The following is a 121,896-nucleotide window of genomic DNA, read 5'->3' on the forward strand; positions in this document are numbered from 1 at the left end:
AATATTGTGACAGAGAGAAAGTTTTTCAACATTCAGACTTTAAAACCACACCAGTCCACCCACCCTTGTAAAATAGGCCAAAGGATTTCACAAAAACAAATAAGTAAATAAAATCAAAAGAGATAATGTAAGATTGAAGAAGGCAATATACAAATAAGTGGGGATGAGTAATAATAGTAATATTTAGACTACAGTTTCATAGTTTTTGTTAGAATGATTTTAAACTGAACACAAATATAAGAACAATTCTTGCCAAAAATATTGTATAATGGAAAAGTAAATTAAGTCTGATTATTCTGGATTTAATATTCTTGATCATTTTAGCAAAAAACCAGAACAGGGAGAATAGCAAAGGTTAATTTATCCTCTAATTGGAAAGAATCAGGGAGGGGCTCCCCAAAGAAGCGCCATTTAACTAAGTTCTTGCAGAATGTCTAGATGATAAAAAGGGGAAGATTATTCTTAACAGAGGGAACATGTAAATGGAAGCCCAGGGCATAAATAGAGAAATATATGTTTGACAATTTTTTAAATAGATGAGATAGTAATAGAAGACTGAGAATAAGATACAGAATTTGAAAATCAGGGTTGCCTATGTGACTCAGTTAGTTAAGCATCTGGTGTTGGGCTCCCTGCTCAGCGGGAAGTCTGCTTGCCCCTCTCCCTCTACCCCTCCCCCTGCTCATGCTCGCACTCTCTCTCTCTCTCTCTCTCTCTCAAATAAATAAATAAATAATCTTTAAAAGAAATTTTTAAAAAAGAATTTGAAAATCACTATAGGAAAAAAGAATATAAAGAGAAAATTATTATGGAATCACAGAAAAGCAGAAAACATAAAGCGAGGTGAAAGAAGTCATGTTCACAAATAATGTATCACAATAAATATTAATAGGTTAAACCTCCCTCATTAACAGAGACTCTGAAGTTGTCAGATTGAGAATCCAGACTGTGTATGTTTATTAGACAAGTACCTAAAGCAACATGGCATGAAAAGGTTAAAATAAAAATTTAGGGGCGCCTGGGTGGCTCAGTCGTTAAGCGTCTGCCTTCGGCTCAGGGCGTGATCCCGGCGTTATGGGATCGAGTCCCACATCAGGCTCCTCCGCTGGGAGCCTGCTTCTTCCTCTCCCACTCCCCCTGCTTGTGTTCCCTCTCTCGCTGGCTGTCTCTATCTCTGTCAAATAAATAAATAAAATCTTTAAAAAATAAAATAAAATAAAAATTTAAAAATGTACAAAGGTGTAACTTGCTGAAGAAAACAAAGAATACAGGGACAGTCATATGGACATTAAGGAAGAACTCACGGCAAGAGGCATTTTAATGACACGAGGTTGTGTACCTTCCTGTTGCTGTTTCCTTGGTATAAAATGGAGAAAATAAGAAATAGTAAGAAAGTAATGGAGAACATGATGAGTCCTGTATGAATACTAAGTGGGATGTTGCTTAAAAGTACTTAGCCCAATGCCGCCTGGCACATAGAGGGAGTTAAATACATGACGATATAGAATATGCAAAAGACATCATTCACCAATTTCTTCAAAATTTCCCTCATATCTCACCTTTGCTCTCCAACCTCATCTCTATGACCCTACTATAGTCTCTCATCATATTTCTGCTGGATTACAGAAATAATCCCCTGACTGCTCTCCCTGTCTCCAGTCCCACACACTTCCGTCCACCCTGCACAGATTAATCCTCTTAGAATACTATTTTTAGTATGTCAGTCTTGGACTCAAAAGTTATACACAAGAAGAAATCCCAACTTTCCAGCCTGTTACTCAAAGCTCTCTGCAATCTTCCCTGATCCTACCTTTTATTTATGGGCTTACGTTGTATGTCTTCAGTATGAACTCTCTGGGAACATCCACCTTTCCCGTAGCCCTGAAATATATTTTAATCACTTCTGTCTCTGTGTCTTTGTTCCTTCACACTTGAGAGCTCCTTCCACCCATTTCCATGTCAGCCTTTTCTGCTGCCAACCCCAGTCCCAGTCTCAATGTACAGGGAGTCTAGCGCATTCCACAGAGAAACTTCCCCTTTCCGATGACCAAGGAATTAGGTCCTGTATTCTAACACCTAAGTAAATCCTCCTTTCTATCATTCCTTACCATATATCATCAAGTTTAAAGCTGTTGGGGCGCGTGGGTGGCTCAGTCGTTAAGCGTCTGCCTTCGGCTCAGGGCGTGATCCCGGCGTTATGGGATCAAGCCCCACATCAGGCTCCTCCGCTGGGAGCCTGCTTCTTCTTCTTGCACTCCCCCTGCCTGTTCCCTCTCTCGCTGGCTGTCTCTCTCTCTGTCAAATAAATAAATAAAATCTTTAAAAAATTTTTTTAAATTTTTAAAAAAAAGCTGTTGCTTGTAAGATTAATCATTATTTTGTGTACAAGAAAGAAAAAAACCCTGTCAATTACAGTGTGACATCCCACATGCCCATTTTCAAGAGGCAGTATTTCTTTGGTGATAGTGAAAAATGGGAAAATGTCCATCTTAGGTTCAATAAAATATGATAGTTGTTTCATTCATTCATTCATTCATTCAGTAAGTAAGTAAGTAAGTAAGTAAGTATTTTCTTATTGTTTACCATCTACTCAGCATTATGCAGATGTTATCAACAAGCAACACCAACAAGGCACCCACATTCAAGTTTACACTCTGTTGCACGTGCCTTTTACAACCCCCGCTCCCCAAAAAGGATGGTACGGTCTTTAAAGGTAGAAAGCAATGTCTTGTACTTTACCTCCCGTAGAAGGTAGTGCTCCTATTCTGCACACAGTAGGTACGTGGTATTTAGCCAGTGAGGCAATGAATGAAAAAAAGGTGTATGCAATGCAATCAGCTCAGTTCTAAATTCAGACATGAGAGAATATGCGATCTGTTAAACACTAGTTAGATTATAAACCGGTGCGCCTGGGTGACTCAGTCGGTTAAGCGCCTGCCTTCGGCTCGGGTCATGATCCCAGGGTCCTGGGATCCAGCCCCTCGTAGGGCTCCCCACTCAATGGGGAGTCTGCTTCTCCCTCTCCTTCCTGCTCTTGCTCTCTCTTGTTAGCTCTGTCGCTCTCTCTCAAATAAATAAAAATTAAAAATCTTTTTTAAAAAAAGGTTATAGACCTCTCAATGTGAATGCCTTTACACTACTTCATAAAGGGGGCGGGGTGGGGGTGCAGATTTTAAAAAGTGTGGGAGGAAGTAATCCTGTCAGGTAGATGTGACTGGGGGCCATCTCAAGTATTCTCCGGGCTAGGCAAATGAACACAGAAAATTATTATTATGTATTATTTGCACTGCTTTATAAAATTACTGACTTCCCACTTGTTTTGTCTATGGAGTTTTGTTTTGTTTTTTTAAGAGAGAGAGAGTGTGTGTGTGTGCGTATAGGTGTGCGTATGGGTGCAAACGGGGTGCGTATGGGTGCAGACAGGGGGCAGGGGGAAGAGGCAGAGAGAGAGGTAGACAGAGAATCTTAAGCAGGCTCCACACCCAGTGCAGAGCCCATCACGGGGCTTGATCTCACTGCCCTGAGATCATGACCTGAGCTGAAACCAGGAGTTGGACGCTTAACCAACTGAGCCGCCCAGGCGTCCCCCAATTATTTTGAATAACAAATCAGCTGATGCTTGTCATTTGTTGAATTAAGATTTGTGTTTTACCTCTTATGAGCCACCCTACAATCCACGATGTCTATCGGTTTGCCTTTTTCCTGGGAACGGCATCACCCGGGAGATTGATCACCCGCAAGGGCATATCATCACCCAGGATTCTGGAATCTCAATGCAGCCTTGCCTTTCTTCTCTTCAACGTTATTCAGAAATTTGAGAATTCTGGAGATTGCAGGATGTATCCCCTGAAAATGCCCATTGTGGGCTTTGATCAGCCAGGGGTTCCTCACTCTAGGAAGTTCCTACTCTTCGAGCACAATCCTTGCAGAACAGAGTGGGAAGAGGGCCACTTAGCTGCCAACAATGCTCATTTGATCAGTCCACAAACATGTAAAGAGATTTACCATGTGCTGGGCTCGGTGTTAGACAGTGGAACACGTACAAAGAGGGGTACACTCGGGAATGAATGCAGCGCTCCCTCAAATGAGGACAGTCCCTTAGAGGACTTTTATACTTTTAGCTGTTCTGTCTCATTTTCCTTTTTGATCCTCATCACACCACCCAGTGGAATAGCCAGGGCCCGTTTTACTAGTCCCATTTTACACTGACGAAAGCAAGGCCCAGAGAGATTCACACAACTGCCCAAATTCAAGTGGCTTAAAGGTTTCCCAAATTGCAATTCCCAAATTACGGCCTCCTGAGTGTAAATCGAATGCTCCTTGCCAGATGACACATGTAGAGAGGCAGGGATACCAATGGGGTGGATGGATTTTCAGATAATTCCACCTAAGTCCCCATGGTATTCCAGAAACATCACCCTCTCCTCTGCCAGCAAACACAAAAATCAAAGAATCATGCCAAAGAGTGACAACTGAATTGAACATCTGAAGGTTCGAATATAAATGACACATAAAAGCTCTACTCAAACCACATTAGCAATGGAAGGCGACCGGGAAATTTCAAATGTCCCCATGTTCCATTTAGCCCTCTGCTCTGGTCTGTGGCTTGGTCCTGAGCAAAGAGCTCCAGACGGAATGGATAGTGTCTGGGGCCAGGCTTGGGGTTGTGTTATGACTGCAAGTTGGCATTTCGCCAGGTTGGGCCTTCACCACATCCTCCCCCGTGACCCTGGCCCACGTCGGCTGGCCAAATTATTTAAATATTGTACATTACTAGTTAATAGACACAACATATTGAAAGTTTTACAATCAAATATTTATGCTGCTAGAAAACATTTTACATTATCTTTAAACAGCCATGTCATCTATTTATTTTCAATCTCTGATCTTTCTATTTTGTATCAGAATTAGAGAATTTAGCCTATTTACCCAGAAGTAAATATTATGATGAAAACATTGGGCGGCTCAAAAGTAGACTTTAGTAAAGCACAGAAGTATTTTTTGTTCGGGTCAGTTGCACAACATCCCTGGCATGGCGATGCGCTAAGAAATTTCCTTGGGGTGCTTGAAGCATGGAGATAAAATATTTCATGGCTGGACATTGCTTCTACCCGTCTTTTGTCCCCCTTGCTGGAGCATCCTTATCCTTCGTTCTGGCCATTCATCCCTTTTCTGAACTGGAGAGAAACCTCTGGGGCACAGAGTGGGCATTTGTAGGTGAGTCTGGTCAAGAAAATACATTTCAGGGGCGCCTGGGTGGCACAGCGGTTAAGCGTCTGCCTTCGGCTCAGGGCGTGATCCCGGCGTTATGGGATTGAGCCCCACATCAGGCTCCTCTGCTATGAGCCTGCTTCTTCCTCTCCCACTCCCCCTGCTTGTGTTCCCTCTCTCGCTGGCTGTCTCTATCTCTCTCAAATAAATAAATAAAATCTTTAAAAAAAAAAAAAAAAAGAAAATACATTTCATACTTAACCTTGGGCTGCAAGTAAGCGTTGACACATGGTGGTGGTCTGAAGTCATCTCTTTGGCCGTCAAAGGCCACAGGCCCTCAGCTTGGCTGCCTTCCTTTCTGCCAGATGCTCCTACCTTCTGAATGTTTCTCCCTAATTCTGTCCTGTGTTGCTGCTTTATTAGGCTTCCAGAGCTAGTCACCACGTTTCAAGGGCAACTTACCTCTGCCCTAGAGAGGTCCAGCCAGTAAATTCCTCTCATCCCTGAGTCAGAAAAAAAAGACCCTCCTTGAATATTAAGTGTTTTTTTTCCATGTCGTTTCCATCTTTTTTCCATGTCATTTCCATTTTTTTCCCGTCATTTCCAAAGAATACTTTTAAAGTTATAGGAAAAACACCCGAACATCAAAGGGCCAGAAAGCACCATGTTTATGATAAGTCTTGGCTCCCCGTGTCTGACTTTTGGTGCTCAAGATCTCATTTTTTGCCCCTGAGCTCTAAATTGGCTCTTTCGGACTCTGTTCCTTGAGCTTCACTTCTTCACCCATCTCTGACTTCTTAAGTTCGGGCTGAACTCCCAATCAGAGTGTTATTTTTCTCATTCCCCCCTTTGGAGCCTGGGTAACCTGCAGCTCCCTCTTCTGACTTACCAGGAGCCTCACCAGACTTGAGAAGGTGTAGGGAGAAGGAGGCCCATGTCCGAGTCTATGCCACTTTCCCAGAAGCCTCCTTGAATGTCAGTTCCCTCCCCTGAAGAAAGAGGAAGGTGTATAGGTCTTAGGATTGCTATGAGGAATAGATAAGAATTTATGTGTACATTTATGAATTATATGTAACATACCTCATACTATGTTTGGTCCAGAGCACATATTCATCGATTAAGTAGCAGTAACTGTGATTATTACTATTTGTGCACAGTTGCCCTGACGTCCTCAAAGATCTCCCAGGTCTTGATTTCCCCAGTTGCTCTGCCACGTGAATATAGATTTCCCCACATCAGTTATCTAAACATCAGCTCTCAGTCAGTGCTTCCTAGCTACAAGAAGGCATGGAGATAGGACATGTCAAAGAATATAGAGAGAAAATAGAGAAAGATTGGGGAAATACACTGTAGAAAATCCATGCTTTAGAAGAAAGTATTCATTATATTAAAAATAGACAAATCCAGTAAATAGACAGTAAAGAGAAGAGGCCCCTTTCTACAGAAAAGACAGGATACAAATAAGACAGGAATTAAAAAACTGAGAAGGGCAGCCCTAGGTCACAGGATCCCTGGTTCAAGTCCCCATGTGAGGACCCAGACAAGGTCTGTTTCCAGTGATCTCAGCTTCCTCATCCATAGAATGAGACAGTCCAACCGGATTCATTCAGCAAACACTTAGCAACCATTTACTGAGCATCTGTCATGTGCAAGTCACAGTTCTAGGCACTGGGGTTCCATCGGGGCACAGGAGAAACAAGATTCCTGCTCACATTCCCATAGCGGAGACCCAACAAAGTAGACAACTCAACAAGATCGTTTCAGTAAACGATAAGAGAGGAAGAAAACAGAAGGGAGAAATTGGTAGAGTGTGTTTGGGAGGAGTGGGCTACTTAAGGTAAGAAGTCAGAGAAGATCTTTCTGTGAAACTGATACTCCCGTGAATGGAGCCCAGGCATGCTAAGGTCTGGCAGGAGGGTATTCCAGGCAGTGAGGACAGCGACTGAGTGTGGGGTGGGTGTGGAAAGGAGGACAGTCCAGTGGGACTGGAGGAGAGTCACCAAGGCAAACCTGGGGTAAGGGTGGGGTAGGCAGGTGCCAGACTTGGAGGACTCTAAGGTTAGCAATGAGCAGATGGCACATGAATATGGGGCAAATGAAAGCGAGTTCAGTGAAAGGAATGTTTACAAAGACATGGTGCTGGGGGGAGGGTGGAGTGGTCACCAGGACCCACAGGGCGGGGAGGGGACAGCTGAATGGAGAGAGCTGGTGTAGCCTTCATTCAGTGGATGCTGAGGGTCGGGGGACCCTGGGAAACAAATACCCTGACCTCACTCTCCCACCTCCCTCCTGCCCATGCCGAAGCTCCCCATCAGCTGAACACACCAGCAAGTCAAGAGCAAAAGAGCCAATGAATTCTGTCCATATTGGTGCACTTCCACCGCGCCCTTCAGAGGGAAGGGTGGGATAGAGGAAGAAGGAGTCAATCTGGAGGAGGAAAGAGAAGCCATCAGAAGACATCCAAGATAGCCACGAGAAGGTGTTTAGTTGTATACTGAGGGCATTAGGAAGCTGCTGGAGAGTTTTGAGCAAGGAAGCACTTTACATGGATTTATATTAAAAAGATCATTCTGACTTCCATGTCGAGAGTGGACTTCAGAGGGGCAAGAACGAGAGTTGGGGAGAATCTTTAGGGGGTTATTAACACCGTCTAAGTAAGAAATGCACGTTGTTGTGGTCTGGCATGGTGGCTGACGATAAAGAAAAATAAATGGATTTCTGATAGACATTAGAAAAAATTTTCAAAAAATAAAAAAAATAAAAAGAACAGTTTCCACCATTGGCAAGAGCTAGAGGTGACCCTTCTACAAACCTAATGGAAAATAAAAACACACATACATTGTCTCTGCTGTAAACTCAGGAACCTCAGCACCAACACCAACTTAATGTTGCTTTTAAAGTGCAAAGTGCATTGGGATAAATTTACCCACCTTGTGCTGTTTTTATTTATTTATAAGAAGGAGAGAGAAAATCAGGAACTTTCTAAGGCTGGCATGTAGAAAAATGATTTGTCTAGTCGACCCAGGAAAGAACAAATAGTAAAGTCTTCTAGTTTTATTGTCGGCATGATTATAAACAGCATGCTGTGCTTATTATCTGGCTAAAGGGGTTTCATTCTGTGTGATGTTGAAGTGAGTTATAATCTTCAATAAACAGATGTCAGAAATTTTTAAATTCCGCTGTCATGAATGTTTACGTAAGTGTTGTATTTTTTTCTCTCTCTCGTTGGTGACACTTTTGTTGGACATCAGAAATGTCTTTACTGTGTTCCCAGAGGTGGTATCATTTCCAACTCAAGATCTGAAGGCCATTTCTAAAAATCCATCTATGTCTCTTCAAGGATCCAGCCACACGAGTGACGTGCGGCGTGACGGCTGGGGCCGTAATACCCATCCCAAACCATTAATTCACTCCTGGGAAGTTCCAGTGTCCCATAAATAAACGTGAGGACACTATTAAGTTCATATTCTTATGTAAGGTAGGCCTAGCATGGAAGGTGGTCAGAGACTAAAGAAAATTGTGGCAAATTGTTTGATCATTCTGCACATCTTAATATGGCTGAGGGAATTGATCATTTTTGCAAAGTTTACGTATATGAATCACAACTCCTGGTATCTTAAAAATAAAAAATGAATATGTGAGTGCCTCTGACATGCCGGAGGTCAAATAACAGCCTTGCCACTTACCCAGCTGGATGATTTTATTCAAACTGCTTTACTTCTCTAAGCAAGGCTTAGGAGTTACAGGGCTTTGGGGAAAAAAATTGTTTTTTGTGGGGCTCCTGCCCAAGTAATTTGAGCCAGTCAAAATCGGCATGTCAGCATGATTCTGGCAGCCTAATGACACACCAGTCAGAGGATGTGATCAGGGCTGGTGATGGGGCCACAGACCACTCATTAAGTTCCAGTGCTGGAGCTTAGGTGGGCATCTGGTCAACCCCACCATGGGCAAGAGGGTTTGAGAACACCCCAAAGAGAAAGAGAGACCAGGGAGGGGGCCCAGCCAGTCTGATTTGGGCTCAGAGGTTTTAGACAAGGTAGCATTGCTGACCACAAGACTTAGAAAATTTCAAGGGAGGCGCTTCAAAGCAAGGGGTTCTGTGAGATATGGCGCCTGGAGTAGAGCCCCTTGTCTAAGGATGGAACTCTCTCTGAATCTCAGTTTCCCTGTCTGTAAAGTGGGAATAAAACTGGGACTCCTTCCCAAGGCCAGTGTGTGTATTAAATGAGATAACAAAACCATTCACATTCCTGGTGTTCACTTGATGTTAGCCAATGCTGTTGTGTACTTACGTACATATAAATACATTTAAATAAGTATGTTGTAGCCCAGATTCAGCAATGTTTTTGATGATAGGTTATGTCTATCAACATTTAACATGCAGCTCTATTTCCTGGAAGGTACAATAGTGTGTCTGTCTTCAAAACTGTCAATCAGCAAACCCAAATACAGTGACAACAGCAAGAAAAACAGGGCACAAAATTTTTAGAAACATTAGTTCTAAGTACTCAGAGTTCTACCCTGCAGGGTTTTGGTTTTCTTTTTCAAGTAGAGCCAAAACAGGGGCGGCTGGGTGGCTCGGTCAGTTAAGCATCTGACTCTTGGTTTCAGCTCAGGTCATGATCTCGGGATCCTGGGATTGAGCCCTGCACTGGGCTCCACACTCAGCGGGGAGTCTGCTTGGGATTCTCTCTCCCTCTGCCCCTTCCCCCATGCTCGCACATTCTCTCTGTCTCCCACCAATAAATAAATGATTCTTTAAAAAAAAAAAAAAAGGACAAAAACAAAACTTAAAACTGAATATCATTGTTAAGCAAGGATCATTCCACATTTATATTTCCAGTGGAGTCTTTAGAAAAACCTCAGATGCCAGCCAATGCAAACCTGCAAATCAGGGGTCTGCAGTACCAGACCCAGCCAAGAGGAAGCACTAATTTCTTGCAAGGACAGTCTGATTTCCTGTCACTGGCGGCTGTTTTCCAGAATGCTGACCTTGCCTCTGCTTTGGAATTGCTCGAGCTCTTTCTACCACCGAAAACAATTACTTCCCAAAGGATCACCATTCACAGATGCTAATATGGAGCATTGGTAGAGCACTTCAAAATATATGATGAGCCTCTCTGCACTCTAGCTTCACCTATAAATGGGTTGGTTGATGCCTATATCACCCCCACCGTATGGTCATCATCATGGCTCTCCTTTTTGAGGGGTACTTCCCACATGCCAGGCTTTGTCCTGAGAGCTTTATACATATTTACCTGTTGAATCGTCTCCATAACTTTATGACCTGGATATCCTCATCTTGCAGACAAAGAAACTGAGACACAAAGAACAGAGAGGTTAAGTAACTTGCCCAAGGTCACACAGGTAATAAACAGTAGAGCCCCAGAATTATACTTAGGCATCTGACTCCAGAAACCAGTCCTTTGCCATAAGTAGCCAACATGCTACCACTGCCCCTGTATGCAAAGGAAGAATTCCACTGCCAACAGCCCCAGGTTTCAGTAAACTTCTTTCCGAACCCAACCCATCGGCAGACACGTAAATTCTGTTGAATCTTCTAGGCTCCTCCTTTGATCATGTTTAACAAATTTCATATCAAGCAGGCTGGAAGATACCCCAGCCCCATGTCTGGAAAGCCTTAGACACACAATTACCATTCTTCAGCTTTCTGTGATAATGTAACAAAATCCTGGTGTGTGTGTGTGTGTGTGTGTGTGTGTGTGTGTGTGTGTGTGTGAGAGAGAGAGAGAGAGAGCGTGTGTGAGGTTTCTTTTTAATGGAATGGGTCAGCACCAAGGTCAGTTCATAATAAAGAATTTTCCAGAAGAAAAACAGGAATTGGCAACATACTGAAAGAAGATACTGCATGAGCGAGGAAGCAACATAGAGATGTTTAAATGTTCCCTGACATGAATACTGACCACAGAGAGGAATTAAAAAAACAAAACAAAACAAAACCAACAACCCTGTCAAAGGCAGGGCATGTATATACCCAGAGAGGGAAACAAGAACAGGCTTCTGAGTCCCCTGTCAAAGCAGAGGCGGAAAAAAGTTCCTAAAAAGAGCCATCACACAGAAGACCTGGTCTTCTACCTGGAGGAACAGATTTGATGACTTGGTGTTCTTCTCTTCTAAGCCCACTACTCCAGCTGTCAAAAAAAAAAAGTGTCTTCAATACCTCACAGGATGGGTACGAGGGTCACAAAGGGAAATACACACAAAAGGGCTCCGAGAAGGTAAAAACACGTATGAATTGAAGCATAAAAATAGTGCCATTGTGAAACAGGAAAATATTAGGGGAGAATGGTAAGTGGAACCCAGAGGATTTTTAGGGCAGCGAGACTATTTTATACGATAGTGCAGTAGTACGTCCGTGTCATTGTACGTTCCTCCAAACCCGGGGAGCGTGCAGCACCAGCAGCGAAATCTAATATAAACTCTGGACTGTGAGTGATTCCAATGTATCAGCCTAGGTCGTCAGCTGTAACAAATGGACTACTCTTGGGAGAGGGGGAGGCTTGCACGTGTCAGGGCAGGATGTGCATGGGAAATGGCCGTCCTTTCAGTTTTGTTGTGAATCCAGAACTGCGCTAAAAACAGTCTTGATTCGGAAAAAAAAACAAACAACAACAACAACAAAAAACCTTGCAAAAAGAGTCATGCTAAGGATTGCAACCCTGTCTTGACACCATGTCTATTTAAGTCTGAGAGATGCCCGGGTCAATTTCTATGAAACTTCATGTCTATTCGACTTATATTCATAAAAAGGAATTTTGCGGCAGAAGCATTCAGTGGATCCAAACATCCCTTGGCCCTTGGCTGAAATGAATGATTTCTTTTTAAAGATTTTATTTATTTGAGAGAGAGAGAGAGAGAAAGAGCACAAGCAGGGGGAAGGGGAGAGAGAGAGAGAGAAGCAGACTCCCCGCTGAGCAGGGAGCCCAATGTGGGACTCGATCCCAGGACCCCAGAATCATGACCTGAGCCAAAGGCAGACGCTTAACTGACTGAGCCACCCAGGAGCCCCATGAATGATTTTTTTAAAATTTCTTTTTACTGGACACCAGGTTCCTGAGATGAGCGAGGGTATTGTTGATTAACAAGACTCCCACCCTGAATTTTCTTTACTGTTATCATAGCTGGTTTTAACAGCACTTGGAATTTTCCCTATTCAGGCATTCTGACTTGGAATGTCCCAATTTTAATAGTCAGGTGTCAGTTTTAGTTAAGCTGTTCGAACTCCCTGAGTGGGCCATGGTGTTTTCAGACAGAGAGGAAATATCCTTCCCTCGCAGTGCCCCCAGAACTCTCCTGCCTCATTTGCAGCCCTGGAGACGTGGGATGAGGTAAAGAAGAGGTTTGGAAAGCTCTGGAATGATCACGGCTCACTGAATAGTACTGCTGCGCCCCCCCCCCCCACTGGGCGCCCATACTCCCATCCCACACTGGGTAGTGCTTCACCATTCCTTAGCCATAATAGGCGGCCCAGGTTAAGGAGGCAAGGCACACAGGACTTGTCAGGTCATCTGAAGCAGGTCGGGGATTTATGGGCTTCCATTCTGTTTTCTGGGGAGCGGGGGAGACGGCAGGGGAGCGGAGCAAAGTGAGGAGTTAGGAAAACAGAATGTGACTGGTTGCCAAGGGGGAAAAAAAAGGTTTGGAGGAAAAAGCAAGCTCCCAGATCAGACCAAATGAACCAGAAGTGGTTTCGTCATCTCTGGAAAGCGTGAATGGAGTGAATCAGAACAAAACAGTCCCAACCCCCCAGGCATCATCCCACCCACCTCTGTTCCATCTACTCTTTAAAAGCCACCGTATAAGACACCTTGGTAAATATAAAGAATAATAAGATGTAGCCAAAGCCTTCAAGAAGTTTATAAATTCTTTGTAGAAGAGAAAATAAAAAAAAAAAAAAACAAGAAACACTAGTCTATATATAATAATTCAATCAGAAATTATGTCAAAGGGCAGTTTATTACAAGATGAGTCATGCAGGAAACTAGCAACATAAAATTAAAAGGGAAAATAGATAGTGGGATATGGGCATGAATGAAAACAATGTTTCTGTCCCCCAGGGGCCCATAAACTTGTGGAAGGATTTTTGTGTTAAAAAGTAACTGATAATCCTCCCTGATAAATGCAATAACAAAAGTACATACAAGATAGGAAAGTAGCAAAGCAAGGAGGGAGTGATGGTCTCTGCCTGAGCTGTCAAGGAAGGTTTTCTGAATAAGGTCATCCAACTTGGATTGTGAACTTATAAGCAGGATGTCTCGAGACTGAGAAAAGAAGGCATCTAGGTAAAAAGAAGCATCTTAGGAAAAGAAAAATAGAGAAAAGCCTCTGTGTTTGTAAAACTATTTGTCACTGCTAGTACGTACAGAATAAAATCGAAAGGCAGGAAATAAGGTACAAGTTGATGGGGCCAAATAACATGGAGCTTTCTATGGCATTCTTAGAGTGTGGCACTAGGGAGACAAGGAAGGATTTAGGCAGGGAGCAAAATGATCCCCCTATGATTTACAAACTCACTTTGATGACAACACAGAAGACGGGTTGGAGCTGGGGCAGACCAGAACCCTGGAAGACTAGAAGCCGCTCAAGAGACACTTGGAACAAACCAGGAGAACAGCAAGGAGGGCTGGAAGTAAGGAAGACGCATGGGGAACAAATTAAGGGGTCGGTTCAAGAGGAATTCAGGAGAGTGGATGGGCATGGTGACAGGTTGATGAGGGACAGAATGCAGGGGTGGATTGCGGGCTAGCTCCCAAGAAACTGCCCATTCGCTCAACAGGAAGTGCAGGAAAAGGGGTAGGTTTTGTAGGGAAACTTGGGGAGAGGAAGCGATAAGTTTAGGTTTTGTACCTGTTGGGATCTTTTTTTTTAATCGATTAACATATAGTGTAATATTAGTTTCAGAGGTAGTGTTCAGTGATTCATCAGTCTTATATAACACCCAGTGCTCATTACATCACGTGCCCTCCTTAATGCCCATCACCCAGTTACCCCATCCCCCCTCCCACCAACCCTCCAGCAACCCTCAGTTTGTTCCGTAAAGAGTCTCTTACAGTTTGTCTCCCTCTCTGGTTTTGTCTTATTTTATTTTTCCCTCCCTTCCCCTATGTTCATCTGTTTCATTTCTTAAATCCCACGTATGAGTGAGATCATATGATAATTGTCTTTCTCTGATTATTTTGCTGAGCACAATACCCTCTAGTTCCATCCGCGTTGTTACAAATGGTAAGATTTCTCTTTTTGATGGCTGAGTAATATTCCATTTATATATACATACCACATCTTCTTTATCCATTCATCTGTCAAACAGGCTCTTTTGGGACAGTCTAGCGGAGGAAGCATTTGGTTATATGGGTCTAGAGCGTAAGGAAACAATTTCAGGCAGACAGAGATTTGGAAGGAGTTTTGAGAGAAAGAAAAGGATCAACAATGCCTAACCCTCAAGAGAATCTAGAAGCACAAAGACTGACAAGTCCTATTGGACAAAGATTATTCATCCTCCTGTGCCCTTGAATTTTAGGGGGAAAATGTAAAGGACCTGAAGAATTGGCATGAAGCAAATTCCATCTATCCACTAGTGAAGGACAGCTGTGAGCCCCCCTCTATGCAACACACATGTCCAGCTTCCATATTCCTTAGGGCAAGCAAGTCACAGCCATGCCACGAGCCTCTTGGATATACCCTGGACCCCAAGGACACAGTCATTGCATAAATTCAGTGCAAACGAGCCGAAGGAATACGAACACATGTCGGAATGCACATTCTTTGCTTCTGATCTATGCTTCTCCCCGCCCTCTCAACAGTAATAGCAACCAGGAAGAAGCCCAAGAAGAGGCAATACACGGATGCTTGACTTTTTAACGCAGTGACCCTGCCCTCTAGTGAATGTGGCTCAACCCAGTGGCTTTAAACCAGAATGATGGAACTGCATTCCCTTTCCTTGGGCACGAGCTAGGACGGAGAAGTGCCAAGAGAGGGGGACAGGGTAAGAAACATTGCCGGCAGGCAGGGGGACAAGGAGCTGGGACAGATACTTTCAACAGAAACTACTTTCTTTACATTTGTTTAGCTTAAAGCCTTTGTTTAACTCAGGCAAAAGTCCTTCTACATTCACTTTCGCAAAAGAAAACGGGTTATATCAGCAGGGCGGCTCCCCTGAGTTCCACCTGAGATTTCATTCTGGTACGAGCATAATAATGACATTGGATTTCTGGTGCGTTGGGAGCTTAGGGGATGCCCTAGCACTGTCCAGGATCACGTCTGTGTTATCTTTATAACCCCTGCAGGGCTAGAACACAGTCCGTGCTTAATAAATATTAATTCTGGAATTGAAATTGAAGCAAAATTGATAGGCTGAGGCCGCATTCCTTAAATAGGTAATTTCTTAAATTGGTAACTGGTAGCACGCATTTTTACTGTCGTTCCGGGGGTCACGGAGCCTCCTGGAGACCAGACTTTGTTGGCAGAGGTATAAGAGCCTCGTTTGGCTTGAAGACATGTTTTATTGGCCCCAGAGACGGATTTACCATGAAGTTGATGAAACTTTAGTGTCAGGGTCCTTCCTCCCACTGACACAGGCCCTGGGGGTGCTGGGAGTAGCTGGGAATTCTAGAGAGTTCCAGGTGGGAAGGGAAGCCAGGATGCAAGTAGGAAGCATTTCTGCATTGCCATTTCTGGTCAGCTGACCGAAAGATCCACATCTTCCATGCTCCAGGTAGTTGTGATTCCATTTCTCAATTTTGGTCAAAAGTCACACTTTCACGAACCATCCCATTTCCGATTTTGCGCTCATTTTTTTAAAGCCCCCCCCCCACCCAGATATATAAGGCTCAGATCCCACATCCTGAATCTGCCTCCCGATGACTCATACTGTGTTTTAAGAGTGTTGCTATTACTGTGTTTTAGTTTTTTGTTTGTTTGTTTTTGTTTTTTGGAATTACTAATAGCCACTCGCATTTTTAGAAACCAATACATGGAATATTTTCCCAGCTGTCTGGTTATAGTCAACCCAGGCTATAGGTCCTCGCAGCACCATTTGGACAAGCCCTGAGTGTTGGGTCTGCCGCAGACACCCCCTTGCCCCAGCACATTCTCTCCTATCGCGGGTCGAAACACCTGAGTAAGCCTGCGTGTAAGCTGTGTGTCTAACCAGGACACTCGCCAAAGTGGCGTGCACAGATCCCTACGCACACTTTCGGAGAGTGGATGAAAGAGGAACAGATGCCCCCCTGAAGTTGCTCGTCAGACACGTGAAAGGAAAAAAGAGAAAACAGACAGCAGACGATACAAGGGACGGGCACTGAGGACAAGGAGACGATGAGGTCTAGAAGAAGATAGTGATGACCGGGGGTGGGGGCGGGGATTATGCTAAGACAACTGGAGGTCCCGAAGTCCACATAAGTGAGCTGTCCCTTTGCTCACCACCCTGTGCCCTGCGACCCAGCCCCTCACCCCAGGTGGCCCCATGAGGAGGTCCACACAGGGTCGGGGTTCAAGCCGAGCACCCTGAGCTGTATGGTGGACTCAGGCCTCCGGACACAACCACTCCCAACTGGCTGCAGGCCCAGGACCACAGCTGTGAAGGGCAGAAGACTCCGTGAGTTACACCCTCATATAACCCTCTCTCATTCAGCATGGGAGGGGCCCTTGAATGCGACAGATGACACGGCCATGGTTAGGTTATGTGATTTGGCAAAAGTCAGGGGTTTTGCAGATACCATGAAGTTTCCTTAGTGGTATGACTTTGAGTTCTTTAAAAGGGAGATTATCTTGTGTGGGTCTGGCCTAATCAGAGGAGTCCTTTAAAAGGGTCTTTCGTGAAAGAGAGTTTCCCCTGTTGGCCTGGACAGAGCAACCGATGATGAGTTCTCGAGCTGCAAGGAGCTGGATTCTACTCAGCCAGTGAGCTTGGAAGAAAAGGGGCCACACTGGGCCTTTGACCAGGCCACAACTCCAGCCATCACCTTGACTACAGCCCTGTGAAATCCTGAGCCAAGGGCCAGCTAAGCCACAGCCAGAGTCCCGACCCACGGAAACTTCGAGATAGTAAGCATGTGTGCTGTGTTAAGCCGATACACTTGTGGTAATTTGTTACCCAGTCATAGATAACCCATGGCGGACTAAAGGAAAGCCATAACACAGGGATTCAAGATTGCGTGGAATCATCAAGAATGATCGGAGGTCAGGGGAGGGTCAAGAGAGAGAGATCTAAAACACGCCATGGAGGATTGTTCTGGGCACTCCCAATGTCCTATCTCATTTAAACTCCCCTGTGCTTCTAGAAGTAAATATTTCCAACTTCATGTTACCGGAAGATGCTGTCTTGGAAGACTTTGATAACTCACTCCAGGTCCCAGAGGGAGCTCAGAGTCCGATGAAGTGTCTCCAGAGGCAGGCAGTTCCTCCCTCCCCTCCACCTTACATCACAGGCTCGGGAGAGAAGTCCTGGGGTCGCAAGGTACGGGACGAGTGCCGCCAAGATGGTCAAATTGGAGGACAGAGGTTGGTGGCATGCCATTGCTTCTCCGAGCTGCTGTTCTCGTAGCTGCTTGGAGATCGTCCCCCCCCCCAACAGCCTCTCCAAATTGCTTTAAAAAAAAAATGCGGGGGGAGGGGGGGAGCTTGCATAGAGAGGAGGAAGGATGAGTTTCTATATAAGCATCTTTATATCCAGAGATACTCCACACTGTAGGGGGCATAAATCTCAGCGGGCAGCTCTGTGCTGTGATGGGAAAATTGACATTGTGGTGACCTGCATTTTCCAAACTCACTCAAAAAAGAAACCAAGCTTCCCTACACACACACACACACACACACACACACACACACACTCTGTCAGGCCAGTGGAGGGAAAACAACGTATTCCTGTCCAACTCCCCGAGGTCACACAGACCCTTAGTTTCAATGCTGGCTCCAACTGTTTTCCTCACAACTTTCGCTGAAAAAGAATTTTCTGCCAAGTTGCGTGGACCTCTTCTCAGCCCTACGGTGCTCAGGATAAAAATCTGGGTTTTTTGTTTTTGTTTTTTTTTTAATGTTGCTCAGAGTAGTTTTTTGTTTTGTTTTGTTTTGTTTTTCTCCACAAGGATCATCTTGCAACATTCCCTATGTCACTAATCTGTTCCCTGCAGAGCACCTCTCTGCCACAGGCAGCTCAAAGTCTCTGGAATGCTCCCAGGCTCCTGTGGCCCTGGGTTCCCAAACCCCAGCCCCTTGACCTCTTTCCATCGAAGACCAGGAGCCTGGGGCTTGACTGAGGACAGGAACATGCTGGGAGGAGGAGGGGGTCACTCTGTGTTAGGCAGAATAATGTCTCCCCTCCCCACTATTCATATCTCAATCCCAGGAGTCTCTTCCACCACATGGCAAAGGGGGCCTGAAGGTACCAGAAGGAATTAAGGTTGGCAATCAGCTGACCTTGCAATAAGGTTTACCCAGGAGGGCCCAATGTAATCACAAGCGTCCTTAAAGCATGGAAGAGGGAGGCAGAAGTGGAGGGGGGATGTGGAGATCAGAGTCACTTGAGGGGGTGAGAGCTACTGCTAGCTCTGAAGAGGGGAGGCAGGGACCACGAGCAAAAGAGCATGCATGGTCTCTAGAAGCTCGAACGGGGCAGGAAACCGTTCTCCCCTAGATCCTCCAGAAGGGACCGTAGTAGCCGTGACAGTACCTCGACCTTAGCCCATGGGAACCCAGACTTCTGACCTCTACAACTGCAAGGTAATACGTTTGTGTCGTTTTAATCCTCCAAGCTTGCAGTAACTTGTTACTCCAGGACTAGGAAAGTAACACACTGTGTGTGGAAATGGAACATAGTCCCATATGGACATACGGAAATGCCCTCCTTGACTAGGACACTGTCCCCAGTGGGAACATGGCTGGGATTGCTTTGCCTCCCTTCTGACCCAAGAACGGCATGGCCTAACTCAGAAGGCCTTCTGTACACAGACTGGTCGCATCCAAAGAATGAAGACAAGGATCAGAGTATTCCGGCAGAGGCCTGAACTCGGGGCACCGGAAGTTGTCCCAGCAGCTTGTCCTACCGGGTCTTCACCTGTCACCCCCTGACCTTGTAAGGGCTGCGCTCTCCTGAGACCTAAGCAGTTAGTATGTGATCCAGGAGACCTGGGGCCCACGCGCGTAGAAGGTTGCAAATCAATTCAACCCAACATCATGTAGGTACAGTTTGGGTTTTATTTTCGGTGCCTACGGAGCAAGCTTCTTGAAAGCAGAGTGTTTTACTTCCCCGATGAGCCTTCTTTGCTGCTAAGGAGCCGATTCAGATCAGGTGGAGCTAATAACCCCTGGCACATTCTAGATGTCCGATAGATAACTCCATTTTGGGTTCGGAATGGATTTCCCCCCCTGAGGAGGGAATAGGAAAAGCCCAAAGCCTTTGCAAGCTAAGCCCGACTCCAGCTCTGACCGCCCCCCCCGCTCCTGAAACGCTCTCTCCTTGAGTACCCCCCCTGCGACCCCCCCCCAGGGCGTCCGTTCCACTGCTGTGTCTTCCCCCAGAGGGAGGGCCTCGTGTCCCCGGGCTGGATGTGCGCATCTGTGCCCATCCAACCGAGTCACGTTCGTCCCGAAAGAGCACATCCCGGGAAAACGAAAGGCTTTTCCCTTTCCCGGCTGCCGCTCCTCTCTGCCTGCGCCCCGAGGCCCGGGAACGCGGAGAGACGGTGGGAGCGCGCTGCGTCCCGAGCCCCGCTGGGAGCCGCGTGCGCGCGCATCCTGCCCCGCGGGGGGCTCGCACCCACCCCCGCGCAGCCCCGAGCGCCCCTGCGCCCCCGCGCGCCGCCCACCCGCCGCCGGCCGGGACCCCGCTCCCGCCGCTCCCCCGGCGGCCGCCGGCCCCGCTCGCCGCGCCTGATTGGCTGAGCTGCTGTCAGTAGTAAAAAAGTATCAGATGGCAAACTTGGGCCCTTCATAAAGGCGTGGTGGCGATACTCCGCGATCGCTGGCAGCCTATGACATCAGCCGGGCACGCCTGGGATGCCGCCGCTGCCGGCCCGACTCGGCGCAGGAGGAGGGTCCCGCCGGCTCCGAGTCAGTTAGCCCCGCGCAGCGAGGGGGGAGCCGCCAGCTTTCTGGGGACACCGGTTTCGGCCGCTGGCCGCCGCGGTCCCCCTACCCAGGGGCGCTCCCGGAGAGTTGGATGCATTCTGGGTTGTTAGCTGCGCTCCGCTGGGCTCCCGGGAGCCCGTTCCTGGTGGAAAACAGGGGGCGTCTGGCCAAGGGACCAGCGGCTCGTTGAGACGCAACATGACACTCCTGGGGTCTGAGCATTCTTTGCTGATTAGGAGCAAGTTCAGATCAGGTAGGGCTAAGTCGCTTAGCGTTCCTTGTTAACTTTCCTCTTCTACAGCTCGCAACTCTAGACGGCTTCCCAGCCAGTGTTTCCCAGCCGCGGCTCCTTCCACTTTGCTCGCCCCCACCCCCAAGCGCATCTTTGAAAGTGAAGACTTCTATTTGACTTTGGGGGTGGGGGTGGGGGCGGGAAACTTGAATGTCTTCCGTTTCCAATGCTTTGAATTGTTGGATGTGGTTTTTGTGTGTGAATAGGCCAATTCTTTGATTTTTTTTTTATTTTCTTCTGTATCTGTGAATAGAAATTTTGGAGGGGCGCATCCGGAAGGAAGGACATTGAAAATGAACAAATAAGGGGTTTCAAGTGGGAAAGCTACATAATATCAGTTGTAACTGAGAAGATGAAACCTGTGTATTAATAGACCAGGGTCACTGAAAATGTAGCGAATCCAAACAAATGTATTTCCCAAAAAAGTCCCTTGGGGGAAGTAAAAATAGCAAATTTGGAGCACACCAAGTATTTAGGATGACATCACTGTAGAAAAAAAAAAAAGTCCAGTGCCACAAATATTTTTTTCCCAAACCATCTGATATTTATAAATGGAGAATTTCCCCCCAAAATTTCTGTGTTAGTGGCGCGTAGAGAAACTTCTCAGAGAGGACGCCGAGTGAAGGTGAGTGGAAGGGAGAGCCGGGAAGTCCAGCGGCTCGCCATGCAAGGGTTGGTGTAGGCGCCCACGGAAGGTACCAACGCGTGGGTCTCCACGTTGAGGCAGGGAGACACTGGGGCCCTTGAAGTTCTTTCTCAGCAGTACTGTGTGTGATACCGGCTTTATAAAAGCGGTAACAAACCACTCAATCAATGGCAGAATTCCTACTTAGAAGGTGGATTCCTTTCTGAGAACTCCTGTGTGAACATTCCCCCCTAACAGGTGTTGGTAGGATACTGGCGTCGTTTACGATGATTCTCCGCAGCTTTTCTAAATGGGACCACTTAGTGCTTTCACTTGGGAATCATGTTTCAACAATGGATGTTGGAAAGAAAGGGTCACTGGGAGTTCCTTAGACGCTTCTGGCTTTTAGATGGCTGTGGGGTCCATTGGAGGTTGTCTAGGGCTCTGTACTGTTGAAGGGCGATGACCGTTCGAGAGCTTATGGGGCCGCGAGCCTCCGTGCCCTGACGCTCCGGGGTGAACCTGCCGGGCACTGGGTTCCACAGTGGGTTATGTCCTTCCTCTCATTTCCCCGGGTGAGGTGCGCTGGTTGGTCTGTTAATCCGCCGGAGACCTTGCCGCTGCTTTGTACTGTGGTCAAAACCGCAAGGCAACACTGCCACCTTTCTGAAGAAGAGAGGATGCAGATTTGTTTTTGCAAGGAGCTAAGCTCATTTCAAGATGCATCCTTTGCGCGTTTAGTGTAGGGGGCAGGGGAGGGCTGGTTTGTCTCTAAAAGGATTTGAAGTACTTGATAGTAGAATTGCAAAACGGGGAACTCGGTGCCTTCCTTCGGGAAAGTGCAGAGGAGAGGCAAATCCTAATTCCTGTTTTAATGGGTTAGTGGAGTCCTGGTGTGTCCCAGGTAGACCCTCGTGGAGCTTCTGAGAATACCAATTGCCAACTCGCTTTCTTTTTTTTTTTTTCTTTTTCGTCCTTTTTCTTTTTCTTTTTTTTCTTTCTCTTTCCTTTTCCTTTTTTCTTTTTCTCTAATCTTTTTTTCTTTCTCTTTTTCTTTTTCTCTTCAATCTTTCTTTTTTCCTTTTTTTTTTTTAAGCTTGGACAGGTTTTTGTATCACAGGAAAGACGATATTCAGGAAGACATGATATCAACGCAGATATGGGCATGCTTAATCCTCCACCTTTGATCAACAGCCAAACTGGGGTCTGGAAATGGACAAAGTGCTTTGGTCCCTAGAGATACAAGGGGCTGATAATCTCCTGAAAGACACAGCAGAAAAAACAAGCAGCATGTGAAACTAAGTAAATGTCATGTTGCAGACCCCCATGATTCCTCCTGGATATAATTACATAAAGTCCAGCTGCAGCAGCTCAGACCTTGGGTAGGCAGCATGCTAGCGAGAGGGCCTGCCTCTTCCTAAGAGAATATCGTTTATTTTGTGTTTAACAATGGAGAAGAAAGCCTCTTCTCTGTTTTGATTTCTGCTCCCTGGGCTTTTTTCTTCTTTGCTTTCAGGAGCTACTCCTAATGTAAATTCGTAAAACCCTCTCTCACTGCCAGCGTTTGCTTGGCTGGTAGACCCTGGCGATACGTGTCTAATTAAAATTATTTCAAACAGTAAATGGAAGTAAATTGTTCTCTGATCACAGCAAGGCATCCCACGTTGTAGGGCTTGTTTATAAGTGAACAGATAACCGGTTTGACAGTGAAATTGACGTGTGTGGGAACAGCGTCCACCCAGCTTTCTGTAAACTGTGTTCGCGTGACCTTGTTCTTAAGGACAAAATGACGCGACAGAAGCAGTAAACTGGGACATTTTACATGGATTAACATATTTAATGATAGAAACTCCTCTTATTTGAGAGGCTGTGGGGTTTCATGGTTGAGTGTGTGAATGTGGAGCCAAACAAGCTGAGTGGGTGTTTGGCAGGTGTTTCTACTTCCCAGCTGCACTACCTTGACCTTAGATAAGGGCCGTAATACTCTGCCGCAATTTGCTTCATCCCAATAACGGTGATTATGTAGCGGTTGCAAGGATTGAATGTGATAATACAAGCAGAGCGTTTTCAAAATGCCTGGTACGTGGTAAGCCCTGGAAAAATACTGTTAGGGACAGATCGTGATCCTGGGTTGCTCCCTTCCTCTCTCTCAGTCTCGGTTACTGAACCTGTAAATATCAGATTTGGACTAGGTGATCCCACAGACCCTTTCATAACATTTTATTGTTTTATGAAGACGCACAAAGACCAGGAACAAACAAAATTGTGATGGGGCTGTGTAGCTGTTGGACATAAGGGGTAGGCAGTTTATATAAATGTAGTAAGTAGTATTACTTTTAAACTGATCCCTTTTTGACTTTCTAAAAAATTCTCACTGTAATCGGTATCGCTGTCACCAGTTTCCCTCAGCACCAGAATCCTTGTGTCAACAAAACTCAGACTCCGATGTATGGATCTATACCACCCACAAAGGATCAAAAGGAGAGAGAGAGGTCCATTCATGGACTTCCCTTCAAGAGAACTATATTTCTTTTGCTTTTTGTCTCCTCTTCTGTCTGCAAAGGCAGACTCTGGTATCCACCATGATCTCGCCTCCTACTCCCAGAAATATAGGGCTGTCAGATTTAATAAGTAAAAACACAGGCTGCCCAGTTGTATTTGAATTTCAGATAAACAATGGATAATTTTTAGCATGTTGCCAAATTAGGGACATACTGTTATCTGAAAATCCAAATTGAGCTAGCAATTCTGTATTTTCTCTGTCGTCAACCTGAGCAGCCTTTGACGAACACTCTCTGCTGGCCCCTCCAATATCCCATCTAGCTCTCGAGATTCTGGGTGGCCCAAAGACGCCGCAAAATGCAAAACTCGCATTTTAGGCACGAAAGAGGAGACTCGGAATGAGAAGGGGGTGTGCCAGGAACATGAATGCTGGGTCACCTGGGGTAGAAGCCAGCACATGGGTTGAGGAAGAACATGGGAGCTTCTCTTTGGGCTCTCGAGGGAGAAGGAGAGGGAAGGAGGAGGGGGGGAGGCGGAGGGGGGAGCTCAGCAGACAGGCTGACTGGTGCTCAGGTGCAGGGACCCCTGGACCTGGGGCCTCAGCCAAAAGAAGCCAAAACACATGCAGAGAAAGCACTGGAGAGGCAGTGGCTGACTCTGGTTGAATCTGCAATTGCTTCCAGCCCAAAGATTTGATATTTTTTTCCCAAGTGAATGGCCTTGAGTATTTTTGTCACATTTGAAAACGAGAAGCTTCCTAAAACCATTAACCGTGCCATTTTCGGACTGTTGTGTTCTCAGGGATCTGGACATACAGCAGGTGTTCAATACATATTTCTTGAGTGGATAAATGAATCACACCTGTCGTCTTCATAATTAACACGCTACTCTAAGATAATTGTTCACGTGTGCATGCATTGCTTCAGTATTTCATCAAAGACCTCTTTTTCGTGGGAAGCCTCCTTGAGCGCCAGTGTCTTAACCATTCCTCCATTCCACCTCGCTATTGAAATGACCGGGAGATTATTTTTAAAATTTGGGGCAAACTTGCTCTATCGAGATCTTTCAGGAATTTCTCCTGGATGCAAGCAGAATAGAAGGAAGCAAAGGGCTCATTTTTACTCTGGGTGTGTCTGTACGAGCTGTTCCTAGCTGCACGAATGTCTTTCTTTACCACTCATCCCTTTCTCAGCGGCAGTGCTATCCGCCTCCTCTAGCAAATTGCCACAAAGTCAGTGGCTTGAAACCGCAAATTTATTATCTTCTCGTTACGGAGGTCAGGAGTCTGAGAAGGGTCTCACTGGGCTAAAATGCAGGTGTTAGCAGGGCTGTGTTCCTTTTGGAGACTCTCAAATGAGTCTGTTTCCTTGACTTTTAGATTCTAGAGCTGCCTACATCCCTTGGTTCATGGTCCCTTCTGTCTTCCACAGGGCAACCGCGTAGCAATTTCAAATCTCTATCTCTCTTGGGCATGTAAGAATCTTGTGATTCCCTTGGGCTCATTCAGGATAATCCCCCTATGTTACGGTCAGCTCGTTAGCAACCCAACACAGGATGCAGCAGATATCACGGCTGCAGAAGGAAAGAGAAAGAGGAGAGAGCTGGGGGTGGGAAAGGGTGAGCTCTCTGGTTCTCTTGTTCAAACGGGCAAGAATCCCTTTCCGGGGGCGGGGGACACCCTCATGCCTTCATCTAAACCTAATATTTCCCAAAGGAAATACATCCCACTGGGGTTTAGGGATTCAACATACAGATTTGGAGAGGGAGGGGCGAGACACAGTTCAGTCCATAGGACTATGTGAAGTAACCTAATCATAGGTCCCAGGGATTAGGACGTAGATATTTCGGGGGGGGGGCACGTTACTCCACCTATGATCCCACCTTCTAATATGGCATTTCCTACCTTCCTTACCTCCACCATCCCTCTGTCCTGCAGACTTTGTTCTGCAGAACTTTTCCCTTAATATGGATTACGTGGCCGCAGTCCCAGTGTTTTCCCCATGGTGGTCCACAAAGACTGATTCCCCAGGACCTTAACATCAGTGCGGCAGGACATTTTTAACAAAAGGGAGGCAGAGTATGCTGAAAAATACACTGGATCTTTAACTGCAGGATTTCTGGAAGACCTTACTAGTTCTGATGTATATTGTGAACTTTTTAAGATTTTTAAAATTTATTTTTGAGAGCGACAGAGAGCACTAGCAGGGGAAGGGGAAGAGGGAGAAGTCCTCACCAACCAGATAGCCCAATGAGGGACTTGATCCCAGGACGCTGAAATCATAGGATCATGACCTGAGCCGAAGGCAGGTGCTTAACTCACTGAGCCACCCAGGTGCCCCTATATTGTGAACTTTTAAAAAGAGGTGATTCCCGGACTTGTTTCACCTTTATTCACACAGCATCCCACGGGGCAGGTTTAGCTGGATAAACACGTTGTGGAAAATTCTGCTCTGAACGGACACTAGCTCACAGTTTGCAACAGTGAGTTCTTTGATGGGGTGAATCTCTATAGGTGGGTTATTGGCAGGCCTTTCCCCCCCCCTCCTCCCCACCCAGGTAAGCACTCTGATGATTTTCTTTCCTGGCTGCTTACTTAGATGCTAACTCGCCCTTTCACTCCTTGGATCTCTGTTACTAATTGGTATCAGGCGTCATTGCCCCCCCCCCAACACCCCAGGGATAATCTTTGTAGGATTGTGATCCTGTCCTCAAGAAGGTCGCAGGTGACCTGGAAAATGCTGTGTGTGAATTACATATTTATTCATTCATTCCTTCGACAGCTATGTCTTCCGTGTTTCCCTTGCAGTGGATGTTACGAGAAGCTGGGGGCTGGGTATACACTTGGGGAGCAGGAAAGGAACCTTCCCCATCCTCACGTGGAGTCTTAGAGCCGACCTTCCATTGCTCTGTGCATGGTTCCAGCGGACTATGCCTTCAGAAATGCACATGAGAACACAATGAGCAGGACCTTCAAAGATGAGTGCATTTTCATTCCTAAGTGGGAACTTAAAATCTTTTTTAAAAGCCAAAGGAACATTTGGGGTCTGGCTCAGGCCGCCTGCTTGAGACTATAGCTGTTTCGTCCCGCCCCAGCTGCGTGAGATGTACTCCCGTACCGGGCGGCTGTCCCTCACCATCTTCATCACTGCGGCAAGAGCCCCGACCACCCCCCTGTCTTCTTTTTATCCATAGCTCTTACGTTAATCAGGTCTATTAAACATTTGATTGGTTACTCGTTTGTTATTTGTCTGCTGTAGAGGCTAGGATTTTCATTAGTTTGTTTTCACTGCTTTCCTCCCAGGCATGTAGAACCGTGATTGGCATAAAGAGGGCATCATTAAATATGTATTGCAGATACATTTTATTCTTCCCCTGAAGACTATCCAAAAGCAAGAAAAGTAAACCATCTGGGTTTTTTAAAGATTTTATTTGAGAGCAAGAGAGAGCACGGGTAGGGGGGTAAGGGGCAAAGGGAGGGAGAGAAGCAGACTCCCTACTGAGCAGGGAGCCCAATGCAGAGCTCGATCCCAGGACCCCAGGATCATGACCTGAGCCGAAGGCAGATGCTTAACCCACTGAGCCACCCAGGTGCCCCAGCAATGTATGTTTTTTTATATATTTTTAGGCATAGGTGTTAGGTATTAAAACTGGAACAGCAAGGGGAGGAGAGAGTATAAATGCAAAATTCAGAAAAGGAGTCCCTCTGGAGAGGGGAGGCTAGGTGAGGAGGTAGGGTATAGACCAAGCTAAGGAAACAGTTGCTGGTGGAGTTCTTAGGTTAGGCAGTGGGTGCCTGCATATTTATTATTAAGCAAATTAATTTAACAGTGTTCATTCAGGGCTCAATGATCCTATGTGGCAATTAACATGAATCAAGGATTATAATTAGTCCAATTTAGTGTGCCTGGAGTCCTTTAAAAAAATTAAGTTTTTCGAGACCAGGAGGAGTAGCATTCATCTGTTCTCTGCTATAGCGTGTGGCAGGCACAGTCAGGAAGACTTGGTCAAGTTGGACTGAACCAGATTGGAAGGATTCTAATCTAGTTGAATTAAATTGGAGAGAAACAGAAGCACATGGCCAAACTAGGAGCGCTCAGCCCCAGGGTCTGACTTCTATATACTGCAGGGAAGCCAAATGTGAATAGAAGATGCTGGAGCATAAAGTGGTCTCTCATCGCCTCTATTTCCCTGTTAATAGCAAGAACTCAGTGGCCGTCTAACAGATGGTGACCAGCTAGCTTGCATTTCTGCCCAGATCCGGAAGGAGGAACCAGCAGGTGCATTTCACAGGTGTCTGCGTTCCCAAACCCACTCATGCTCTCCCCTGGGCAGGGCCGTTGCGGGGGAGCCCATCACATTCCTTCCAATTCCATGACCTTGGGATAGGAATCAACCCTGCTCACTGGGCCTTTGTTTCCATACTGATAAAATGATTCATGCCATTTGTGAGGGAAAGAGCTTTGCAGAATTATTGATGGTTTCTTGTACAGAAAGAAGTCCCTGTCCCCCTATGGGAAGGGATAACGTGACCTGGTGACATGTGAATTGCACAAGAGACAAACGTGGGGGAGTTAAAAGCTTTTGATGGACATAAATAGGATTTAAAAAAAAAAAAAGCCAACAACTGTTAGCCAAGTAATTGTTTTACAGCCTTCCTGTTTCAGTGCTTAGATGTTCAACTTTATAAGCAGGTAGGATTTGTTTGTTTTTAATGAGTAATTTGCACTAACTTCTCTGCCGATGTCGTCCAGAATAACTAGTAAGTCAAACCTCACTTAACCAGTCTCAGATCTTATTCCCAGGCAAACTACGAGCATCTCCAGATGCTGTGCAAATGTCATTTATTCCCAGAAATTTAGAATAAATAAGGCTATCCCTGACTTTATTTATTATTTATTATTTATGTATTATTTAGCTGGGCACAGCAGAGTGCCCTCGAGAGCCCCTGAAAGGAGAATAATTTCTTTCTTTTCTCCTGTTGGTTGACGGAAGATAAATTTTTCCATTTCCCCATAGACGCAATTGGAGTACCTACTTCCATTATCATTTCGATCACTCCCGTTGAGGTTTGCTGTATCCAGCCACCTTAAAATTAGCCACCTTACATTTAAAGAAGCAGTAGGATGCTAGCCGCAGAAATACTGACTTAGGTACCGTATAAAGTGTATGTAATGGCTTCGCTCGTGCCTGGTGACTCAGCCCTCACTCCGTCCGGGTAGCCATAAAGAGCGGATCCACAACCTCTCAGTTACTTAGGATGTCTGGCCTAGCACCCCTTGCTGGCACCCCAATTTGATTCACCACCTAACTAAGTCTTCCATCCTCAATCTGAATCTCTTTCTTCTCCGCCCCTTAAGCCCCTTCTAAGCCCCTTCTCGGCCCCTTATGTAAAAAAGTCATCAGTTCTTTCTTAGGAAACAAAGTCAGGGAGCCCCAGGGAATATCCTCCTTTCACAGATCAGGAGAAATGACTGGAATGTCGCCCAGAGCTTTCTGCCTTTCCTATTTCCGGAAACACTCTTCCTTCCGGAAGTCATTGGACATTGTTCTCCTCAGGACAGGTAGGGCTGGTTTCTCTGTCTGAGGTCAAGTTCCATGTGGAACTTTCTTGGTACTCAAGCTCCTGACAGGGCAAGAAAGCTCCAGAACAGGCCAAATCCAGAAAATGCTACTCAACATTAATTGAACAATAATCTCCTCGATACTTTAAAATTTAGTTTTTACTGTTTTGTGTTTCCTTCCTGTCCTTGTCCAGATGCGTAAAGATTTTTATAAAGTTACAGTCAGAGTATATACAGAAGTTTATATGCAGCATTTTTATCGGGGGGCATGATATCCTAAGCTGTTTTCCGAGCTGGTACGTAGTAACACATTCTTGTTTTGAAGACTTTATCAAAGTCCATCAAGTGAGTATATTGTCATTTGTTAAACCTTTTCCACTCGGGTTGGAAAATGAAGCCAGTTATAATTTTCACATTATAAATAGCATTACTATGAAAATCTTAATGCACATAGCCTTTTTAATTCCCCAGGATTGTTTTACAGGATACCCATTGTTCAGAGTAAATCTCCCAGTGAGGGACCACTGGTTATAAATCTTTATGATCCACTTTGGTAGCTAATATTTCTGGAGCACCTACAATGTACCAAGCTTAACTCGAGTCCAATTTCCATATGGGAGTGAATGCTTGCCCCCGTAATCGGACTAGCTCTGAGTTGTCTTGGGTACTTACTCAGTGGTGACTGGTGTTCAGTAAGCTTTTCACGCCTTTTCAGTCAAGAATAAAAAGGAAAAGGGGCACAGTCACCTGATACCTTTGGAAACTGCTGTTTGTGATCTGCTCTTTGGGAACGACCTGTTACCAGATAGGACTGACCCCTCATCAAAGGAGGAGCAAAGAGGACTAGGAGTTAATGAGAACCTGTTATCTGTACCACTATTATGATCTCACTTAATCCTTACAGAATGCTATGGGACACCTGTGATTATCCCCATTTTATAGATGAAGCAGTTTAGGGTCAAAGCAACTTGGTCAGAGTAACATAACTAAAAACAGATGGAGGCCACACCTGACCCATTGGTTCTGCTGTGTCAGGATGACCGTTGCTGTTACAGCCTAAAAGCTCCCTCCTCCTACCCCCCAACCTTCCCTAGCTCCAACATACATGCCCACTTGGCCAAGTGGATTTAATATACTTCATTCTGGACGACAACCCCAGGCATATACCCAATTACCATTCTTATCCTTGATTTCCTAAGTAGTGATTTATCAAGAGACTTGTTTCTAGTATGAGTTAATCTACAAAGTATACATGCCATCCTCCCGGAATTTTAGGACTTTAAATGAAAGCTGACTATTTAAATCTCAGTTTAAGAACAAAAATTCCAGAAATTGTTGAAAACCGACAACAAGAATAGGCTTGCCCCAAGACACTAAACATAGCTATAAAAGAAGTCTCTGGTACCAGAGAGGAGAGTGGTGGTCGCCAGGGGCTGGAGGGTGGGAGCAATAGGGAGGCTGGTAACTTTCAGTTATAAGATGAATAAGGTCTATGGATTTAATGTGTAACGTGGTGACTGTAGTTGATAATACTGTGTGTGTAATTGAAATTTGCGAAGAGCCCAGAACTTAAGTGTTCTCGCCAAAGAAACAAACAAACAAAGATAAATATCTGAGATGAGAGCCCTGTTAATTAACTCCGTGGTGGGTATCCTTCCATAATGTGTATACACATCAACCCATCATGTCACGCACTCTCCTCTTAACAGTTTTGTCTATTATACCGCAATAAAGCCAGAAACAAAAAGATACACCTGTGTAGTAATTAGTATTAGGAGTAAAACATATTATCCGTGGATCAGAATTGAGTGTGTGTGTGTGCGCACGTACTTACACACATTTATGTATATATGTATGAATTTAATCTCTAGTTATTAAACTAATAATGGTGGCTATTCAAATTAGCCGTAAGATACGTGATGAAAGTGTGTTGGGAAAATTGACGTCCTTTTGGCGGTAAATGAATTCAGCTATTTTATGAGTCTTTAAAAATATCCATATGGATTAAAGAGCTAAGGAAATCTATAAAATATTAGTAGAAAACAGAATCGTTTTATACTCTGGAGTAAGACAGGCCTTTCCAAGCTTGTTACGGAAGCCAGAGGAGAAATAAAAATTGACGTATTTGGCCTCTTAAAAAGTTTAAAATGCTACATGGGGAAAGAAAATCAAAAGAAATTTCAAAATCAAACAGTAGATTGAAAGAAAACACTTGAAATGTGTATTCAGACAAAGTTATTAAAAGGACTTGTATAAACAATAGGATTAAAAGTCCATGACCTAAGCAGCAGGATAATTCAAAGGAGAAAAACCGTCAATAAGCACATGAAATATATTCAACTCACTCACATTCAAGAACAGGCAGATTGAAAGCATTTTTTTCCAAACATCAGATCTGCAAAAATGTCAAATATTGATAACATCAAGTATTTTCCAAGCGTGGAGAAAACAGACACCTAATTCCCTTAGCGCATCTGAAAGCCTCAAGGGATAGAGTTTGACAATTTCTATTGAATTTTAAATGAGCTTGCTATCCACCGAGATACACTAAGGCATCTAATTGAAAGAAACGCTTGTAGGTACAGGGGTTTTCAGGGCATTATAGTTTAAAATGCCGGAAAGGGTGGAAACAGAATAAACCTCCATCAGTGGGGGCGTGGTTATTGTGCGACACTCATGAAATATGATAAAATGCAATGTAAAGCAGAAAAGAGAAGAAAAAATTCTGTATGAACTGACATGGAAAGATCTCCAGGACGTACACTTAGTTTTGTTGTTGTTGTTGTTGTTGTTGTTTTTAAGCACACTATGAAACAATCAGGCAGCATATTTGCATTTTTATTTTAAAAAATAGGTATACATACACAGAAAAAAAATCTTCAAGAATATAAGTCAAACTGTTCACAGTGATACCCAGGGGTGGGAGGAGGGCAGATCTTATCTATCTATCTATATACACCATTTGAATCTTTTAAAACAAGAATATATTAGTATCTATGAAATTAACTTTTTTATTTTATATTTTTTTAAAGATTTTATTTATTTGAGAGAGAGCAGGAGAGCGAGCGAGCGGGGGGGGGGGGGGAGCAGAGGGATAGGGAGAAAGCAGGCTCCCCACTGAGCAAGGAGCCCAACTTGGGCTTGATCCCAGGACGCTGAGATCATGATCTGAGCCAAAGGCAGATGCTTAACCGACTGAGCCACCCAGGTGCCCCTGAGAAATTTTTAAATATGCCAATGTTTAAAGAGAAATTGACAACATCATCATAGTAGTAGGGAAAAAAAACACACTTCTGTAAACCTAATCAGACAAAAATTCAAATTGGGATTTCTAGGATATGAACACTAAAGTTAAACTGACTATGTGCTTTAAACCTCTGACGTGACCTGGTAGTCTAGTAGTCTACCAGAAGACAATTTTAAATTTAGTGCCTACCCCCAGCACAACACACAGGGAAACGTCGATAAATTTAAAATACCAAACTCATTTCTTGACCATAGACAGTTCTGAAAGAAAATACTTTGAAAAGTTGAAACATTTTAAGCTTCACAAGTCAGCAATCAAAACACACCACAGACATACCCCAAGTGTTGAAACAGATGCCTAGAAAAAAAAGCCTGAAAAGACCCCCAAGTGATTATCTCTGGGTGGTAAGATTCGGAGTGATGTTTAATTTTTCTTATGTTTTTTCTTATATTCCCATATTCTTTCTTTTGATTATTCAGTGTCTCCCAGGTCTGCTATAATAATCAGGAGTAACTTTGGTAATAAATCAACTAGCAATGAGCGTTGTTTGTTTAAGTCCTGGAGGAGTGGTGATTAGAGAGATCTTATCTGAGGGAACTAGGTCGGGAGGTGGCTGAGCACCTGGGAGGTTTAAGTTCTTTAAAAATTCTCACCAATCCGAGGGGCGCCTGGGTGGCACAGCGGTTAAGCGTCTGCCTTCAGCTCAGGGCGTGATCCCCGCGTTATGGGATCAAGCCCCACATCAGGCTCCTCCGCTATGAGCCTGCTTCTTCCTCTCCCGCTCCCCCTGCTTGTGTTCCCTCTCTCGCTGGCTGTCTCTATCTCTGTCGAATAAATAAATAAAATCTTAAAAAAAAAAAAAAAATTCTCACCAATCCTGAAGCATGCTCACATTCAAACTATAACCCAGGGGCACCTGGGTGGCTCAGTCAGTTAAACTCTGCCTCCAGCTCAGTCAAGATCTCCGGGTCCTGGGATCGAGTCCCACATCGGGCTCTCCCTGATCAGTGGTGAGTTTGCTTCTCTCTCTCTTTCTCTCTCTCAAATAAATAAATAAAACCTAAAAAAAAAAAAAAAAAAACCTGTAATCTAAAAACCTCGCTCCTGTATGAAGACTGAAAACCCACGGCCCCTCATGTTAATGAACACTGGAAATTGTAAATGTATGTCTTGTGGCATTGGGCGCCATAGTCTGGCCGCTGTGGGTTCAAATATTGGCTCCACCTTTCCTGGTCGTAGGAAGTTGAGCCAGTGCTTTTTTTTTTTTTTTTTTAAGATTTTATTTATTTATTTGACAGAGACAGAGACAGCCAGCGAGAGAGGGAACACAAGCAGGGGGAGTGGGAGAGGAAGAAGCAGGCTCATAGTGGAGGAGCCTGATGTGGGGCTCGATCCCAGAACGCCGGGATCACGCCCTGAGCCGAAGGCAGACGCCTAACCGCTGTGCCACCCAGGCTCCCCTGAGCCAGTGCTTTTGAGTTCTCGAACTTCCACTTCTCTCTCCGTCGAGGGGACGGCAAAGATGCCTACCCCATGGGGATTCTGTGAGGCTTTAGTGAAAAAGCATAGACGTGTTTGACGTGTTCAGGGATGTGCTCATGGGTGCAATAAATTACAGTAGTTCTATTCACAGATGAATATCCGTTAGATCAACATTTGTGTAACTACCATATGGGGTGCTAAGGCACAATACTTTTCAATCCCTTAAATGTTATTATATAAAACACATTGTTTCTAAATTAACAACTGCAGGCTTTTCGGGGCTTCTCCGGGCTATCTCTTAAGACGTGCTACTATTCTCACTTCTTTGTTACCTCAGGCTGTGTTTAAGAGTAATGAAGATAGTTACTATCATTATAGAATTCACACTGCAGTCTATCAAGGGCTCTGTATCCGTATTACCATTTATTCCCTCCCTTTCCTGTCCTTTCCATCTCCGCACAGCGCTGGTTATTGTTCTGCTTAGGTCTTTAGGTGTTTTTGAAGGAGCCCCGGGCCTTGTCTGGGACCCTGCAAGGTTACCACTGGCTGTAAGGATTAGCAAAGGCTCATGGCTGTTTTTCAGGCACTACCGAGAACCCAGATCCTACTCTCTTAAAATCAAAAATCCTGTTCTGTCTAAAAATAAAACCTAGAGGAAGAGCTGTCTCCAGAGGGAAAAAAAAATTTAAGGCTCACAGAGCTAGTGGAACAGGCTGCTTTATATACCATAGACTATATTATATAGCGAATGTTACATTATATATACATGTAATATTTTATGGTGCATTAACTACCCCCCCCCCGAAAAAATCATATCAGTCCATATGCTTTTATTTTCATACCAACTCTGGGAGATTGCAAAGCTGCTTGTACAAATGAGGAGATGTTAAGACCTTTAAGAAATCTGTCCAAGGTCACCCGGTAGCTTTAGAACCAGAACTTTCGTCTGTGGGCCCCCAGAATCAAGTTTGCCGCATGATCCCACAGAGGAATGTGCTGGCTGGGGAAGCAGGGTGTTAAGATAGGCAGGCGCCTGGCATTGAAACCAGTGGCTCTCTCAACAAAACGCTCCCCCTGCCTGAAGCTTTCTTCATGCAGAGCCACCTGCCCTGGCTTCAGATTGGAAGGGCTTCAGATCAGGAGAGGGGAAGGTTCAGCAAGTCGAGCACGCTATTGGCTGGGAGTCGAGAACAGGAAGAGGCCTAGGATTTGCAGAGGAACCTCTGACTCAGTGGGATACCAGCCTCTGCAGAAGGTTCTGGTCTTAACACATAGATTAGAGCCTGACACCCTGGAATGTCCCAGACATAGAAAATGTTCTAAATGTTATGTCTGGTTGCGTCAAAATCTTGTGTCTAACAGCAGGGCTGAGATTACTTTCTAACATTAAAAAAGAAATGTAATATATCTACATTTATTATTTTTCCAAACTTGAAAGGTACTGGTAGAAGTGTATTAATGAAAGATGGAAGGCACATATATACATACGTATATGATGTGTATATACTCGCGTATCTTCATATATATACTTATATATATGTATCACTCTTAATATGTAGCACTTTGTGTAATAGCGTGAGTGTATAGTCTTGTCTATTGTGTACATATGTATAGGCCATATAGAGCATATGAGAGGTCAAAGCTTCAGTCTTGGGGGTGTTCTGTCTACTGCAGAAAAGTTGAAAGAGAAACCTTACATGTTCAACTAAAGGAGAATGTTTGAATCCACTCACAATAGGATATAGCATGCATGTTAAAGATGGTACCTTCGAAAGATCCCTAACGAGGTGGGAAGCTGTCTAGAAGGCAAGAAAGAGGCTTCATGTTCCACATATCTTATAATCCCGATTCTTGGGAAATTGTAGAATAGATATTTTATATATAGGCGTGCATATATGTGAATTGGAAGAAGGAAGGGCAGATACTGGCAGGCGTATCACCACTAGCATTAAACATGTGAATTACTTACGCTTTTCCTTTCCATCCTGGAACTTTTGTACATTTCCCAAGTTTTTCTCTAATGCGCATGCATTTGTTTTGTAACCAGAAGAGTCATGCATGCTCTAAATACTAGCCTAGTACGCCATGGGCACCACTCGGGATCTCAAAAAGAACTAAAATAGACATTTAGAGAATATAGCAACATGGAATGAAAATTTTCCTCTTCATCTGGGGGAGAATGCCTTTTCCTTGCCCTCATAAAACATGCACTTTGCTCCAGGTCCTACTTTCCCTTCGTTACCAGTTCTCTTCCAAGGAGTCAGTGGACAGCTCCGTTGACCTTGTTAATATCCCTGTGGTAATTTACCACTGCTAAAGGAGTCTTGGTTGGACCGTTGCAATTCCCTATACTTTGGGTATCATGATACCTTCCTTATGGGTACATAAAGCAGGAATAATAATACCTTCCTTGTAGAGATGAGAAGCCAAGGTCCGGGAAGGGTTGATTGCCTGCTCCAATTCACGCACATAGAAAAATGGTGGGGCAGGACTCGAACCTGGATCCCCAGGCCTTGGATCTGGTGACCTCTCCCGGTGAGTGGGTGGACACCAGGAGGTGTAAATCAGAGGCCCTCTTCTCAGGGACCTCCCTTGGCAATAGCTTTCAAGGAAAGCGGGTCAAATGGCAAGTTGTTTCTCCCTCAGGCCGCTCCTGCCATCCCGGGAGTGTGCAGGCTGTCTGCTTAATTCACTCGTGGCTCCGCGCCATGGATGCATAAACAAGTGGGGAAAGCCTCCGTGAGGAATCTGGGTGCCCAAATGGAACGATTTGTCTTCTGAAATTAGTGTTTGAAATTGTTTATGTCAGTTGCCGAGTTTCTGTTCTGTGCTTGGGGGACCTGTTTGTGATGGAGGGGAAAATTCCCTGCCGCTGAGCAGAGACCCTTGTGGGGTGGCTCTGGGGACAGCGTGGCCCTGCTGTTCCCCTGTCCTGACACGGGGGTGTTTGGGGAGATTGGCTGCAGCCCCGATAGAGCAGCCCCAGAATTATCCGGTGCTCACTGTTGGCTGGGGAGCTGTTCTCAGCTTGTGGCAGGTGCTAATTTAATCCCCTCAACAACCTCGTTGGGAGGTAGTGTCACCCTCCCCAACCCCCAAACTCACATAGGAAGAAATGCAAGCACCTTTCAGGAAATTTCTTAAGATTGCACGACTCAGAAATGGAACAGGTGGGACTTGAACCCTTGCACTCCTGGCTTCAGAGCCCTTATGTGCTCAGCTGCTCCCCTGTTCTGCTTCTCGCTGGCACCAAACTGGCCAGAGCTGGCCTGAGCCACCTGACTTTCTCAAACATCCTCCAGGAGAGCAGGCAAACTGTGATTCTGCCCCCTTAGTGACATGGTAAGCCCCGGGGCATTCCCACTGGAGGTCCGGCTTCCTTGTCCCTGCGGTGTCTTGAGCTCTTGTAACACACAAAGCCTTCAGCTCACAAACCTGGCAGCTTTGTGAGTGAGAGAGAATTCCTTTTGAGGCATGAATTAGTCTTCTTCAAATGTTTTGACAAACTGAGTGCGGTGCTTAGGGAAAGAACAGCCTCGCAGTGTTTGTGTGAACAGACATCTTTCTAAAACTCCTTTAGACCGAGCCATGAGGCTTGGTCATTGAAACAGCCGCATGGCAATGCTGAGTTTGGCTCTTTAGGGTTTGAATATTCTCCTGGTTTTTACCCTCTGAATGCCCGGGGCTCGAAGCTGGTCCAGAGGAACAGTCTGTGTCTGGTCCCAGGCTCTTGCGTACACGCCTGCTCGTGTGTGGGGGCCACTGAGGCCAGTCCAGTACCCCCCATCCCAGGCTCGCCTTCTCCCCTGCCCTAGACCACAAAGGGCTACATCAGTAACCCGGTCATCATTTTTACCTTCTCTCCTCTGGATGCACCGGCAGTAAACGGGTAGACCATTGGACCTTTGTCCTTCTTGGTCACTGCGACGACTTGGCCATGCATCAGCACGCAGGGCCGTGTTTGGCCAGGGAATAGTTATTATTGGTACCTGGAGTCAGAAGGCAAGGAGCAGAGTGTGCTCGGCATCAGAACGCACAAAAATATGTCCTGGCTCTCCGCCTTATTTGGGAAACATGGCCAGGATTGGGGCCGGAACGGCATAGGCAACCTGGCATGGCAGGCCACGTTCTCCCAGCTGGACACATCAGTGGCAGCCCTGTCTCGTCTTCCCCAGGCAGTTTGAGGGCTGTGTACCCCCAAGGAAGTACATGCCAGCCCCACAAAGTGCCTCAGGTGAAGCGTAGCTGTGGCCCAGAGTGGGATACCGCCAGGTGGAAGAAAGGATGGGGGGGGCACCCATTGGACAAGGAGAGGAGACTTGTATCTATAATGTGTCCCACAGTATTGACTTTCTGCCCTAGTTGGGACCCGAAACCTCCAGGAATAGTCTTGCTTGACCAACCATGGCCAACAGCTTCCCAATGTCCTTTGCCTGACAGTGTCCTTAAAGACATAAATATCAGAGTCATGGGTGGTATATAAAGGCCGGTCCAGCGCAAGTCAAGGCCTAAGTCCTGAACGTGTGCTGTTGCTCTTTCTGAGGGAAGAACCTTCAGCTGGCTGCCCCTCTGCTGTGTCCAGGCCTGTGGTCTTTAGCTGACACTGTGCAGAGGGGACATAAGGAAAACAGCCATGCAAGATGCTTGAAGTGACATGTGTCAGCCAGGTTCCGTGCATGCCAAGGTCATGCTCTGGGGTGTGCATATCTTGGCCAACCTTACAAGCTCTCAGTCCATACTCCTAGGAGTTTGGGCTGGTAAAACATGATTTAAAAACAGATCTCAAAATTTTCCTTGGTTGTACCAACAGCATCCCCCTCCCCTGAACACACTTCCTCAACACTCATAGACAGGAAGCCTCTTTGTTGACAAAAAAAAAAAAAAAAAAATCAGATAATAGAAATCTTGAACAAGCTTTAGCAAAAAGAAGCACTTTCTAGAAAGATACCTGGGCGTCTCTACACAGGGATGTGGCTGAGACTTGGAGGAAAGTCAGCTGGAATTGGGGACGAGAGCACCTGCAGGCCACTGTCCCTGGCTCCTGTCCACACTGCATTCTTCTCTCTCCATCAGCCAGCTGCACTATTTTCCCGGTTCACATGGTTGACAGTGGCCACCCCCCAAAAGCTCCTGGATTTGCTCGCTCTCAGCCCAATTTCCAAAATTCCCAGTGACGAGCCCAGAGTGGCTGGGTCGATGCCCATCCTCGGAACAAAAGCTGTGATCAGGGAGAGAAGTGGCCCGGTGGGAACATCTTAGCTGCATAAAAACCACTTCCGTAGCAGATTTTAAACAGGTATTTCTTTTAAGAACCCAGTGGAAACCCATTCGGAAGGAAATAAAAGGGAAGGTATCCTTGGCTTCTGGGTTGTTCCTTTACTCCTCCCTCAGCCAGTAACTTTAGTGTGCGTATCGCCCTCTCTCAGGAGACATGCCTAGTCTTCAGGAAATGAAAATTACCCCCCCAACATACACACACACACACACACACACACACACACACACACGAAACAAATTCAGGGTTGTGGGCTTAACAACTTCATTTATTGATTTGTTTAGGTTTCTCGGGAGAAACAGCCAGAGAAGCCTCCTCTGATTCCCAGATGACGTAGAGCTCCCCTCTCATGGCATGCCCACAGTTGTAACTATTTGCTTAACCTTTTCCTTTTTCTCTTTCCCTAGACTGAAAAATGCATATAAGCCGAGTTCGTGATAGCTTTATCGGTGGCTGGATCTTTAGCGTCTAAAACAGTGCCTGCACATAGTGTTAGGTGATCAATAAATATGGAATGAATGAATGGATGTTAGGGTATCCACCTGACTGCCAAGTTCCCGGATGAAAGCATTACCCCAAAGGCTCCTGGTAGCCCCACCAATTTGGCTACCGATAACCATAATAACACTACTTTAATAGTCTGATTCCTTCCTTTCTCTCTCTCTCTCCCCCTGTTTCCTTAATTTATTATCAAGACAGAATAATAATTCTCTGTAATTCACTTGTTTCTCAGATCTTCCCTGTCTTCTCCATTCCCACCACATGCAAGTGGACTTTCTTGCCTTACCCATGGGTCATGAAGAGTCTTCAACTCTGGTCCTGTCTCCCCCATCCATGTTAGCATGAAATTAGTCATCCTGAAATCTCAATGTTCCCATATCCCTCTGCTGCTCCAAGCATGCCCATACCGCCTCCTTGTACAGGATGAAGTCCACACCCTCCGTCCCCACACTTCACGCCCTCTGTCCTTGAATCCTCACCTCCTCTTCACTGTCATCTCTTACCAGTCCACGCTAGGATCTCTTTCCTTGAGCAAGCTGGTATTCTGGGGGACACTCCATAAATTGCGAGGCTCCATGCAAAATGGCAGCGCAGAGCCCTTTGCTCGAAAATGATGAAAATGTCAGGTGGTGACAGTACGGTGTTAGGCCGAGCTCAGGGCCCTGTGGAGTGTGGGACTCTGGCAGCATAGGTCATATGCTCACTGAGCGGGGGCCCCCAGTCAGGATGCACCATGTTTATCCCACATTCGAGTTTGTATACGTGTTCGGAATTCCCTTGGCCAAGAATGCCCTGTGTCAACCATCCATCCCCACATGATTCTCCCTTGAACATGTAAAGGTCCAGTTCTATCCCTGGTAGCCTTCTGTGAATATTTATTCTTGCATCACCTGTGGCCCAAGGCTTTATTTATCTGACTCAAGTGCATGGGTCTTCTCTTTCCCCACTAGACTATTCATGCTTTAAATTACCGTGTCTCGTCTTCCGGGTCTACGGATGCTTCGGTAAATACCAAGGAACTGTTAGATACTTTTGGAGAGACTGAACTGGTGGATAGATGAATGAATCCTAAGGATTTGTCTGGCTATTCGATTTCACATTTCCAACCACAGGGTCACTTGGGGACCCTGCATTTCTGACTTCTTAGAACCTGTCCTGCCTTGTGGTCTTGCCAGCCCTTCCCTGTACTTGGAACCTAATGCTAAGAACTATACAAGAAATATTGAGATCTCATGGGGAAGACTCTAGGGATTAAGAGAAAACTCCGAGGTCTGAGCTTGGAGACGTGCAAAGACCCTGGTCAAAAATGAAGCCAAGGGTCATGAAATGTGAGCGCCCCAAGGAAGCTCTGTGATCATCAGCTCATCTTTCTTGCTTTATGAAGGAAGAAACTAAAGCTTGGAGGTGAAGGGTCTTGACCAAGGTCACATAGTTATGTAGTGGGAGGAATAGGGCCTGGTCCGCTGAACTCTTGTGAGACTTGGAGGGGACATCACACTGATTTATTGCAGTGGACAGGACGTTGGGTGACCTTCTAATCACTAGCCCTAGGTATTTTGTATGCAAAGCAGAAGCTGACTACAAATGCAGGCTATTTTTAAAATACAACTCATTTTGCTTTTCTGTGAATTTCTGGATTTCGGCATCTGTCCTCCAATATACGAATTATTTAAAGGATTTACATTTATACACAGGGCATGTCATATATGGAGAACATAGGAAAAGTATAGAGTGGTAAGACAAGCAGCAATCATGGGGTCTGATGGAATGATTGCTCCTTAGTTACTGAGGGGTGCTGGTTGCTAGGCAGAGTCCAGAAGATTCTAATAGTAGCCAGGAGTCCATTGTAAGAAGGAGCCGCAGAGCCGTGAGGGCCCACCACCATCTGCTGATGTAAAAGGAGGCTTCCCTCTGCGGCTGTTGCTAAGGGATCTGGGCTTGGTCCTCAGCTGGGATCGGGAACTTTCCTGCGCTCTCAAGCCTTCATTGTCCTGCAGGGAAGGTTCAAAGGCCCAAGATGGTGTGGGGGCCCGGTGTGGGGACCCAGGGTTCTCTTGGTGCAGAGACACCATAATCCACCCCTCACTCCTTCCTCCTGAATAGAATCACTCCCATCTATTCCTAAGCAATATCTCTTAGGAGGTTTGAGACTTTTTTAGATGGAAATCATAAAAATAACATTTAATTTGGAAGGGATTTAAGGATGATCCAATCCAATGGTTTTTCAAACTCTGCTCCACGGAGCTGTGACATTTCATGAGAGGTTCAGCTTTTATCGTTTGCCCCTGTGCTATTTTTCTTTTTCCCTTCCATGTAAGATTTCAGCTTAAAAAAGGTTTTGGGTTGTTTTGGGGTTTTTTTTGTTTGTTTGTTTTTAATGTTTGAGAGCACCTAATTCTCCTTCAGTCCGTCCTTCCCTTCCTGGGTAAGGAGGCTGGGACCCAAAGAGGTGGATTCCTTTGTGTTATTACTTTGAAGTAGTGTTGGAAGGAGTCCTTAAGTCCACTCAGCAAAATTGGGAGAGTTCTTTTCACCTTCCTGCATAGTCGAGGCAGAGCCATTTCTAGGCGGACTAGAAATCGTGGCACATTGGAAGAAAGAGAGGACGATGATTCTGTGGACGGTGAATATATGGTCGGTCCAGTGAGTACACGTCTTTTGTTTATCATGCACTGTTTTGGGGTAATTTTAGAATGATTTCGCCCCTCCAAGGCAGTTGACTTACTAGCTATAGAATAAACAGAAGTTATTTCATGACTTAAGAATCTTATTAGAGCATGCATTCTGTTGATCCTTTTCAAAATACCACTGTGTTTAGAGGCTTGCAGAGCGGGTAACAAGTGGGCTGCACGGAGACCAGAGGCCAAGGGAAAATGGCTTAAGAAAAAAAATGAAGGATTCTGTAGGAACAGACAGTTGAGTGGAAGGCATGTAGGACAGAAACTCCATCAAATATGAATAATATGATGGCCTTCAGAAGGCAGCGTGTATCCACAGCAGGATGGGAGAAGTAACAAGTAAGAATGATGGTCTTAGCAATGATTTCTTGAGATGGACCAAATCCAATGATGATTGGACCAATGATGATTTCTTAAGACGAACCAAATCCAAGGTTAACACACCGGTCCCAGCCTTTGTGGTTCTTTGGATAATAACAATTTCTTTGGCCCATGGAGTATTCTAGATGGAAGTTAATATAAATAAGAAGTAACAATTGCCAAAGAGTTGAGAAACACCAAGATAACTCGTGTTGTTGTTTGGAGAACAGTAATGTTGCTGGAAGCACTGACAAGTCTCCTCCACCCAATGGAGGAGAAAGCAGCTGTTTTCCACCTTGAGTGAAAGTAAGAGAGATTTCCGGGTCTCGGTGGGACCTGCCAGCTTTGCCAACGCAGCCCACACTGAAGCCTGGGTGGGTAGTAACCCTGTTTATTAGAGGAGGAAACATAGCTCAATCATTCTGGTCCCTAATTTTTTGCTTCTAAATTATCTAAACAGTTGAGCAAATAGATTCATTCTGAAATTCTTACAGCACATCTTTCATATGAAAACGCTTTCGTTTCTTTGCTTTTTTTTTTTTTTTTCACTTTCCTCTTTCTCCCTTCCTTTCCTCCCCCCTTCCTTAGAATCACCTGCATGTTGAACCTAGGGAGACACATAGCCCATGAAATGGCCAAAAGCATAGCATTATAAATCCAGAGTTTCTGCCAGGACACTTGGCCTCTAATTTCCCTCTTGGGGCAGAACCTGGTGTGACTTGATTTAACACCTCTCTCTTTTCTGTTAAATACACATGAATTAATAGTCTTCACTGGAATAGATACTTACATACACATACACACAAATACTCTCACAGTAAAAAAAAAGAAAAAAAGAAAAGAAAGAAAGAAAAAGAAAAGAAACCTGTTTTCCTACCATCATTTCTTTTTTTACTTCCTCTCTCTACCTTTCTTCCATCCTTGCTTTCTCTTCTGTCTGCTTCTCTTTGTGCCAGAAATCCTCGGTGCATTCAGAATTGATCCGTACTCCGATTACCCCTACCTGTTGCATGTTAAACATGTATATGAATACCTGTTGCTACTATCTTAATGTAATATGTTGGCCTTTGTTACTGATGTGGGTAGAAGCTACTTCCCACTTTATGGGCTCTTAAAACCTTGGATTCTGAAGGCTTGGTTTGAGGGATCTAAACTAGGATTGTGTAACTGGGAGGTTCAAAGTATCCCGACTTAGACTCCCACACCCTATAAAGTGGATATTTAATAAGTCAGATAAACCCAGCCTGCCACCAAACAAAACAAAAATATTGAGGTCAGAATGCAAAGAATGAGTAGAAACATACAAGGTTATGTGAGTCTATGTTATATGACAAACATGGTATCTAAAATCCATTTGCTATAGGAATTATGTTATAATAACTAGTTAACAATTCGAAAAAGTAATTAGAACCTTTCCTAATACTGTATACTAAAATGGGATGCATTGCAAAGTTAAATGCAAAACCAAACCCAGAAAAATGTAGGAACATTTAAGTGAATATATAATCTGGGTATGGAGATCTAAGTTTATACCAAAGATAGAATTCATAAGTTTTTTTTTTAAAGGATTGCTATAGAAATGTTAAATGCCAAAATCGTCACAAACAAGATTGAATGGCAAACTAAAACCAGGGGAAATTTACAACATAGAGGACTATATTTAACGTGTTTTAAATATAAATAGCTCTCCCAAATCTATAAGGGGAAAAAAAAAAGGAAACATTTGCAAAGAATGTTACCAGGCAATTCACATAAGAAAAGATATGAATAGTCAACAAATCTATGAAAACATGTTTGACTAGTTCAGAAATGTAATGGGATACCATTATTACTTATCACATTAGCAAAGCTTTTTTTTTCTTCTGTGATAATATCATCCGTTGTTAATAAGGGTGCTGACCAAGAAGAAGAGGTTATAAAACAACCAAAAGTGATTATTTGGGGTTTTAGGGATTGCAAGGAACCAAACTCAAGAGTGTGCTCCAAATCGTGAGCAGGGAGTAGGCTTATAAAGGCAAAACCCACAAGGTTACATAACTTGTTTTGAAGGAATTGTGATTGGTGCTGACAGAGTTAAACTGACTATTGGCTATTCAGCGACCAGATGCTACATTATCTCTGTTCCAGTCCAAAGTAGAAGGATGTGTTCCAGGAGGTGGCGGAGGTGCAATTGACAAGTTGCAATTGACAAAAGTCAAAAGTGCACAGTGTTCCAAAAATTGAGACAGGAGATGTGCCCGAGCCTCCTTCCTCAATGTCCTCCCTGCCCTGTTCCGAAAGACTCTCTTAGTTTTGCTTACTACGCTTTGGAATTTTCTTTCACAAGGGTGTAGAGAAATGGGGGCCCTCCAATAGTTCTAGTAGGAATCCGAAATAATCTATCCTTTCTGGAGAAAAGAACATGAAATGTACAATAAAAGGGGATTAAATAGATATTGAAACATGGTGAAATACTATGTAGCCATTAAAAATGAGAATCTATACGTGCATACCCCCACAAAAAGTAACCATTTATTGCCAGTGAAAAAGCAAAATGCAAAGTATAAAACCATGGTCTCATGTTTTGCACGTTGTATTTACTTGTCTCTATTTCTCAAACCTACTTTTTCCTCAGAATTTCCTGGAAGGTTTGTTAAAATAGATTTCTAATATATCCTAGACCTGCTGACCTATAATCTTCAGGAAAGGGTCCAAAGAAGTACTTGGGTTTTTTTAGTATGTAAGTGACTCTTAATATCAGGGAAATTGGGGAAATTGGGATCAATCTAGTCTCTTCTTCTAGATCAATTCTAGACTCTTCTCCTAATCAGAGACTTATGTTGACACTGAGATCCAGAGAGATTCTGGGACCTTTCTAGAGTAACTACTGTGTAGTAGCAGAATGGGGTCTTGAATTGAATGTGCTAGATTTCAGATGAATGGTCCCTTTCTAGAACACCAAGCTTATTTAGACTCATGTTCTTAAATGCTATTGCCAGCAACCTATTACTTTAGTCAGACAGGTAAGAAAACTTCTCCTCAACTCCATTGTTTCTCATTCAGTAACGATCTTTCTTTGTTGACGGCAAATGGAAAGTTTTCTATTTCCACCGTTCCCTAGCAATATGACATTTTCAAACAGTAGCACAAAACTCTTTAAATAGAAAAGATCCATTTCTACTCTATCGTGACTCAGTAACAGCCACAGGATTCTTCTCAAACTTTCCTAAAAATGTCATCTTTGGGCTGGACTCAAGAGGAACATTTCAGCCAAGGAGACACATTTTCCACTCTGTCAGGAATGAACGAGCATGGGGTTGGAACATGAAGTGTTTTGCAATCCTCAGAAAAGCAATACTTCTCATCAAAACCATGGCAACAGCTCCGTGTGATGCCGTCAGATCTTGGGATCATTCAGGAGCCTCATCCTAATCAGAGACTCAGCGGGGCCCATCACCTGTGTCGGGTAGGATAGTCACCCGGCTTCCTGTTGGCTCCAGAGAGACAATGATGTCCTACGTGACTGTTGCTATGGAGACACTTCGGGCAGTGCTGTTGAGCAGAGAGTCCCTTATGTTGAGCTACCTAGGTGGCAGATAGCATGAGGTGTATGCCTCATGTTATAGGGGCTCCTCCTTCATTTGGAAGGAACCCCGCCAAATGGGGGAAATACATTAAAACATAAGGTAGAACATGGATCCCTTTGGAATTTGTACCCCTGAGTCCAAAGTCACGGGTGTGAAATGCGCTTCCTTCACTTCGTAACTTTATGGCTTTGGAGGAGTTATTGGTGCCCTCTGGGCCTTACAAGCTGCAACACGAGATAATAATTTGTAGTCCTATAGGATTAGCAGGAGGTTTCGATGAGATGATTTCTAGAAAAGCTTCCGTTCCAGACACTGGCCCTTTCTAGTTCCCGCAATGCCAGAACTGATCTGTGAGGAATTAATGACTTCATTTCTTCTGTTCACTCCTGCCATTCCCACCTCGCTCGGCGAAAGACGGAATCCCTCATATCTTCAGTGCCCTCTATACAAGATTCCTCCAGATTCCTCTTTCCCGATTTGCACCACCTGGAGCCCTGGTCTGGCCATCGTTTAGGCAGCATGACTTTTTAAAGTTACATGTCATTGTTCCCACTGAAAATGGTTCCCCATTCTCCTCCAGATTCTGTAACCAGAACCAAACAGGTGGGCTTTCTCCTGAAGTTGCCATCATCGATTTAACCCAGAAAGGCATTTGACAGCCTTGTATGGTTTAGGAAGTGGTTAACTCATTACCTCCACCCCAACAACCCTGTGCGATTGGTTCTTACGATGTATCAGTGATAGCAATATTGCTATCTACACATGAGAAGGCTACAGTGACTTGTCTAAGGTCACACGGCATGGTGGAGTCAAAGTTAGGTCTCTGTGTTCCATTCCCAACTCCTTGCTCCCTCATCTTCCTGTCCTGGGCACAGGTGAGTGACATGTTCTGGTTGCAACCAGATGGTGTGTAAAGCTATTCTAGCTCCCATTCTTAAATCAGGTGCCCAGTCCCAGCTGCATATAGGCAACAATTCCTGGTCCTGTGCTACACTTGATCCAGAAGTTTCTATGTATTTAATCATCATCAGACAGGAGGCTGTTGCTCTAACTGGATAGTGTTCACACTTTACAAAATAGTAAAGGAACCTATTTTCTTTTGGGGAGGTAGGTGTTTGGGGTGGTGCTAGAATGTGCTACTCTGGTCCTGAAGTTTATTTGGGGGGCAAAGACAGGTTAGGGTAGTCAGAAAATATTTATTTAAAAAGTATAATAGAAGATTCTTTGTACCAGACCTAAAAGTCTAGCATTATGTCTACAATAACTTAGTGTAGTCCTGGGGACAAGAATAGCCAGAGAGATGAAGAAATCAGAATCAAGAGTCCAGGACTTCTCAGGAAAGAAGGAACTTGAGTGCAAATATATGACTCCCAATTCTGACAAGGGCCAAAAGAATGAAAAAAAAAAATTGCTTCGGTTGTGAAAGTTACGAAAGATTGACACCCAAATGCCAGAACCGTAAGAGAACATACTGAGGTGACAAAGACATCAAGAACTTCCTTCCCTTCACCCATCAAAGAGAACCATATGGCCTCCAAGGAACTGAAGAGAGGACTTGATGAATACCTGTAACTTGTAGGTGGTTAGAAGTGGGAGTGGGGGGTGGGGGAGGCTCGTGCCAAAAAGCAACCCTCTGCTTAGAGTATTTTTAGCTACGGTGGATCGGTGGAGGTTTGCCAAGAGCTCTGGGGACATGAAAGGCTCCAGCCAGCTTGAAAGCAGGGAGGGAGGGACTGCCCAGGGAAGCACACAGAGGCAGTTCAGGAAGGAGGCCAGTGCTGGCCGAGGACAGCTGTGCCCACAGGGAAAGCCTGCTTCACCAAGCACAAAGTTTTTGCCCAAAGGGTCAGGACTCCCTGACATGCAGCTGGGAGCAGCCACACAAATGGAGGTGGTCTTTCAGCTCCCATCTCCAGCATCAGAGCTCTGCCAAACCTGGAGAAGAAGCCACCCAGGGACGAGTTAGTTCCATTGCCAGGGTCCTCCTGGCCTTGGCCCTCTGGCTGTTCTCTGTAGGCTTGGAGCACTGACCTGGCAGCCAGGCCTCCAGCTTTGGTGGAAAGCCGGATTACAGGGTGATAAGAGTGGCCAGGCAATGGGCCGAGGGCAACCTGCCACCCTTCACTAGTGAGAAGAAAATCAGAACAACCTTTCAGGAGAGCTGTTTGACTTACAGACCACAAACTTTCAAATTTGAGACGTCCAGAACCCAAACAATTCGCTTCTAGGAGTGTATCCTAAAGTCATATTGAAGCTGTGGCTCTAGATTGACTACAGGGTGTCCACTGTTGCAACATACTAGAAACAAAGTAAATATTTAACAGTAGGCATTCGGTTCGATAACGTACAGAATAACCAAAAAAATGGAAGATGCAGCTACCAAAATAGTGTCTTTGGAAGGGTATTAAGTGATATGGAAACATACCTGTGATGTGTTACTCATAAAAATCAGTTAAGGAAGGAAGGATTTTTTTTTTTTTTAAAGATTTTATTTATTTATGTGACAGAGAGACAGCCAGCGAGAGAGGGAACACAGCCGGGGGAGTGGGAGAGGAAGAACACAGCCGGGGGAGTGGGAGAGGAAGAAGCAGGCTCATAGCGGAGGAGCCCGATGTGGGACTCGATCCCGGTACGCCGGGATCACGCCCTGAGCCGAAGGCAGACGCTTTAACGACTGCGCTACCCAGGCGCCCCAGGAAGGAAGGATTTATAATGTGATCTCACATAAACATCTAAGAGAAAGGACCTCGAGGACATGAATCAGACATGGATAATAGTTAGGTCTAGTTCAGGAGTATTTTTTTTTTTTCCGGAAACTTTTTCTCTATTTTGCATTGTGTCTACATGGAGTACATATTGATTTTGCTTTCCAGTCTTTTATCGCTTTGTATTATGTTCTAAGAGAACCGTTCAGCTCGTCTCCTTGCTTAGTAATTCATGTTTGACTACATTCGTTCCAATATTCAGCCACCCGTTTGAGTTTATCTTGATGGACTATATCCTCATTCAACGTTTGCTTTACTTACGTAATTTAATTTTGCGCTTGCAAAACACCCACAATATAAAATGTACCATCTTAAGTGTTTTTAAGTGTCCAGTTCAGTGGCATTAGGCATATTGACATTGTCGTGCAACCATCACCACCATCCGTCTCCAGAACTCTCTTTATCTTGCAAAACTGAAACTTCATCCCTATTGCCCAGTCATTACCAGTGTCTTCCTTCCCCCCACACCATCACCTGGAAAGCACCATTCTATGTTCTGCCTTTGTGGATTTGACAACTCTGGGTACTTCACACAGTATCTGTCTTTGCATGACTGGCTTGTTTCTCTCAGCATAATGTCCTCGAGTTCCATCCGTACTATGGCAGGTGCCAGAACGTCCTCCCTTTTGAAGGCTGACTTATACTCTAGTATATGTGTATACAACACATTGTCCATTCATCTGTTGATGGATGCTTGGGTCACGTCCATTCTTTGGTTATCACGAATAATGCTGCTATGAACGTGAGTGTACAAGCACCTCTTCAGTTTCCTGCTTTTGCTTCTTTGGAGTATGTACTCAGAACCAGGATTGCTGGATCATATGGTAATTCTATTTTGAATTTTTTGAGGAGCCGCCATATTGTTTTCCATAGGGGTTGCACCGTTTTATATTCCTACCAGCAGCGCACAAGGATTCCAGTTTCTCCACGGCCTTGCCAACTCTTCTTCCTTCCTTCCTTCCTTCCTTTCTTTCTTTCTTTCTTTCTTTCTTTCTTTCTTTCTTTCTTTCTTTCTTTCTTTCTTTCATTGTAGCCATCCTAATGGATGTGAGGTGGTGATTATTTTTCCCGCCCCTCCCCCAGTTTATTTTATTTTATTTTATTTTATTTTATTTTATTTTATTTTATTTTATTTTATTTTATTTTAAAGATTTTATTTATTCATTTGAAAGAGAGAGAGAGAGCACCAGCAGGGGGAGAGGTAGAGGGAGAAGCAGAGGCCCCACTAAGTTGGGAGCCGGATATGGGGCTCAACCCCAGGACCTGGAGATCATGACTTGAACCAAAGGCAGATGCTTAACCATCTGAGTCACCCAGACACCACTTTTATGTCTAATTAATGAAGATTCTCGTGTCTGAGAAAGGTCTGTTTTCATTTGTTCATACTGTCACCTTAAGTATATGTTCCTTTGTTATATGTTTAGAGTCTTTTGTAGTGCTGACATTCCTCCCAGGTTAGGTGATTCTTAATCGTACCCTCACCTTGTGCCCTTTCTGGAAAGTTGTTAGACTGCCTGAAGCACCGATGAGCACAGCGTGGTAGGGAAGCATACGTTGCTGACACATGTGCTTTGATCCGATTTGAGGGACTGGGGGAGAAGCACAGAATGTCCAGTAGCTGGTTTCAGGCAACGAAGTGTTATTGACCCTCTTGGGTATTGCCAACAATCCAGAGTCCACCCCTGTGTCTCCCCAGGTGCCATATTTGCTGCTCCTACCTGGAGACTGATGGTTCCATCCCGTTACCGATGCCTGGTCCAGTGTGGGGGGGAGTACAGGACATGGTAGAGACTGACCTTTTCCTTGTGTACCCTATCGAACAGCCCTGTGAGAGGGAGCTTTACACCCCCTTGTGCTCCTGGGCAAGGAGGATGCTTGGCAAGGCCTCCTGTCACTCACTTCCATATGTCTTACAATGCACTGTTCTAATCCAATCCCATATTCTGTTCATCTCTCAAAGATTATTTAAAATTTCAGTCCACTGAGGAATCCCCTTTGTCTTTTCCAGGGCAGGTATGGATTTTTAAAGCTATCATTCTGTTAATTCTAGGAATTAGGAACCATGTACTACTTTTGCTGCTAAAAAAGAGAAAAGGATAGAAAGCATAAGTTAGTACAAATTAGAATTTAGCACCTAGAAACAGATTATAGCTGATATCAGCACTTTAGTAAATGACAAAGGTGATATTACAAATCAGTGGACAAAGGGAAAGTCTTTAATTAAAGTTTCAGATATATATAGTTTGCCAACTCTTTGGAATAAATTTAAATTATAGGCTAGCCTCAAACCGTACACCAGATTCCACCTGTGGGGATATCATAATCAAAGGCAAGATGTGGAAACGCATTTGGTTAGGTGTTGGGCTCAGGCGGAAACAGACGAAACTGGAGGAGAGAGTTTGGAGAGTTTGTGTGGGGAATAGTGCTTGTGGAGAAGATCTCAGACGCCAGAATCAGGAGCCACTGAAGATTACCGCACAGAGTAATCATACAAAAATAGGTTTCAGGGAAATTAGTCTGATAAGATGTGCAAGGTGCCCTGTAAGGAGAGAACCTGCTAGAAAAGATGTGAGATGATCAAGTCTAGATCAGAATTGATGGTGCTTAACTTCTGGACATCCCAGAGACTTCCTAAAATCTGAAAGAAGTCACAGGCCAGTCCACAAAAACAGGCATATATACGCACGTTGCATACAATTTCAGGGACTTCACAAAGCTCCGAAGACCAGCTTGTTCTTTGGGGAAAAATTTTATTCCAAAGGAAGAGTGGTACTTAGAGAAGGCAAAATAAAGTAGGAAAAAACCAAAAAGGAGTACTCAGGAAAAATTGTGTTTATCTCACCAGCTAGGAAGTTATGGCTTTGAGAGTGGTAACCACCTGTCCTAGTCACCAGTTATACTGATAACAAGCAATGTCTCTCCCATAGCGGGCCATCAGGTACTTATTGAAAGGTTGAAGGAATGTGATGAATTTTGCCTTTGATCTTTTTAACGTGAAAATCGGCAAATGATTAAAAAGGGGCGAGTATGGGAATGAGCGATGTCAAATAGCACAGTGATTTCTCCACATTCCATACCCAAAACTAATTATGAGCCACACTAATTATGTCCTTTACCAGCTCCTTTTAATGTTAGTTTTTCTTGATTGGTGAAGTCATTTTTATTCCTATTTTCATTTTATCTTTCCTTTTCTCCGATAACATACCCCTCTGTCTTGGGAATTCTGATAAAAGTTTTCATGGCCACTTCTTTGGAGACAGCATCCCAAATCAGCCCTGACCCCTGAGCCTTTCTCCAGCTCCATTTTTCAAATCGCATATCAGGAACATTGTTTATCATTTACTGGGACTCCTAAAATTCAGACTGTTTAAAATTAAACTAATCATTTTTCCCCAGACTTCTTCGTCACATCATTATAACTGAACTCTAATGCATGCTCTCAAAACCCTGGGTTTTCACATTTCTGGATTAGTGGGACTTAAATTTTGGAGGCCTTGGGCCCCTTTGGGAATCTAGCAAGGGCTATGGACCCACTCCCAAGAAAAAGTACGTAAGTGCAGACATAGTTACTGATAACATCAGAGAGTTCGTAAATCTTCTACAGCATAAAGATCCCAGACTAACAAGCCCCTTTGATAGTAACACATATTTCTCTCCTTTTTATCAGCAAATTCTTCCAGTTCTTCTTGTCAAAATCTTTTTCTTTTTTTTTTTTCCTTCTCATTTCCCTTACTACGGCCTTTATCCAGCTCAATCTAAGTCAAAATAGCTTGATGTCCAGAGCACCGGAACAGCCTTCAGAAGGGCTGATTCCAACCACAGGATGTCTCTTGAAATTGTTCCCATTTGTTGCACTAAGATCTATGGTATTGAAATACAACATCAAGGAGGATTCTTGTTTACTAGCAGTGTGACATGTAGAAGATGGAGGTTATTTGATAGAGAACGTGAAAGACAACTCATTGCAATCGTCCTCTGGGTCTGGAGTTCTTAAGGGGACAAGTTCGTAATGCCACTTATTTAGTCATATAACACTATTCAGGTTTATATTTCTTCTTGTATTAATTTTGAGAAGCTGTAGATTTCAAAAAGTTTTTCTATTTTATCCAAAAGTTGTCAAGTATATTGGCACAAAATTGTTAATGATATTCTCCTAAAATCCTTTTTAATCCCTAATATCCTGTTAGGTCTGCAGTTATAACCCATCTTTTCATTCTTGATATTGGTAAAATTTATTCTCTCTCTTTTTTTATTTGATCAGTCTAGGTAGGAATCTGTCAATTTAGTTGGTCTTTGTAAAGAACCACCTTTTGGCTCAGTGAATTTTCTCTGCTACTTGTCTGCTTTCTATTTTGAAGACTTCTGCTCTAATGGTATTCTCTTCTGTCTACTCACCTTGGGCATACTTCTGTTTCAGCTTATTAGATAGAATCTTAGGTCATTGATTTTAAATTTTCCCTCTTGTCTGGGGGCCGCTGGGTGGCTCAGTCGGTTGGTTAAGCGTCGTCGGACTCTTGATTTCAGCTCAGGTCATGATCTCAGGGTCCTGGGATTGAGCCCCTGCTGAGCAGGGAGCCTGCTTCTCCCTCTGCCCCTCCCCCCCCTTTGCTTGCTCTCTCACTCAAATAAATAAGTCAATGTAAAAAAATCTATATTTTGTCTGAAGTTTCCCTCTAAGCACTGCGTTAGCTGTATCACATAATCGTAGTATTGTATATGCATTACCAGGCAATTAAAAATGATTCTAATTTCCCTTGCGATTTCTTCTTTGACCTACAAATTATTTAGAAGTGTATTGCCAAATAGTTTCCCAAATAGCGTATTACGTTTGATTTCTGATTAATTCCAATGTGATCAGAGACCATACTGTATAGGAGTTTAATCTTTTTTTAAAACAGTGTATTGAAACTTATTTTATGTCCTAGTATATGTTGGTGAATGTAGTAAATGAACCTTTAAAGAATGGTAAATGTTAAGTTATTGAACACTGTGCCCTGTAAATATCAGTTAAATCAAGATGGCGGATAATCGTTCAAATCCCAATGTCATCAGTGATTTTTCTTTTAAATCTAGTTCTATCAAATGTTGACAGAGGAATCATAAAATCTCCTACTATGATTTTGAAATTGTCTGTTTATCCCTCTTATTCTGCCAGTTTTTGTTTCATTTGCTTGAGGATTTTATTAGATGCCTATCCACTTACAATTGCCAGGTCTTTTATAATTATGAAATGTCCCTTCTTTATCTCCGATAATACGTTTTGGCTTGAAGTCTCTTTTATCTGATATTGTAGAGCCAATTTCTTATGTTTATTGTTTGTATGCTATGTTTTTCCCCATCTATTGTCTTTCCACCAACCTGGGTCTTTATATATGAAGTATCTATATAGAGACAGCATATAATTGCATATTGAATTTTTATTCCTTCTGATAATCTTTGCCTTTTAATTTGAGGGTTTAGACCATTAAAATTTAATGTCATTATTAATGTCCTTGGACTTCTGCCATTTTAATGTTTATTTTCTGTTTATCCCTCTCCTTTTTGTTTCTGTAGTCCCTACTTTTCACATTCTTTTGGATTCTTTGAATATTTTTTTGTATTCCATTTTAATTTATTGGTGTTTTTTAAGCTATTCCTCTTTGTATTTTTTTTTTTTTTTGAAGTAGGCTCCAAGCCCAACACAGGGCTTGAACTCACAACCCTGAGATCAAGAGTCGGACACTTATCTGACTGAGCCACCCAGGGGCCCCTCCTCTTTGTATTTTTATTAGTTGCTCTTCATTAATCTTTTGCAGTTTACCTGTAGTTAATATTATACCATTACATGTAAAGTGTCGAAATCTTGCAGTCATAAAGGGCCTTTCATGTTGTAGTTGTAATCTCTATTACATCTATGTGCCTTAGGACCATCACAAGACAATATTATAATTTTTCTCTAAACAGTTACGTACGTTCTTTTAAAACTTAAGAAGAAAAATATTTTTAATATTTACCAAAACAGTTACAAATTCTGATATTCTCTAGTCATTCCCAAATATCCGGTTTTCTTTCTGCTCTCATTTCCATTCAGCCTGAAGATTTCCTTAAGCATTTCTTGTAGTAAAATCTACTGGCAACAAATTATCTTACTTTCTCTTTACCTGAAAGCATCTTTATCTTATCTTCGTATCTAGAGGACATTTCTTTCTTTTTTTTTTTTTTAAGATTTTATTTATTTATTTGACAGAGATAGAGACAGCCAGTGAGAGAGGGAACACAAGCAGGGGGAGTGGGAGAGGGAGAAGCAGGCTCATAGCGGAGGAGCCTGATATGGGTCTCGATCCCATAACGCCGGGATCACGCCCTGAGCCGAAGGCAGACGCTTAACCGCTGTGCCACCCAGGCGCCCCCTAGAGGACATTTCTTATTTGGTGTTGACTTTTGTTCTGTGTTTTGCATTTTGCTTCTGTTTTATCTTCTGGCTTCCATACTTTCTGGATGAGAACCAGTGTTTCCCTTTATATAATGTGTTGCTTTTCCCTGGATACTTTCAGGGTTTTCTCTATCTTTGGGTTAGTCGTTGGATGATGATGTATCTGAGCGTGGTTTTCTGTGAATATGTCTGGTTTGGGGTTTGTTGACCTTTTGGAATCTGTGAATTTATGTCCTTCACAAAATTTGGAAGTTTGAGACTATTATTTATTTCTCCGTTCTGTTTCTGGGACTCTAATTAGCTGATTTAGACTTTTTGATATTGTGGCACAGGTCCATGAGGTTATCTGTGTGTCCATTTTTTCCGTCGTTTTCCTCTCTTCTTAATTTTGATCTATCTTCAATTTTACTGAGTCATTCCCTCTAGTATGTATTCTTTTTTTTTTTTTTTTTTAAGCAGGCTTCATGCCCAGCATGGAGCCCAACATGGGGCTCAAACTGACAACTGTGAGATCAATACCTGAACCATGATCAAGTCGGACCCTCAACCAATTGAGCCACCCAGGCACCCCTGATATTTATTCTTTCATTAAGCTCATTCATGGATTTTTTATTTCAGATACTCTACCATTAAGTTTTAGTTTTTTATGGCTTCTCTTTATGTGTCTATTTTGCTGCTGATATTTCCTGTCATTCCATTTATTTCAAGCATGTTTTCTTTTACTTCATTGAACATAGTTGAAAATAACTACTTTAGGGGCGCCTGGGTAGCTCAGTTGGTTTAGTATCTGACTCTTGATTTTGGCTCAAATCATGATCTCAGGGTTGTGAGATTGAGCCTCGTATGGAGCCTTCATAAGATTCTCTCTTTTCCTTACCCCTGCCCCACCGGCCTCTAAAAAAAAAAAAAAGAAGAAGAAGAAGAAGAAGAAAAGAAAGAAAATAACTACTTTAAAGTACTAGTGTGATAATTCCAACATCTGGGACATCTCAAGGCTAGCATCAGTTAGTTGTCTTTTCTGTTTAAAATGGATTGCATTTTCCTGGTTCTTCATGGTTCTTTGTGTGAAGTGTAATTTTGGATTGTATCCTAGAATTCTGTCTCGTGTTACATAAACTCTGAATTCTTTTACAATCCTGCTGGTTTTGTTTTGTTTTTTTTGTTTTGTTTGAGCACACAATCCAGGGGGATTCAAACGTTAAGTCCTTTTTTGCCTACGTGCACAGAGGTTCAAGTTTCAGTTTAATTTTCAACCTTTGCTGCGCTGCTTTCAGTCCGCCCCACGGAAACACCATTAAGGGGTCAACCTGAAACTTGTGAGGGTTCATATGCATAGTTTGGGGATCCCTTCCTTCTCCAGCTCTCTCCCCTACGTGAGGTCCTCTTCAATCTATGGTTTTTTAGATTGAACCACAACTCAGCTGTGGTTGTCCAGGCACCTTGTTCTGATTTCTCTGCACAGAAAGATGGGCATGTTTTCTATTAGAGTTTTACTTGACACTTTATGACTCCAGGTCACCCTCAGTTTCTCCCAAATAGGAAATGCACCCCCATGCAAGTCACTTCTCCAAGTTTCAACTCCCCTCTACCAGCTGCCTGATTTTGTTTGCTTCAGAATCCTCGGGTAGTTATTTCTCATAGTTTGTTCAGAGTTCAAAAGTTTACGGCTTTTATTAGTGTGAGGGCCGTTCTGAAGGAGGGCTTAAATAACAAGCTCTCGTATCATTTTCATTTGTTTGGGCTTCTTTATTGTCCAGTCCTAACTTGGAGTAGAGTGAGGCCAGGGTGAAGCACAGTCCAGCAACCAAAAGTAGTTAAAAGCAATTCAACAATATTGATCTCTCAAAGAAGAAGATTGATGAGGGTCCAATTCAAAACCATGGCAGCATTTTAAAAAATTATCTTTCTCCATTACTCTTTCAGTATTGTGACTGCATTTGCTCTGATGCCTCACTCTGAGACCCTAAATCAACTTGAAAGTCAGCCCACATTGTCTCCTTATTTTTGCTCCTCTTCTCTCCATTCTAATTTTCTCTTCTTTAAAGGCAGTTCTCTCGTTCTCTCTTTTCATTATAAGTTGATTAGACCAATCCCTCTTTTTGCAAATGTTTGCTCCTTCTATCCTAATTCTGAGCAATTTAAACGCCAGAGCCAAGAGGGTAAACTTAGAATCTCCCTGAGAGGGATGCCTGGGTGGCTCAGTCAGTTGAGCGTCCAGCTCTTTATTAGGTTATGGTCTCAAGGTTGTGAGATCAAGCCCTGCATCAGGCTCAGCGCTCTGCGGGAAGTCTGCTTGGGATTCTCCCCTTCTCCCTCTGCCCCTCCCCCAACTCAGATGTGTGCTCTCTCACCCTCTCTCTCTCAAATAAACTAATTAATTAAAAAAAAGAAGAAGAATCTCCTTGAGGAAATGGAATATCCATGAGGGAGAGGCTAAGTGTCCAAAGAATTTTTAGGGGGAGAATAGAGAGGGAGTAGGAGAAAATCATGAATGCTACACTCATTATTTTAAATATAGTTTTTTAAAACTATTTACATGTGTATATGGTACATATAATCTATTTGTGCTATGGATAGCAACAAAGTTTTATATAATATAAAGTTGGAACAATTTACAGTGTTTTAACTTTTCTAAGCAAAACCTGACTCCCATAGTCCATCTTTGAAATTCCAAATGGGTCCCAGATGCTCATAACACCCCTGCTTATTGATGAATTACTTTGTCCCATTCACTCTGCTAAGCGACTTACATACATTGTTTATCGAACTTCATAGCAGCAGCTCAAGGTAGTCATCGTTCCCATTCACACATGAGGGAACCAGGGGTCGGAGAGGTTAAGCAACTGGCCCAGGGTCACCCACCTTTTGAAAGGGCTAGAGGTGAGATTTGAAGCCACATGGGCATCAAAGCCTATTGCTTTCTTCATTCTCTCTCCCTTTTGAAAGTGCAGGCAAACTCCCACCGGAATCGGCTGATGTTTATCTCCAAAGTGGATAATAGGGAGATGGGGAGCATTCCAGTTCCAACTTGTCACAGACTTCCTGCAAATCCCTGCAGCCCCCTCAGGGTCTCTGCTCTTTTCTTTCGCCACGTCTGCAGCAGAAATACAAACGTACTTCACGCAAAAGTTCAGAACTGTTCTAAAAATAAAATGAGGGGAGCCTGGATGGCTCAGTCCCTCAAGAGTCCGACTCTTGATTTTGGCTCAAGTCGTGATCGCACCGGTCTTGCGATCAAGCCCCATGTCGGGCTCCACATTGAGTGTGGAGCCTGCTTGAGATTCTTTCTCCTTCGCCCTCTGCCCCTCCCCACCTTGTGTGAGTACCCGCTCTCTCTAAATAGATACCCAAATAAATAAAATATTTTAAAAAATAAGAATAAAATGAGAAAGGCTGGGCAAAAATTCTAATGTAAAAATAAACAACTATAATCCTATGCAGCCCAACTTACAGACTAACACTCTCTTTTCTAAGTTTTGCAGTTACGGCTTCAGCAGAGGAGGACCCAGGAACAGCTGGCTAACCGAGGCATAACACCACGTGAGTAGCTGAGTCTCTTGTTCACCCGTCTGTTACCGGGGGACCATGCGATGTAGGAGCTGGAAAGCACGTCCAAGGTCATTGAGCCTAAGCCTGTGGATGGGTCTCCCCCAGGATCCTAGTAGACTCCATGTCCGCAGGAACCCCAGACCTTGGATTCTTTGCCCCAGAATCTTCTCACCTGCAAGGTCTTCCCTTTCATGACATAGGTTGTAGCTAAAATGCCAACTGGTGGGTTTGTTTTTAGAGGAAACACAATTCACTGTGGGCACTCCTCACCCTTCTCTTACTTTTAGGATGTCATCCCTGTTCTTTCCAGAATCATCAATCACATGTCAATCCTCTTACCTCCTCGGTTTCCATTCTGTTTGGGGTACTTGAGTCCACAATTAATTGAATATTGTCAAGTGCTTCCTTTCTGGAACACTGGGAACCAATGCCTTTCTGGCATCAATGGTATAATATTGAATTACTGGCCAAAATTTGAGTCAAAGAAGAAGGATTATCGTATCTTTTAGTACACAGATTTAAAATTTCCTACCAAGTTAGTAAGTCAAACGCTTGATTATCCGTAGGAACAGAAGGAAGGAAACCCTGAACAAAGGAAGTCACAGTTCAAGCTCCTTTAGGTCATACTTTTTCACTTTCTTCCCCAAAAAGATTTAGAAATCAAAACTCATAATGACGCTTACAGAAATCTAGATGCGTCATGACTATTACTTCAGGGTCCAGCATGTAACAAGCAGACAGTTTGGCCCGGATCAGATGTCCTGCGGTTAGTAATAATATTGGAGCCCCGTGACCCAAGGTCTAAAGTTTTAAGTATAGTCGGTGCCCCAGAGTCAGAACAGAACTGAGAATGTTTCAAGCCTTTTCCTTTATCATTCAAAAATAGCTCTTGTTCCTGGCTGAGCCCTCCAACCAGTAAACAGCAGGTGACCTTACAGAACCACTCAGCATGCAATTTAAAGGCTGCCTACACAGTATGTACGATGGAGATAAGAGCTCATAGGATCTCGTCTGGGTGGCCTGCTTCGTCTCAGCCCACTAGTGCGGGTGCTAAAAACACAGGCGAGAGCAAAGGTCTGCCGACTTCCGGTCAGATAAGAACATTGTCACTCAAGACCAGTCTTTTTTGGAATACTGTTACTCACGTGCAGAATCTGACCTGATTAAGCGTCATCTAGAAGAATTGTTCACTGAGTGGAAGAGTGTAGCTCCCCCAGGAGCCTCTCAGGGGGCTACAGCCTGTGCCCACACCCTCCAATCTAAGAGGAGCCCCTCTAGTTGGGTAGTATTAAAACAATCTATTCTCCCACTGGGGTTTCTTTTCCTTGATTCTAGAAAGGCACGCGGAGTAGAGAGACTCAGTCCTCAGTCAGCCCAGCTGTTGACAAAACAGCCTGACCTAAGCTTGACTCGTGTGCCTAGATACTCTGAACCGGGGTCTTGCAGCTGGCATTTGGCTGAGAAGAAACTCTTTTTTCCCCCCTTTTCTTTCTTTTTTTGAGGCTTATGGGGTTAAATCTCTGAGAATCCATAAAAACACCTAGGAAAGATAGGAATGAACCCTAGGATACATTTTAAAATAACACCTCTATGTGTGTTTTGTTAAATTCAATGTCCGTTTGTGGAGGAGGGTTGGAGGAGGGGGAGATACGATATTTTGTTCTCCGGGATTTCCAGAATCAAAGAAGATACCTATTAACGAAATCCTGCTTGACAGAAATTTTGCATCCTTAGTCCTTTGAACCATTCAGATACTTACTGGGGGGAAAAAAAAAGTCCTATGAGAATGAAATGATTTTTTCTCTTTTTAATTCGGCAAAATGATAAAGGTTAATTAAATGTCATCCATTTTCCCTAGTCTTCAGCCAGCTCCTCTCAACGAGGCTTCCTGAGGGTGTAGATTGTGCTGTGGAAAAACATGGAAGCTGCAGCAGGAGCACAAGGCACGCCCAGCCCGGGCAGACCTCATCTCCTTAGCTCTTCTCAGGAAGTTAGACCCAAGACAGAGCTTTCAGCTGCTGAGAGGTTGGGGGCGGAGATGGTCACTTGTCAATCCCATCCGAGATTAAACATGCCGTCTAAATGCAGTGCAGAGCGCCTCAGGGTTCATGTGATCAGGAGAAGGAAAGCAGACCAGCAGACTCAGGGTCCTATCGATTCAATCAAATTCAACAAATTTTGTTATGAACCAGACCATATGGAGGGTAGCGTGCTGGGCCCCGTAGAGACAACAATGAGTGAAACAGTCCCTCGAATGGACTCGAAATTTTAGGGGAAGAGATGATAGGAAACACACAGAAGTATAATTCAAGGGGGAAATTTTACATAATTATGAATACAATCTCACTTTATCCATAAAATTTGAAATAACTGCAATCCGCCCCCCCAATTTTAAAGCTTATCATACATCGGCTCAATTGAAAGCTGATGGCCAAGCGAACTATTCGTCGTCCCTATGTTATTATTACATAGCATCACTGTTTTATAACCAGTCCACCGAAACACCTGCTATCCTTTGGCAGAATTCCTCCTGAGTTTTACATTAGATTAAATCTCAAAGGCATTGCCACTCCCGTTGTAGCCGAGCTGGGGCTAGAACCTACGTGGGACTGGTCCCTGCATAGAGCTCTTGTCTCAAATATTCCAAAGGAATCACTTGGACTTTAAAAACACGTCCTTAGGTTTCCCTCAAGCATTTTGTGGCCAAAAAATTCCGTTGGAATCTGGGGAAATTAAAACTATACGTAGGTGGAAATGCCAAGGAAAACCCTGTGGTTTTAACAAAATGGCGTCAGGTTTTCCGTCATCATCTATGCCCAGCCATGACCAAGAATGAAGGAGAAGTTCTGCTGCATTAGCCTTGTAGCAGATCTTACTTCACTTGTACATGAAATTGATGATGAAAGTATAAGGTTTCTCTCCCTCCTGACTCCGATGAACCGAACCATGTGTAAATTTCAGTTGACTAGTGGAACTAGTCCCAATGGATTGAATTTACCTCCTGCCTTCTTCTTGGTCATGTATCCTGCAGGTTTTGACGTTACTGATGAGAAACAAATAGTCCATCACAATCAGGGACAAATTCTCCTTCATAACCCCTCTTAATCATTTCTCTTCGGCATTTACTTATTTCTCACTTTTGTCCATTATGGGTCTGGGGTTCTTCCCCTTCAGGTGCTTTGAATGAACCTAAAGTCATTGTTCCTTGAATTTAGTCAAGAAGGGCAGAGTTCTGAGGCCAGCACAGAGGCCCTAGAACAGCTTTCAATTGCAGAAAGAGTTTTTTCACACTGGGAGCACGGGCCCCAGCCAGATTCTAGGATTGTTTTCACATTTATAACACCATTGTAGAATTCCCATCGTCTAGATAGTCATGAAATCACGGTGAGATACCCTCTCGTAATTAGCTCAGAAATATTACTTTAAGAATTTATTGTTTAGACTTGTCTCCAGAATCCCACCTCTGAATCTCTAAATGGAGATTTCAGATTGCCTCGTCTACCACCACCAGCCGGGATTCAAAGGGAGCACTTCCCTGCCCCTCCCTGGTGGGGTCAAGGCTGCAAAAGGCATCTACGTTCTCTGTTTTCTCATGGCTTTGGGACAGAGCCAACCTCCTTCCCTGTTGACCTATGGGGCTAGGATCTGTTCACCATTTCTCATGCAGGTTTTTCTCCACTACAATTCTTTTCCTTAGGCATCCCTCTTCTGATGGCGGGGGGTGGGGTGGATCTAAGACTACACCACTTTATTCCAGCCCCTTGGGAAGCCACGGTGCAGAGGGATGATCAGCTCTCCGGAGTAGGTGCAACGAATAATCACAGCGGTTCAGTGGTGTTTTGACCATCTGCTGTGAGGAACGCCCTGGGGAACCCACAGGAGTCAGACGGGACTTCTGTTTCAGATGCTTACTGTCTGGAAGGGGCCCCAGATCACCCCTGCTCGGTTGTTCCGAGTAGCGATACTGGACAGCATCACACAAGTGCACGGGAGTGAGTCTACTCCCTCTTTCCCTCTCCTCCCTCTGCTAGTAAAGTGGGGCTAATCTGTAAGAACCCAGGGCAGAGAGGCGGGAACAGATAGCTTATAGTCCTGGAATAAGGGAACAAGAGAACTGCAGTAGACCGGAGCCCCAGACAGGCTGCGGCATCTCCACGGAAACTTCCAGAAAGCCGCCGCTGGCCAGAATGAACCATCCGGGCAGCTTGGGTCCATGATCTGATCAGTGTTAATGAATTGAAAGCTACGATGAGCTGTCTATGAACGGTGCCACCTTATTTGTTTTGCAGACTAATCCCAGCCACAGCAAAGCCTTGGTAAACCCCCGAGTTCTCTGTGGTACCTGTACTGAATAGCACCAAGAATGACCGGGCACACCCCTCTACCCACACCACATGCAGCTTCATGATAGTTTCGAGAAGTCGACTATGCAAAGTCTGTCCTTCTCTTCTCTGTGCATCCGTCTGACTTGGCTTCTTCCTCAGCACCCTAGCGCACAACTGTTGGCTGTTTGAGCAGCACACGGCACGAGGGTCTTAATCTGTCTGCCTCCTCCCTCCCTGTCTAACATCTCAAGTTCAGAGACAGGCCAAGGCACTCTGGATTTCCATGGCGAGCCCACTGTACAGGTGTTTGAGGAGACAAAGCAAGGACAGAGCCAAGATGGCTAGTTCCCAAACTCTTAGTCACCCAAGACGACTTCCATTATTCTCCATGCTGCCACGGGTCCTATGTTGGAAATTGCCTTGTCTTCCCCCCCGCCAAAGAACCCCACATTCATGAATTATGAATCCATATGTCTGTTTTTGATTAATTAATGGCATTTACACTGACCAGCCCGTGCATTTTGGTGAGACAGCCATCACAAAACACGCTGTTACGATCCTAGGCAGCAACAATGAAAAGGGACCGTTCCATTAGCCTAATCAGCCTTTCTCCAGGCACACAGACCTTCTTCCTTCAGCTCTTTGAAATGCTGAAAATCAGTCCTAGAAATTCATTTCTCTCTTTTGGAACTCCCGGGTTCCGAAGGACCCTAGATCAGGACGCATGCGCCCGGAGGGCTGCAGAGCAGTGGTTCTCAAACTTGGACATCAGGATCGGCAAGGAAGGCATGTTCCAACATAAATCCCCGGGACCCAGTTGTGGAGGGTCCAGTTGTGGGGGTCTGGGTGGGGCCCAAGCCTTGGCATTTCTGACAAGCTTCCAGGTGAGGCTGAAGGTACCGGTCCGGGGGCCACACATTGAGAACCACTGTGCCTGATGCGAACCCAGGACACCAGCCCTGTGATTCTGTATTTCCGTCTTTATCTGGAATACTGAAGGAGCTGGGTTCTGTCCTGCAAGCCTGGGAGGGTGTGACCCCGTGAGAGCAGGCAGGCACGGCCCTGCCTCTGTTGTCCAAGTTGCTGCCAACAGCAGTCCACCCCCCCCCACCCCCCCGCCACCCAGCCTGTGCTGGAGAGTCGGCTGTCCCCTTCACTGATGCCTCAGTGGCCCCAGGGCCCATGTTCTCCTTTTCCCGGGCTCCTGTTGGAGGCATGAAGTTAAGGTCCAGAGCAGGGGACTGCAGGAGGCCTGTTCTTTCCTTGGGATCTTTTTCTGAGCTCTCGTAAGCAAATGTTTATACACACAGCTGACCCAAATTAGCTGGAGCTGCGGGACCGAAATAGGAATAGGGCCGTAACTAAACTCTGAGGCGAGAACACGAATTCCCTTGTGAGAAGTGATTAATCTTTCTCCAGGGGGGAACGAGTTAGATGTGTGGCTGACTGAATTTACAACCATATTTTAATTTGAAATCACATCGACTTTTTTTTTTTCATTTAGAAATCCGAATTCCTTTTCCATCTTAAATGTCAACGTCCCCAAAAAACAAAATTTTGCCATTTGATACTGGGCTGGCGGCAAGAGGTCCTTTGTGTATTTTCCAAAAAGCCAACTTGGGGGGTGCATTGTGGCTTTCGCTGGCCCTCAGGGGAGCTGGCTAAAACCCACATTCTCTGGAGTCATGGAAAAAGCAAATGTCAATCACAGAGCCATGGCATGATAGTTCTCCGTGGGGTGACCCCAAGCCAGCACCCCATATAACATCCCTTAAGCCCCGAGGAGATGAGTGTGTGGTGAAATGCAGTGTGTGGACCTCTTTGGCTTTCTTCCCAAGTCCTTGCCAAATGGACATAGCGTCTCCCACTGTGTCTCTGTGATAGAAGGTTCCAGAAGACCTTTGTCCTCCTGGCATCAGAGACCTGGACTGTGCGAATTATTTCACAAGTTATTAACACCAAGAAGTGTTGAATTACAGCTCTCCAACACTAAGATACAGGAAATTCACTGTTTTCTTTGAACAAGAAGCCCTGCTAATAGGAACTGAAGAGCCTCAGGGGGCAAGAGAACCAGATAAATTCCTCCTAATTCCTAAACCCAATTAAAACCAATTGAGTTTGGAATGTAAGTGATATCACAGGACAGATTCATACTGCTCCCTTAGGGCTGCTGCTTAAGGAAAAGGATGTGTGAATGCTTTTTAACCACTTAATACAACCACACAAAGATCATTTCCTTTCTGGAGTACGTATGTGATTAGGCCAACACCAACACGTAATCCCGAATTAGATGACCACCAGACTGTAGGACAGAGGCGGAGACCTATCCTTTCAGATCGTCCAGATTCCCCAGGGCCCCCTGGACCTCGAGCAGACTTGTAGGATCTGGTTGCCTGGGGATTCAGGAGTTCCAGAGCACCATCAGTATAAATTGCAACTGCGATCAAATGCAGGAAAAGACAAGCCTCCTTACAAGGAATGGCGACCAGACCCAAATCTAGAAAATGCACAAGCAATGCATTAGAACAGTACGTTTCTCCAGAGGACTTCCCGGAGCTACTGAGCGGGGACGAGTGGAGGGTGTGTGGGGAGGAGGGGGCATTGGAAATGCCAGATTTTGCAGAGAAGCCCGTTTTAAGAGTGAAAGCAGCAAAGAGAAACGTGTTCGATCAATGGGAAATGTGATAGTCAAGCAGCATGTGCCATTATTTTTCCTGTAAGAAGGGCAGCCCCTTAATCTCCGCTCAAAGTGAGAAGGAGAGTACTCACCCAGTGTATTTGGCACAAGGCAGCCAGCTGGGACTGTTTGGCACGTTCCTTTGGTCAACACTGTTCATGTCCCGGTGACGCAGGGACACCTCAGTGGCTTCCCAAGCTGTGCCCTCCATAGAGAATAAGGAGGTCAACCAGCTGCCAGGACTGCGATGCCATTTGCTTGACATCCAGCACGCTCTCCTGAAATCTGTGCTTGAGTTTAGAATTTACTTTAAAGACTGAACAAGACTCACACTCACAGCTCCAAGTGCCAATCTGGCCAGAAACCCAATTTTTTAAGCTGGCTAAACCTTGGAGGAATATTTCATTGCCTGCCGCTTAAGGGTGGACGTTTGCTGGAGCAGTATTAGAACCCCAGATCCTGTGGTTCATCAGCTTGCCCTGACTTGAAATTCAGAGAAGTATTAAGTGCGGTTCTGTGAGCTCTGACCAACCTCGTCACTTAGAACGCAGAGTGATTGTGGCTGTGGATTGATTATTTCAGGGGCTCACGAAAGCTCATAAGAGATGCAGAATGTTGCCCAATGAGGTTCTGCTTCTCTGCTAAGTCCAAAGAGGTTCCCCACCATGGTGGAGAGCAGGAGGAAGAGGGAAGGATGGAGGCGGCGTTCGGTCCAGGCTGTCCTAGCTGCTGTGTGCTCTGGCTGACCCGTACGTGTGTCTCCCAGGCGCTGATGTTTTGAACAGCACGCCTCGGAAGAAGTGAAGTTGTCAGAGCACCTAGGCTCTTAGCCCTAAGTGTGTGACCCTGGGCAAGTCAGCCGATTTCTGTGGACTCAGTTTCCCCATTCTGTCCAGGGCGGGAGCTCATGTCACGATCTCCAGGGCCCCTTCCGGCCCTCAAGTCTGATTCTGTGCTTCTCACCCAGCACCCTTAGTTGCATGTTTCCGTCCAACCCGTCACGGATCTTATCCCAAGTTCAGGTCCCTTCCTGCAGGCTGGGACGCCCCTCCCGTGGCCCGCAGCCCCCACCCAGACTTCTGCACTCAGGGGCAGGGCAAAGTGGAAGAGGGCATTAAGCACCCCATCTGCCCCTCTCCCTCGCTCTGGATCTGTGTCCAGCCTCCCACAGGTCCCCGTGCCTCCCCAGGATCTCAGAATGCCCTGTCTCCACCACCTGTCTCCCTGTCGCACGTCTGCCTCCGCTGCTCCTCCTGTTTCCGGCCTCAATTCCACCTTCGTCTGTATCCTCTGGCTTCAGGGAAGCTGGTGTCCTCCGGGCCTCTCCTCTTCGATTGCTTGTGGCCTAATAAAGGCGCTCACGTCCATCCTATGCACAGCTCAGCAAGCACACCGGCAAATCCCGTCTTGGCTGCTCAGTGCCCCGAGGCCGCCCCTGCTCACGTCCCTGTCTTTCCGTTGCAGCGCTGAAAAGTCCAACTGAATTCCATGAGCAAAGAAAACATTTGGAGAGTGACAAGGTAATTTTTTTTTTCCCCAAACTGCTCTCTTTCTGAACTTGGACTCCAGGGTATGGATCTCTCGAGTGCTCAGCTTTGGCTAAAGCAGGTGGAATTTCTACCACAAATGCCCCCACCCCCCGGCCCCCAAACTACAAGCTACGAACTGAAAACTAGAGAAACGCGGTTGACTACACTTCGCTTTGAAACTATTTTTTAGCTTAAAAAAAAAATATCCCTAGTCCTTCTGATGTTAGGAAGTTTGTGGCAAGGGTGCTGAAGAAGTCAAAGAGACTTCGAAAAGCCTTCCAGACCTTTCTTACCATCAGATTTTTAAAAATCCAGTGTGATACGAAGGGAGGGTCTGTGAATACGGAGGTGATTCGCAGGTGCTTGAAAGCAAAAGGCATTGGGTTTATTTCTCTTTCTGTGTTTGTTTGATTGTTTGTTTAGCACTTCCGGTGGGGGAGGGGAGAGGGATTGGCGTATACTCTGTACCTTCATAGTAGATATGTGCAAGCTGAACTTATCAATAATATAATAAATGCTATTTAGCCGGCATCAGCCCTGCATGAGAAGGATATGCGGAGGGGGTGCCTTTCTCCTGGGATTTCTTTGTCTACGAGTTCCAACCTCGCAGCTCTGTTACTGGTGGAGAAAGGAGCTGAGCTCTGTAACTCTTCACCGTGGCTCCTGAGAGGCTGTGCTCCCTGCTATCTGGATCACAACTGTTTTCTATCAGAACGGGAGTGACCCCCAGGCCCCTCTCAGGGGTCAAGTAGGAGATCCAGTAGAGTGGGATCAAAACCCAGAACTAGAAATCAGGGCCTGAGGTCCGGGTGTGACCGTGCCAGAGCCCACGTAAGTCCCCACAGACAGCTCCACCACCGAGAAGACGATGGGCCTCGGTAAATCATCTCTGGGTGTCCTGCCCACTCACGGTGCTCCTGAATTTACATTTTCACAAGTCCTAAGAGAGAAGGCAGGTGAATCCTTGGAAGAGGGCGTACATTGTCATGTCCTAGTAGATGGACTCGGGTTACATTTCATCTCTAACCTTACTTAGTTTTGTGGCTGTTTTAAGAGTCCGGGGAACAGAATTGACTAGAGTACAAGCAACTTAGTGTCATCAGAGCTGTATTAATATTTTATTAACATGTATCTGCCTGGCCTGTAAGAGTGCAGCCTGATGGGGACTCAAGCTCCTTCCCTCTTTCCTGAGTTTTTCCATCCAACAATTACTAGAGAGGCTTTTGCAAGCTTTCCTGCATCAAAACAGAGCAGACCAGAGCAGTTTGCAGGTTCTGTTTGTCGAAAGAAGGACTGTTTTTCCCTTTGAGAGAAATCAGGTTCTTTATTTTTTAAATTATGTTAGTCACCATGCAGTACATCATTAGTTTTTGATGTAGTGTTCCATGATTCATTGTTGCGTGAAGTCAGGCTCTTTTTTTTTTTTTTTTTAAGATTTTATATATTTATTCGACAGAGAGACAGCCAGCGAGAGAGGGAACACAAGCAGGGGGAGTGGGAGAGGAAGAAGCAGGCTCATAGCGGAGGAGCCTGATGTGGGGCTCGATCCCACAACGCCGGGATCACGCCCTGAGCCAAAGGCAGACGCTTAACTGCTGTGCCACCCAGGCGCCCCAGAAGTCAGGCTCTTTTAAAGTCAAAACGAGGCGGTAGTTCAGCCGTGTGAGGTCGCTAGCAGAGCATGCTCTGTGTTTCTACTTACAGACTGAAGACTCCCTGAGGCACAAGGTCAGAAACAGGCCCGATCGCGCCGACGTGGTTAATATGCACATACTCCAAGGTGAGACCGCACCCCAGCGTGACCCAGGATGCCCGCGCACGGTGGGCATGTGCCCGAGTTCTTTTCTCTCTGTGTGTCCTCTTAATAAGTGTCCGCTGCCATTCCAGAGCGGTCGTTTGAGTCACTCTAGGGCCACGGAGACGGTCAAATCAGGAGGGTAGAGGTTGGGCTCCCATATCAGAGGTGGTACTTTCTACTCCCCTCTGAGCACCTCTCTCTCCCCACCATGTGTCCGTCCTTTGGCTGGTAATGAAGCTCTGCTATGTTAACTAAAGAAAATGATTAGACGTACAAAGATGTGTAAACAGTGATGTTTATGGAGGGGTCATTTTTGATGTTGGAACATGGAAAAGCGTGAAATGTCCCAACACCAGGGGATCGGCTGAATTCACGACCCATTGTCCATAGGATCGAATACCTTGCAGCCACTACACATGAGGCTTTAAAAGAAAAAGGATATAGTGAGAAAAGGCTTACAAGAGGACGGTGAGTGAAAAAGACCAGAAAACAAAGCTATATTTACGGTCAGACTCAGGGAGGAACACACATATACATAAACAGTATTTATAGTCTGATTCTGTGATTTAAAAAAAAAAATACGTAGCCCAGGGGCACCCACCTGGCTGGCTCAGTTGGTGGAACGTGCGACAATTGATTTCGGGGTTGTGGGTTTGAGCCCCACGTTAGGTGTAGAGATTACTTAAAAACAAAATCTTGAAATAAATTTAAAAAAAACCAAAAACATGGCCCTAACAATAAATATAAGTGGTTAAGAAAGACATCCACCTATGAAAAACAGTTGACTCCAAGTAGGGAGTTTCTCAATGCTTTCGTTGTCTTTTGGATACTTTTTTAGTGTTTCTCATACTTAGGATGGACGAGTATATAATAATATTACAATCAAAAAATCATGAGGGGGCGTCTGGGTGGCTCAGTCAGTTAAGCATCAGACTCTTGATCTCAGCTCTAGTCTTGATCGCAGGGGTCGCGAGTTCGAGCCCGGTGTGGGCTCCGCACTGTGCATGGCGCCCACTTAAAAAAAAAAAAAAAGGCTTGAGAAATGTTATTTGTTACATCATCACGATCTTGAATTAAAATAGGCTGTGAACTGCCATGGCTCCCAGTTCAGTTGCATGACTCTGGCGGTTCCCATGGGATCCTCTCTTCTCCCCAACAGAAATTAGGAATAAGTGCCCTACGGCACCACAGATCTGCTGGATACAAAATGACCCCTCTTTGCAAAGGTTCATGGTCTAGTTTTAGAAGCAGCAGCATAAGACCAAGGGCCATGGCTGTAAGTGCTAGAAGCAGTTGCAGCAAAAGGGGCACATACAAACAGGCTTTGTACTGGGACCCAAAGAGTCGGCTGCTGGGCTGGTCGTGGGGAGAAGGTAGGAAGCCTGCCAGGGTGGGGAAATGAAGCAAAGGTACAAAGGTCAACTCTGTAAGATGTGCTAGACAGAAGGGGGAGGACCACGGTCACTGGAGTGGTCCTTTGGGAGTGGAGAATCTCCATTCCTAGCAGCCAGTCTGATAGAGGACTGGGGGTTTTGAGGGAGGAGTGTTTTCTGAAGATTAATCCTGTGTGGGTTCGCAGGATGAATCAGAAAGACCCCTGAGGCAGGGGACCCAGCGAGAAGCCCTCGCCATGACCTGGGGGACGTTAGGGGAGGTTCGGGGAGGACTGAGACTCAAGCACACCTATTCTTTGTTCACCTACCTTGTGTCTATGTCAGGTGTATTACAGGTAACAGCTTCTAGATGAGATCTGACCTGTTGCAACAAATCCACACCCCTAGACCACTCCCACATGGAGATTTCTAGATCAGCCGCCAGACACGAGGTCTGCGTTAGCAGGTGGGGCTGGGAGGCTGGTGTGTAAATAGCTCCTCTTTTAAAACTGCAGAGTTGAGAGTAAAGCTACAAAGTTTTATGGAATCCTAACAGGTCTGCCTTATAGCAACAGCTGGTCGACCAGACCCTCCTCCAGGTTCTTTTTTTTTTTTTAAAGATTGTATTTATTTATGTGACAGAGAGACAGCCAGTGAGAGAGGGAACACAGCAGGGGGAGTGGGAGAGGAAGAAGCAGGCTCCCAGCAGAGGAGCCCGATGTGGGACTGGATCCCATAACGCCGGGATCACGCCCTGAGCCGAAGGCAGACGCTTAACGACTGCGCTACCCAGGCGCCCCCCCTCCTCCAGGTTCTTACACAGAAATAAGTCGAGGAATAATCGGAAGAGGAATATATGGGTGATTCAGGGCTTGATAGACCTTTATCACCACCCAAATGATGAGAAACCCCACACTGGATGAATTCAATTTTAAAAATCCCCCTCTTTAATTAAGTAACTGTTTCAAAGGGATTTTTTTTTTAATTTTACAATTCACCTTGACGTTGGCGTCAGTCAGTATCACATCACCACACCTTAAGCAATGCTGCTGCAGTAATTATAATAATAGATGGGGTTTGTGGCAGGCTCAGCCCGTGCCAGGCAGTGTAGAGACGGGATGCCCTTCCATCTACTAAAGCTTAGGGTCCGCTAGCAACGGACGCCCCGTGGACTGCCTGCTCGCAGAATTGCCAAATCGCACATGTTTCCCCCCAAGAATCGGTGCAAAGCACATTTCTCTAACTCTTCCATGCCGTGCCTCTCCATTTGTCTTTATTTGGAAGCATCTGGTCTTTGCTGCTAATCCATGTGAAATGACCACGATCGCCCTAAAACATCATTATGGTGGTAGAGCCCGACGCAGCACAGTGGTGCGTGCACAAAAGCCAGAAAGCAAAAGCAAAACCAAAACTGACATCAGAACCATAGGACTGATTCTCCCGCTTTCAACCCCTCAGCCTCCACTGCAGAGAGGTCCATCCCAACTGCTCAGATGAAGCTGAAAAGAGCCCGTCTCGCAGATGATCTCAACGAAAAGATCGCCCTCCGGCCAGGGCCACTGGAGCTGGTGGAGAAGAACATACTCCCCGTGGATTCTGCTGTGAAGGAGGCCATAAAAGGTAGTTAGAACCCACGGCGTGCTTCCCTCTGTGCTCTGAGGCCTGAGGGCAGCCAAGGCTCAGCTGCGCCAGGGGGCGGGGCCTCTCACTGCACAGGAGTCCTGCCCTGCATCCCAGTCCCAGAGTCCTCGCCATAACCAGAGGTCCTTGGGAGTGAGGACGGCACTGGTCACCCTTTCACCTGTTTGTCTGGGATTCCAGTGAATGTATAGATTAGCTGATGGGGATTTTTGATGTTTCAAAGGTGTTCGTTCTTCTGAGACAGAAACATAGTTTCTCTTCCCACCGATTCAAGTGATCTTGCATTTCCCTTAGTAAGGTTTTGGGTGTTTGTTTGTTTTTAAGTAAAGTCACGTGGATTATTGCTGACATATAGGAAATCTATTAATTTTGCACATTAATTTTTTAACTTTGACGAGTTTCTTCATCATTCCGATAGTCTCTCAGTTTATCTTCGATGGCCTAGGTACATAATCACGTTTCCTACAAATAGTGAAAATTTGTCTCCTGCTTCATTGTTTTTCTGCCTTGGTGCACTGGCTGATACTTGAAAAGTGACATCAAGGTTTCATTAACGTATTCTGTAATTAGCATCATCTAAAAAATTATATACAGTATTTTCATAACAAATTATATATAGTTTTTACGTTTTATTTACAAGTTACATATTTGTGAATTATATGGATTTTACATAAACTGTACAATATACTATATTATACAAACTTAATATATACTCTATTACATATAAAATATATAATATGTAGGTGTGTATCATATGTAAAATTATATATGAATGATATAAAGTACATAATTTATGTTACTTCATATTATACAATGAACAATCCAATTTAATAATTATTAATATATTACATAGTAGAAAATTAGCTTTATTTGTACATGGCCAGGGATTCGATCAGTATTTTATTATCATATATATGTTATGTTTTTGCTACGCTGATAACATTTATTTCATTCGTTTCTATCCTAAATGGGGATTTCTTCTCTCATGTACTTCTGTATATGATATTAGCTTTTGGTATATAGATAGGTTTTCTAAGGAAGTATTTCTCTATCCTGTCTTACTATGAGAAGTGTATAAGATGGATGCTGAATTCTTAAATGCTTTCAACATGCACAGAAAGGGGATCGCGTGAGTTCTCTTCTTTGACTAGGAACATGGCCTTGCTCTCTTTCTTATTCATCTTGCATTTCTGGGGGAAAAAATCCTACATAGAATTTTTTTCTAGAAATATCTGATGTTTTATTTGAGATTTGCATCTATCTTCTTATTAGTTAGGATAATAGGTGCTGCTGAACCAACCACAGAATTTCAGCAGCTTAACAATAGAAGTTTACGTCTTGTTCATAAATGGTCCAGAGAGGATTTTCCTGAGTGGCAGATCTTTCGGGCCCACAGACCCCTTCAGTCCGCCTGCCCCCCTAGAGGAGGACAGCAAACTTTCTTAAAGAGCCAGACAGTAAATGGGCTAAGTGATTTAAACTGTCCCTCACAACTACTCGGCTGGGAGGCTGCAGTGCAAAAAGGTCCATAAGCAATAAGCTAACAAGTGGCATGGCTGTGTTCCAATAAAACTTTATTGACAAAAGCAGGCTCGCAGGCCATAATTTGCCAACCTGTGCCCTAGAGCTCCCTCATCCTCTGCATCTAGTCCATGAGTGGGAAGAAAGAATGGAAAGGCCCACCCACCTATTTTAAAAGGCTTCACCTGGGAATAAACACATCACTTCTGCGCATATCCCACTGTGAAAATAGCACGTGTGGCTGGGAAAGGTTTTTTCTGGCTGAACGGTGATTTTCCAGCATAACGTGGGGCTCGATCTCACGACCCCAACCGAGACCATGACCCAAGCCAAAATCAGGAGTTGGATGCTCAACCGACTGAGCCATTCAGGCGCCCTTGAAATTTGCATTTTTCAAAAAAAAAATTCTCATTATTCCGCTCAATTACAAAGTTATTAGCCTAATGTTGTAGAGAGTCTTGGCTCACAGTTGTCCTAAGCTGCTCTCAGTCAGGGGTTCTGCTCTATTTTTCAGTGCAATGTCGCTGATTTGTGTCTTTTCTCCCTTCCTCCCTCCCTTTTTCATCACACTTGCTGAAAGTGTTTCTTTTTAGTTGGTTATTGTTATAAAGCAGTTCATGAATTTGTTTTATGGTTGTCAGTTTCTGGTCTCTACTTGGATTCATTTAATTTTGCTTTTTGTCAAGGTCATTGAGCACAAGAATTTCCATGAGGAGAGCTGAGGGTCAAGTGTGTTCATCATTTTCGGGTGCAGTAGGGACAGGTGAAGGCAGAGGGAAGGTTAAACAACAGGCCCCCATTCAGGTGAGGAGTCAGAGGGCATGAGCAGGAGCATGGCCAGTGGAAATGGGTAAAAAGCAATAAACATAAGGGCTAGCAAAAAAAAATAATGGGCAAGGCATGAAGCTACCTAAAGGAACAATTGTGGTGGGATCACTGACCTCATTTTCAGGGCTGGACTTTGTGACTTTGGCCACATAGCCATGCAGTGATTAGAATTAGCTGGGCACTGATGGTACATTAGGGAGTTAGTCTAGTTTCTGATCTCCAGGACTTCGCACTTGAGCAAGAAAAGAGGAGGAGGAAAGCCATCGTTCCACATGACAGTTCTTCTGAAAGGACTGGATAAAAGTCACAAAGATCATTCTAGCTGCAATGTGAAGTGGACTCAGATGTGAAATGATGCCAGAGTACTCTTTCGGTTAGGAGGTTGCTAGAGTTGCTTGAGGAAAGTTGATGGAAGCATGAACAAGAGTCATGGCTGGGGGGTGTGGAAAAGAGAGACTCTGAGAGAGAATTGATTCCTCATGATTAGATGATCAGTAGAATATACCAGTTGAGATAAAGGGAAGGCAAAAGATAACACCTGGGTTTCTGTCTTGGGCAACTGGGTAAATGGTGGCCATTTATCAAGATGGGGACCAAGAGTAGAAGAGCAGATATGGGGAGAGATGGTGGATTCTTGTTTCAATTACGGGATTTGAGGGGCCCACAGAGAACCCAAGGGCAAGGGACTAAGTGAGCAATGGGTTCTATTGGACTAGAATGCAGGAGAATATTGGTCTAGAACCACAGATTTGGGAGACTTAAGTGTATATGAACATATAAACTAATGGACTAGATAAGATTGTCTTTTCGTTCGCATATTTCTTCACTGTTTATGGAATATGTTCTGTGTCAGACACTATTCTAAGTGCTTGGGATATGTCAGTGAACAGAGAACATCTCTACTTCAACAGAGCTTATGTTCTAGTTGGGAAATGCGGGCAATAAACAAACACGTAATGAATAATTATATATCATCATAAAGGGGTGAATGATGTAATAGTAGTACGGGGTTCAAGGAATCAAGAGTGCCCACTAGAAGGTAGTTGGGAGGAATGGAGGATGCATAAAAGGGGAAGAGGGCTGGGAGGCTCCCAGACAGTGATCTTTAAGACAGAGGTAGGGAGACTGTGAAGGTGAAGGGAACGAATGGCCACAGAAAGAGGTGGAGGATATTGGTCGACCAAATCAAGGAAAATCCAGCAGCAGTAATGGGGACTGACCTAGGTATCAGCCTCTTAGTAATCTTTCCACGTTAATGGGTTTTTATGGGCAAGGTGGTGGCATCATATGAAAGGTCATAAAGACAGAGGGAGCTGCTCAGAGACTAGCTATGGAGCTGGCACTGTGAGTAGCCCGTCCACTGGTGATGATGACCCAGCCCCCTCTTCTGCCCATCACTTCTTGTGATCAGATCACTTCCCCATGGTGAAGCAGTGACTCAGGGCGGGGGCTCACTGGGGGTGGTTCTCTTAGTGTCTGTGTATTTCACCCTCTCTCCACGTGCCTTTCCAGATGTGCTTAAATTTTCCAGCTCTGTCTGCAGCCGGGTTTCTATGTGCCTGCCCAGCTCTGAGCGGAACGCTTGGTCATGGTCTTCCTCCCGGTTTTAGTAAAGACCAAGTGTTCTCCAACCCGATACCGATCTAGAACTTCTCCCAACACAGGAAAGGATTTTTTTTTTAATTTTTAAAAATTTTTTATTTTGAAATTTTAATTCTAGTAAACAAACAGTTATGTTAGTTCAAGTGTATAATACAGCGATTCAACAATTCTATACATGACTCAGTGCTCATCATGGTTAAGTGTACCTTTAATCCCCTTCCTCTATTTCACCCATCCCCCACCCACTTCCCCTCTGGTGACCATCAGTTTGTTCTCCATAGTTAAGAGTCTGTTTCTTGGTTTGTCTCTTTTTTTTCCCCTTTTAGTTCATCTGTTTTGTTTCTTAAATTCTACAAAGGAGTGAAATCATATATTTATCTTTTTCTGACTTATTTCACTTAGTATTATACCTTCTAGCTCCATCCATGTTTTTGCAAATGACAAGATTCCGTTCTTTTCATGGCTGAGAAATTTTCCATTGTATATATACACTACATCTTCTTTATGCCTTTATTTATCGACGGACACTTGGATGGCTTCCATAATTTGCCTATTGTAAGTACTACTGCTATGAACGTCGGGGTGCATACATCTTTGTGAATTAGTGTCTTTATATTCTTTGGGTAAATACCCAGTAGTGGAATTACTGGATCATACGGTAATTCTATTTTTAAGTTTTTGAGGAACCTCTATACTGTTTTTCACAGTGGCTGAACCAGTTTGCATTCCCACCAGTAGGGCATGAGGGTTCCCCTTTCTCCACATCCTCACCAACACCCGTTGTTTCTTGCGTTGTTGATTTCAGCCGCTCTGACAGGTATGAGATGGAATCTCATTGGGATTTTGGTTTGCATTTCCCTGATGAGGAGTGATGTTGAGCATCTTTTCGTGTGTCTGTTGGCCATCTGGGTGTCTTCTTTGGAAAAAGGTCTGTTCATGTCTTCTGCCATTTTTAATTGGACTATTTGGTTGTTTGGTGTTGAGTTGTATAAGTTCTTTATATATTTTGGATACTGACCCTTTATCAGATATGTCATTTGCAAATATCTTCTCCCATTCAGTAGGTTGTTTTTTAGTTTTGTTGATTGTTTCCTTCACTGTGCAGAAGCTTTTTATTTTGATTAGGTCCCAATAGTTCATTTTTGCTTTTGTTTCCCTTGCCTCAGGAGAGACCTACCTAGAAAAATATAGTTACAGCCAATGTCAGAGAAATTACTGCTTGAGCTCTCTTCTGGGATTTTTATGGTTTCAGGGCTCACATTTAGGTCCTTAATCCATTTTGAGTTTCTGTTTGTGTGTGGTGTAAGAAAGTGGTCCAGTTTCATTCTTTTGCAGGTAGCTGTCCAGTTTCCCCAACTCCTTGTTGAAGAGAACACCTTCGTCTTTTTCCCATTGCATATTCTTGCCTCCTTTGTCAAGGATTAATTGACCATATAAGTATGGGTTTACTTCTGGTCTTTCTGTTAGGTTACATTGAACTATGTGTCTATTTTTTTTTTAAAGATTTTATTTATTTATTTATTTATTTATTTATTTATTTATTTATTTATTTGACAGAGAGAGAGACAGTCAGCAAGAGAGGGAACACAAGCAGGGGGAGTGGGAGAGGAAGAAGCAGGCTCCTAGCAGAGCAGGGAGCCCGATGCAGGGCTGGATCCCAGGACCCTGGGATCACGCCCTGAGCTGAAGGCAGACATTTAATGACTGAGCCACCCAGGCGCCCCTGCTTTGGCTTTCTGATTTGACTTCCACAGCAGAAGGCTTGGGCCTCCTCGTGGCCACATCTCAGAGAAGTATGCACCTGATCCCCTGTTTCCTCTTCTTGGAAAGCCACTAAAGGGGTCTGAGGAACCACTTCCAATGTAGGGGGTGGGGAGAGGGTGTCCCCCATCCCAATAAACAATGTGCAGGACACCAGCTGGGCATCCTACAGTTCAACTCAATTCTGACACTACCTTCCTGGAATAGGGGTAAAGTGCCCCAGATCCCCGGGGTAGAGTGCTCAGTCCTGCAAGTTCACCCTCCACTTCAGATACCAGTCAGAACACTTGTCACCCATGCTTCTGATCCACCAGCTACTGGTCAGACATTCCCACGATGCCCTCCTTCAGCTCAATTAGTTTGCTAGAGCAGCTCACAGAACTCAGGAAACCCATTTACGTACTGGGTTACCAGTGTGTGATAAAAGCTCAGTAATAGTCGGTTGGAAGAGATGCAGGGAACGAGCCAGGGATGGGGACAGGGTAAGGAGCTTCCCCGCTCTCCAGGAACCCCACTCTCCCCAGATCTCCACATGGTCATCAATCCAGAGCCTCTCCAAATCCCATTCCTTTGGGTTTTTAATGGAGGCTCCCTTACAGAGTCACAATTGATTAGATCATTGGCCATTGGCGATTGAACTCCATCTCCAGCCGCTCTCCTCTCCCCGGGGGGGGGGGGGGGGGGGCAGGGGTCAGAGGGTGGGACTGAAAGTTCCAGGATCACATGGTTTGTTCTCCCAGCCTCAGCCCCATCCTTAGGTGAGGTCCAAAAGCCAGCTCTTTAACATAACAAATGGCACTTTTGTGGCTCTCATCACTTAGAAAATTCCAAGGGTTTTCAGAGCTCTGTGCCAGAAAGGGGGACGAAGCCCAAGTATATATTTCTTATTATAAATCTCCATATCGCAGCCCCTAACAGCCACGGTCTCTTAGGACAGAATACTGAAACAAAACACCACATCTGACGTTATAGGGGAGTGAGGATTTAGGAGAACAGAAATTATAGACTGGAGTTCAGCATGGCCTCCTCGAGCTGCTGAGAAGGGTCATTATTACTTAAAAGATCCCTCACTTGGAGACCCCTGGGAGCTGACTCCTAGCTTGTTACTTCTCTCCCTGGCCATCTGAGTCTTTTCTTTATTTGACAGGAGGGGCACCCCTGGGCTTCTACGGAAGCTATTTATTGTCCAGAGGTCTGGCTTCTGCTTGAGTGAAACAGAACACTGCTGGCTTTCCTGCTTTTTTTCAAACATCGGGAGGAGGCTGGTTCTCAGCTCTAACAGACGAACCCCTCTCCTAAAGTGTCCTCACCTTTCCCTTGGTCTGGCCCAGGCGACACCCCCCAGAATGCCCAAGTCAGCTGCTCAGCTACTTTAAAAAAAAAAAAATTTTTTTTTTGACCCTGTGACTCAGAATATAGAATCTAGTTGTCAAAGATAAGTTAGTTCTTTGTGTCACTATAACCTTTCCCGTAAGGAGCAGCGTTTCTAGTCCACCAGGGCTGGTCTGGAAGACATCCATTTACAGCCGTCACTTAGGTTTCCAAAAGACCCCACAGTAGCCTTTGCTCACTCACACCCCCCCGCCCCCGGCAGACTTCCTAACAAAACAAAACAATTCCTATTTATTCAGAATCCAGTCATTCCTCAGGGACTCTGGATCTGTATCTGAAGGCAAATAGACAATAATCGTGGCCCTAAGCCAGATTAAGGTAGAGTCGTTCACTCTGTCATTAAAAAAAAAAAAAAAAAAAAGTTTAGCTTTGGCATAACTTTCTGGTGAACAGAATTTATCATTCCGGAACGAGAAAGCGTTGCAAAAGTGCACATGATTCTGGGGGAAAGAGGCCCAATGAGACACACGTGCAAAATACTTTTCTGTCCTGGGGGTCTCTGCTGCGCATGGAGGCAGTCACTGGATTCACCGGGAAGCCGGTAGCTGGGGGCAGGTGCTGCACCCCCGAGAGGGCATACAGACAGGATGGGGGTGAGGGGGCTTGCCGAGGGGAAGCAGGAGACAGTGCTCAAGTATCTTCACACACCTGACGATCCTCTTCCTCCCTCGAGAACTAACCTCAAGCTCTGACACAGGTCAAGTCCTTCGGATTAACTCTTCTTCCCCACTGCTGTGGTCCTAGCATCAGGGTTAGGGCTTAGAGGCTTAAGGCCCATTTCTTTTTTTTTTTTTTTAAAGATTTTATTTATTTATTCGACAGAGATAGAGACAGCCAGCGAGAGAGGGAACACAAGCAGGGGGAGTGGGAGAGGAAGAAGCAGGCTCATAGCGGAGGACCCTGATGTGGGGCTTGATCCCATAACGCCGGGATCACGCCCTGAGCCAAAGGCAGACGCTTAACCGCTGTGCCACCCAGGTGCCCCTTAAGGCCCATTTCTAAACTGCCAGGAATCTAAAGAAAAAGGAATTCTCCTTCCTGCAAATACCCACTGACATCCATTTCCATAATAAAGGCTTCTGATCCCCTGCAAGAGCAGCCGGTGTCGTCTTTGTTGGAAGATAGAATCCATCCTCCAGGGGCTGTGACATCTTCCGTGTATTAAAGTACCTTCAGGCAAGAGCCACATTTAAACCATGGCTACTTCCTTGGGCACCACCTTGTCCCTTTGGAAATGGATTTTCCTTCAGTCTCTTCCAAGAGGGCATTAAGGGGTGGTCTGCCGGTGAATTAAAATAGCTCTCCTGCAGGCCACTGAGCAAGCTTGCAAGTAGATAAGCAAGCCAGGTCCCTTTCCACATCCCACTTCGTGGTCTCCTGCCCTTGGTGCCGGTCCTAGCAGCAAGGTACTGAGGACTCCAGCTATCTCGCTTAATCTTGGAATCTTAAATGTTTATGCAGAGAAAGTACAACTGACTCATTCATCTAACTGCTTCCAAGAGGGACAGGGAAAGCTCAGAGTCGCCAGGTCAACATCCCCCAGGGGCTGGAGCCCAGAGCCAGCCCCGCGGGCATAGCCCGAGGATGATGTCAGGGCCTCCCAAAGCGGGTCCTTGTCACCGCACCGCCTGACGTGTCTACAGGGACAATAGCCAGTGCACCGCACTCCAGCGGCTCCCAGGGAGCGCTGGGGAAGATTGGAGCAGAGGCCCAGGGTCACAGCACAAAGCCAACAGACTGGGTTGTTCCCGAGGCAGCCCGATAAGGTGACCTTTGTGCCTCTCCACGTGAGCCTGGCTTGAACCAGGAGGGAGAGGGAGTGACAAGCAGCCTTTCCGGGGACATTCTCGTCCCTGGGAAGGTCTGTCCTGGCTTTCCCAGGACAACCCTGTGAGGACAAACCTGTTTTTGTAGCTCTGGAGTTGTGCTGACCTTTGCAAAGCTGACCTCAGGACAAACTGGCTCCCGGGTGGTCTTGTTTATTTTTGATAATGGCAGACTTGTGACAAGCAGTTACTCCTAACAAGAGCAGCAACCGTCATCACCACGGCTAGAAATGCTGGAGCTCTTGCCCATCCCGGGACTGGGCTCAGCGCTTTGCACGCGTTCCGTTGTTTGAACCCTCAGAACCTTGAGAGGTAACTATGGCTGCTATTTTCATCTTAGAGAAGGGGACACTGAGGCTCTGGGAGGTTCAATAACTTGCCAGCAGACACTAGCACTGAAGGGGTAGGACCAAGAAACAAACCAAGACCGCCGGAGTCCGGAACTGAAGTTCTTACTGACGGTTGCTAAACAGACCCCGACCACACCCATCATCTCTAAAGGAAGCCACTGCCTCGGGCTAGCAGCGCTCTCTGCTGCTCAGGTTCTCCTGCCAAGGGGGGCTGAGCCGGGTGTGCAGCTGTGTGGGGCATACTCCAAGCCACCTGGTCACAAATGCAAGCCACTTGCGCCCCGAGACAGTGGCGATTGGCAGGGGCCCCCGAGGCAGGGTCTTTGTGCCTGTAAGTACGTGGTCCTCAGTGGCATATGCTGACCTGGCACATGGGGCCTTTTAGAGATCAGACAAATAGGAGCCCTATGTGGGGCCTCAGTCCTCACCCTGCTGGCTCATCCAGGTGTAAAGGACTCCCCTGGATGTGGTTGCATGAACGCATGGCTTCTCCATTGACTTGGGCAGAAACACTTTATTTAAATGATTGCCCGTCACTTGATAAAGTAGGCTTTCGGAAGTTGTGTCTCTCCAGGGATTGGCTCCCAAAATAATCCTGTTCCCTGGCGGTGCGGGGGGGGGGGAATCTCTTCTTCCCTTTCCCATAGCCACTCCACTGTTCACCACTCCGTTAACTTCCCTTTTGCTACCCGCCCCCCAAGGAAGGTCAAGTGTCCCCTCCCTGTCTGTTGTCCTGTCCATGGCTGGTGGTTATTTCACACTCAACCCAGTCCCACCTCCTCCAAGAGTCTCCTGGACCTTCTCCATGTTGAGATCTCCTCCGTCTGTCCGGGACAGCACTCACCAGGAAGTTCTAGTCCTTGACAAACGTCTCCGACTGTGTCCCATGGAGATCCGCTCTCCCAGCATCATATCTGATTTTGCTTCTGCTTCTCTCCTTCTCCCAAAATGAGAAGGCCGGATGGGAACAAAATAACCAGGGAATGCTCTGTCCGGCTCGAGGGAAAGTGGGACAAATGACCAACTCCTTTATCCCTCAGATACTCTACTTGGAGGCTTTTCCACATCATCCTGGTGCCTCAATCCGAGGTCACCAGGTTGCCAGGTATCCAAGTGGGAAGGGCATGCCGAGTACCCAGCGGCAACAATGTGGCTTCCACAATCATTCCTACCCTTTTCTGAGACGAGTCCCCATGAAATCATCAAGACTACCCTCCCCGGAATGTCCCGCCTTCTCCATCCTCAGGATCCCAGTGTCACCATCAGTCCCTTACGTCTCAAAAACTCAAGTACGAGGCACTGTGGGATTTGGAGATATCCTTAGTGCACTGTGTGCAGAAAAAGGAGAGGCATTTTCTCTGCCACCTCCCCCTTCCATTACCCAGTGGGTGTCCCCTAAAGAATATGCTGCCACCTGATGGTTTCCAGGGAGGGTGGTGGATTTTGCCTTCCCTCTGCTGGTGGCTCTGAGTGTTCACACTGCCGTCTTGGCACAATCCCTGTATGAAGGGGCCTGGAGCTTACGCATCCTTATCCCCAAAACAGTGATGAGAAAATGGGTTACCCTGACTTACTGCACCATGATGAGAGCCGACAAAGGCTGATCCTTTTTCTTTTTCTTTTTTTAAGATTTTATTTATTTATTTGACACAGAGAGACAGCCAGCAAGAGAGGGAACACAAGCAGGGGGAGTGGGAGAGGAAGAAGCAGGCTCCCAGTGGAGGAGCCTGACGTGGGGCTCGATCCGGTAACGCCGGGATCACGCCCCGAGCCGAAGGCAGACGCTCAACCGCTGTGCCACCCAGGCGCCCCAAGGCTGATCCTTTTTCTTACTGCTGCCACTACTAAGTGAATTCCTGATACAACCTGTTCTTATCATTTGCTATCGCTCCATTTGAAACAAAGTGGGATGATGCAGCTAAGAGACCATCCTCTCTCTTTCTCCCTGCCTGCCTCTTGTAACATTTCTATTCACATGTTAGAATATTCGGACCCCTCTGCGAAGTGATGAACTTCCTCTGATGGGTGTGTACTTGGGATTGATACTTGGCGTGGCTGTGGGGGTCCACGGGGTGGGGGAGTCTCTGTTCCATGGAGTGTCAGGTCTCATGGAGAAGCTCTCTACCCAGGTAGACTGGGGGAAGTCAGGAGGGAATGCAATGAAGCTTTCCCTGTCCAGCACGGAAGACTGGCTGCCCTAAGGGGCCAACACACTCACATGCAGGGCTCTCTGTGGATGGAAGGGATGTTGGCTCAGGGCACAAGCAGAGCATATCCAACAAAATGCTGTGATTTCTGGGGTAGGGAAGGCTTAACGGCCCCCACTGCCCTCCTGTGTCTCCCTGGTCCTTAATAACACAGGTAAGCCTTTGAACAGGGACAAAGCCTTTAATTCCAGCAGCAGAAGAAGGACTTAAAATTTCAGTGACGAATAAAGGTTTATTTGTGGAGCGCAGGGTTCCCTGTAAGAGAAGGGAAGGGCGTAAGGCTGGACTCTTAAAATAGAGAGGGAAGTGTTTGCAAGTACTGAATGGGGAGGAGTGACCCTTGCTCTCAAAGAAAAAAGCTCGCATTTATCAAATACCCAGTAAAACCCCTCTCGTAGGAAACAAGTGGGTTGCTGACATTAATATCCGAAAAGGCTAGAATTTATTTATTTCAAGTAATATGTAAACAGATCTACATTATTCTCTGTACTTTTTTCTTATTTCAAATTTTTTATAGTTTAAAAAAAGGACACCTCTGAAAGTAGAAGTTGAAAAATAAGTTTCCAGTAATACAGTGGAATACTGGGTAACTGTTACAAAAAAGAAAGAAAGAAAGAAAGAAAGAAAGAAAGAAAGAAAGAAAGAAAGAAAGAAAGAAAGAAAAAGAAAAAAGAAAAGAAAAAAATATGATGTATTTTTCATTGAGAAGTATCCCTGTGTCCTCCCAAGGAAAGGACTCTAAGTAACATTGTAGTGAGAAAAAAGCAGGTTTCAGAAGGTCTTTCACCAGTGCTGTCTAAATGAAATACTTTGTGCCTGTTTCCTTCTATGCATAGAACTAGATCTAGAAGAGGCACCAAATCATTAAGAGAAAGTGGGATGAATATATGTTAGGCATCTTCATATGCTATGAATGGTTCTGGTAAGTAACTGTTATATTTACCATCATAGAAAAGCAATCATGAGTTTACGAACAGTCCTTGAGGCTGTGGAGCAGCCACGCTGGTCCCCAAGTCCTTCCAGGTTAGCGGACTGCCCCGCGGGAGGGGATGGGGGGGCAGCGACTGGAATTTCCACCTGCCCTGTCCTCTCTGGTTCTTTCCTGCTTTGACACTTGGATGTCTGGAGGGTCCGTGACAGATGCCAGCAGGGGTGGTGATGACAAGCTCCAAACCACACTTGTTCCATTTTTTGCCGCTCCTTGCTGCTTTTCCAATCTCTGCGCGAAAGCTCCCCTCTCTTATCTGCCCAAAGCAGGAGTCAAAAGTTCTTGTCCGTGTGATTGCAGAATGCCGGGCTGGGAAACTTCCTGATAATACCTGAATTCCTTTAGAAGAGCCGAGCCTGGGATCGGCTGAGAAGGGTTGCTGGGGCCTGAGCACATTTTGTACCGTGCGGCTGGATAATAAACCAGATACAATTCAGCAATGTTTTTTAAAAAAAAAACAAACCCACCCATAAGGGACATATAAGGATGTCATTGTAGTCCCACCTGACTGGATAGCCCCTTTCCCCAAGCTGATGAACCCAGTCCCCTCCAAAGGCCACGCAAGCTGCTGAGGGAGAATTTCTGCCTTTCCAGCTGTTGAGGGTTTCCAAAATAGACACAGAGATAGGAGGAATGCAAAGAAAATCCAAATAATAACAATTTTAAAAGATCACACTGCAGGGTCTGGGACATTTTTATGGCTTTTATAAACAGCTGTGTGTTCATTGAAAGGGGCTTTCTGACACTGGTGACATGAGCTAATTCTGACATTTAGACTCAGTAACAGATCTGGCTTATCCCGACTAGGGTGGTTCACGAAATACTTTGTGCTGTGTGCCCTGCTTTATATTTGAGCGTGATGCCAGTGGCACGTTGTCATCTCAGTTCTCTGTCTTGTCATAGAACCTAAGGGAGATGGGCATCCTCCCACTGCGATCTCCTTCGGCCTCATTCTGTATCCAGTGGCCCCTTTCTTTCCTTCATCTTCCCTGACTGTGTTTCAAAAAGATAACAGGTCTCACATGGAAAATGTGCCAGAATGAATAAACCTGAAGATAAACTTGAACAGGCGATGGGAGACCTTTGATATGCCCTGCATTCTTTCCAGCCCGACGTATCCCTCTTAGAAACACGAGTTCCCATTTGGAATAAATAGCTGAGACGCCACATAAAGCTAAAACCTATCTTCGCTCTTACCTTGCACTAGAAACAGATCGAAGCAGATAGATGTGTGCTCCTGGTAGGGAGGACACAGCGAAGCATTTCCAGAAAGCCCTTTGGTGGGCCTCAGCCACTAACCCTATTATGGATTTTACCCCATCAGGTAACCAAGTGAGTTTCTCCAAATCGGCAGATGCGTTTGCCTTCGAAGAGGACAGCAGCAGTGATGGGCTTTCTCCGGACCAGGCTCGAGTTGAAGACCCCCAGGGCTCAGCGGGATCCCCTGCAGACACTAAAGCTTCAGAGACCCCTTCGGCAGGTCCTCTAGGAGGAGTCCAGGTAAACAAATCCCACCTCAGCCTATCATGTCATCATGGGCTTAAGAGCACACCGCCAACTTTGGTTTTGCTTGGAGACCCTAGAGACGTCTCTTGATGGCACTTGAACTTCGTGCCTCTTTTGCCCCCATCCAGTGCAGGGGCCCGTGTGCAGTGGCCAACACCTCTAAAAAACCCTGAAAGAGAATTGTCAGGACTATACCCTTTGACTTACTCTTTAAGCGTCTACTCAGCCAAGTGGATGCCTTTTATCTGCCAAATTTATGGAGAAGGTAAAAAGAGACTCCGTGAGATCAGATGAGTCACCGATGATATCCCGGATAGAATGTGCCAGAGCAGGACCGATTTCAAAGCCCGCAGGCCTTCCACGCAGGGAGGCATCTCTACAGGGTCCTGGGGGAGTGCGGAGTGGGAGGTGCTGATTGGCTGCACAGCAGGGAGCCCCGAGATGGTTCTACCCTTACAGATTTCTACCTGCCAGACCACTGCAAGGTCCACATCCAGCCCTAACCCGAGAATAGCACTCACCCCTTCCCGGACAAATCCACAGACCCCCGAGATGTGAGGAACGTATGTTGCAAATACTGTTCAAAGCACATTTATAAGAAAAATGATTAATAGTGGCTACTGGCACCTATGAGGTGCTCACCCTCTGCCGGAGACGGGGCTAGGCACTTCCCAGGTGTTTTCTTTGAGATGCCACAACGCCCTCGGGGCAGGTGGCCTCGGCTGCCTTCTGACGGAGGAGGAACCCAGGCTCTGGGAGGCTGGGCAGCTGTGTGGTCTCCAGACGCTGCAGATTCCCCACCCCTGGAGTTTCCACGCCCTAGAAGCCACCTAGAGGCTCTATGGGGGCTTCCCTCAGCCTTGCACGAAGGTATTCGTGCAGCCCCTAGGAGCAGCGCGCAGGCGCATGCTTACGTGCGCAGACGCACGGGGGCGCACGCACACGCACGCTCGCACGCACTCATACGCAAGGGGGAAACAGATACACTGGTAGGGCAGCAAGGTGGGAGTCTTCCACCCACGCCCTCCGCAGAGAACCCGGCTCTTAGGAAGCATTTGGTCCTGCTGGCCTCATGGGAATTATGTGACGCGTTGACATTGACATCTTTGAAACATTGTTTACGCTGGAAATTGCCATACGGGTATCAGGGACAGCCTGGGTAATGATCATCCAGAGCCCTGTTCTGGAAACCGCGCTACTTCCTCGTCGTTGTCACGCCCTTCGCGCCACGAAGGGAGCAAAGCTGGGCCTGCCCAGAAGGAACTGTGCAATGGGAGGAAACTGGGCGGTAACAAGCAGGGCCGGATTATCCATACGTTTATCGTGCACGGGTTTATAATCGAAGCGCGTTCCCTTTCCCTGCATGCCACAGCTGGTCTTTGCAGCCCAGTTTCTCTGACAACAGCCAGCAGTGTTTCGGATCATTTGTATCTATTATTCTGATGGTAAATTCCTCAGCTTCTGATTGAAGAATGGTTTTGGGAGAAGACGTTTCTTCTCTGCTTCCCCCAGGAGAAGGGGTCGGAGGGAACGAGCATGGGGGGGATGCTCGGCCCAGGGCAAAAATCATATTGTCATTGCACCCAGCAGCCCCAGGGAGAGGACCAGGCCACTGAGGCTCAAGAGGAAAGGGTTCTACAGACCTTTGCAGGTGCCAGCGCTCAGGAAAGGGCGGAGAAGCTCCAGGGGGAAAGCGTGAGCAGTCCCTGTCCTTGTGGCCATGGTATCGGATTGCAGGAGAGGGACAGAAGTTAGTAACTCCTTTTTCCCAGTCTTCCACATACTAAAACATGTCTCTCATAAAGGCTGTTCATGATACCACCTGCACACAGCCCTATATAGACACAAATGTACACCTACATGTATACACATGCCCGTACACATACGCACATACATACACATATGTGTAGACACAGACACATTCACGCATATGCAGACCCACGCATACACGCACACACAAATAAACATACAAACATATACGTACATACATATGCACACTCACAAACCTATATACCCAGAAACACACACATGCATTTTCCCTCCATCTGCTAACACTGTTTTTATCGGGGCTTTTTTGGTCCTACTCTCCTCCCAAATTCCTACACCTGTGCCTCCCTCTTCTGTTTTTCATTGGTCTCCTTATCAAGTCCAACAGGTAGACCTTGTCACAGGTGAAACCCTCACACAGGATGACCAGCTGTCTGGGTTGGCCATTTCTATTCCTGTCTTCTGGAATAATGACGAATGACCACCCCTTTATCTCTCAAAAGTGACCTCAGTTGGTTGACAAATTTTATGGTGTGTATATATATATATATATATATATATATATATATATATGACTCCTTTCCCCAGGGAGGTCATGTGATATATACTTGGATATGAAGTTAAGATAAAAACAGAGCAATGTATGTGGGGGGGAAGGGGGGCTCTACTTTATTTTTGCATCATACAGTTTTTCCTCCTGTGTCCTACTCATGCTGAAATTTGGGTTTCAGGAACATTCTTCTGGCTCCGAAAATGACAGGAAAGACTCAGCCTCCCAGCCCAGCAACCAGTCGGACACGGGGAAGCAGGGGCTCGGCCCTCTCGGCAACGCCATCGCTGTGCACGCTGCCGTAAAGGTAGGGACAGACCAGCCTCCCAGCACCTACCTGAGTGCTCTCTGGGAGCAGCGCTCTCGGAGTGAGGTGTGGCGACATGAGGAGAGTCACACGGACCCGTGTGTAGGCTCAGTCCGCAGGGAGCATTGCAAGTCAGGAGGGGAGAAAGGGGCCTTCCGTGTATGCGGACCAAGAGTCTGTTATCTGTGTAGGCACAGAGTGGATCTTCCCCACAGAAGGGAAACCCATGTGCTGTCATTTCTTTGGAATCCAGCCAGCAGGTGCCTGACTTACAAGACTTCGTAGGGTCAGCCTAGAGACACATGCAGCTGATGGGAATGCACACAGGATTTGTAAATGTCATCGACTAGGTGGGGAGGGGGCTGTTGGGTTTAATGCAATGGAAGCAGATCTGAATGAAGCCTTTGCGTCACGTAATACCTCAGTCATTCAAGCCCGGCTCCCTTTGGAGATAAAGGGAGGGGGTGCCTTCACAGTAGACCATAGGCATTAGAGCAAATTCTTGGTTAACTTCTCTCCACATTGTACTTAATAGTTCACAGAGGACTCTCTCCTCTTACCAGTTAGCTGCCTGCTAATAATTATTTGGTCTTCTTCATAATATTTTATCCCAAATAACTTATTAGTTTAGTTTAGTTTTGTTTTGTTTAGAGAGGAGGGGAGGAACAGAGGGAGGGGGAGAGAGAGACTCTTAAGCAGACTCCCCACTGAGCATGGAGCCCGATGTGGGGCTCGATCTCACGACCCTGAGATCATGACCTGAGCCAAAATCAAGAGTTGGATGCTCAACAACTGAGCCACCCAGGCTCCCCTACCCCAAAGAACTTCTCATCAGTTTGGGAGGAAGTTATGTCAGCTCTGTGGCCACCACTTAATGACAGCTGAGATGTCTTTTATGAAATACGAAATATTCTTTATGAAATATTTTCAAAAGATCATAAGTTAAGAATCAGTGTTAAAGGAACAGCCCCAGAGTCCTTCCACTGCATACATACACACAAAAGTGGAAGGCATGACTTTGTTTCCTGTAAATGTCCCTAAGCCTTGCTTTAAATTCTCTCACTAAGTAGCTTAAACCTCACTTACAATTCACTCATCCCAACAGCTTTGAAATTACATGACTGTTGATGAACTTTGCTCATTGAGGGTGGAGGAAGGAGATGGTTCATGTTATTTCTACTGTCAGGGACAAAGAGAAATTTTATTACTCTTTCTACCAACGTGTTTAAATTTTGCGTAAGTCAGATTAGCACCTCCTTCAGCCTCCGTGCACTAAGGAAACGTGATAGTTGCTCGGAGGAAGGACAGGTTAATTTCAATGAAAAGCAGGAGTGATATGTAACTGATCTAGAAGGACTGGTTGTTTATGGAAGAACCAGCCTCCCTGCTGATGGGTCAATGTCTATGAATTCTCAGTTGTTCCATAGTCATCATCTCTAAATAAAGAGGATACTACAGGGCTTCTCAAAGAAGGAAGCAGCCCAGCTTGGGGGGGAACATCTCTGCCCTATAGACTTTGTAAGGTACCTATGAGGCCACTGAGAGAATACACAAGAATACCCCAAAAATACTGTAAACTCCTACGTAAGGGAAAGGTGTCCTCGGTGCCGGCTTCTAGAAGGTATGTATCAAAGCTGAATAAAACATGATTCCTGGGGCATCTGGGTGGCTCAGTCGAGCGTCTGCCTTCGGCTCAGGTCGTGAATGTGGGGTCCTGGGATCTAGCCCCGTGTCCATCGGGCTCCCTGCTCAGTGGAGAGCCTGCTTCTGCTTTTCCCTCTGTCCTTCCCCCTCACTCATGCTCGCACGCTCTCTCTCTCTCAAAATAAATAAAATCTTAAAAAAAAAACCCAAAAACCATGATTCCTGCATTCAAGGAGCCTATAGCCTAATTCAGTATCACAGCTGCTAACCTATATAGTGTTGTGAACAAGTAGGAAAACGTGCCACAAAGGACCCAAATAGACATTTCGCCAAAGATCAAGAAATTGCCAATAAGCACATGAAAAGGTGGTCAGGGTCATTAGTCATCAGGGAAGTGAAACTCGAACTCACAACAAAATACCACTTCACACACACTAGAACGGCTGTACTGGAAAATTTGCAAGCATTGCTGAGAATGTGGAGATTGGAGCTCTCACACATGGTGCGTCCAGTACGGAAAACAGCTCAGTGGTTCCTCAAAGAATTAAACCTAGCATTACCATATGACCCAGAAATTCCTCTCCTTAGGTATATGCCCCACAGAATTGAAAACAGGTGTTCTGACAAGATCTTGGATGTGAATATTCATGGCAGCACTAGTCACAATAGTCCAAAGTTGGAACGAACCCAAATGTCCAGCAGCTGAAGGACGGGGCCGTGTGTGGCATAGCCACACAATGGGATATTCTGAGATGAAGAGGAATGAAGTCTGATACGGAAATGAGCCTTCACACATGATGCTGAGTGAAAGAAGACAGACACAAAAGGCCACATAGTGTAGGATTCCATTTATGTGAAATATCCTGGATAGGGAAGTCCATGGAGACCGAGGGCAGATGAGTGGTGTCCAGGGACCACAAGAAGGAGAATGCGGAGGGACTGCTTCATGGGGATGGGGTTTCCTTTTGGGGTGATGAAAAGGTTCTGGAGCTACATAGTGATGACGCTTGCACAATGTCGTGAGTTGTATACTTTAAAATCGTTACTGGGGTGATTTTTCTGTTACTTGTCTTTTACCATGATACAGAAAGAGGGCCCCCTTTCCCGGGGCAGGGTATAGGGTACTGCCTCCATCAGGGCCAGTAGTGTAGGAAGCAAAACAAGGGCTGGACATCAGTCTCCCCCACCCCCTGAGCCAGGTACGCAGTGGTGCGACTGTTATCAGACAGCCCCGACATGCCATATGAGACCTGCAAACAAGAGACCTCCCTGTGGATTGGAGAAGGCTTCCCAGGGGAGCCAGGGTGGGAGCCAGACTCAGAGGAGGAGCCCGAGTTGGGTAGCCGGTGCAGGAGGGAATTGCAGACCGCAGGAAATTGCGAGGAAGAGAGGCCAGAGGGGTAAGCTGTTGTGTGGGAGGGGTCAGGCAGTTGGGTGAAAGGTTTTCTTTGGCAGAGGGGGTTTTGGACTTTGTCTTGCAGGGCAGGGCAGGCACACTGATTGTAGGCTGCTGGGGTGGTACATTGTGGGGCAGGCCCAGGGTGTGAGCTAGTTTGAATCAGGATGCCTTCTTGCAAAAGAGTCACGGACCCTCTAGCCACGCCATGCCCTCTTGCATTACACTAACCTGCTCTACACATCCATGTCTGGGTCTTAAACCACTGGATGTTGTGTCCACCTCTGCTTTAGAGAGATGAACGTGCTCCCCTCCCATTAGCCATGCAGTTCTAGGCAGAAAATAGAAAGAAAAAAAGAAGGAAAAGAAAGAAACAGAAAAACACCAAAACCGTTTTTACAAACTTACAACCTTGTATCATCTGGTTTCAAAAAGAGTATAAAACTATACAGTCCCATGGAATCCGGGTTCCATGGGTTCAATAGACTTTGCCTTCCACTCTCCAGAGAAAGTATCCAATTTGAGTAACTTCTGGAATGCTCAGCGTTCCTGTACTAAGGCAACGTGGAGAAAGAACTCCCCATTCCCGACCGGCCATCAGCTCCTCCAGACAAGGAGGCACGTCGTGGGGGGAGGTGGGAACAGAAGCAGAGCTGGAGCAAAGCAGGGCCCCCGATGGCAGGAGCCCCACAGAGATTCTCCCATGAGTGCTGAAGCCTGATTAATTAACCAGAATGCTAATCGATGAAGGAGCAGAGAGAAATGGAGCCACCAAGCACACGGGAATTCTTGTGCTCCTTATTTATTACTTTCCGAGAAGAAGCTTCCTTGAGAAAACACAAAAGAAGCTTCGGTGGTGGGATACGCTGAGTCAGAGAAATACAAGTTGTAGACTCCTTGGGATAGGTCACTTTTCAGACGTGTGTTTTGTGGTTAAAACGGGGAAGCTGCCCTGTGGGAACCTGCCTGCCAGGTGTTCCCGAGCTCCCTCTCCTGGATGCTGCTGGTATCACACTTCCCCTGCACCTTTTTCCCAAATCCTCAAGATGCTTGTCATGACATCTATGTTCACTTCAGGCTTCTCTAATTAAAGTCAGGGCTGGAAAACTAAGATTTTTTTCTCAACTGATGACAGTATGGACTACTGCCTCCTGAAATAGGGAGGCCTTCTGATTTCAGGAGCAGGTTATAAGCATAGGTATAATCCTTTGAGACCTGTTCTTCTGTCACTAGCATCTTTCGGAATCATCGTATTGGTCACTGAGATAAAAAGTAAGAGTATTTTCCTCAACTTCCCGGTGAGGTAAGGGAGTTGTAGCAAAGTACTTGTACCATGTTCGGAAATTGGTCTTAACTTCCTACCCTGTAGCCTTGACTTCTTTCAATGTGTCCAAGTCACGCTCTGGCATGGGAAGCTTCTAGAAGGGTCCCAGTGGGTGGCTAACCCTTCTCATAGCGAGTCAAGTATCATTATCTCAGAGGGGGTCAGTTCCTGGGGTTACATCCGTATTTGGGGTGTTGGCGGGAGCGGGAGGCTATCTTACTTTTCCGCCCAAAGCTGCAAAAATCCACATCAAAGACAAGCTTAATTTCATCCAAGGTGATGTCATTAATAAGTCAATTTACTGAGTGCTTCGCTAAAGGTGATTTCGTGTATACGTAGGAAGGAACGTCCTTATGACTCCATCTCAAGATCAGACCGAGTCCTTTCTTAGACCATCTGTTGGTTTTAGCTGAGGGAAGTGTCCCAGCCGAGACGCAGGCTTCCATCTTACTCTGCGCTGGGAAGGAAATGCTCCTGGAGCCCCTTATGAGATTCATGACCCCCCTTCCAGAGAGAGGCACCTGCCGCAGGTCCGTTCAATAGGTATCTCGATGCACCAGAATCTCTTTGCACCTTGTGCCTTTGCTAGAGTGCATCCCTGGGATTCGAGAATGCCCGTTTTAACAGAAGCTCCTCGCCATCTAGCCATGACATCCAGCCATTCCCGCCACCTCCCCCCCCAAGCACGTGCTGTTTCTTCACCCCCTTTGCAGGCCAAGTCCTTGAGCGACAGTAAGAACCGCCACAAAAAGCCCAAGGACCCCAAGCCCAAGGTGAAGAAGCTCAAGTATCACCAGTACATCCCCCCAGACCAGAAGGCGGAGAAGTCGCCTCCGCCCATGGACTCGGCCTACGCCCGGCTGCTGCAGCAGCAGCAGCTCTTCCTGCAGCTCCAGATCCTGAGCCAGCAGCAGCAGCAGCAGCACCGGCTCGGCTACCCCGGCATTCACCAAGCTCAGCTCAAGTAGGTCGGGAGGGCCCAGGGCGGCGGGGGCGAGCGGAGGCCCACCAGGGAGGGCTCCTCTGTGTCGGAGGCACTTGGGGCCGGCGGCTGGGCACCCAGCGGGTCCCCGATGGCACCCCATCCTCGTCTGCTGGGTTTAGAATGGGGCTCTGTTTGGGAGCCACGCCCACATCTGAGCAACAGAGAGAAGGCATCTCAGAATGGTTCCGTGTCTCAGATTCACTCGGCCCTTATGCTTTAGGAAGCGAGAGCGCTGAGTCACTGAGTGACAGCCATCCCCGAAGATTGACTCCGGGACCCTGACATTTGACCCCACGGCAGGTCACCTTTTAAATGGGCCATTCCCTTCAACTCTAAAGTTGGGGTGTGGGTTGCCCCGCCTGTTCCTTTCTGCTCAGCCTCAGGTCGAGTTGGCAGTGATGCTGAGTGCTAAATACAGCCGTGCTTTCTGAGGGGTGTCCTATCCCCACAGGACACTCTCCCCTAGGCCACAGTGTCTACCGCTCCCGCCCATCTCCCCAGAACTCAGCTGGAGTGTCACTGGCACTGAGCCCGCACTGTTGGTGTCCTCGCCCTGCTTCTCCTGCTGATCGATTTCTTGCCTGATCCTGGCAGGCCATTAGCTTGTGACCTGGTCTAAATGCAAATCTACCCACGAAGGGTTCTGGCCGCCCAATTCCAGTGTGTGGGGGAGGCTCTCCCCACTTCGCCAGCTGGGTGCCCTGCCACCCCACTCAATTGTGGCATCACCTACCTGGAGAGAGAGCCTCAGACCCCACAGGTTCAGGGCTCAGTCCTACAAGACTGGGGGAGTCTTCAGATGCCAATCACAAGTCTAGAAGTTGTGACCTGGGCTTCTGGTTGACAGGGCTATAGATCCGAGGTTCCCACGATTTCCTCCTTGGGTTCCATTAATTCGCTAGAGCAGCTCACGGAACTCAAAGAAACACTTGACTTACGAGATCGCTGGTTTATTATGAAGGATGTAACTCGGGAACAGCCAGGTAGAAGAGAGGCACAGGGCAAGGGGCGGGGAGAGGGCGAGGGGCTTCCATGCCCCCCACCCCAAGCACACCACGCTCCTTGTTCTCCACATGTTCACCAATCGGGAAGCTCTCTGAACTCCACTCTTCTAGGTGCTGGGAGTCTGTGTTACAGGTATGAGTGATTAAATCATTGGCCGTTGGTGAATGACTCAACCTCCAGCCTGGCTCCGCTCCCCTGAGGTCGGGGGGTGGGACTGAAAATGTCAACCTCAAATCACAGGGTTGGTTCTCAGGCCACCAGTCCCTGTCCTTGGTGACCTAGGGGCTTTCGCAGAGTTGCCTGGCTAACAGCAGATGACACCCCTGTGGCTGTCATCACTTAGGAGATTCCAAGGATTTTAGGAGCTCTGTGCCAGAAAGAGGGACAAGGACCAAAGATGTCATTTCTTATCGTAAATCACGGAACTATACCCCCATATAACTTTTTGGCCATATTTTAAGTGCCTCTCTTTTGTTTGTTTTTCAGGGAGCCAAGTGAACAGATGGTCAGAAATGCAAACTCTACTTCAGCACCACTGAGCAATACCCCTTTGTCTCCTGTCAAAAACAGCTTTTCTGGACAAACTGGTGTCTCTTCTCTCAAACCAGGCCCACTGCCATCAAACCTAGATGATCTGAAGGTATGGAATTTCCTTCCTCCCTCCCTCCCTTACTTCCTATCCTTCAACAAAGATATTAGTAGATTTTTTTTAAGATTTTATTTTTAAGTAATCTCTACACCCAACGTGGGGCTTGAACTCACAACCCCAAGATCAAGAGTCATGTGTTCCACCGACTAAGCCGGCCAGGTGCCCCAACAGGTCTATCAGTAGCTTTTTCACAACATTTTCCCCAACTGATTTCTTGAATAAAACATTGGGAGGGAGAAGGTATAGGGAGACTCAAGTAGATGATAAAATTTTAACTGCTGTGGTTGAGCACCACCCCCCCCAATAGAGCAGAAGACCCTGGGCTCCCAACTCAGCTCTTTCACAGGCTTTGTGACCTTGGGTTTGTTTCCTAATTTCTCTGCATCTTAGATTGCTCATTTGCATACGTGAGTTCTTGTGAGAACCCGATGGAATCGTATATACACGATAGAGCATAGCGCAGAGAGTAGCTGTTAGATTGATGTGGGCTTCCAGAATGTTCTAAGGCAGCAGTCAATTCCGTGATGAACTTTCACCGGTCTCTGGCGAAATGAGAAAAACAACCGCGTAAAGGGCTTTTCATAAATCTGACATAAATGTGTTCAGCATACCTTGACGATCTTTGTTCAAAGTATTTATTTCCTCCCGATGTTTCGAATCCAAAGAAAGATCCTGTTTGGAAATGATGACAGTAGTGGGTGGAAGTCGAATGTTGCTGGTAGACTTTTGTTTCTTTGTATTCAGTTGGGGTATTATTAAATAAGGATGTTAGTCTTGTGGAACAAGATGAAATGTTGGTAACCCGACGTCAGCTGCATAATCCGAAATGACGTACTGTTCTGTGAAATCCCCAAGTCTGAGAACTTCTCCCCTGAAATGTGACAGTGCTGTGTTAAATGCTGGGGGGGGGGCAGTTTACTCTGAGTCACAGACCGCAGGGATCTGAGTTCACTGAAACGATCCTGGCTTTGAGCTGAACCTAGCATTCCAGAGCGGTGCTCACGATTGTCGGATTCACCCATCCGCTATTTACAGAAGAACTGAAGACAGTTGCAGTGCTTCCACCTTCTCTAATGTGTCAGCACACCTGCTCCCCTCAATGTCTGGTCGCCTGCTTTCCACCCACCTATTACTCTCCCCTCCCCCGAAGGACCTCATCACTTGCCCCCGAAAAGCCTATTTCCTACAGGTCCCCCTGGTCTTCACTGGGGCAGGCTTTCTCAGACCTTATTTGTCACCCTCCATTCCCATTCTCAGTCTTCGGCCATTATCTACCTTGGGGGAAAGGTGGGAGTGGGCTTTATATCAAATGAAAGAAAATTAATTCTATGGCTGCCAACGGCCATACATGTATCTTGGGGTGTGATATCAAGAGTCCCTCTGTCCCTTCCACTTGGAATGAAAATGCTTATGTTTCATTGAGCTCGTTCCAATTTAGCATCCATAATGCTAGAAGATGCCAGGCTTCAGGTAATGCCCTCCAGAGCAGTGGGGTCACCCACGCTTCACTCCCCGGGTCATAAATCCATGAAGGTATAAAATTAGGTACTCTCACCAGAAAACAAAATGCTACGTGAAATAAGCCAGACAGAAAGGGACAGTCGTTCTATGAGTCTACTTATATGAGGGACCTCGAGAAGTTCAAAGAGACAGAAAGTAGAAGGGTGCCTGCCAGGGGCCGGGGAGAGGAGGAATGGGGAGTTAGTGTGTAATGGGTACATAGGTTCTGCTCTAAATGAGCAAAATGTTCTGGAGACGGATAGCGGTGGTATTTGCACAACAGTGGGAATGAACTAATTCCACTGAACCACATACTTAAAAAGTGATTAAATGGTATATTTCATGCCGTGCGTCTTTAACCACAATACAAAAAATTTTTTTAGATGCTCCTGGGTGGTTCAGTTGGTAAAGCATCTGACTCATCATCTCAGCTCAGGTCTCGATCTCTGGGTTGTGAGTTCAAGCCCTGTGTCGGGAGAAAAAAAAAATTTTTGTTTATTTATGTGACAGAGAGACAGCCAGCGAGAGAGGGAACACAGCAGGGGAGTGGGAGAGGAAGAAGCAGGCTCCTAGCGGAGGAGCCCGATGTGGGACTCGATCCCGGAACGCCGGGCTCACGCCCTGAGCCGAAGACAGACACTTAACGACTGCGCTACCCAGGCGCCCCCAAAAAAAGATTTTTTAAAAAGTAGTCTATCTTAGGATGGGAGCCGGGGGTCAGGTAGATCTGAAGTTGCGTTGACCCCAGACAACGTAGTCCAGATGTGATGTACCATCCGGCAGGGCCGCCAAAGACGGTTTCCTTGATGTGCACATGCTCAGAACGATTGGCCGGTTCGAGTTATAATAAATTAGCATAGCTACTAGGGAATGATGGGGGTAGAGCTGCCAGTTTTTGAGTGTAAACCATCAGTTGACCTCCTGTATAAGTTTGCTTCCGTTTTCACCCTAAAAGATAGGTTTTACTTATGAACATAAAAATCAGGACCTCAAAGAGGCTGACTGAATAAGGCATAACTCATTATCATCCTAGATATTTTTGGTATTCCTCTTTATCATGAATGCTACAAAATGGTTTGCTGTATAGAACAAAGATATTGGCTTTTTTTTTTAAAGATTTTATTTATTTATTTGAGAGAGGGAGAGAGCATGAGTGGGGGGAGGAGCAGAGGGAGAACAGACTCCCCGCTGAGCAGGGAGACCGATGCAGGGCTCAATCCCAGGACCCAGAGATCACGACCTGAGCCAAAGTCAGACACCTAACCGACTGAGCCAGCCAGGTCCCCCTGGAAGAAAGATACTGTTGATAAACCTAACACCAACCCCGATAGCTCAGGTGAGAAAACTGGGGGAGATATGTTAGTTCCACCAGGACACAGGTTAACATGTAAAAGAGATTCTTTTATCTCTACATTTTCTCCCCCACCTGTAGAAGCCCTCCCAATCTCATCTGGTCATTTGACAACTTTGTCTCCTGTTTCCAGAGCCCACAAGTCAATCCGGAATGCAGACATCTAAAATCAGACTTTCGTCTCCTTCTGTAGAAGCCGGAGAAGCTTTACAGTTTAAATAAGTTTGGTAAATTCATAGGATTGAGTTTTAGTTTCTCTGGTAACACTGATTTGTGTATTTTAAGAAGTTAAAGTAGGAAGCCTGGAGTTCTGTTTGGGAGACATACGACATTTATCCTGTCAACCTCACGTCCCTGCATGGGTTGCACATTGTCAAGTTTGAGTGATGATCAGTCGTGAGTTTACGGTTTATACTGTAGGCACACAGTGCCCTGAGAACATACACTAAGTGAATAAGTGTCTTGCTTACCCTCCCAAAAAAGAGACTAAACGCTATGCAAGGTAACCAGCCTATAGATGACAAAACTGGGGTTTGGACTTAAGTGAGGAATTTTTTTTGTTTTTTCTTATTTTATTTTATTTTATTTTATTTTATTTTATTTTATTTTATTTTATTTTATTTTATTTTAAATTCCAGTATAGTTAACATGCAGTGTTGTATTAGTTTCAGGTGTACAATATAGTGATTCGACAATTCTGTACAACACCCAGAGCTCATCACAAGTGCACTCCTTGATCCCCATCACATATTTCCCCCATCTCCCCTCCCACCTCCCCTCTGGTAACATCAGTTCATTCTCTATAATTAAGAGTCTGTCCTTGGTTTGTCTCTCTCTCTCTCTCTTCTCTTTTTTTTTCCTTTGTTCATTTTGTTTGTTTCTTAAATTCCGCATATGAGTGAAGTCACGTGGTATTTGTCTTTCTTTGACTTATTTCACATAGCATAATCCTCTCCACCTCCATCCATGTTGTTGCAAATGGTAAGATGTCATTCTTTGTTATGGCTGAGTATTAGTCTATTATATACACGCCACATCTTCTTTATCCACTCATCTATCAGTGGACACTGGGGCTGCTTTCATAGTTGGCTATTGTAAATAATGCTGCTATAAACAGGGGTGCGTGTATGCCTTCGAATTCCTGGTTTTTTTTCTTCTTATTTAGTAAATATCCAGTAGTGTGATTACTAGATTGGAGAGTAGTTCTATTTTTGAGTGATCTCAAAGGTTTTGCTATTATCATTCAAAATGAGGATGGAAAGGGGGAGGGACAGATGGAGAAACCTTAATTGTACGTGACCACTAGGTGTATGGGGAGAGGTATCACCCGAGATTGTGACACCAGGAGCAGAAATTGGGAGGGTAGAATGGGGAGGTGATCTTTTTTTTTTTTTTTTTTTTTTTTTTTTGCTAATCCAGGATATGGATTTTTTTTCTTGTTTCTAAGAAACTGTCTAAGCATGACAGCATGAGAGAGAGACAGAAGATAATGGGAAATTTAAAAACTGGGAAAATACGATGGATATTAAGAAATAATTGTTCATGTGTTTTAGGTGTGATAATGGTCTTTTATTGGTGTTTTTTGTAAAATGCACTTATCTTTTGGAGAAAGATACCAGAATATTTAGAGATCCCATTATATGATTTGCTTCAAAATAATTTAAGAAATGTAGTGGAAGTGGTTTGGGGTATAAACGAATCAAGATTGGGCATGGATGGGTCATTGTTGGGGCTGGTTGATGGGTACATGGGGTTCATTATACTTTTTTCATCAACTTTTGTGTATGATAGACATTTTCCATAATACGTGGTTGAAGAGTGACCGGCAATTAAAACACCAGTGCGTGTAGAAAGGAGGTGTATGCAAACCTTTGTCCCAAACGAGCCCACACAGCATAATACTCTGAAATGTAAGGTAAACTGAACACAACAAGTATTTCATGTTATTTCGGAATATGAGCTGCATTATTTAATGATGTCGTTTAAAATATTCAGTGCCAGAACAGAGTCTAAAAATAAATGTAGAACTCATTAATTTTAAGTAATTCAAAGTTAAAACAATAATGAGTTGCCATTCTGCACTTTTTCAAACCACCAAATCTGGGAAAAAAAGGATAAAACAATGCCAGAAACATGAAGGGGGGGGTGGTGTGTGTGTGTGTGTGTGTGTGTGTGTGTGTGTGTGTGAGTTTTTGTAATCCTTTTAAAATACCTTTTAAATGATGATAAAGTAATTATTTACTGTTGAAACAGGATAGTGTAGGGAGAAGTAAAGAGTATTTTAAAAGATAATTGACCCACAGATAGCATTGCAGATTATATTTCCCTGTAAAATTAAAATACAGGTAGACAGGTTTTCTTTTAAAAATTATTGTTAAAAAATAAAAATAAAAATTTTTGCTGTAAAATAATCCTGTGAGCATGAATTTCTGGCATGCTTTTTTGTTTAACATATCATAAGCACTTTTCATAACTTGCAATATTCAATAAAATGTTTATTTTATTTTTTTAGATTTTATGTATGTATGTATATATGTATTTATCAGAGAGAGAGCACAAGCAAGGAGAGCAGCAGGCAGAGGGAGAAGCAGGCTCCCAGCTGAGCAAGGAGCCCGATGCGGGACTCGATCCCAGAACCCTGGGATCATGACCTGAGCCGAAGGCAGACACTGAGTCACCCAGGCATCCCAGAATTTTTATTTTTCATAGCATATCATTCTACCACCTTGTTAACAGTCCTCTGTGGGACACTTCACTTCCAAATTTTTGCTATTAAAAATATAATTTGTACATAAATTTATTAACGTATCCAATGACTGCCCCAGGCTAAATACCCGGAAGTGGAATTCCTCAACCAAAATATACTGACATTTTTTAACGTTCTTGCCAGGTGGTCCTGGGTGGCTCAGTTGGTAGAGCATCTGGCTCTTAATCTCAGGTCTTGATCTCAGGGTTGTGAGTTCAAGCCCTGTGTTGGGCATGGAGCCCACTTTAAAAAACAACAACAAAAAAACAAAAACTAAAGTTCTTCCCAGAGAATACGTTGTACAAATTTCTGTCCTGAATGTGCGTGCCAATCTACTGTCCGGCGCAGTGGGCTGAGGCAGCATTTATCAAGCATGATATACACACCGGATCACCTGGGGCTCAGGGTAAAGTGCAGGTTCTCATTCAGTAGGTGTGGGGAGGAGGCCTGAGTGTCTGCATTCCTGATACGCTCCCAGATTCGGTCGGAGCTGGTGGTCCAAGGACCGCGCTTGGAATGGCAAGCTCTCTTAAAAAACATTTGTATTTGTTTATTTTTGCTGCTACTTCCCTAACACAAAGTGTTCTTAATTCCTTGGTCAATTTCATGATCGCAAAAATATGTCCATATTTATTTTATTTGGATTACCAGTGCTGGTACGCGTCCATTATTGGCCATTTTTTAAAAAATGTACCTTTTGTGGGCGCCTGGGTGGCTCAGTCAGTGAAGCGTCTGCCTTCAGCTCAGGTCATGGTCCCAGGGTCCTGGGATCGAGTGCCGTGTCGGGCTCCCTGCTGAGCGGGGAGTCTGCTTCTCCCTTTGCCCCTCCCCCTGTTCATGTGCTGTCTCTCTCTTTCTCTCTCGAATAATTAAATGTAAAAATCAAGAAAAAATAATATAAACAATGTTTCATTGTATATAATATCAGTTTTAATAGATTCAGCCATTCCGTCGTTCATAGACATTATCATTCATTTAGTTCCCATATTTTTAGGTATCTGTAGCTTATTGCTTATGAACATTATTTGAAAAATGCAGGGATGAAATCATCCCACATGAATCAACATAATAACGGCAGACGCTTCCACCACACTATCCATTTGCAAGGCACTCTTTCAAGCACTTTACAGATGTTAAGCCATTTTAATCCCCATGGGAACATACAAGGTCGGTATGATGGTTTCCATTTTACAGAAGGGGAACCGAGGCACAGATTGATCTCTGAGCTAGTAGGAGGCAAGGTCGGGATTTGACCTGATGGTCTTATCCTGGCACATTCTCTCTCAGTAGATGACTCACCTAACCAGTTATTAAAATTAGGATGTAAGTGGGGCGCCTGGGTGGCCCTGCCGGTTGAGCCTCTGACTCTTGGTTTTGGCTCAGGTCATGATCTTGGCGTGGTGGAACCAAGCCCCGTGTGGGGCTCCACGCTCAGTGGGGAGTCTGCTTAAGATTCTCTCTCTCCCTCTCCCTCTGCCCCTCCCCATGCTCAGGCTCACTCTCTCTCCCTCTCAAATTAATTAATTAAAAAAAAAAACAGGACATAACTGTTAATGGAGAACCGTGATTCTCAAAACCCGGTCCCAGGGGAGTCTGGACCGTTAAAAATGCACCTGCACGAGTTGGAGAACCCGGGGACAGAAAGAGCCGGGTAGGGAGAGCAGTGACCTAGCAGCAGAAGACCTGGAGCGCCAGCGTGCTTTGGGATGATTGGTTGCCCAGCCATGGCTAAACCCGGGCAGAGATCAGTCTTCTTATCTGTAAAATGGGGCGAGGCCCAGGGTGGGGGTTGGAAGCCCGTAGAGTTGACTACCTCTGTGGTTCCTGGGGGCTATCCCTTTCTAAGATTCTGGCATCGTGAAAAAGAAAAAAAAAAGCATGGTGCAAAAACCTATTGATACCAAGGGGAGGGGAGAGAATTGTAAGCAAGTGACAGAAAAGCGGATGTTGTAAAATCCCACTTGTGATATTTTAAAGCTCATGGAATACTTTTTTTTTTTTTTAAGATTGCCCTTAACCAGCACACTAACCACGCCTGGTTTCTGTAGGTCTCGGAACTAAGACAGCAGCTTCGAATCCGGGGCCTGCCGGTGTCAGGCACCAAGACCGCCCTCATGGACCGGCTGCGGCCCTTCCAGGACTGTTCGGGGAACCCCGTGGCCAACTTCGGGGACATCACGACGGTCACTTTCCCCGTGACGCCCAGCAGCGCGCTGCCCGGCTACCAGTCCTCCCCGTCCACCGGCGCCTTGTCCAACGGCTTCTACCACTTCGGCAGCACCAGCTCCAGCCCCCCGATCTCGCCCGCCTCGTCCGACCTGTCCGGGGCCGGGTCCCTGCCCGACACCTTCCACGACGCGTCCCCGTCCCTCTGCCTGCACCCGTCCCCGGTCCACGCGTGCGCCGACGACAGCCTCCTGAGCAGCCTGAACGGGGGCCCGCTGGCCCCAGAGCTGGACGGGCTGGACTCGGAGAAGGACAAGATGCTGGTGGAGAAGCAGAAGGTGATCAACGAGCTCACCTGGAAGCTGCAGCAGGAGCAGCGGCACGTGGAGGAGCTGCGCCTGCAGCTGCAGAAACAGAGGAGGAACAGCTGCCCCGAGGAGCCGCCGCCCTTCCTGGCTGTCCCGGTCAAGCAGGAGGACGCGGCGCCCAGCTGTCCCTTCGCGCCGCAGCCGAGACCCGGGAAGAGACCAGGCGGCAGCTCGGAGGCCCCTGCGCAGGCCTGCGAAGCAGCGGGGCGCCGGGCCCCCGGCCACAGCGACGCGCTGCCCTCCACGTTCCTCAGCCCCCAGTGCTCCCCCCAGCACTCGCCGCTGGGGGCCGTCAAAAGCCCTCAGCACATCAGTTTGCCCCCCTCACCCAACAACCATTACTTCGTCCCCTCCTCTTCGGGCGCCCCAGGGGAAGGGCACGGGGTCGCCTCACCTGCCAGCAGCCAGGTGTGCGCTGCACAGGTAAGAACTCCTCCCCCCCCAGCACCCCGTTTTCTGGAAGGGGTGGGGGGCTTGGCAAAGGCTCAAGAGAGGACACTGGAAGTTGTCATAGGAAGGGTTTACCAGAAGCCCAAAAGCAGCTTCTGCTCTGGACGGTGGACCGGACTCTCTTCTCTGAGATTGAGGTTGGCAAAATTGTGCGAAAGGCTAGATAATGAATATTTTGCCTTTGTGGGCCCTATGATGTCTGTGTCACAACCACTCAACAGGACCCTTGTATCATGAACACAGACATCCACAGCTTGGAAAGGAATGCACATGGCTGGGCTCCAATAAAACTTTATTTATAAAAGCAGGTGATGCGCCACATTGCCAAGCCCCCTTTTCAGGACTCCTTGGCGTAAAGCCTTACCATAGGCCAAACCAATTCATTGAGAGAGCTAGAGGGAAGTTACGGGACCTTACTATTCTCTCCGTGCAATGGTCTGCATAGTGCAAATATTTACTGAGCACCTACTATGTGCCAGCCCCCGTTCTGGGCTAACCAGACAAAAATCCCTCTTCTCATGGGAAGACAGACAGTAAATAAAATAAACACGTGAAATACATGATGTGTCAGAAGATGATAGATCTTTTTTTAAAGATCTTATTTATTTGAGAGAGAGAGATAGCAAGGGAGAGCACAAGCAGGGGGGAGAGGGAGAAGCAGGCTCCCCACTCAGTAGGGAGCCCAATGCGGGACTCAGTCCCAGGACTCTGGGATCATGTCCTGAGCTGAAGGCAGAGGCTTCACCAACTGAGCCACCCAGGCGCCCCTAGAAGATGATCGATGTTATGGAGAAAAAGCAGGGAGGAGTGGGGATGGAGCATTTGTAAGTTTGCAACTTTAAGTCAAAGATCCGGGGCCATTTGAGCAAATCTTTGTAGGAGGTAAGGGAGAAAGCCTCGTGAATATTTGGGGTGAAGGCTTTGCAGGCGAAGGAAGAATACCAAGGCCAAGAGCCCCGAGGTGGGAGTTGTGTGTGGAATACTCAGGGACCAGAAGGAAGACCAGTGTGGCTGGAGCTGAATGACAGGCGGTTGTAGAGACGGCTTAGGGAAGTAACTAGTTCAAAGACGCGACCAAGGTGACCGTCAGAGACTTTCCTTGTCCGTGAAGCTAAAAAATCATTAGGAAAGTCTATCTAAGGCTGTCTGAGAAAGAAAATTACATCATCGAAAGTTCTGAAATCTCCCTTATGAGAAAGGAAAGAGGAAGAAAACTCACGTGATTGGATCCTGCCACGTGACCAGTATTAAGACGCATGCCTCTGGGTAATCTCGTTAATTTTCTCAACCTCATGAGCTCCAATTCTTTATTCTCTACTTGCCATGAAAGAAAGTGAAGCTCTAGGAGGTTAACCCAGGAGTCCAGGCTCACAGGAACCCAGGGTTATCTGATTCTAAAGTGCACGCCCTCCCCCCCCCCCGTCCGAATGTTCTCTAACCTGGGAGCGTGGGGAGTATGGGGATGGGAATGGAAATATGTTGGTACACCCCAGAACAGCACATTCAAGTGAATGGTGCCCACTTTGGAGTGAGCGCTCTGGGAGGGGCTGGGGCTTCACCCGGGTTATCATCACCACTGACGATGTGTACTCAGTGCACGGTGTCCCAGGCAACAAAGGTAAAAATGGTTCTGGAAACACAGCTCTGGGCCCTTCGAGCATTCTGACCACGTGGATACTCTCTGGAAGAACTAACATTTGTGCAGTGGCTCATAGTTTACAAAGCTCTCTTTGAGGACATGAATAATTACATGGTAAAAACTTAAAGAACCGTGTAAAACGACCTTCCTGATTGATGCTTCCGGCAACATGTTGCACGACGTGTTGGGGAGGGCGGGGGAAGCAGATTGGTCACGAAGGGCTAGAAAGGTCCAGAAAGGTCTTCTTGGCGGGGGGGAGGGGGGGAGATGTCCAGGAAGTTTTTGCAAAGAGGTTGGACTCAATGAGAAGTGTCACGTTAAAAAACGAGAGTCAGGGAAAGAACATTCCATGTGGAAAAGATAGGTACAATGCACAGGGTGTGCTGAGGGAAACTCGGGGAGAGATTAATAGAATACAAGGTTTTGAAGGAAATGGTACTTGGCCTAGAGCATCTCAAACACTGGTTGCAGGTGGAGACCCGATGCTGTGGAAGCGTGGGAGCCGTGGAAGGTTTTTGAGCAGTGGGTGACGTGTACAAAGCCAGATTTCAGACTTCGGTATTGGGATCTAGGGAGACTTGAACAGAGAAGACACCAGGGCAGGGACCAGGAGTGTCAGTAAAAGCTCTCAAGTATGCTGCTGGAGGCCACCTCATTTGTTGTTTCTTCCCTCCAGAACTCAGGGGTCCACGAGAGCCACCCTGCAAGCTTCTCTCCCCAGCCCTCCAGCCTTCACCCCCCTTTCTCTGGAGCCCAGGCAGACAGCAGTCATGGTGCTGGGGGCACCCCTCGTCCCAAAAGCCCAGGGGTCCAGCAAAAGGTAGGCACCTGGAAAAAAGATTTAAACTTTGCCTCTTTCCCTCTTCTGTGGCCCCGTCCTCCAAATGAGGAGGTTCAAAGGCAGAAATAAGTGACATTTTAGATAAAAACAGATCCACTGGAGACAGCCTGACATGGATGGACAGGTAGAAGCTAGGGTGTTCCGAGGAGCCATTGCCCAGGGTCATCCTGGAAATCGCGAGGGCTAACAGGAGCGTGGTCTGCTTGTGAAACAACACGGCAAACACACCAGTTTCCGTGGGGCCGAAGATTGAAATGGAGGCATGTGGGGAAATAATGCACGAGAAAGAGGAAGGTGTGGGAAGGTCTAGAAAGGTGCAGAGAGTTCGAGTCACGGTGCAGTCTCAGTGGAAGAAGGAAGAGGTGATACATACCAGCAGGTGGAAATCAGAGATGGGAGCCGGGATAAGGGGAGTTCCACGGACTAATGAAGAGGTGATAAGGGGACCGACAAAAGGGCCAATGACCCAGAAGCGCTACGAGCGGCAAGGACGGGCAGGGCGTCCTTTGGGGACAGAGGTGTGAGATGGCCCAGGCGTTCCATAGAACACTCACAGCAAGAGGCTGGTTCCTACAGAGATACCCCGCAAGGGCTCCACCTTTCTGCAAACGCACCTGGTTAGGAATGAAATGCCCCGGTGGGGGGGGGGGTAAGTACTCTGGGAATTCTGGGGGTGATGGACTGTTTCATATTGCACTGGACTCCTACTTTATTTGGTTTTCTCCTAACCGAAGAGGGTTCATCCTGGAGGGGAAAATGAATCTGCAAGGTTCCCATCCTAACGTGCCTCTGGATATGGGCTACCATACGCCCGTGATATGTACTGTGCTCAGGAGTATGCCCGCGACGTGTACTATCGTCAACCTATTGGCGTCGTTTTCTAGACCCTAGCAGTTTTTCGTTCCCCCTTAAATCAATTTTTCCAAACTCGAGCCTGGAGTTAATGAAACAGAAGCCGTACCGTTTCTGACGCCACAAGTTGACTCTCTCTCTGCCTTGTACCCCCACAGATGGCCGGTTTACACTCTTCTTCTGAGAAGACAGGGCCCAAGTTTTCCATTCCATCCCCAACTTTCTCCAAGTCAACTTCAGCAGTTCCAGAGATAACCCAGCCTCCGTCCTATGAAGATGCCCTAAAGCAGGTAACTCGGCGAGATTTGTTCTCTGGGGGGAAGCGAGTTGCCTAGACAGACGTCGTTTTTCATTATTGACCTTCGTGCGGTTCGCAGATGCTGACATTGAGTGCTTCGGGAGCCCCTCGGTGAGAACGGGCCAAGTGTCTAGATGCTAACTGCAGAAAGGTGATGGCTATACGTAGCAGGTGTGTGAGGCAGGCAGAGAAGAGGGGGTGCTGGGCACCCAGGTGCCTGGATTTAATGCCAGCAGCCAGCGGCCATTCTTACTAAAGTTAGACAAGCGCTCAACTTGTCTTATGTGAAATAGGGTCCATGTCTACTTTGCAAGGATTCTAGGGAGTGTAGCACTTACGACCTTGTCCAGGCACGGAGTAGGTTCTCCAATACAGGAGAGTGGTTGTCAGGATGACACTTTGTACAAGGTTCTTGTTAGTTTCAGAATTCAGTGATCCCGGCAAAGTATTGATGACCGTGATCATGGAGGTTTGGCTTATGCTCTGCTGTCATTTATGTTGGGAAATGTTCCAAATAAAAAGTAAAAACCAAAGAAAGGAAAGCAGTGAATGATCATATATTTCCAATGGTCCGAGCTTGGGTAAGATATCAGATGGCCCTTTGCATGAGCCCAACCTCGCAAGGAAGATAGGAACTAACAGGAACGTGGTCTGCTTGTGAAACAACACGGCAAACACACCAGTCGGCTTTGGCGTGCTGGCGTCTCCCAGATCAAATCAGCTTGCAGTGAAGTCTCACATGGCTTAAAGAGTATTTTTAAGTGGCGGGAGATTTTAGGCGAAGAGTGGGCTTTCTCATTTCTGAAACACTAGAGGGTCTTGCAATAGTGGGGCTACTTTCTGCAAGGGGACGGTTGACTGAAAAAAAGTATTCTCTTCCTCCTTGAACCACAGCATAGGGTCTGCATCTTACCCCTCTTTCTTGTTCTCCGTTCGGCTCATTTACATTACCTGCCAGACCCTGTGGACATCTGATGCCTTCTAGACTGGCAGGTGACTCACTCTGAGCAGTGCTCCCCTCCGTATTGATTACTGATGCCTTTGTGTATCGGGAGTGGGCTCTCAAGGGAGTGAGATAGGTACGGGCCCGTGTCCTCCCCGTTTTCTGCCCCTGGTATCTGTAAGCTTCCACGGATCCTTTGTGCTTTCAAAAGAGAAGGAAAAGGTCTACCCAAGTGGATTCCCGTAAACGAGACTTTAGCGTACGACTCAGATGAGCCAGAGGGAAGGGGTGTCTACCCTACGGGCATCAACACGTACCAAGGGCTCTTTCCACGAGGAACAAGGAAAGCCCGAGCCACGTGCTAGGGCCACAACCCCAGCCCCCAAACAGGAGGCAGATCCAAGTCGCTTCAAAGTGAGGAGAATGGCAGTATGTTCTGTGTTAGGAAGCCCTGTTCTTGGGATGGAAGCCTCTCACTCGGAAGGACTCTCCTGGGGAGCAGTCTGCCTTCTTCTCCTCTTCTCCTGTGCTAGATTTTTTCACTTGGGAGTTTTCCCATCCGTGATGAGCCCTGGGCTTTAATCGCGCGGTCAGCCAGTTATAGTCCTGTGCACAGCAGCGGTGTTCACGGTGGAAGCGACCCCAGTGGCCGTCGACGGATGAATGGTTAAAGTGTGGTAAATACATACAGTTAATGCTAGTCATTTTTTAAAAAGATTTTATTTATTTATTTGAGAGAGAGAGAACATAAGCAAGGGGAGCAGTAGAGGCAGAGGGAGAAGCAGAAATTCCCGCTGAGCAGGGAGCCCGAGGCGGGACTCAATCCCAGGACCCTGAGATCATGACCTGAGCCGAAGGCAGACGCTTCACCGACGGAGCCCCCCAGGAGCCCCAATACTAGTCGGTCTTAACAAGGAAAGCGATTCGGACACACGGATGAGCCTGGGGGCTATTATAGAGCAAAGTAAACCAGTAATAAAAGGAAATACACTGTGTGAATCCACTTCTGTGAGGTCTCTAGAGTCGCCCGATTCATGGGAGCAGAAAGCAGAACGGTAATCGTCAGGGGCTGCTGGGGAGGCGGACAGGGAGTTCGTGTTCAATGGGGACGGCGCTCCAGAAGTTCTGGAGACGGATGGTGGGATGGTCACACATAACGTGAGCGTAATGGACTTGATGTCACTGGACCGTATGCTTAAAAGTGATGAAGATGGTGGAATCGGTGTTGTGTGCCTTTTACCGCAATTAGGGACAAACCCACCTTAACCAAACCTGGTTCGAAACAGCGGTAGGGCTGCGTCTCACGATCTCCCACAGAAGAGAGGGCCAACCTTCTCACTTCTCTGTTCTCTTCCGCTTCATTTGCAACAGCAGATGACTCGGAGTCAGCAGATGGATGAGCTCCTGGACGTCCTCATTGAAAGCGGAGGTAAGACTGCCCGTGGCTGGCCCCTCGGGTTGCTCTGCACCTGCTTGTGTGCTGGGAAGCGAGCGCTTAGGACCAAGGTCAGGTGCTCACAGCGGGTCAAGCGTCCCTTCGCGTGAGCCCGCCGGCCACGCTGGGGCAGGGAACAGAAGGCACAGTGGGTGACTCTTCCCTGACTTTGTCCCTCTGTGCTGGGTGCTCGCTCAGCAGTCATTTTACTGGTCGGTGTCCTCAACTCAGTCCCTGTTTCCCTAAGTGTTTTCCCTTGCGAGTCCATTTCTCTCTGCCTTTTAATCCCAATCTCCCTATCCTCTTAATAATAATAATAATAAGCAGGTTTTATGCCACCGACTCGAAACGAAATTCAATTACTGCTCTCCCGCTGGGCGGTCCCTTCACGCTTAGCTGTCATTCCAGCCTGCGACCAAAAAAAAAATGTTCTTTTTGCCTCCGTTTTAGTCATTCATTTGTTTTTTCAAAATTACATGGTATGTGCCCAGAATCTGAAACCACACAGATGAATAAGATCAGGTAAGGAGAACATGTAGAGAGAAAAAAACAAAAAACAACCCTCAAGTCTTAGCGTCTCGATAATAACATCTAAAGTTCGGAGAAGGAGTGGCCAGGCGTTGTACTGGGCTCAGTGCTGCCCCTGTCCAAGTCCTCACCTTTGCGGAGCTTAGAGTCTGGAAAGGCAGAATGCACAACAGGCAAGAGGACGGGCAATTGCTCCCTTGTAACAAGAGGAAGAAGGAAAAGATGGGTGTGTATCTTTATACGTTTCGCGGTGGAAAGAGGAGAGGGTGATATCAGACATCCTTATGTGTTTTTAAAGATTTTATTTATTTAGGAGAGAGAGAGAGCAGGGAGAGGAGCAGAGGGAGAGGGAGAGGGACAAGCAGACGCCCTGCTGAGGGCAGAGCCCAACCTGGGGCCCCATCTCACGACCTTGAGATCAGGACCTGAGCCGAAACCAAGAGTCAGACTCCCAGCCGGCTGAGCCACCAGGCACCGCAAGACACCCTTATATTTTTAATGAACTATCTGGCCAGGTCAGCAAAGGTAAGGGTGCAGGAGGGGAGCATGGGAGATTTGAGGACAGAAGAGTCATCCGAGGACAGTTATAAACCAATCACGAATGAATTTTCTGGAGTAGGGTATATCACAGTAGGAGGCTAGGCTATATTAAGTGCCGTCGGTAGGTTTGTTATCATAAATCTACAGTGAGGCCAGTCAGCTCCACTGTGTCATTTTTCTCTTGCAACCAAGATTCATCCAGGTGTGGGTTTTTTTAAAAAATATTATTTATTTATTTGAAAGAGAGAGTGAGAGGGAGCGTGAGTGGGGATAGGGGCAGATGTTGAGGGAGAAGCAGGCTTCTCGCTGAGCAGGGAGCCTGATGTGGGACTCGATCTGAGGACCCTGGGATCATGACCTGAGTCGAAGGCAGACGCTTCACTGACTGAGCTCCCCAGGCGCCCCTAAAATTAGATTTAATAATAAAAGGTTTTACTACTTCATTTGAGAATTAGAAAGTAAAAATACTAAAGTCAAATTATTATTTCCCAAGATGTGGTTAATCCAAAATATTAAAAAACGGCCATAAAGGTCATGAAGTCCATGTGTATAATATTTAAAATTAGGGGGTGCCTGGGTGGGGGGTTTTGCCAAGGGAGTATGGTGCAAGGAGAAAAAAACAAGGCGCTTGAGAATATTTCTAAGACAGTAGCCATAGTAGAGCAGAGAATATCTATCAGCTGGACAGGCAAGAAGTGAGAGCCAAGGGGGTGATGGATGGAGAAAGTAGTCGAGTCAGTAGGTTGGAGTGACCCCAGGTGGCTGAGAAACTTGTCCCGGTGTACTTCATACATGAGCTAGAGGGAGGGGAGGGGATGGAGAGAGAGCGAGAGATTTTGCGTGACATTGAGCTTCCAGGGGGATGCAGAATTTGGGGGTGACAGGGTTCAGGGTGTCCCACAGAGTGGGAATGGAGGGACCACCGGAGTTGGGGGGGGTAGGGTGTCAAGGCGCCGAGAGGCCACTGGACAGTCAGGTCACTTCCCAGGATGCTGACGTCACAGGGAAGGACAGGAGCTGAAGTGGGAAAGGCAGTGAACTGGGGGTAGAGTTTAGAGTTTTCAGCGGATGTGGGAGAGGGACCAGGAGCCCCGGGTGCGGGGCGGGGGAGCGGAGAGACCCTCAGAACCACTGAGGGGGGCTATGGGGAGGATGCCGAGCAATAACTGCACGGTGACAGTGGCGTGGCAGCCGGTGACTCCTCTTCTGACTCCGAAGTAAAGGTGCCCCAAGCCGGGGTGAGGAGGATGCAGTATCCTCGGGGGACAGCCAGGTGTCAGTGAAGGAGCAGGTAAAGGGACCTGCTTTGAGAGGTCGCTGATCAGAGTGGAAGTTCCAGAAAGAAAGGGTTTGGGGAGAGGCCAGGGAGAAGAACTGGACATGGACCGGGCCCTTTAAGGATGAGACTGGGTGACACCCAGAGAAGCACAACCATCTCGTGTCTGAGCGTGACTCCTTCACCCCAAAGATCCCTAGCGCGGGAGCCCAAGGGGTTTAACAATGCCCGCTGTGTTTTGCCCACAGAAATGCCAGCTGACGCTAGAGAGGATCATTCGTGTCTTCAGAAAGTCCCCAAGATACCCGGGTCTTCCCGAAGTTCTCCTGCTGCCCTCCCCAAACCCTCATCTTCGGGGGGCCAGCTCTCCTTCGATCACTATAGCACTGACGGCGATGAGCACCTTGAAGTCTTATTAAATTCCCAGAGCCCCTTAGGAAAGGTGAGCGATGTCGCCCTGCTGAAAATGGGGAGCGAAGAGCCTCCTTTCGACGGGATAATGGATGGATTCCCCGGGAAGGCTGCAGAAGACCTGTTCAGTGCCCACGAGATCTTGCCAGGCCCCCTGTCCCCGATGCAGACTCAGTTTTCCCCCTCCTCTGTGGACAGCAGCGGGCTGCCGCTGAGCTTCACCGAATCTCCTTGGGAAACCATGGAGTGGCTGGACCTCACTCCGCCAAGCTCCACGCCAAGCTTTAGCTCCCTCGGCACCGGCGGCCCCAGCATCTTTAACATTGATTTCCTGGACGTCACGGATCTCAATCTGAATTCCCCCATGGACCTGCACTTACAGCAGTGGTAGGAGGGCTGGCCGCAGAGGCGCGAAGGGAGACCAGTGGGAATTCCATGGGGGGGAAGCACACAACCAAAAACACTCCTATCGTCCAAAAAGTGGAGCAGGAGGAGAGGTGGAGGACGGAGTTTTCAAAGAAACAGCGGAGACTTCCATGACCGTCAATGAGAGCAAAAAGGAGTCTTGTGATATTTACCGACGTTCAGTAACCGTTAATGATTTCAGCAGTGCACTCAGAAATGTGCTTTCTCAGATCAGAAATGCCAAAAAGAGAGAAAAAATTCTTTCACTGCCTTTTCAAACACCAATATTTTTGTAGCCCCTGGTTTTTCTCAGGCACTGTTCGGGCCTAGTCTCACATCGTAAGCCTCTCTCGAGGATTTATTAGACACAGTACGGAAAGGAAATGGAGCTCTTTTTGGAGTAAAGGGAGTGTAGCATAACCATCAGCGTTTCTGGAAGATAGACCCATGGTGGACGCTGCTTCCCATCCTTCCCCTCTCTGTCGTTCAAAATAGAAGTCAGGCCCCACTTCAGTTAGGTTCTTGAGGTAGGAGAGAGGGACAGAACCAATCCATTCCCAGGGAAAGGAAGTCAACTCGGCCACAAAGCTGCCCCCTTACCCCAGTCCAGGACCCAGGACTCCGTGTGGTCACAGATCACAACGAACCTACCTTTGGTCCAAAGAACCCCACCGAGAATTTCCCTCTTGGTCAACCAGTCGCTAGATCACTCCCGCTGTCACTGTGGTGATAAGCACCGTGAAACAGCCAAGGACCTTAAAGCGAACAGAACCCAAAACCTCCTGCCATGGAAGGTTCCCCAACACAACCCCCTTTAGTTTCAAAGACGGGAGGTGACCCCGGAAGCAGATGGGAAGACTCGCTCTAGCTTCAGGAAGCCATACCAGGGATCATTCAGACAGTGCTAGAAAACCTTGTTTCACGTGTCCTGAGAATAAATACCATGGGTTCCTACAACAGGATGACCATTTATGGAGGTCCAACTTCTTTGGGGGGGAGGGGCTTGGGGGTCCACCTCCGTTTCTCTTTCTCCCACTTTTCGTTCAAGATACCAGTCTTTTCCTGCTCCACTTTTGAACCTCTTTCCTTTTTCTGCCCCGACATCAAGAGGACTTCTCCTATCTAACAAGCTTCCGTACTCTTAATAAAGCCATATTTTCAAAAGCTAGAACTCCAGGTTCTCCCAGGGAACACATTTTCCATATGCATCATTCGCTGCAAAAAAACCCCAAAAAGTTGAAAGAATGTCCTTGGGGAAAAAACTGGTGACTTGACCCATCAGTCCCAAAGCTCATTCTGCTCTCATTTGATCTAGAGCCATCAGTGATTTGGGTGGTTTTGGGGACATTGGAAATCATGACGTCAAGACAGATCTGAATGATACTTGCAAGGAGAGAGGATGGCAGGTCCGGGTCGGTGAAAGGAAACACAGCCACACACGGAAAACAAGGGAAGGAAGAAAGCCGATGGTCTCGTGTGCACTCCTCATTACCTCGCGCTTTTGCTGGGCATCGAAACCCTCAAACGGCAGGACGGTCTCTCTCGAGCTCACTGGGGCTCGGCCGGTTCATAGCATTGCATGCTGTAGAAAGTAGCCAAAGCTGGTTGGTTGGTTGGCTTGTTGTGGTGGTGGTTGTTGGTTGTTTTTTAATTTAAATCACTAAGGCACTGTTTTCTTCTTTTGTAAAAAAAAAAAAAAAATAGTCACTGTGCACTTACGGAGAAGATAACCAAAAATGTTGTGATGTTTAGAAGTTCTCTTTTTGATAAACCAAAGATTTAGAAGTCATTCCAGTGTTAACTTGTAGACGTGTGTGAACACAGAGTGTTTTGGGGGACTGCTACTCTGAAAGCTCGCAGATCGTATGGGGGGGTAGGTATGCATATGTGTGTAGATATACGCGTGTATATCTCTCTACACGTATGTGTATTTGTGTGTCTCTTGAAAATTCTATACCGAAGCCCTTAAGCCCCATTCTGCTGTGAAAGGACACTCGGCCTTTCTCGCTGATCCATCAACAGACGACACACGTTGCCTCTCTGTACGACTCACAGCCATTTGCTCACCGTCGGCGCACCCATCTGGACAAGGACTATGGATGTGAAAAGACAGAAAATCTTCGCCCTTAGGTGCCGGGAACGGTAAGCACCGTGTCTCGTAGAAAAGCACCCAAGGGACACGGAAACCGTGTTTACATTCCTTGACCTGCAGTGTGCTCTCAGAGACCCATGCGGTACTTTTTTTTTGCGTTTTGCTTTTACGCGCGTCATCAGAACCAGAAATCCAGAGGGAAGCATGACCGGTCTTTTCTGGGAAGGTGAAGCTACGTGGAAGAAAATCTTACTAACACATTCCTCACCTTTGTTGGTCCCTCAGATGTTGACGTTTTGTTTGGATCTTGACGAACCTTGCTGGTCAGTACAGTTGTCATGTGCGACGTGGTGCGATTTGTATGTTCTTTTTTTCCCCTTACTGCCTTTGGAGAACAAACTCGCAGGGTCCCTGCGCGGGGTGTTTCTAGTGGAAGGACGAGACTCGGTCGGGAGGCCGCTGTGCATTTGCCTAGAGACCTATGGAAGCTATTCGAACGCTGATGACCAAGCATCACAGAGCAGACCCCTGGGTTCTTAGTCTCAGCCCCTCCCACAGGCTCCGCACACCGTATTCACTCTCTCCCTCCATAGAACAGATGTGACATTTACGGTATAAATCTAGGGAAACCTGGGAGAAACTCGGAGAAGTTGGCTGCACCCAGTGGATCAGACAGACCACGTTAATTCGTCTGTCTCCTAGTGGGAGTTGTTATCTTAAGTACTTTTAAACACTTAGGCGCGTCGTCTTTTCTGGAGATCGTTGGGGCCTGGCTAGGCGATGTACAGAGACTTCCGAAGATGGCTGCATACGAGCTTCTGGATGCTCTCAGAGCCTGGAAGTAGCCATGCGTGGTTTTCTCCAGATTCCTGGGGCTCCTGTGGTGGAGCAGGCCCACGGACACGGAGTTTGCGGCCAATCCCAGCGCTGCTGCAGCCGTGAGAGTTCAGACTTACTCAACAGAGTCAGAAAATGCATCCGTGCAAATGCTTCCGTTAGCGCTCAGTAGTAGTAGCCCTACTTCTAACAGTATTATTGAGACAGCAGCATTCTGATATAAGGAGGAGAGGGAGGAGGGGAGGAATGGAGGGAGGGACGAAGGGGGAGAGGGAAGGAAGGAAGGAAAGGGAGGGAGGGGGAAGGAAGGAAGGGAGGGAGGGAAGGAAGCAGAGAAGGGAGGGAAGGAAGGGAAGGAGGGAGGGAGGAAGGAAAGGAAGGAAGGAAAGAAGGAAGGGAAAGAGAAAGAAAAGGAAGGAAGAAAGAAAGGAAAGAAAGAGGGAGGGAAGGAAGCCGAGAGTTTCCACCTGAATAGCCAAGGGTCTGTGCACTGGTGGTCTTTGCCATTCAAAGACATTTATTTCCAATATGAAAAAACAAAAACAAAAAACCCTATCTCAAGCACTCAAGACAGTCCTTTTCAAAATATATTGAAACTCCCTCAGCTCTTCCAGAAACAAATGCCAACCTGGCCGAAAGCTCCCGCACCCAGTTGACTCACCCAATGGGCAATTTCCTGTGTTGGATCTGTGCCAAGCGTACCAATCCCCAGACATCCACTACTAACCTGATGACGTAGCCATGGTTCAGATTCTGTGACTGGGGAGCTGTGGTTCCTACAAGCAAAAACACTGGGAATCTCCCAGTCCTCAAACCAGAAGCCCTTTAGCTCTGATTTAAAAAAAAAAAAAAAGAGGGGAGGTGGTCTTCATTTTTCCAGAAGGGAGAGTCTCATAGGGCCCCTTTCCTGCCTTTGACTCTTAGGACTACAAGCTCTCTATGCAAAAGAGACACTTGGGGTGGGGGAGGGGTGCCCAAGATAAGCCACCCACGTCCCTTAGGAGAAAAGCACTGGGCCTCCCCCTCCAGGCCTTCCTTCCTCACAGTGGGAAACCCGCAGGGGCAGGCACACAGTTTGCTGTCAGGAATGAGCTGAACTCAGAGTGAAAAGAGTCTGGGGTCTTTGTTTTCCTGTAAATCCAATTATAAGCCAGCAGGGTGGGCCGGATGCTGAGATCGCTCCATCTTTCTCGAATGATGTGACTAGACACGCAAAGGCCAGGTCCTGGAACGAGATGGTCCTCTAGTTCCGAGAGCTGCTCAGGTTGTGTTCAGGAGCTGGTTTTGATTCTAGAATTGACATTTTCGGAGGATCCCTGGCTAGGTTGAGACTATGCACAAGAAGATGATTTCAAGACAGGGAAAGATCTGGGAAGAATTTCTCTATCCTTTATCTACCAGGAAAATTGTAATAGGACTCACTAGGGTCAACACCATAGAAGTAATGATTCTGATGCTAGGATTTGGCGGTTTCCCCAACGGATTAGGACCAACAAACTCCTGAACATCTCATGCTTCTTTAATCACCTGCTCCCGTCATGGACACTGGGCATGTGAGTTTCCTCTATAAACGGTTTAACAGCTCGGAGTGTTTATGGAAAGCGAGAGTATAATGGTGGGGATTTTGGATGCTATTCTAGGGTTTTCCAAAGGAAGGGAACCCACACTGCTCCCTAGAGTTCCCCTCCAGTGGGCCTGCAGTGAGGAAAGAGGGTGCTTGAAGCCCTCCCTTGGAGAAACCCAAAGAGGTGCTTTGCAAAGATCAAAAAAGCCAGCATACGTGTTCTGTGGGGAGCTGTGTGCTGTGTTCACATTGGTCTCCCTGGTCAACTATACGTTACCAGAAAGAAATGTGGATTGCCAGGAAAAGAAGCAACGGCTAAAATACCAAAGTTGGCATGTGTTCTTTTTAAAAAATACATAAATATATTTTTAAATAAAATGTTTATTTTGAAAACGACGTGAGCTTTTTTTTCCCCCAAATGATACACCAGGCACCGGGCCACACCCTTCAGGGGGTGTTATTTCGTGTGTTCTCGCGATGGCACCCTGAACTATCGTTATTCCCATTGTATGTACGAAGAAACTGAGGCTCAGACAGGCTCCGTCAACTGTTTAAGATTCTGTACCTGGAATATATGGAGCCAGCAGCCAAACGTTTTTCTCTCCAGAGCGCCTGATCTCAAACAGTACACGTCTCCCCTGTATTTACCACTGATAACACGAATACGATGAAGACTTTTGTGGAAAGGAACAGACCCTCCCATCACCCACATGCTTTCAAAGTACAATCACACACACATCTTAGTCAACCGGTTGTTTTCATCAGTTTAGTAACTGAGCAAACTGAATAGTAACGCGGAATGAATTGGGCATCAGAGATCCGCCTAGACTCCCCAAGTAAGTCTCAGTTTTTATTTGATTTTTCTCTCCTAAATGCATTTCTGGCTGTCATCTTCCCATCAGTGAGTATGTAAACCACACGGAGGAACGGAGATATCGTGAGAGCAGCCCCGGGATGGGGGTCCCGAGGCCTGGTGTAGACTAGATTTGATCTTGCTTCATGCTACGGCTCTGCCTTCCCTGTTCCGCCCTTGACTTTCTGGTGGGCTCTCCCACGTAGAAGCAAGAAGGGCACAGGTGGTCAGAAGCCCCAGGTGTCCATCGTTCAGGTTAACAATTCCAGCAAAAAGAGAGTTCCTCGTTCCTAAGAGTCAACAGCAGAAATCTCACCACTCTCTCTCTCAGGGGGCCCGTCCTGGAACCCCCCTCTGTGGCCATGAGAATGAGGTACTCATTTGGTCACAGGGTCTGGATCCCCCATTCATCCCTGAGCTGCGGAATGGGATCATTTGAATCTCATGGACCGACAGTGGAGAAAGTGAGATTTTTTTTCTAAGGGAAAATTGAGTTGCTATTAGCAAAAGGGGGACCAGGTGTTGAAGAGGCACAAGCTACAGATTTCTAACACGCAATCCCTGCTTTCAAGAATTTTGTCATCTAGAGAAGGAGACGGGTAAATAAGGAAGGACAACATAGTCTGAGAAGTGCTTACGTGGGAGTTAAGTGCATAGGACTCCCACGTAGTAGGTGTTCTAGGAAGGACATTTCATAAAATCTTAGGGAGGATGGTCACGGACTCTCCAGAGGAGACCACTAACGACACAGCAGTCGGCCACGCAGAAGGATTACGTGCATTCCAGGCAGAGGGAACAGCCTCTACAAAGGTATGAACGTAAATGAGCATTTACCATATTCGGGGATATGAGAAGCGCAGGTTGGCTGGAGAACCGGGAGCTCTGACGTAGGACCGCAGGAGAAAATGGATGGCCCAGCTCAAGAAGAGAGAGAGAAGCCGTCCTGCCTCCTCTACTTTTTGGTCTGTTTGGGCCCTCCACACGCTGGATGACACCCAACCACGTTGGTAAGTATGGCTCTTCTTTGCTCAGTCTACTGATTCAAAGGCAATCTTTTCCAGAAATACCCTCACAGACACACCCAGAAATTACGTTTCACCAGCTACGTGGCCATCCCTTCATCCAGTCTGACACATAAAACTAACCGTCAGAAATACTACTAGTAATACAATCACATTGTCATTGTCAGCAGCATCACAAAGGAGTATCTATGTTTATCATTGCGTGGAGAGGAACAACCGTCTCCCATGCTGGCTCAAAGCGGAAATCTTGAGTCCCCTCATGCCTAGATTATAGGAAGTCCCCTTTATCATTCTCAAGCTCACATCACCTCCACATGTCAAGAAATGCCCTTTATCCAGGAATGGAAAGAAGGACCCACCGTTCCTGGCTTTTCTTGTAAAAATGGAATACAAATGTATGTTCTTTGAGACCAGAGGACCCTATATCAACCAAGATGGGTTGTTCTGAGATGGACCTATGTGCTTCCTAGCCTCCAGGCCGGGGAATTAGAGCCACAGCTGCCGAGAGGGAAATCTGGGGACTTTCCACTTATTACCACTCTCAGCCTAAGGGGCTCCCCATAAGTGTGGTCTTGCCTCCTTGGTATCATGCTCAGCCAAGGGACCTCCAGGCCAAAGTCAGCTTGGACTTCTCCAGGGTGGAGAACTGGGGTTCTTTGAGTGATGTGGCCCAATTCAGACCGGCATGCTGAATCCTGTGTTCTTGCTCTCCTTCCAAGCCCAGGGCAGGATTCAAGTCCTCTGTGTTTCTGTTGCACTCCAGATAGGTACGGGTTCACTCAGACACTTCCCAAGGCAACAGGTCTGATGAGGACAGGGTCCAGCAAGGGTGACCATGTAATTTACCATCTAGGTCAGAACACTTTTGTTCAGGACAAATGCTCTATCCAACAGAAGGCCAAGACAACAGGCATATCGAAGACTGTCCCAGGCGAACCAGGACTATGGTCACCTTAAATATAAGTCACCCGAAGGATCTAGAATCCCCATCCACTTCCACTTATCTTTGTTGTTCAGTTGACAGGTTGCAGGGGCCCGGTTGACAGTCTCACCTTTTTCTAGCATACCTTTCCCCCCCGCCACAGGTGCCTCCTATCCTGACATCTATTACCATCAATTTGCTTTTGCATGTTTTTGAACTTTTATAAATGGAATCAGATAAAAAGTACTCTTCTGAAGCTGCCTTTTCCTGCTCAGCTTTTTTTTTTTTTTTTTTTGAGGTTCGTCTGTGTTTTTATCCACTGTTGGGTGAATGCATCCATTTTCCTTGTCCTATAATATTCCACTGTATGGATGTATCACCTTTCATTTATCTGCTCTACTGTTTTTTGTTTTGTTTCTTGTTTTCTATTCTAATTTTTTTAAGATTTTATTTACTTATTCGAGAGAGAGAGAGACAGTGAGCGAACATGAGCGGGGGGGCTGGGGTAGAGGGAGAAGCAGATGCCCCGCTGAGCAGGGAGCCCAAAGCATCGCTGAATCCCAGGGTCCGGGGATCAGGACCTGAGCTGAAGGCAGATGCTTAATCAACTGAGCCACCCAGGCGCCCCTCTTGTTTTGTTTTTTAAAGTTTATTTATTTAAGTAATCGCTGCCTCCAACATGGGGCTCGAACTCCCGACTCTGAGATCAAGAGCTGTCGGCTCTACGGACTGAGCCAGCCAGGTGCCCCTACCTGCTCTACTGTCGATGGACATTTCAACTGTTTCTAGTTTTTCA

At 46.1% G+C, this 121,896-nt stretch overlaps 1 protein-coding gene across 5 annotated transcripts; it reads left to right on the top strand.

Annotated features, from left to right (window-relative positions):
* Nucleotides 1–20,177: 20,177 nt before the first annotated feature.
* MYOCD (myocardin) lies at nt 20,178–116,975 on the top strand. Of its 5 annotated transcripts, XM_087867626.1 has the most exons (15): nt 20,178–20,548; nt 59,036–59,101; nt 63,400–63,426; nt 67,577–67,632; nt 69,346–69,421; nt 72,271–72,432; nt 86,253–86,428; nt 88,933–89,058; nt 94,136–94,386; nt 95,899–96,052; nt 103,707–104,615; nt 106,958–107,101; nt 108,133–108,264; nt 110,587–110,644; nt 113,243–116,975. In XM_087867626.1, the coding sequence occupies exons 5-15, from the start codon at nt 69,406–69,408 to the stop codon at nt 113,794–113,796; spliced, it is 2,682 nt and encodes an 893-aa protein (XP_087723752.1). In that variant the 5' UTR covers nt 20,178–20,548; nt 59,036–59,101; nt 63,400–63,426; nt 67,577–67,632; nt 69,346–69,405; the 3' UTR covers nt 113,797–116,975. The 5 variants fall into 5 exon arrangements, with proteins under 5 accessions (XP_087723752.1, XP_087723753.1, XP_087723751.1 ...); XM_087867627.1 differs by lacking the exon at nt 69,346–69,421; XM_087867625.1 differs by lacking the exon at nt 63,400–63,426.
* The last annotated feature ends 4,921 nt before the right edge of the window (nt 116,976–121,896 follow it).

The sequence above is a fragment of the Ursus americanus genome, chromosome 14 (genome assembly GCF_024610735.1).
Source record: "Ursus americanus isolate L20-20 chromosome 14, mUrsAme1.1.p, whole genome shotgun sequence".
Lineage (NCBI taxonomy): Eukaryota > Metazoa > Chordata > Mammalia > Carnivora > Ursidae > Ursus > Ursus americanus.

Coding starts and splice junctions, on each gene's coding strand:
- MYOCD (XM_087867625.1), top strand. CDS start 20,494: ATGACACTCCTGGGGTCTGAGCATTCTTTGCTGATTAGGAGCAAGTTC. Junction 86,429..88,932: donor GTCCTCTAGGAGGAGTCCAG/GTAAACAAATCC, acceptor TTTGGGTTTCAG/GAACATTCTTCTGGCTCCGA. Junction 94,387..95,898: donor ATTCACCAAGCTCAGCTCAA/GTAGGTCGGGAG, acceptor TTTGTTTTTCAG/GGAGCCAAGTGAACAGATGG.